This window comes from Marmota monax, unplaced genomic scaffold (genome assembly GCF_021218885.2).
Source record: "Marmota monax isolate L192 unplaced genomic scaffold, Marmota_monax_Labrador192_F-V1.1 WCK01_AAM20220418_F8-fsc00122, whole genome shotgun sequence".
Lineage (NCBI taxonomy): Eukaryota > Metazoa > Chordata > Mammalia > Rodentia > Sciuridae > Marmota > Marmota monax.
Genome location: NW_026695223.1, coordinates 4,225,783 through 4,369,961, shown reverse-complemented (window position 1 = coordinate 4,369,961; position 144,179 = coordinate 4,225,783). Strand labels below are relative to the sequence as shown.

At 40.0% G+C, this 144,179-nt stretch overlaps 1 protein-coding gene and 2 pseudogenes across 1 annotated transcript; 1 reads left to right on the top strand and 2 right to left on the bottom strand.

Annotated features, from left to right (window-relative positions):
* Window positions 1-50,151: 50,151 nt before the first annotated feature.
* On the bottom strand, window positions 50,152-50,756 carry LOC124086038 (large ribosomal subunit protein eL22-like; annotated as a pseudogene).
* A 4,006-nt stretch (window positions 50,757-54,762) lies between these two features.
* Kdm7a (lysine demethylase 7A) lies at window positions 54,763-130,456 on the top strand. Its single transcript, XM_046434210.2, has 20 exons — window positions 54,763-54,971; window positions 84,201-84,286; window positions 88,267-88,384; window positions 91,889-92,049; window positions 94,146-94,287; window positions 94,605-94,791; window positions 96,656-96,818; window positions 99,831-99,918; window positions 101,151-101,257; window positions 108,370-108,461; window positions 110,867-110,956; window positions 114,734-114,946; window positions 115,676-115,800; window positions 115,992-116,146; window positions 117,353-117,450; window positions 117,939-118,087; window positions 118,227-118,435; window positions 120,000-120,085; window positions 122,522-122,795; window positions 123,915-130,456. Exons 1-20 carry the CDS (start codon window positions 54,778-54,780, stop codon window positions 124,007-124,009), a joined length of 2,832 nt encoding a protein of 943 aa, XP_046290166.1. The 5' UTR covers window positions 54,763-54,777; the 3' UTR covers window positions 124,010-130,456.
* LOC124086215 (small nucleolar RNA SNORA51) lies at window positions 97,351-97,473 on the bottom strand (annotated as a pseudogene).
* Window positions 130,457-144,179: the final 13,723 nt, after the last annotated feature.

The window sequence follows — 144,179 nt, the reverse complement described above, 5'->3', positions numbered from 1 at the left end:
CTTGAGCCCAGAGAGGCTCTACTACTGAGCTACACCCCAAACCCTTTTTACATGCTTTATTTTGCTCTGGGGTCTACAAAGTTGTCCAGTCTGGTCTTGAACTTGCAATCCTCCCACCTCAGCCTCCCTAGTCCCTAGGATTATAGGCCTGCACTACCATGCCAGGCTCTCCTTGGTAATCTGTAAATTGTCTGCCAGTTGTACTTTAGCCCAGTGTGACTATCTTGCTTTCAGTAACCCTTCATCCTGAGTTCTTATCAACAGATAATCTCCACCTAAATCACGTGTGTCACTAAATCACTGCAAGCAGAGATTTCCAATCTATCATTTTTTCCTATTTTTTTTCATGCTCTTTCCCCTAGCTGGTATTTCCCTTTCTTTCCCCCCTTGTTTTAAATATCCCTATGGATGTGAGGATGTTTTCCATTTGTTGTGTTATTGACCATAGTGACTATTCATTCTGATGCTCAAATTTCCCCCAGATTTGGCCATTTAAAAAAATTCCTTCTAGCTGGCTCCTGCCCCTGAAGGCTTCCTTGTCTCCTGGCACAACCTGGTGTCCCTGACTCACTTTCTTTGTTTGGGGACCAGCCACTTCTCCAAGGAATTAGAAAACATGCTCATCCTTCTTAATGACCAATAGCTAAGGTTTAGAAGCTGGGCACAGTAAGGTACCCTGTAATCCCAGTGGCTCAGGAGGCTGAGGCAAGAGGATCACAAGTTCAAAGCCAGCCTCAGCAAAAGCGAGGTGCTAAGCAGCTCAGTGAGACTCTGTCTCTAAATAAAATACAAAATAGGGCTGGGGATGTGGTTCAGTGATCGAATGCCCCTGAGTTCAGTCCGCATTAGCTCATGCACATTAGAGCTGTGTCAGGCAATGTGCCAAGTGTTTTACCTCTTGGTATCACCTCTCTTTATCTTACAGATCAAGAAACCAGGATGTGAAGTTAGATGGATGGCACAGGGTTACTCAGCTAGAAAGTGGAGGGGTTAAAATCGGAACTCAGATCAGTCTGACTCCTAACACCCAGCTTGGAACCACTCTGCTATACCGCCATTTTGGCTGTAAACAAGCAAAGCTGCTTAAAAGAGAATAAACTCCATAATATCTACTACAGATTTTAAAAACAAAATCCATGCCTTCAGATGATAGGTATTAAGCAAAATTTAAAGGAAGAAATCCTTGGATACAACCTGGTAATTTTCTTGTCTATTCTACATGGCCAGTAACCACAGTGTGGGACAACCTCGGTCAGGTCTGGGTTGTGATGACAAAGCTCTCTTCCAGTTCACCCAGAAGGCTTATCAAGGACCCAGTGGGAACAGGGACTTTGGCTCAGGCAAGTGTTAAGAGCTGTCAAGCTTCTCAGGGCCACCAGCACTGTTCTCTGTGTCTGGGGTGGTCACCTCTGGGGTGGTTGTTCAGAGCTTAAGCTGTCCGGGTTAGTGACGGCATTAGAGGGGAGAGAGAACTGCTCTCCTCATGTACCTGGGCCCAGGTTGTCTTCGTCCCGGGATGCTGGAGAAGCAGAAGGGACACTCGCTGAGTCAGGGACTGTGTCTGCCTGGGGAAAGGGCCCCCTTTTTCTCATCTGCACAAAGATGCCCCACATCCTCACAGAGGCTCTATCTGAGCAAAGTTCCTCCAGTATGCAACTGTTGCAGGTTCAAGGGTGACTGACCAACCCTCCCTGAGAGAGAACTTCCTCGTCCCAACAGGAATTTCCAGTTGTTTTTATTAGCCCAGGTGTAACCTGAAATTTAAAAGCAATTATGTTTCTCCTACCAGCAAAGGTTGCCCCAGGAACCCACCAGTTTCCTGCTTTCATTCTGAAGAGAGTCTTCTGCCCTTGACTCCTTTTCCCCTTCACCACTTTGAATTCAGAGTCCCTGGAGCCTGGGACTGTTGGGGACTAGCCTCACTCCCAGGGTCCCACGTCTCTGTCCTGTCCTGTCCCTCCTCCTGGGTCTTCACCTGCCAAGGAGCAGCAGTACCAGCCTTCCAGGGGGTGGGGTAGCAGACAGGGAAGAATAAACAGAAGCAGATGTCCCATCGGCCCAGGTCCACAGGCCACTGGAAAACAGGAAACTGGGATGGCAGCTGATAAAGGGCTGTCTCCAGGGCTGGGCCTGGACTCCTTGGAGCCAGGAGGTGGGCTGGGCTTCTCAGCCCCCATCTCTCCACAGCGACCTTTGCCTCCTTCTTTCCCTTCACATGAATACAAAGAAAATATGGTCCCAGTCTTTCTACCATCCATGCTGGGAGCCCTCTAAATTTTAAAAGATGTGCACAGGTCCAGGGGGATAGAGGGCTTATCTAGCACCCACAAGGCCATGGGTGTGCCCCCAGCACCATAAACACAAATAAGTGAAAGAATATAAGATGGGCACAGGCTACTATTCTCCTGTAAACCACCACGGATAAGGTCGCGCCCGCGCGCACACACACACACGCACACACACAAAGTACACACAGATGCACACACACCCATGCCCACTCCCACCCCCAGCTAGCTCTCTTTTAGGATGAGGTTTGAAAGCCTCGAGGTGATGCCTTAGAATGGGTCTACAGTCTAGACTTGAGGACAATTTTACGTACCCACCTCCAGCCCATAAGAGATCAGAGCCATAGAAACTGATCTGGAGGATGTGGGTGGCCATGCTGGGCGGAGGAGGCGGTGGGACTCTCTCCTGGCATGTCATCTACAGCAGGGTTCCCCTTTAGAAACCCAGAGTTATCATGGATCCTGATTTGACTTGGCATTTGACATTTCTAATACTTCCTTAATGTATTCACAGTAGACCTAGGCGCTATTCCTCATGGTTATAAGGAGTCTACAGTCATAGAAGCCAAGCAGGGAAGACGGGAAGCAGGTGCTAGGGCCCTGGCTTCAGAGCAATAGAGAGGAGGCCGCTCTTCCCTCTGCGGTTTGAGTTTCCCCCAGACAGACCCACAGTGGGGCTGGCTGTCCAGGCTGATCCTGGAGCAGGTGAGTCAGGTGATATGGCTTCCCCTTTCTGTCTCTCTGGCCTGGGGGTGCTCCTGAGCTCAGTCCTGGGCTGCTGGAGAGGTGGGGCCTGCAGATGTTTTGGGAAGATTGCCCAAGAGCCAACTTGAAGAGGGAGATCTATGAGGTCCAGCAGTTGTAAGAGAGGGAGGGCAGCAGGACTGGGCGGCGAGAGGCTGAATGGATGCATTTGTGACAAAAGCCCAGTCCTCTGTCCCACCAGAGTTCTGAAGCCAGGTTGGCCTGAATTGAGGCGAGGGGCGGATTTTATCCACTCCCCAACAGCCCCTGCCACCCCCTCTCTGTACCCGGACAGCTGAGTTGAGTGGGTTGTCCAGCAGGAAGGGGTCAGCCTCGTCCTGGGCAGCTCCTTGCAGGTAGGGCTGATCCTGAGGACAGACTGTCTCTGAGCTGCCATCAGTCCCCAAGGGGAACCTGGGCACAGACCACAAGCTCCAAAGCCCAGCTCACTACTTAGGAGCTGTGTGACCTTGACAAATTCTAATCCTTGTTTGAAATGTATTTCAGTTTTCTCATCTGTAAACAGGGAAACTCTGAGGATTAAATGAGACTGTGTTTCTGGAGGGGACGAAAAGCACACCCCTGCCTCTGCTGGCTTCCCTCCAGGGAACTGCTGCTAATCAGCTTGGGCAGCATCCAGGGTCTGGGTCAGCATGATAAAGATTCCTGTGCCCAACTGTGGCCTCCTCTCGCACGGCCTGCTCTCGGGCTGGTGCATCTGGCTTACCTGGCTGGTGTTCTCCAGCTCTGGGGACAGCACCAGGAAGCTGAAGCGGGTCCTGCTGAAGCCTGGCCTTTCTCCCTGCCTCCCTGCCTCCCTGCCTCCCTTTCTCTTAAGAACCCTGGCAGGGAGGATGAGGGGTGGGGGAACCTCTGGACTCTGGAATTCTAAGCCTCAGTTGTGCCAGGCAGCATGGACTTCCCAAAATGGCATGTCAGGGTCTGTGACACCTGTCTTGGTCCTCTGTGTGTGCTCAAAGAACCCCATAGGAGTGTGGGGTGGAGGAGCCATGGAAGAGTTCAGGAATTCTCGAGTCCCCCAAATTCCACATGCCCTTGATCAGTAGTAAAAGATGGACAGAGCAATTGGATGGGGTGGGAGTGTGGCCTGAGCCCCTGCCTCTTCCCCCTGGGACACTGAGGGACTTAAGAATAGGAAAAGTCCTCTCCTCTGGACAGAAATAACCCCATTGGTGCTCACCTTAGCAAACAGCACCTTTGTGCAAACTAGCAGAAGCCTTAGTTCTCCCCAAGGGCTTGAGGTCAATGCACACCCTGCCCACCCTGCCCACCCTGCAAAGTGACCCGGATGGAGGCTGCACTCCATGCCACAGGCTCTACGCACCGTCCGGTTTCCTGCACACAACTTAAAGGGGTTGCCTTACGTTCTGGTTTTGTGCCAGCTCCCGGTACACTCTGAGCCCATCTCCCCACCTATCCAACATCTCTCTCCACCTTAGAGTTTTTGAAGCTTTGTGAGATGCCGATCATAGAATCCTGGAATGGCCTGGAGAGATCACTTGGATGGGGATGAAGCCTGTTTCCCTCAAGGACAAAACCCAGACACAGAGGCACCCCACCCTTGGCCCCAGGAGGGCCTTTGCCCTGTGTGTAGGTCCAGCCAATCTCTGGCCTTGCCCAGAGCCCATGCCCAGTAACTCACGTCTTCCACAGGTGTGGACAACAGCTTTGTGTCTACAAGATGTGTCACAGGTGGGTGCTATGGGTAGAGCAGATGTCAGGACTATGGTGACCTCAGGCTGGATTTAGCTAGATTTATTCTCTCTACCCTGTCTTGATTCTCCTGGCTTCTCTGGAAAAAAAAATGGCTGAGGCCATGATGGGCCTGCATTCCTTTATAGCCACACCGGGCTGGAAGGGAGTGGTGTGTCCTCAGCAGAAGGCAGGGATGGTTTTAACCCCACCCTATGGGAAATTATGTACCCCAGAGTCTGTGGGTCGACACTGAATCTTGGATCATTTATTAGCTGTGGGACCTTGAGAAAGTGATTTCTATATGCCTCAGTTTCCCTGTCTGTCAAATGGGGTGGTGGGATAATAGTACCTACCTGACAGGGTTGTTCTGACAAATAAGTAAGGGCATAGTACACAATCACAATTAATAAATGTTAGCTATCATCATGTCAACCGTGAGGTCCCAGTGAGTAGAGAAGGCATTTGTGTCAAATTCCCATAAACATCAGTTTACTGTTTTAGTGACCCTCAAATTCCCAGCAATAGATTATAGCTGACTTGGGAAAGCCAGTCTTCATCCACGAGGACCCCCACCCCAAATAAAGGCCATCTCTCAGACTGTCCAGAGGGCAAGGGAACGGCCCCAGCTCCTTGTCCTCCCCTGCTCAGAACCCCGTCCCTGGCGTGGGCAGGAAGGAAAGCATTGAGGACCCCAGGCAGCCCCTCATCAGTGGCCTCAGAGGGCTCATCCCCAATCTCCAGGCACCCTTAGTTGCTTGTTGAGTCATTCGGATTCTGTCTACAGCCACACCTGCATGACTTGGTGTTTTCAGTCTGGCCCCTGCTTGGGGTCATGAGTTCCAGGGGTTGGCCACCCACCACGTAAAGAGGACTTTCTTTATAATCCTCACCATGACCCCCTCTAGCTTTAAGCACTGCTAGTTCTGGTTCAGGATTGGGTGGTGGAGCTCATGACCCCCTGAGCCACGGCGTTCGTGACTGAACAGATGTTGCCTCTCTGTAGTCTTTATCAGTCCAGGTGGAGGAAGCAGCTATACCTGGCTCTGAATCTTTATGGCAGCCTCCCTGCTTCCTTGACAACCTAGACTTGCCCCTTTCCTAGTTTCTCACTGTCTTTCTTGAGGTATAGTAAGCACCCAGGGCAGAAGCCCCTCGGCAACTATAAATCATGCACATTCTCCTGTGCTTAGCTGTACCTTTAAGCACAAAGTGAGAATTTTGGTTCAATGTATGCAAATTGTAGTCTTTGCATTGAAGAGAACTAGAAAGAGAAGGCATTAGGAATTGGTGGAAGAAGCGAGTGAGAGCTATCTAGGTAAGGGCCTGCAGAGGATTTTCCCATCGAGGTGTGGCCAAAGTAAACATAGGGGAGGCCTTAGAACTCTCACCTGGAACTCTGCCCTGGAGCTATACACTCACCTGACCAGGATGGGTCCCACCCTAGGAAGCCCTCCAGAGGGGCAGGTGCAGGCTGAAACCAGCCCTACCCATTCACAGCAGTCCTGGGTGCTGGGCTCTGGCAGCCAGAGGGAGTTTCCTTTTCCTGATTTGTGGGACCAACTGCAGTCCTGTCCATTCCTGCACTGGTTAGTATGGGGACAGCTGTGTCCCCTAGGTAGGACAGAAAATCCAGGTCAGAGCTAGGCACTGAGTCCTGACATGCTCTGAAATAGTATTTTTATACTCATTCATCCAGGGAATATATTTTTGAAAAAAATATTATTGTATTTTTATACCTTTATTGGTTTATATTTATATGGTGCTGAGGATTGAACCCAGGGCCTCACGCATGCTAGGCAAGCACTCTACCACTGAACTATAGCCCCAGCCCTCCCCTAGGGAATATTTATTGAGCTTCTACTATGTGCCCAGCACTATTTTAAATGTTGAGAAGTCAGTTGTTAAAAAAAAAAAAAGTGGACATGGAGCCTGCTTTCATAGAACTTCACAGTCAGGAAAACAATAACAGGGAAAATTGAGATGCCATTAGCAGCATAATGTATAAATCAGATGTTGGCAAACCATGACCTTCGGCCTATTTTTGTTAAGAGATCCATGAGTTAAGAATGATTTTTATTTTTTAAAGAGTAGTAAAATAGAATGAATCAAATCAACCTGTGCAAAGACTAAGAGTCTGCTGAGCTGTCTGTCCCACAGCCCCGATGTGCCAGGGAGTGGGGTAGGCTGCTCAAAGACCAAAGAGCTGCCCAGAGATGGCCGAGGGGGCGGAGGGCTTTACTGGGAGGGTCCAGAGCTGACAGCTGAACAGACAGCACCTCTGTCCCTTGCTGCACTTTGTCTAGTGGCGGCCAGCTGGAGGAGCGACGTGTGTCCTTTCCACAGCGCCCTCAGCTCGCCCCAGTCACCCCAGAGAGGCGTTTGTAGGTCGGGCTGCAGACACGGTGACATCACCAGCATCTCCTCGCTGTTTGCCTGTGTGAGCGGCGTTCCCAGGAGACGCAGTCTTGGCATACGGGCAGGAGGGTGGCCTTCTACAGATAACACCAACGGGCCCTGACCAGAGAAAGTCGTGTCCTCGTTTGTCCAGGCCGTCTGTCCCAAGCCTGCCCTCTTTCCCTTGGCTTGGCTAGGAAGGGGCACTCAGGTGACATGATGACTCACTGTCTTCCATTTCTTTAAGGATAACGGTCCAGGTAGTGATTTGCCAAGGTAGGGTTGCCTGGTGGACAGTGCTGTTTGCCTTTCTAGAACTCCTCGTCTACATCTACCCAATACATGGTGGCCTGGAAATTTGGAGGACTGGGGCCTTAACTACCTAAAGCCTGATCAGGGTTCTTTTGGCAGTGACTGGTTCAGGCCCATGACATTCACCATATTAGACTCTCCAGGGTTAAATGACTGGTTGGGCGAAATCTAGTAGTTTTCTTTGAGTGTCAGAAGACAAGAAACTTTTGCAAAAGGTGGGATATGTTATGAGGGCAAGGGTTGCTGCAGCCATTTTGCCAGTGTGCGGGAGGTCAACATGAGGATGGAGCTGATCCATGGAGAAGGAAGGACCCAAAGAGTCAGGGGCCCTCACCAGCAGGCTTCCAGGTGAAGCCTGGTGTGATTTGGACTTTTTATTTCTCAAAGTAACAAATTCCCTTCAGTGTTTAAGTCAGCTGGTTGGGTAGGGGGTCTCTTGTTTCTTTTGACCAAGGATGGAAGTGATATTTGAGACCTGAAAGATGACAAATAACTAGGCACAGAAAGAAGACCTGGAAGAAAAACCTGTCAGCCAGGGGAAAAGGCAAGTGCAAATGCCCTGAGGTAGACCCAAACATGGAACATTTGAAAAGCAGAAAGACCAATGATCCTGGGGAAGGTGATATGGGAAGATGGTACAGGATGACATAGAGGGTGGCCAGGGTCTTGGTGGCTAAGGAAAGGAGCTTATGAGTTTCTTTAAATGCATCAGGAAACTTTCCTTACTTCATTTTTTTAATTTAAAATGGATTTATTTAGATATAGGAGTAAAGTGCACAAAGCAAGCTCAAGGGCACAACTTCAGCACCCATGCAGACATACATAACTAATCACTGTTGGATTCCTTTGAGGCCTGTTCCCTCAAAGACGACCCCCACAGAGGCACCCCAGCCTGACAGGGGTGTTTGTATTTGCACTGGCCTTTTCCTCCCAGCCTGGATACTCTTGGTTTCATTGCCACTTATCACCCCTTTGTAGAACTGCCTGTCCAGTGCGGCAGCCCCTGGCCACACGTGGCTATACAGCACCTGAAATGTGGGAGGTTTTTCTTCCATATCTTCTTTATGTGGTTAGCTTTTGTCATCATTCAGGTCGTCAAACATCACCTCCTTCTTCCTGGACCACCTATTATGAGTGAGGATGCTTTTGGTTAAAAGAAACTAGACAGCCCAAGCAGCTGGCATCCACATCAAGAATGTTCTCAGTCACAAGCCATAGGGGTAAGTTAAAAATGTTCTGCTGGCCACCTTAAAACAAGTAAAAGAGAAACAGGTGAAATTAATTTTAATAATATTTGATTTAATGCAACAGATACAAAATATTATTTCAATACAAACGGAGCTGTCATCTGCACATTCTTAGGCAGAACAGACATCTGAATGACAGGTTCCATATTTGCCTAACAAGCCTCCAATTTCAACCTTGAGTCACCTCAGACTTTTCAGATGGAAGTCATACTACATCTGTGGGTTCCAAACCTGGCTGGTCACCCCAATCACTTCAGAACAGTCATGTACTACACAATGATGTTTTGGTCAATGATGGAACACACATATGACCGTGGACCCTTAAGATTATATTGCCTAGTGATGTGGCCATCTTAGTTTGTGTGACTACACTCTATGATCTTCGTACAACAAAAACCTAATGATGCATTTCTCAGTATGTATACTCATTATTATTTTTTAAAATATATTTTTAGATGTTGATGGACCTTTATTTTATTCATTTATTTATATGCAGTGCTGAGGATCTAACCCAGTGCCTCACACATGCTAGGCAAGTGCTCTACCACTGAGCCACAATCCCAGCCCAGAATGTATACTCATTATTAAGTGATGTGGATTGTGTTTGAAAGAAAACAAAATACATCACACGTAAGACATCCCTAATGCCAACCCAGAGATGCATGGTCATGTGTATATTTTTAAAGTCTGATGGGTGACTGTACTGGGTGTTCAGCCTTGGGAACCACTGAGCACCATCTGCTTTCCTGAAAATGCTCAAGAGACCTCACTTGGCAGCAGGGTAGAGGCACAGAAAGTTCCTGACAAATCTTCTAGGAGAAACCCCTCTATTAACCATGCCATTGTAGTTATGGGAAGTGTGAGTTTTTGTTTCCTCAGGGCTAGGACGAAGGCAGTAGATAAAAGGGAGGCTTCAAAAGTCCCCTTGGGTATAGTCTATTTTAGGCAGCAGAGCCTACCCAACCTGTGGATAGGAAATAGCATCTCTGCTTGTTGAGATGAGAGGAGACCCTGGCTCTCAAGTTGGCCTGAAGGTGTGGGTAAGAAGGAAATGCACAGCGGGTAATCCATCTCTTCCTCATCCTGTTTTCCTTTCTGGTCCTGGCTTTCCTGGCAGTGAGTTGATGGAATCTCTTCTTCCCACACTAGGTGAATAACCGCAAAGCTAACCTGTGTTTCAAGGAGATAATTCCAAAGAGCAGTGGGGGTGGGTATTAACCCAGTCCTTCTGGATTTCATTTTAATGGATGGGTGTGCCCTTGGCACCAGGATCATAAACCAGGCCCTGTCTCTTCCTTTGATGTATTTAAAGAGTCCTATATTTGTAGTCAGGACACCTGAGCTCCAATTCCAAACCTGCACCAACCAGCTGTGTCACTTTAGGTATATGAGCCTCACTTCCCCTAAGGGTAAAATATGCCTAATCATACCTATCTTGTAGGTTACAGTGATTGCTGGATAAAATAACAACACAAGTGGAAGCAATTTAGAAACTAAAGCATCACCCAATTGCAAGACTTCAACGTTTACAATAGGGAAAGTGAGGCAGGGTATATATACCCCAGCAGAGAGCCTTGTGAGCTCCTGAGATTCCCTGGGGGGGCCCAGCCCCCTTTCCTTTTTCCTCTTCTCCACTACACGGCTGGGCCATGGAACTGTCAGGCGCTCGGATCCAAGTGACAGAGTCCAAAAAAAGCCACTATGTCAGTTCGGTTCTTGATACACACCTGCCCTCGGCTTCTGGGACGACAGCCCCCAAGAGAAGGCCCTTAGCTGAGTCTCCATAAGTGGCAGTTCCTCACAGCCGGGCAGGTTTCCATTGGACTTATTTTTCATTGGCTGACTGCTGTTGGGGTGACGACAGGCAGCACCATTCGAGGTGCCTATCTGAGAACCCCCCACGCCCCTTGCTGCCCCACCGCTGCGAGCTGGCTGTCCCTGCCCAGCTGCGCTTAGCCTTGGCCCCGTCTCCGCTCAAATCGCCTCCTTTGGGAAGACTTCCAGCTAAGCCATCGCCATTCCTTTCATGGACATCTTTCTGGTCCCTACTCCAAGGCGGAGCATCGCTCCCGGAGCCACGTACCGGAGCTTTGCCTTTGTCACTTTCTCAGGTCCCCTCCTAATCCCTTCTGTCCTTTCCCCTAACACAGGTCGAAGGATGCGGGGACTTCCCGGCTGTCCCCAAGAACGGTGGGGAGGTGGGGGGGTGGGGGTGGAGGTGCACTGGGCCCGAGCCAACAACCGAACACAGTGGAGAACCTGTTCCCAGCATTAGAAAAGTATTTCCACTCGGAGGGGACAGCACCCTAGCCCCCCCGCGGGCAGGCTTCCGTCACCCCGAGCCGGAGGGCACCGGCGCTTTCCAGCAGCCGCCCCCCCCCCCCCGTCTCTTCCTCCCCACCGAGCTGTCCTTGTTCCCGGGCGGTTCTGAGCGGCGACCCGGGTCGGCTAGCCCGGGTAGCCCCAGCCTCCGCGCCAGCCGCTCGCCTGCTCCCGACGGCCCTTCCCCAGCCCGCGGGAGGGCGGGGCAGGGGCGCGGGGCGGGCGGGGCCGGCGCTGCCAATCACGGCGCGGCGCACGTGCGGCACGTCCCGGCCCGGGAGGCGGTGCGGAGGCACGCCGCGGCGGGAGGTGTGAACGCGCCGGGTCGCCCGGAGGTGGGGGGGTGTGCGCGTGTGAGCGTGCGGTGGGGAGCGCAGGGATCCGGGAAGGTGTGCAGGCTCGGGGCCGGGGGATGCGTGAGGGGAGCGTGCAGAGGGCTGCGTATCCGAGGCCGCCACTAGGCTGCCCCCTTAGCCATCAGGGGAGCGGGGAAACGCTGGACGGAGGGCAGAAAGGGAAAGAGGGACGCCATCTGCTCGGGACCACCGTTGACAGCCCGCTCGGTGCTGGGCGCTTCCGGCTGCTCATTAATGTTAGGGCGAGGCTAGGAAGGCCACCGGGCGACGTGGTCAGCGCGGGGGTGGGTGGGGGACGTCCCAGTGCCTCTCACTGAAAACTGGGCCGAGGACGGGTGGAGACGGTCTGGTGATCCGCGTGTCAGCCCCCAGCCCAGCCAAGAGCCGGGAAGGAGAAGGGAATTCAACGCCGGGCGCAGAGCACCTGCTCAGGAGAGAGCAGGTCGCCCTCGCCATCGCCCTACCTCCCAGGAGGAGCCGTTTATTTTTGGTTGTGGTTTTCAAACAGAACCATCAAAGGTGTAGACTGAAGGGTGGGAGCCCAGGAATCAAAAGAGCTGTCCATGATATCCTGAGGGTGTGCAGAAAGGAAAAGAGGGATGCCACCTGCTCTGGGCCATTCATGCTCGCCCACTCTGGCCAGGCTCTTCCCGCTGCTCATTAGTGTAAGGGTGAGAATGGAAAGGCAGTGGGGCTGACATTTTCAGCACAGAGTGCTGTTTTCACTTGGGCCCCAGAAAGTTCCACGTCCCAGCATGGAAGCCAGTTTGTTGTGGCTGTAGCTCCCTGTGGCTTCTGTGAGCTGTATTGTTTACTCTCCTTGAAAGGGATGCTGTAACAACTTCCGGGAGACTAGCCCTTTGAAGTGTGGGCAGGATTTTGGTTCTTCTGACTTCACGTTGTCTCCGTGGCTCCTTTGATGTGGCGGTGAGGGAGGCTTAGCAGACTAGGTATGGGGACCAATAGTCGAAACACTGCTCCAAGTTCACCTTCACCAGGAAGGACGTATTGAAGGACAGATTGACATACAGCAGAATCTCAAAATTTTCCATTTCCTTGTTTTGTTTCTTTCATTAATACAGTACATATTTTTGAAGTGGATTACGCAATTCTCTGTGCCTATGAAATTACAATGGAAAACTTTGGGCTGAAGCGCTCTACCTAAATTATTTAATCCTCACAATAACTACCAGGTAGGTATTATCCCCACTTTATAGATGAGAAATCAGAGGCAAGCTCACATAGCTGTCAGACTCCAAGCCTTCCTCCTTATGCCTCCTTCACTGAAATTTAATTGGGTTAATTAAATGAATCAAACCAAACGAAACACATCAGTACTTGGCACAAGGTAAGTGCACAACAAACAGCTGTTCTTATCACTCTTATTACAAATAAGAAACTGAAAACTTCTGTTTCCTTAATAAATTCTACAAGAACCTTAGGCAGCAGACCTTGATGAATTCTTTTAGAAATGAGTTAGGGTTTGCTTTTCTCTGGTTATAGAACCATCTCCAAATGGTGTTGGGAATGGAGGTCCCCAACAAGATGCGCCAAGACACACTTTACAATGTCCTCTCATGTAGAGATTTGCTCCCACACTTTTTTGGTTCCTTCCTTTTCCCTGTTAGAATGTTATCAAAAGCAAGCTGTTCAGCTCTCAGCTGGGTGCTTTGAAGTCCAGGAGTCTAGAATGGAATGGAATGTGGGTTGTTGTTTTTACTTTTGTTTTCATGACATGGATAATGTAACCTGACTTTGTCTTAAATTTTCACAAAGTAAACAAATGTTATTTGCTAAATCTGTGTGTGTGTGTGTGTGTGTGTGTGAGAGAGAGAGAGAGAGAGAGAGAGAGAGAGAGAGAGAAAAGTGCTGCCTTTGGAGTGATGGTCTCCTGAAAACTGATTTGAGACTAATAAGAATGATTTGAACAAGAGACAGTGTGATCTGGCTAACCTGGGGCAGATGTGCCCTTGGAGACCCAGGAGGAAGGTGGGTGGGCTGAGCTGCCCCACTGGGTGTAGGCAGGACAAAGAGGGGAGGATGCAGGAGCCACTGAAGCAGAGGTCACTGAGATGCATGGCAGGGTACCCACAGAGGGCCTCTTTAGTCAATGGCTAAATGGAGATCAGGCCAGCCAGGCTCTGCTCTAAACATTATAGGATAAAAATAAATAAAAGTAAAAATTTAAAAAGTAAATGGAGGAGGAACACCTGATAATAATAACAAATGGCATGTATTGGTTATCTATTATGTGTGAGGCACTGTGTAGGGGGCTTAGTGTGCTTCATTTCATTTAACCCTACCCTATGATGTAGCCTTCGGTTATTATTCCCACATTGCAGTTAGGCAAACGGCTACCCAGAGGTTAAATTGCTCAATATAACCCAACTAGTAAGTAAGTGGTGCAGTTGCAACACCTATGAATAGTTATGTCACCCAGTCACTGGGGGGATGGAAGTGTTTGGCCCGTTTGTGCTGAAGTTCTTTATGAATTCTTACCATGGGGGCATGACACTTTTCCTCTTTGGATGCAATCACAGCTTCGTTTTTTGCTTTGCTTGATTTCCTCTGAAGCTACGTGCCCTCCAAGTGCTCCAGCATCTCTGCCACACCATTGTCCCCAGGATTTCCCAGTCCTGGGCCCTTCATGCTTTCCCTAGATGGTGTTCTCTGTCCTCTGCTCTGACAAGGACAGGCAACTTGGGCCCTGGTGTGGCCCCTCTCCTGGGAACCAGGAGGAGGAAGGGCCTTGTAAAGGGGGACTGTCATTTTTCTGGGTCTCAAGGGGGATGTTTCAGTTCACTTTTGAGCTAAAGTCCTTCTGTTTTTTGAAGGCCACCAGGACAGGCAGGTCTATTCCTGTTGTTCCGTGGAAGCTGACAGGGTGGAGTGTTTCAGTCAGCTTTTTTACTGCTGTGACTAAAACACACAAGAGAACAATTTTACAGGAAGACAAGTTTATTTGGGGGCTCATGGTTTCTGAGGTCTCAGTCCATAGATGGTTGGCTCCATGGCAGAACAGTGTGATGGAGGAAAGCAGCTCAGGACATGGCACCAGGAAGCAGAGAAATGAGAATGCAGACTAGGGACAAAATATATACCCCAAAGGTACACCCTGAATGACCCACCTGGTACAGTCACACCTACCCGCCTACAGTTACCCCGTAGTTAATCCCTATCATGGCATCGATGCACTGATCAGGCCAAGGCTCCTATTACCCAGTCATTGCACCTCTGAACTTCCTTGCATTGTCTTACCCATGAGCTTTTGGGGGACACCCCATATATACACCATAACAAAGAGGGACTGGAATTGGTCCCGAAGGTCAAAGCTTTGGTTCCTGATTGAGTTTGTTAATCACCCATTCAGGGTAAGCCAGGTCTGAGGCCAGGAGATGTGTCTAGAGGTGTGAATGACCAAAGATCCAGCCAATCTGAATTTGCTCCTGTGGTATGGGTTAGTTTGCATGTGTGTGGGGGTGGGTTGGTGGGGGGTAATGACTGGGACCTACATTCATCTGGGGCCTCAGAATCAATGATGTGGCGTGTCCATGTGAAAATACTGTTGGAAACCAGAGCCCAGAGTGTTGTCCTCAGAATGCTTCAGGGAGCTGGGCAAGGTATTTCTACCCTTACTTATAGATGAGGAATGTGAATCTCAAGGAGACTTGTACTGTTAAGTGACGGGTAGGATTAGAGCCAGGCCCAGGGCTTTTCTACTTCCACTCAAAACAAAACTCAAGTTGCTGGAAGGTGACAGCGAAGTAACAGCCCCACCCTGGGCAGTTGTGTCCTCAGGTATGATGTCTTTCTTACCTTCAGTTTTGAATATCACCTTTCAGGAGGGACAAGAATAAACTAGAGCCCTTCCTAGCATAAATAAGCTTTGTGAAAACAGACCAGGTCAGTCCTTTTGTCATGTCGGTGGGTCCTCTCTGGCTGTTGTCAGCGGGACTCAGAAGCAAAGTTCTCTAGACTTCCATAGGAAAGTCCCTGTTTGCCTCTGGGCACCAGAGGATGCTCACGGATGTTTTAGGAGACGCCTCGCATCTGCCTCAGGACCATCTCATCTCCTCCATAGGCAAGTGCCCGTCTGCAGCAGCTTTTATAATTGAGGTGGTTGCAATGTCATGGTTTGTTCACCCTTCTCAGGAAGTGAACTTCCTTTTGCCACATTTTGATAAATAGGGGGCCATGTCCAGCCTGCCCTCCCATTCCAGTCAGCTTCTCTGGACACTGGCTAAGTGCTGACCAGCTGCTGTGTTCTTTCTTGCTAGCAGGCAGTCCCCAGGCTTGTTCACTCCCAGCTCTGGGGCTGAGGTGTCAATCAGTGGTGGTCCAGCCCTTTGGTAACTACTCCTCTCCAACAGGGCTGTTTCCTAAGATGCTGCTTCTCCTCAGGGGGAAGTGAATGGAAATTTCTTAATACTGGTCTCTCCGGCAATATTGGGCTGGTTGCCTTAACTGCATACTCCTTGCTGAAATCTCCAGGTTTTCATTCTATTTTTTTTTTTTTTTTGTTGTTGTTGTTATATTTTTGGGGGGAGGGGCGGTGCGGTACTGGGGATTGAACTCGGGGGCACTGAGCCACATCCCCAGCCCTATTTTGTATTTTATTTATTTATTTAAATTTTTTTTTTTTAAAGAGAGAGTGAGAGAGAGGTAGAGAGAGAGAGAATTTCAACATTTATTTTTCAGTATTTGGCGGACACAACATCTTTGTTTGTATGTGGTGCTGAGAATCGAACCCGGGCCGCACGCATGCCAGGCGAGCGCACTACCGCTTGAGCCACATCCCCAGCCCTTGTATTTTATTTAGAGACAGGGACTCACTGAGTTGCTTAGGGCCTCGCTAAGTTGCTGAGGCTGGCTTTGAACTCATGATCCTCCTGCCTCCCCGTCTCCAAAGCTGCTGGGATTACAGGCAGGCGGTGTGGTGGCCCAGCCTAACTATTTCTAGTCACAATTGGATGCTAATCTTTTAATTTACAGATCTGTTTTGCCTCATTTACGGCTACTCCCTGTATTTTCACTGGACAAACTCCAGGAGGTTCTTTTCCTGACTTCTTTTGATTTTTGGCGACTCCTCTTTGCAGTTTGTATCTCAAAACCACAGAAGTTTTCTGAGGTTGAGGGAAAACATCAGGTCAAAGGCTCGGGAAGCAGTTAAGCTTTCAGAGTCCTGGAAAAGGAGTCCAGAATGTAGACTTAGGAAACCTTGAGGAGCCATCATGACCCCATCCTCCCCAGGATGGAGCTGACTGCCAGGCTGCCCTGCCTCAGGAGCACGGGGCTTCTAGAGTGAGTGGGAGGCCGCTGCTCATGCCTTCTAGGCCCCAGAGACAGACACACAGTTGGGAACTGGGATTAGGGTTTGGAAAAAATGGTTGAGGTTGTTCCTGATTTGCATTTTATTGACCAGACTTAACATTTAGACCAAGTTGAAGAGAGGCTGGGAAATATAAGAAATTTAGCAGAGTGCACTCTTTTTTTTTAGTTGTAGTTGGACAAAATACCTTTATTTTATTTATTTATTTGTATGTGGTGCAGAGGATCAAACCCAGTGCCTCACACATGCTAAGCAAGCTCTCTACCAGCGAGCCACAACCCCAGCTTGCAGAGTATGCACTCTTTGAAAAAAATACAAGGTTTTGTTAAAAGGGGGCAGAAAGAGCTGGGCGTGGTGGCGCATGCCTGTAATCCTAGAGGCTCAGAAGGCTGAGGCCGGAGGATTGCAAGTTCAAAGCCAGCCTCAGAAAAAGCAAGTTGCTAAGCAACTCAGTGAGCCCCTGTTTCTAAATAAAATACATAATAGGGCTGGGGATGTGGCTCAGTGGTCATGTGCCCCTGAGTTCAATCCCTGGTACCCAAAAGAAAAAGCTGGGTGGTGCAGAAAGAGTCTTGGGACTGGATTGAACAGGCAGGTATTAGAGAAAGCTGGATAAGTGGCTGTGCAGTAAACAGGTTATTGGGATTTACAATTCACTTAACTCTCATTGTGATCCTAGACAGCATACTTGACTTTTGTGAACTTCATTAAACTGAGTTCCAAGTCCTGGGGTTTCCAGGGGGTGCCTCGGAAATTAAGGAGGACAACTAGGGCTGAGACAGAGGAGCTGAGCAGGTGCTTCCTAGGCTCTTTTACCTGCATTTTCCTCCCCCACGCATCTCAGCAGCTCTACAGCAACCTGGGCAGGGCAGAAACTTCAGGAGCAATTGTGGAAACTTTCTGAAGAAGCAAATTGGACAAGTTTTTTTTTGTTTGTTTGTTTTTTGTTTTTTGGTGCTGGGGATCAAACCCAGGGCCTTGGGCATGCAAGGCAGGCACTCTACCAACTGAGCTACATATCCAGCCCAAATTGGACAAGTTCTATAGGTTCAGGTTTCTGTGGTTCCAGAGATAGAAGGACATGTATCGGTAATTGTGAAAATCCAGGGGCTAGTAGAAAAAATGGTCATACTTCGGTGCATCTATAGTTAATTGGACATCAGTGTCTTGCCTCAGGGACATTAGAATATATTCCCTAAAGTCCAGAGTGAAAAGAAAATGAACTTTGGCATAAGATCTGGGCTTGTTTCCCTGATCTGCCATTTTCTACTTAATTACTCTGAACCTCAATTTGCTGATTTATATAATGGGATTGGGACCAGCTACCAAGGGGGCTGCTGTAAGAACTACTGGGATCTAGCTATGTAAAGCTTAGCAGGTTTTATGTAAATGTTAGCTTATTTTTTTAATCTATTTTTTTGATACCAGGGATTGACCCAGGGGCACTTAACCACAGAGCCACATTCCTAGCCCTTTCTAAAAAAATTTTTTTTTATTATGAGGCAGGATCTCCCTAAGTTGCTTAGGGTCTTATTAAGTTTCTGAGGCTGGCCTTGAACTTGTGATCCTCTTGCCTCAGTCTCCTGAGTCACTAGGATTATAGTGTGTGCCATTGCGCCTGGCAAATGTTAGTTTATTTCAATGTCATCTGTTCATCATAGGGTTCCACACCACCTCAGGGGTTAAGGTAGATTAAAAAGGTCTGGTTTTAGGGATTCCACCAATTAGTTCTCAAGGCTTAAAATACAATTGCTGGCATTGTGACCCTGGAGCATCACCCTGAGCAGGTGTCTAGGTAGAGCTCCTGTCTCTGGTCTCATGGGGGTCGGTGTTCTTCCTGCTGGGCAGTGGAGAGAACCAACCAAGTCCCTCTGTTGTGGATTTTCTTCCCTAATTTTTGTATCTTTTTCTCTTTGCTGTTTTTATTTTTATCACATCAGTTAAATATTCTGAAGGATTTCCCATCTCAAGACAAAAGAAACCCCTTTTGCCTCTAAGCGGAAGATCCTGTTACCTGTATCTTTTCTCTTTCCACAGCCAAGAAACTCGATCAGGTTGTCTACACCAGCAGCCTCTCCATTCTGCCCACCTGTGGTCATTGTCAGCTGTTTTGTGCCAAATCCCTCTACCAAAAGTGCTCCTGCCGGGGTCAGGAACAACCCCAATAAGCAATATTAGTTCTTATGTGACCTGAATGTCCCTCGTTCCTTGGGCTTTTTGAGATCACCCTTTACTTTAACAAAGTCAAGTTCAGTGTGGAAATATGAGAAACACATTTAAGACCAGCCTGGTCCCCTGTAGTGGAGGATCCCCCGTGTCAGAAGGGATATGGGTGGAGGTGTATTTTGAACTCTAAGCTTTCCCTCTGGACTCCTGGTCCTGACCCTATTTCTGAGTCACCTGTGGGCTGCTGAGTGCCTGTTCACTCAAGCTCTCCCTCCCTCCCTCTCCATTTTTTTTGGGGGGTGCTGCCCCCATCACTGAGCTCCACCCCAGCCCTGCCCAGCGCTCTCTGATTTGCATCATGCTAGATGTAAACCCACCTCCTGTCTTCATGCCCAAGGACACTGCTCACTGGGTGCCACTGCGCGGCAGAGACTGATAGAAAGAGTCTGGATAATTTGGGGGAATTACAGGTTAGAAGAAAAAGCAAAGAAAGCTGGACATCTGCCCCTGTGGGCCCTGGGGACTCTACCCAGCAGCCTCTCTCTGGCCACTACACTGCTATGTTGCTAGAGTTTCCTCCTCTCCTCCTGGAATGGCCTCCATATTTTAGCATCTTTTAGTCCCAAGGCCTACCCCAGAGTCCTGCATCACCTGGGGTTCACAAAAATAACCCCTACTCCCTGTGCTTGGTGATTTCATTTCCCCTTTGACTCAACTTTTCCTTCCAGGCTAGGGCGAGGGTGGGTGCTGGGGAGCCTCCCTGGTACTGATGCGGCCAGCCGTCCACAACCTTCCAAACAGAAGCACAGTCCACCCCTCTCCAGCCTCCCCAGCTGCACAGGTGCTGGCAGGAATGTTGATGCCAGTTTTTATTCCAGAGAATTAGTAGGCTCAAAGAACATTCTAGGCTTCCCTCCCCATCAGGAGTACCTGCGGAAGGAAGATGGAGAAGATGTTTCTAGATTGAATTCATGGAGTTGTGCTTGGTTGGTCTTCTGTCTCCCTCCCATGTTTGGATGGTGTCTCTGCCCCTGGGACCCTAACCTACCCCCTCACCCCACTTAGCATCACCACATCTTGCCTTCTTTTTCCCCTCCTGTCTCTGTACCTGTTCTTTCTGTCTCCTAATAGGTGTCTCTTCTGCTACCTTTTTAGGAAAACAAAACAAAGCAAAGCTTTTACTTGAAAATAATTGCAGACTTACTAGAGATCTACTGCACAATAATATGAATGTACTCGACCCTGTTGTTTCACTTAATGTGTAAGATAGGGGATGGGATGTGGCTCAGTGGTAGAGCACTTGCCTAGCATGTGTGATATACCCTGGGTTCCATCCACAGCACTGCAAAAAGTAAAATTTTAAAAAAGGTTAAGATGGTAAATTTAATGTTATATCATTTTTTTTTTCAGTAATAATTTTAAAAGAGAGGCTGGGGTTGTGGCTCAGTGGTGTAGTGCTTGCCTAGCATGCTTGAGGCACTGAGTTCAATCCTCAGCACCACATAGATGTAAAATAAAGACATCATGTCCACTTAAAACTAAAAAATAACTATTAAAAATAATAATAATTTTAAAAGAGAAAATTCTATTTGAATCATAGTAGCATTGAAAGGGAGGGGTAGGGTGAGTAAAGGTGGGAATGGAAATTCTCAGAAGAACAAATTGGTTTTCAACTCAATTTAGGAGGATCCTGAGTTCAAAGCCAGCCTCAGCAAAAAAGTGAGGAGCTAAGCAACTCAGGTGTGTATTTAATATATACCTGAAAATAATTTCAGATTTACAGAAAACTGGGAAAGAATGTTACCAACAATTCCAGCATTTTTGTACTCAGGTTCCCATATGTTAACATTTTATCACATTTGCTTCAGCACTATCTACTTCTCATTCATTTTTTTTTCTTTTTGGGGTACTGGGGATTGAACTCAGGGGCACTCAACCACTGAGCCACATCCCCAGTGCTTTTTTTATATTTTATTTAGAGACTGGATCTTGCTGAGTTGCTTAGCACCTCACTGTTGTTGAGGCTGGCTTTGAACTCACAATACTCCTACCTCAGCCTCCTGAGCCACTGGGATTATAGGCATGTGCCACAGCACCCAGCTCATTCATCTATATGTAAACTTTTACCTGAACTATAGAGAGTGAGTTGCAGATGCAATTCTCTTTTACCCCTAAATAGTTCCATTCTTTTTTTTTTAACTTGTCAATGGGCCTTTATTTTTATTTATTTGTCTATATGTAGTGCTGAGAATTGAACCCAGTGCCTCACAAATGCTAGGCAAGTGCTCTACTGGGCTACAACCCCAGCCCTAAATAGTTAAATTTATATCTCCTAAAAAGGCATTCTCTAACATAGAACAGTGATTAAAATTAGAAACATAACACATACTGATATAATATCATCTAATCAGTAAACTACGTTTCAACTTTTACTAATTATCACAAAACAGTTGTAACAAAAGAAAAAAATAAAAGGTGAGCTTTTTTCCCCCCAGTCTAGAATCTAATCTAGGACCATACACTGAATTATATAGTTATATTTGTTCTTTTACTTTTGGGGAACTGGTGACTGAATCCAGGGACACTTAACTACTGAGCCACATCCCCAGCCCATTTGTATTTTTGAGATGGGGTCTTGCTTAGGGCCTTGCTAAGATGCTGAGGCTGGTTTAGAACTCTCAATCCTCCTGCCTCAAACTCCTGGGCTACTGGGATTATAGGTAAAGTTACATTTGTTCTTTAGTCTCTGTTTTTTGTTTTTCTGGGTTTTTTTGGTACTGGGGATTGAATTTAGGGGCACTTGCTTTTTTGCTGAGGCTGGCTTTGAACTCAGGATCCTCCTTTCTCAGCTTTCTGAGTCACTGGGATCACAGGTGTGAGCCACCACGCCCAGGTCTTTAGTTTTCTTTAATCCAGAACAGTTCTTTAGTCCTTGCTGTTCATGACCTTGACATTTTTGAAGAGCACAGACCAGTTATTTGTGGATCAACCCTCCATGTGGGTTTGTCAGATGTGCTCTGGGATGAGGTTCAGATGGCACCCTTTGGGCAGCAGTGCTGCAGACGCGCTGTGGTGTCCTTCCCAGTGCGTCCCATCAGGAGGCACAGGATGTCTCCCTGTCCTGCTCCTGCTGCTGCTGACTTTGGCCACTTGGTTAAGGTGTCTCCACTGTGTGATGAGTATCATGTATGGGAGTCTCATTGAGATTATGTAAAGTTTTCTCTTAGTGCTAATATTTCTTAGGGCTCCATCCTCAGCCATCTGTTCTCCTCATGCCCCGGTGTTCTTGGCTTCTCTGATCCCTCTCAGATCTGTCTTTGGCCAGGATCGCTCTAGAGACAGCACCCCCACAGGACGACCTGTAACCACTGAAACTCAACACTGCCCTCCTGTCCAGGGCCCTGCCTCCTGTTCTCCACTCCCCACGGCCTGCCCTTCCTCCTCTAGTCCCTGGGGATGGTTCATGGCAACAGTGTGCTCCCTATTGTCCATCATCCTTGATTCCTCCCTTCCCCGGGCCTTTACGCACCATGGGCCACTAATTCCCATGGGTCTCCTGTTCCCAATTCTTCTCACCGCTCCATTCAGTGTTCAGGCCACTGTCATCTACTGCATGGAATCCTGCCACAGTCTCCCTCTGCCCCTTTTGCCAGGCCCTGCCTTCCCTTTAATTCATTCTCCATTATGATGGCAGAGTGAGGTTCCTAAATTGTAGACCTCATCCTGAAGAGTACAGCAGGTCCTACGGAGAACCCTCAGTGGCTTCCTCTTGTCCCTCAGGTCCTGCCCACTTCTCCAACTGCCCCATATCACGTTGGTGTTTATAGTTTCCCATTTTTAGTTGTTCCTCTTCTTGGGTTTTCACACATGAAATCTGGACTCCCCCCACATCCATTTGCCAGCTCTTGCTGCTATTTTGGATTCAGCTTAGACTTCATATCACCCACTGTGGAAGATATTCCCTGTACCCTGGGGCCTATTTAGAAACTCTTCCCAGGTGCCCCAAGTTCAAGGTGTAACACTTCATGCTTTGAAATGAATTATGTTTACTTTGACATCTTCCACTTGGGCTGGGAACTCCTTTAGCCCAGGAACCATGTCTTGTCCATTCCTTGGAGGAAACCTCAGCTAGCACATTATCTGGTTTCAAAATACATGCTCCATAAGTATTTGTCGAGATGTAGGCGGGTGAGCAGAGCGGGTGAGTGAAAGGAGGACTCTGATATAGCTGTAGATTTTCGTTGATCTAGAAAAAGTTCCCAAGATTCTGGTGATTCAGAGACAGGTTCAGGGGATAAGATGGCCTGTTTTGGGAAGCTACCTCCATAGGTCTAGGGCATCTGGGAGCAAAACCAGGAATGAGAAGAACAGTTTAGAGTCCAAAAGACATAAATGAAGCAGTGCACATCAGATATCCGAGACGCCTGTAATTCAGAAGGGCTGGGACTTCAGAGGAACAGGTTTCCAAGGCCTAGGTGACTCAGATAGGGTTGGGCTCCAAGACCCAGGAAGGGGAACTGCCAGATAAGAAAGCAATCAGCCAGGTTCCTGCCCAGGTGGCCAACCACATGGCCAAACCTCTCTGACGGCTTGGCAGCCAGTTCCGTGTACAGTTTCCTAGGGAACTGGGGGCCACACAATCTGGAGCACAATTTGGCATGGAGCCTGAGACATTTTATGAGGGCCAGATGGCTGGACTCTCTGCATTGTCAGTGTTGTGGGGTGGGCTACCAAGGGTCTTGGGGCAGGCCTCAGCACTAGGGCTGAGAGAGTCAGAGAAAACTGCAAACTGTGTGGGCCAGGTAGGTGAGTATAGGAACAGGTTGGAACCTAGGAGAATGAGGAGCCAGAGCCCAGTGAGAGGTCTACAGCCACCAGTCCTAAACATCAAGCTAAGAAGTCAGGCACTGGGGCACAAGCCTATAGTCCCAGCACTCAGAAACTGAGGCAGGAGGATCGCTTGAGCCCAGAAGTCTGAGGCTAGCCAGGGGAATGACAGCAAGACCCCGTCTCAAAAAAAAAAAAAAAAAAAAAGGGGGTGGGTGGGGGGGATGGGAGACAGCAGGAAAAAAGACAATAAAGAGACCAGGGGTGACTACACAATTGAAATCTGGGTCAGCTGGGTGTGGTGGCACATGCCCATAATACCAGTGACTCAGGAGACTGAAGCAGGAGAATTGCAAGTTTGAGGCCAGCTCAGCAACTTAGGGAGACCCTGTCTCAAAATAAAAAAATGAAAAGGGCTGGGGGTGTAGCTCAGTGATAGAATACCCTGGGCTCAATCTCCAGTACTGTTAAAAAAAAAAAAAAAAAATATATATATATATATATATATATACACACACACACACACATACACACACATATACATATATGTACATATATATAGTCTATTATTGGTTTCTTGAGAGCCAGAATCTGGACTCTTTCTCTGCTCTGTCTATGCTGCCATACACAATTCCTAAAATGAGGGTCACGCAGATCAGGCTGAGCATTAGGCCTCAGAAGGCTGCTTGGAGGACTAGCCTTGATAGTGGGAGAATGGACTCTTTGAGCACTGGGCAGTAGAGAGAGTTCAGCGGGAGAATTGACTAGACATTTTTCTGCTTACTAGGATTTATATGTAAGTGCAGCATGGTTAAAAAAACAAAATAAAATAAGAAACATCTAAACTAGCACGGTGCTAAGCGGAAGGTGATCTTTGCCAGTAGCTGGATCACCATCCTAACCCAGCTCAACCTAATCCAGGTGTGAGGAGGGAGACACCTGGTCAGGGTCACCCCATTGCTATGCAGACCTGGAACCAGAAGGGGGCTTCCGGGGGAAGCTGGGGACCAGGAAGGAATCTCTCGATCTGACTTTTCTGCGAAGGCAGGAAATGACTAAAATGGAACCTAATCAACAGATATTTTCTGTCTTGATCTTACTCAGTGGATGCATAGTTAAAGTAGTTCAGAGCACGCTTGCTGGCAGTCTGAATTAGGCTGTTATATAATACGGAAGGGAAACTGTCATATGGAAAATGTTCAGTGTTTGGATTTTTTTTTCCCTGATGGCAGCAAGAACTAGGAGGGAGGCCCATCTGGGCAGTGGTCAGACTCGAGGAAAACCCTGGGCTGTTTATAGTCAGGAACCTGGGCTAGATGTCCAGGCGGTTTGCTGCAGCCACCAGCACTGAGGACCTGGGAACTCAGAGGTTCCTGGTAGCTCCAGGAGGAAGCTTGGTGCCTACAGATGGGGAGCAGTGAACAAGTTAGAGAATGGAGCACAGAGCACAGGTTGGAGGCAGGGATGTGAAGGCAGGAGAACAGCCCAGAGCCTGCCCAGGGCTCCTCATTGTCTTAGTGTCATAAATGATTGTGCTTCAGGGGGTTCCAGGCTCCCCATCACCATGGTTATCATCATCACATTACTATTTAGTGATCGCTTTCCATATGTTCAATTATTTCACCTAATTCTCACAAAATGCTGAAAGTCAGGAACCAGTTATTATCCCCAGAAGGAGAAACTGAGGCTCAGAAGGTTAAATGACTTGCCAGGGTCACATACTTAGAAAGTGGCAGACCCAGACTTTGACTAGATTAAGGCTTGATGGACCCCAAACTGTCAGGTACCTGAGGTTAGGAGCAGACTGTGGAAACAGACTGGGTAGTCATGGGCATCTCTGTGACTCAGATTCCTTCTAGCAGAAGGAAGTCCTGAGGAGAGTGAAGTATAAAATTAAGGACTCCAGGTCTGGGGTTGCCTGATTTAGCAAAGAAGGTTCAGGATGCTAGGTTAAATTTGAGTTTTAGATAAACAGTGGATCATATTTTAGAATGAAAGTCTTGCATTATACTAAGGCTGACCATTACTCATTATTTAGGTGAAATCCAAACTTAACTATGTGTCCTGTATATTGTCCATGACCCTGTTGAGGCAGCTCCTCTGGGTCTTGACCCCACACCTGGCTCTCTTGCAGAGCTCTCTGCTCTCCCGAGGCCTGCACTTCACAGTCTGCCCTGCCGCCAGCCTTCTGTTCCTGCAGCTTTGTGCCCAGGTCCTGTCCTCTCTCTTTCTCCTGGTCTCTGGGGCCATTTTCCTCCTTCAAGCCTCCTCCTCTTGATTGACTGCAGTCTTCATGGTGTGCTCCTTCCCAACAGGCAGCTCTTAGTGCCCAGAGCATGCAGTGTAGCCCCTGATCATACAGGTTGGGGCCATTTGATGTTCTTTCAGGTGAATTTGTCTGTTCCCCTTAAGTAGCCACTGGACCTTTACAGCAGGGACTGTGTCCTCTGTGGTGTCCTAAGCATGTGTAGGCTGTAATAAATGCCAGGTACAGAAACAGAACCCCTGACCTGAAGGCACCTGCTTATATAGGAGCCAATTCCATCTTCTTTGTCCACTGGGGTTGTGCTGGCAGAGGACAGCAGCCAGGCCGGTGGGTGCCCGCAGCTCACACAGTTGGTGCTCCTTCCTCCCAGCCCACAACCTGTTTCACTTTCCTGTGAAGGGGAGTGGCTTTAGGCCCAAACTTTTTATTTCTTGCCCAAGGAAATAAGGCCCAGAGTGGAACTACACTAAGGAGATGACAGCCAGCACAGAGCTCCTGAGGGACATCTTTGTCAAACCTCATCTCACATGGCAACAGGTGCTGAATGTCAAGGCCAGCCTGGCTCCTTCCTCTTGTCCCCCCACCAGGGTAAGTCCTTGGAGGGACACACTGGCTTCTCCTGCTTTTTCCTTCCTGCCCTTGTCCTGTTCTTCTCTTTGGCCAGGTGTTGGCCTTAGCAGAGGTGTGACTTTCAGGTCCCCCTGCCTGCCAAGCTGCATCAGAGTCTGCCTCTCTGGAGAGCTTGTTAGAACAGGAGCAGTCCTCCCCAGCCCAGCCCAGGAGGTTGTGATTCAGTGGGTCTGGGGTGGGGCCTGGGGTTTTGCATTTCTACCAAGTTCCCAGGTGATACTGATGCAGCTGGCCCAAAGACCATACCCTGAGACCCCCTGAAGTTTCTGGGTCAGCAGGGGGTTGGAGTTCTGAGAGGCCCCCTTGCTCTCAGCTCTAGACTGCTAGCACTCTGAAATAGGAGGAAACCCAGGCCAAGATGACACCCTTCTGCACGCACTCCCATTTGTTATGCCAGCATCTATGCATCAGAGAGGACTTTAGATATGCTAATTAGTTACAGGCCCGGTTGGTGGTACTGTGTGGGGAGACCCAGATTTCACCCTGAGCTTTCAGGGGTTTTGGCACTGGGTGCCACGAGTTGCAAGGGCAAGTCTTTCCTTGAACATGTTTGTCATCTAACGTGAAACCAAATGACAGCGGGTAATGATTGATCCTTTATTATGTAACCATACACCTTTGACCTGGGTCCTGTCAGCTCCCCTGGCTGCTGGAAGCTGTGGTAGCTGATGGCTCTTAGTTGGGTCCTCCAGGAATTGCTTTCTTTGCTCAAGGTCCACCCCTTACCCCAGGGCATCCCATATCCATTGGCTGGTTAATGCTGGGGGACGTCCATGGCCAGCCCCCACATCCCAATTCAGGACAGCTCTAAAGGGCCACGCCAGCTCCAGAGCTCTCAGTGGGATTGGCTGAGGCTCCTCCCTCTGCCCACGTCGGCTTCCTTCACTCAGGTCCGTGGCTGATCCTGAAGTCTTTCCCCAGCAGATGTCCTCCCAACTAGTCTTGGTGTCATTCTGTTTCCTCTGGGAACCACATAGGCACCTATTTGTCCCTAAACCTGGGGATGCTAGGGCAGATGGTCAGTGCTTCTGGGAGTCGGAGGAAGGTGTTAAGATCTGGCAGGGAGCGGGTCTGACTTCTTTCCCCCACCCTCTCTGCACTGGCTCCTTTCCTGATCCTGGGTCCCCCACTGGGGGCCTGGGGCTTTGATCCAGCCTCTGCAAGGCGCCCCTCCTCCTATCCCCAGCCTGCCACCCACTCACACTCCTCACAGCCTGCCTTACACTAACTCATCTCAGCTGTGACCTCTGGTCAGCCCAGTGAAAATCACCTGAGTGGATGCCAGCCTCAAAAAAAGATTTATATATATATATATATATATATATATATATATATATATATATATATATATATATATATTTTTTTTTTTTTTTTTTTTTTTCAAAAGACTGCTGGGAAGGAAAATGGAATTGTTGAATCTTGGTACTGACACCCCAGTGAGGTTCTCTGAGTTTGATCCTCCTTTCAAGAGCCAGGCACTGCTCCTGTGCCTCTCTAGACCTCTTTCTTGTTTACAAGTCTCCCTCCTGCCCAGTGAGGTCCTCCTGGGCACAGTGCTGGGCATACTGAAGGTATAAATATTTTTTGAGCAAACAAATAAATGACATGTTTGTTCCTGAAATAATCTAGCATGGGAAAGAAAAAAATTTCATTCTCCCAAAATCCTTGAAGATGATAAAATGAAACAAAAAAGCAGAAATTCATGTTAGTGACAGCACACAGACTGATTAGACAAGTGGAAAAAGATGTTCTCTGCGAATCTGGGTTTGTTTTATTCTCAGCTTCTTTTCTGGAAACCAGGGCTCTCTGTATCTTCTTGGCACAGCAGAGGACACTGGGTACAAGGAACATAAGGACTTCCTTTGTTTTATTATGAGGTCGACTTTCCTCCCAGTTCTTAGATTTTTTTTCTGATTCTCATTAAATAGGCAAAAACTGACAACTTAGAAACTTAGAGTCCTTCAGCGTCTATCAGCTCTATTCACAGCAAGAGTTCAACACAGAAAGTCAGCTGACAGACAGGCATGCCTGTAATCCCAGTGGCTCCGGAGGCTGAGACAGGAGGATCGCAAGTTCAAAGCCAGCTCCAGCAAAAAGCAAGGCACTAAACAATGTCTCTAAATACAATAAATAAAATACAAAAAAAATAGGACTGGGGATGTGGCTCAGTGGTCCAGTGCCCCTGAGTTCAACCCCTGGTATCAAAAAAAAAAAAAAAAGAAAAGAAAAGAAAGTCATCTGACAGGATATCCACTGTGGGCAGAGCTACCCAAATCCTCTGCCTAGGCAAGGTGTATCTTTATATTTAATATACGAAACATTCTAGGAGCAAGTGCATTTTTTGCGGGGGCGGGGGGGGGGCACTGGGGATTGAACCCAGGGGTGCTTAGCCACATCCCTAACCCTTTTTATTTTGAGACAGGGTCTTTTTAAGTTGCTTAGGGCCTTGCTAAATTGCTGAGGCTGTCTTTGAACTTGTGATCCTTTTGCCTCAGTCTCAGGAGTTGCTGGGATTACAGGCTATCAACTGTGCCCAGCAAGAATCTTTTAATGTTTGTAAACATCAAAGCAATTTCAATAGCTTAAGGGGCATTTATGTGGCCAGGTGTGGTGGCTCATGCCTGCAATCCTAGCTAGTCAGGAGGCTGTGGTAGGAGGATTACAATTTTGAAGACGGTTGGGTAACTTAGCAAGAACCTGTCTAAAATAAAATAAAAAGGGCTGGGCATGTAACTCAGTGGTAGAGCACTTTCCTAGCATGGGTGAGGCCTTAGATTCAATTCTTAGTCCTGCAAAGAATAACATAAAAAGAGTATTTATGTATTTTTCCCATTTGATATTTCTCTTTTCCCCTAAGTTCTTTTTATCTCCCTTTTCCCCTCAGAAACATTTGTTTCATGATGTCTTCAATCTTTTCTTTTTTATCTCCAGTGCTGGGGATGATACCAAGGGCTTTGCAGTGCTAGGCGAGCTCTCTGCACTGATCTACCCCCCAGCCACAATGTCATTATTATTATTATTATTTTTTTTTATATTTATTTATTTAAGTTCTCGGCAGACACAACATCTTTGTATGTGGTGCTGAGGATCGAACCCGGGCCGCACGCATGCCAGGCGAGCGTGCTACCGCTTGAGCCACATCCCCAGCCCGTCATTATTTTTTTGTAACCATTTCCAACTCTAGACCTCATGATTCTTTAAGTCATACCAAACAATGTGAGGACATGTAAGGAGAAAATAAAATAATAATAATAGCTAACATTTTTTCTTTATTTTTTTATTTACATAGAACAGAACCTAGTGCTTCACACATGCCAGGCAAGTGCTGTACCACTGAGCTACAACCCCAGCCCAATAAAGCTAACATTTATTAACATTATTGAGATTTATTGAATACCAGAGACTTTTAAAATACTTCTTACCTCATTGACTTTTTTTTTTTTTTTCCTTGTGGTGGGTTTCAAATTCAGGGCCTCACATGTTCTAGACAAGTGCTCTACCATGGCGCTACATCTTCAGCCCGTCCTCACTGAACCTTCACAACAACCTCGTGCATAAAGGACAGTGAAGTTTGTTGGCACCTTATAAGTGAGGTCAAGCTCAAGGTCATGTTGGCATGAGGCATTGGGGCAGGGATGCAAACCCTGGTCTGTAACACTCCAGGCGTGTGCACTTAGAGCATCCCGTCTGCTCTCCATGACCGAGACAAGAAAGACGGGAAAAGAGGCCTTGCCTTAGCTCTGACTATGAGAATTGACAACTTGTTGTTTGCTTATGAGAGTTTCTCCCATGCTTGGCTGAGATGGCTTGACCGTGTCCAACCCCAGGGTCATTGGTGCTTAGTGTAAAAGAAGAAGGATAGGGTGTTTTCTCTCTCCCTTCCCCTTCCCTGTATTTTGTTGCTATAGATTTTCAGACTTTTCACTGGATTCTCATCAAAAGAAATATTTCTGCCTGGTGGACACTTGAACTTCCTTCCATTCTCTATCTTTCCCTACTACTCAGAGACAGTTACCAAAAGGAATTGAGAGGTCAGAAGTCAATGGCAGGAATCAAAGGGCACCAGCTTGGTCACATAAACAATGGCTGAAGGTCGGACAATTGAAAATTGAAAGGATGATGAAAACCTCTGCTCATGTGACTCAGTTCACTGGATCCCTGTCCCTGTGGGACAAGTGCCAAACATTTCAGATCCAGCATGGGCAGAGCTACCAACATGCTTGGCTTAGGTGAAACCATCATGGGGAGAATGGCTTTACAGAAGGTTTTGCGTCTCAGAGACCTTCTATTGTTATATTTATATATTCCATTCATTTTCCAACCAATATTCATGGCCTGACTTCTGTGAGCTGGGAACGAATGGGAGGGAGTGAAAGAGGTTTTACCCATGAGATTGAGGAACTTTAAAAGATGCCCTTTCTCCACCAGGGTATATTGGAGATCACCTCAGGATGTCTGGGCCCCTTCAAACCCTTGGGTCTTCTTCCCTCTTTCTGTAGTCATTTCAAACTAGCCTCACTTGAGGTGCAACAAGATAGTCTACCTTTCTCTCTGGAAAGAGAGGCTTTGTGACCTGCCAGCTTAAGGGAACCCCTGCCCCCAGAGCAGTCAGGTGTGGGCTCACATGTAGACCTCGGTTGTCAAACTCCTGAAAGGACCTCTCAAAGAAGGGTTTCTCATGAAGCAGCTCCCTCCACCTAGTAAGCAGCTATTTGTTTTCCACTCGAGAATAAAGAGGATTCTCTGAGAATCCTTGTATGTGATCCCAGACCCTTTAGCATCAGTTCACTGGTATTCATTTGAAAGTCTTTAGTGAGTAAGTAATAGAGATAATAAATATATATTCACCAATGTATTCATAAAGAGATGAATGTCATGCAGAGAAAAGGGGGAGGCTATATGTGAACAGATTTTTTGTGTTTCTCTGGAGTTAAAAGTTTTCTGGCTGGGTGTAATGGCATATGCTTGTAATCCCGGTGGGTTGAGAGGCTGAGGCAGGAGGATTGCAAGTTCAAGGCCAGCCTTAGCAATTTATCAAGTTCTTGTCTCAAAATTCAAAAAGACTGGGGATGTAGCACAGTGGTAAAGTGGCCCTGGGTTCAATCTCCAGTACAAAAAAAAAAAATTAAAAAAAAAAAAGATTTTCTGTGATAAGTAACATAAGAAAATTAAAATTTGGAAATAAAAATGCTATTTTAAAATATTGACCACTTAGATCAACAAACAATACTCTCCATGGCTTTGTGTAAAAATATGCTACTGTTTCTAGCCATATTAGAGACACTGGGACCAGATATTTCCTCCCACCTAAAACACTTTAAAAACCAAATACATGAAAAATACATGTTTTCAGACATTGTAGAGCAGGCAATGCTGAAAGAATTGAAACAAATGAGGTGCATCATAAAACCCCTCTAGTTACTATCTGGAGAGAGTTTCCAGTCTGTAGTGCAGGGAGGGGGAACCAAATAGAGCCCAGCAAGCAGACTTGAGGGCGCGAAAGCAGAATTCAGCGTTTGGAGACTCAAGGTGGCTAGAATCTGTAGGGCAGAGTCATGGAGAAGAGAAAGCTTCTCACACACACTTATTCTTGGGGCTGGAGCGGGGTCAGAGATGGAGACCCAGAAGAGACAGACAAAGACAGACAGAATTCAGAAGATCTGTATAGAGTTTTCCCCATGAGTTTTCATGTGAATTCTAATCAGCACTTACATATGAGGAAATAATCAGAGGCTGGGAAAGTATCACTTGAAAAGATGGGGCAGGGGGATCACCTAAGCTCGCACAGAGCTGGGAATAATTTCTGATTTTACCAGCCAGAGTGGAAATATAGACCACTGAATGATGATATCTCAGAAAGGCATTATTTCAGTGCTGGGGTCAAATTAACTCTAGACTAACAGCTGTTCTGACCAGTAAACAAAGCTTAAAAGCAACCTTGAGCAGATTAGACTATTTCTAATAATTTACTGCATCTCAGGGCAAAGTATAAAAATAGTTCAAGAAACACAAAAATCCCAACACTCAATGTAAAAGTCACAATGTCTAGCACCCAAACAAAAATTACCAGGCAGGCAGAAAACAGGAAAATATGACTCATAATGAGAAGAAAAATGATGCATTATAAACAGACCCAGATGATAAAATAATAGATAAGGATATTAAAATATGTATTCAAAAAGGTTAAAAAAAAAAAAAAACATGAGCATGATTAAAAGTAGACATGAAAGGGGCTGGGGTTGTGGCTCAGCGGTAGAGCACTTGCCTCACACGTGCAAGGCCCTGAGTTCGATCCTCAGCACCACATAAAAATAAATAGATAATGGGGCTGGGGATGTGGCTCAAGCGGTAGAGCGCTTGCCTGGCGTGCGTGCGGCCCGGGTTCGATCCTCAGCCCCACATACAAAGAAAGATGTTGTGTCTGCTGAAAACTAAAAAATAAATATTAAAAATTCTCTCTCTCTCTTTAAAAAAAAAAAAAAAAAAATAAATAAATAAATAGATAAAATAAAGTTATTGTGTCTAATTACAACTAAAAAAATAAATATTAAAAAAATAGACATGAAAAGAAAAGCTATTAAAATAAGGCAAGTTAAACTTTCAGAGATTAAAATACACATGAAAAATTATGAAGTAAATATAATCTACCCAACTGGGCACAAGATGAAAAGCACCAGGGAAGAAGCCCTACTATTTCTTCCTGCTAATGAAATTAAATAGGGCTTTATGGAGAAGGTAGCATTTGAGTTTGTCTTTAATGGTTTCAGCCAGTGGAGAAGGGTGGGCATCTTATATGGTTACTCTCACCTGGGCATAGCAGAGAAGCCGGGGAAAGCCTGTGCAGGCCAACTGGACTGGTGGATCAAGAGGTTCCTAGATGGGAGCTGCGGGAGAACAGGTTCAGAAATCAGGCTAGCCACCTTTTACTGAGCAACTGCAATATGTCAGGCATTGCTCTATTTTCTGTACACCAACTTATCAGTTATTATGCTATATCTACCCTTATATATAAATTTAATTTATAATGTAAGTTGCTATTTGGCCCCATTTGGCAGATAAGGAAACTGAGACTCAGGTTAGATGATTTGCTAAAAAATTGCATTAGTGGAAAGGAGGAATCTGGCTCTAGAGAACTGCTTCCAGTGCTGCTGGCCAAGAAGGTAAGGGCCAGGTACTTGTTTGTTTGTTTGTTGTTGCTGCTGGGGGATTCTGTTGCTGGGGAGCTAAGGAAGTTAATTGATTTAGGGAGGATGGGAACACATTGAGTGTCATGAGCAGAGTAGAGCAGACCAGTGGGGTGCTTGGGGAAGAGGCCTCAAGCTGAGCAGGAGGAATGAGAGACTAAACCTTGGGAGATAAATCTGTGGGTGGAAAGTGCAAGAATCCAGGAGTGTGGTGGGTAGAGGGGTAGCAGTGCACTGGTGGGGGCAGGTGATGGGATAAACAGCTTAAAGAAAGCCTTCATGGAGCCCAGTCAAGACTATTACATGTTTGATCAGCCTGAGGATGTTGTAGGTGGGCAGTGGTGACCAGGCCTACCTAAGAGTCAGAGAAGATGGAAGGCTGAGGTCTGCATAAATAGAAGTGAGATGCTTGCAGCAGGAATCAGGAAGCGGCCATAGTGGGGCAAAGATGAAGACCCTGAGGATGGTGGGAGGAGTGAGGGGGGCTGAGGAAGAAGTTCTGGCCATTGATAATGGAACTGGGAAGCTGGGCAGCTTGGGCATCTGTAGCACTAGAGTGGAGGGTTGAAGGGCTCAGAGGGGAATCCGTGGAGCAGGAAGTGGGGTGTGTGCAGGGAAAGGGCTTTGCAGATGTTGGTTGGTATGATTACAAGAAAAAGCAGGGGTGCCACAAAGAACTCCCCAAGAGAGTGGGTCACCATCACTGTCCAGGGCTGCTGACCGTGAGGAGAATGAACTGGGGCAACAGCCCCTTATTTAGCAGCCAAGAGGCCATTGGTGCCCTTCTGGGGATCATGTCAGTGTGTTCTCTTGGTGCAACCCAGGGACTGGAGAGAAAAATGGAGCCATTGAAGTTCCTTGTGGGGGGAATCAGGGGAAGGCTGGGTTGGTTCCTTTAGGACTGACAGGTTCAGGGACAGCTTCTTAGGATGACTTTTGCTTTAGTTGTCATTTTCTCCAGGACAGTCATCAGACACTGCTGGGCAAGCACAGGGAAAGCTGAGCTTGTAGGAAGAAAGAGAAAGGAGATGGGGGATGCACAAGCACCACGGGAGGGCAGGGAGGTGTGAGCTCCCAGGTGGAGGGCAAAGAGAAGGCAAATCTGGAGGAGGAGGGGGACCCGGAGAGTGAGGAGGCGTGGCCTCCATCTGTCCTTCGGGTTGCCAGGGTCTCTAGGAAGCCATTCCCACTCTTTGTCCCAGGCTGTTGGGCCTGTTCCCTAAGGACTGTTGATGGAGTCCTAATCACTGCTCCCTGGACTCTTGGCTGTGCTCTGCCTGAATGAATGACATGGCCCATTCAGCACAGCCTGTCCAACACGTGATGTTTGTTGTTCTCCTGAAAGAGAGTAATATCCAGCCCCAAGGTATCCCAGGCTACAAGAAAAGCTTACCTTTGGGCCTGGAAAGAACTCCTCATTGCAAAATGTTCCTTGGGACATGGAATTTAAACTTTTGTCACTGACAAGAGTTTGCTCCTAATTTTCCAGAATGACTCAAGTGTTTGCTTCAGACAATGACAGAGTGTATCTTGCTTGAATCATTGGATTTCTGTTATTTTTGTAAGATGTGGGTGGGCAATATGACTCAGTATTTTCCCAAGGGATGTGAAAATTATATTGCCTATTTTGGATCATTTCATGTTGAGATCTGGAATGTTGTTTCTTGAATTTCAAATCCTGGAGCTTGGGGAATTTTTGTTTTTGTTTTGTCTTTCAATCATGTCAGATCTTTTCCTGATAAAATTTTAAAGGAAAATGACTTACCTACAGTTCTAAGTTATGAAGTAGATTTTGAATAATACTTTATTCCTACACTGTTAAAATAAAAGATTTCCTGAAGCTAGTGGTGTATTTGCTATCCTCGTTGTGACAAGAATCAGAGAATGATGACTTGAAAGTCATCTAATTCGGGCTGGGGTTGTGGCTCAGTCGTAGAGTACTCGTCTAGCACATATGAGGCCCTGGGTTCCATCCTCAGCACCACATAAAAATAAATAAAATAAAAATATTGTGTCCAACTAAAACTAAAAAAATAAATATGAAAAAAAAAAAAAGAAAGTCATCTAATTCAAAACTTGGTCTGGTGTGTGAATATCCTCAGACTAGCTTCCATCTTGGGCTTGGGCGTGTCCCTCTGATGCCTGAGTTCTCTTTGAGCTCCTCAGGTTTTCAGGTTTTGGAGAACTCTTTGCCAAAAGGCAATGCCTCTCTGGACCATACTTTCACACTGAACTAAAACTGGCTCCACTTCAGCTTCCACACCTGGACTTCAGATCTGATCCTTATTCTGTATGAATTTATATAGAACCATTGCATAACAGAGTGATAGTTTTTTTTTGTTTTTTTTTTTTGTACTGGGGATTGAACTCAAGGGCACCTAACCACTGAGTCACATACCCAGCCCTTTTTTTGTATTTTATTTAGAGACAGGGTCTCATTGAATTGTTTAGGATCTCTTTACTTTGCTGAGACCGGCTTTGAACTCATGATCCTCCTGCCTCAACCTCCCAGGCAGCTGGGATTACAGGTATGTGCCACCACACCCAGCCAAAATGATAATTTTTGAAATACTTTTCTGTTTTCCTTCATGATAAATCAGGAAGACTTTTTCCCAGCTGTGTTTTGTTTTGTTTTACCATTAATGCTAGGACAAGGGACAGAGGCAAATGTCTCTGGGAAGGATGAGGACCCCTAAAAATAAGAGAGTTAAGCCACAGGAAAGAATGGAATGATATGCAAAGTCCTACCCACATCTGTGTACAAAGAGCCTACCATGTGAACAAGAAGAAGCGCGGGTCAAATGCCAGTGTTCTCCCACCCCACCGTCTCCCCACCCCTGGAGTCAGCCCCAGGTAGGAGCCACTGAGCAGCAGTGCTAATATATAGAGAGTTCTGCAGCACAGGCAGATGTATCATGAAGCTAATGAAGCTCAGGTTTCAGAGCCTCTTTCTTGCTGGGGCATCTTCCGGTGCCCTAAGAGGGGCCTCAGCAATGTATTAACATTATCTCATTTAAATTTTTTAAAAAGATATTTTAACTGCCATGGGGTAAAACTGCTCTCTGTTGCCACTCTGGCTTCCTCTCCACCACATGTAGCCTCTTGTCCAGTGATCAGGAGGGGCCAAAGACATTGTTGACATTGGGCTAAGGAAATTTGCGTTGGGATCTCATTTTGTTTGGATTTTGTGGGATACAGTTCATCAGATCTGTATGTAGTTATGTTACAGCTAGCTGTCCCAGAGTAGTGATGGCTACTGGGGGAGAGAGTATTCTAGTAAGTGTTCAACAACTGGATTGCTAGTGTTTGTTCGCCAATTTCCAGATAACTCATGGCCGACAGCAAACTGTCAAATGTGACAGCACTAATGCCAAGTTGGGAAGGTAGGACACCGTGCCATAGCATTTCCCCGGTATCTAAATAGATGTAAATAACTTCAAGAGCAAAGGGATAGTAAAATACAGTGAAATAATTGGGAAGTGATGAGTTTTGTGGTTTGTCCTCTTTGTCTTATTATTTATTTATATTTTAATTAAAAATCAAAAATTTAAAAATTAAATCATATAAATTTATAATTAAATAAATAATACTAAAAACAAAATGTTTAACAGATGGCTCCCCAAACTCCTGACCAGCTGACCATTGGCTCTCAAGAGCTAGAGAGAGCCACCAGCACACCACGTAGGCCAGGAGTGCTGCTACTGCCCAATTTATTGGTGCACTCTGTTTTAGGGCAGGAGTTAGGAATTTAAGGACTGGGGCCGTAGATCAGTAGTAGAGCACATGCCTAGTATGTGCAAGGCCCCAGATTCAGTCCCCATTACTAACGATAACAACAAAAAAGCTAGTCATTTGAAATGAATTATGTGAGCAGTGGAGGAGAAAAAAGATTTTTTTAAGAGAAGGAAGCCTAAAACTAGTCTGAGGCAAATTCTTTCAGTCTTAAGATGTGTAAATTTGAGCCCAGAGGTTTTGATTTCCATCAGTGCCTAGTCAAGTGAAAGTTTTTAACTGTCAATATTATGCTTAGTGACTTGGGATAATTTAGTATATAAAATTATCAATGCCTACATATTAAAAATATTTGGGGCAAGGGGCGGTGGTACACACCTTAATTTCAGTGGCTCAGGAGGCTGAGGCAGGAGGATTTTGAGTGCAAAGCCAGCCTCAGCAACTTAGTGAGGTCACAGGCAACTTAGTGAGACCCGGTCTCAAAATAAAAAATTAAAAAAGGACTGGGGATGTGGCTCAGTGGTTAAGCACCCCGGGTTCAATCATCAAATTTTTATTTTGGATGGTGTGTTAGGTTTGGGTCTTAATTGTCCTCTGAGGCCTCAAAGTTGGTTCCCAGGCAATGGTGCTATCAAGGTGGTGGAGACCTTAGGAGGAGGGGCCTCACGGGAGGAAGTAGGTTATTGGCATGTGCCCTTGCAGGGTCCTTGGAGATGTCTGCTCTTTGTTTCCCAGCCACCCAGAGGGTTGGCTTTTGCTCTACCCCCCCCCACCCCACCCCCAATGTGATGTTCTTCCTTGCCTGAATAAGAGTACCAACACCAGAGGTGGATACCATTGGCTCACTGCAGTGGGCCCAGCAACCAAGACCCAAACCTGTGACACTGAGCCAAAACGAAGCTTTCTTCCTCTCAAGTTGGTTTTCTCAGGTATTTGGTCAGTGAGAGAAAGTTGACAAGTTTCCTGCTGCTACATTACAAGTAACTCCCTGACTCAGCAGTTCAACAGAAAACACTTAGTACCTTGCAGTTTCCTCGGGTCAGGAGTCTGGGCTGGAGGGGCCTGACCCCGGTGGGGATGCTTTTCCAAGTTCTGTCAACTCAAGAGCATTCAGTTCCTCATGGCTGTGGCTCTGAGGGTCTCAGTTCCTCACCGACTGTTGGCTGGAGGCCTTCAGTTCCTCACTGTGTAGGGCTCTCCCTGAGGCAGCTCCCAACAAGGCAGCCAGTCTCCATCAGCGTGAGGAAGTGAAAGAGGAAGAGAAGAAAGCAAGATGGAGGCCATAGTCTTTCTCTAACCTAATCCCCCAAGTGGCATCCCCTCATGTCTGCTGTAGCCTCTTAGTTTAAAGTGACCTAGTTAGAAGGCTTTGTGTCCAGCTCACCTGAGGCGGATACCACTGGAGGCCATTCTGGAGATGGTCTACACTGACGGGAGTGGTGGTGTTTATAAAGCTTGAATCTACCACTTAAACTGCAATTTGGAAAATGCTTTGAACATCTCCATATAAGAAAATAAGAAATAATGGAATCCTCATTTGTGTGTATACAAATGGGACCTTCTTTTGTCAACTTTAAATATATTTGTGGAATATCTAAGAGAAAATTCAAATTGGCGTTAATAGAAGATGAAAGTTAAAAATACAAATAAGTGAGAAAATGTAAATTATTTTGACAGAAATGGTGATATGAAAAACATTCTGATCACATAAGAAGTATTATTTCATGAAGAGGAAGAGATTTACTTTGGTTTTTTTTTTTTTTTTTTTTCAAGGTCAGAGTAGAAATTAGAAGTTTATTAAAGGACAGCAGAAAAGACTTCTGCCGGAGGAAGAAGGGGACCCAAGAGGTGGAATCCGTGGAAGGGATGTTGTCTCCCCTTTTTATAGTTCTTTCAGTGATGGAATGTAGGTGGGAAGGACCGAGGGGTGGGACACAGGTGGGCCAAAGAAGTAATCTGGTCAGGAAGGACTTCTGAGTCAGCACCTTTTTGCTGGGGGCTGTTCATTAACATTTCTTTGAGGTGGACTTTGGCCTAGGGCCTTTTGGGACTTCATTAACATTCCATGAGTTGTCCTGTGTTTTCCCTGATTCATGCTCCGCATGGTCTCCAGCATGGTCTCCATTTTAGATTTCACTCGATATTAGACCCGATTTATCTAACTACACTGACTACCTAACTTTAAATCTGGCTTCATCAGGATGATCCAGAAGCCCCCTACTCTTCATGAACTTTACAGACTTTTGGGGAGAAAGCTCAAGAAGGCATCTGGGTAGGGTTGTGGGTAGCTGTGTAGCCCAGGGTACAGCATTTGCCTAGCACGCCCAGTCCTGGACTCAATATCCAGCACTGCCCCCTCCCCCATTAAAACAAACAAACAACAAGGCAGATGGGGACCATCCAGAGCTGACCAAACTTACATCATGAGCTACTGCTTTAATATTCAGGAGACTCTTCTAAATCAGAAAAGGTAGAATCATCTTCAATATGCAACCCCCCCTCCCATGCTGACCTAACCCCAAAACGAGAATGGCAGTTCCAGAACATGATCAGGGAAGTTATGGAATCAAGTTCAGTTTTCTTTCACATCTAACTTGGGGTGTGTAACTTCTGGTCCCCTATCTTATCCTAATCCCTTTTCTATAGGATAATCCTTAAAGTACCAGAAACAGTAATGTCATCCCCCAAGCCCTCTTGACTGCCTGGCTGAGCATCTCTAGGTCCTTTGCTCATTTCTCATGTCACTTGGATGCCAGGCTGGGGCCAGCCCTGTTGTCCTCTTAAGGATGAGTTCTATTTTGTCAATGTCCATCTTCTGGTTGGAGAACAGAACAGGGTTCAGTCGTTGTTTATTTGTTTGTTTGTTTTAATTAGGGAGGTAATACATGCTTCCGTTCCAATAATCTCCTCCAAGTTCATTTCCACGTATTCTGCTGAAGGATGGATCTCCACAGTGCTGTAGCCCCTATTCTTCATTCTATCTTAAAATCATGGAAGTTGCTTTGGAGGAATTATGTGTATTTTGTAATAAGATTTATCCTAATTAAATCTTATTTTATTAGACTGTCCAGATACCGACCTTTCAAAATCTTTTGGAGTCTTAATTCTTTTTTTTTTTTTTTTAAATATTTTTTTTTTAGATGTTGATGGACCTTTATTTTATTCATTTATTTATATGTGGTGCTGAGAATCGAACCCAGGGCCTCACACATGCTAGGCAAGTGCTCTACCGCCAAGCCACAACTCCAGCCCCTTGGAGTCTTAATTCTATCATCTAACTTTACATTTCCTTCCCAACCTCAGATAATATAATTTTTTAAATATTTATTTTTTAGATGTAGATGGACACAATACCTTTATTTTTTATTTTTATGTGGTGCTGAGGATTGAACCCAGTGCCTAACACATGCTAGGTGAGCTCTCTACCACTGAGCTACAACCCCAGTCCTCAGATCATATAATTTTGATCAGCTTGCTATCAAGATGCACATGGAAGCTATAAAAACCAAACCAGCAAGGGTAGGGTGAGAGCATTCAAGGCCACTGGAGACCTTCGTCCAAGCTAGTACACATCCATCAATTAACACTGCTTGGGAAACATTAGACAACCAGCCATGGATCCACCTTCTGTATGGTCCTGATTATTCTACCTTGTTCATAAGAAATCAATGAGACATTTTTATCTAATATCTTGCTAAAATTAAGCTGTCAGATTCCAACAGACCTTTCTGTTGTCTTCATAAGTCACAAATTAAGAAATCTCCTTCTTAGGTATCATCTATTTAATGTCAAATAATATCAAGCATGAAGTTTGTAAATGGAAATGTTCTAATACATTACTCTTGAGTAAATGATAATAACGAAGTTTGGGGCTTTGTACAAATGGAGGCCATGGATTCTTTGTGTGTGTGTGTGTATGTGTGTGTGTTTTGTGGTAAAAAATGCATAACATAAGATTTACCATTTTAACCACATCAGAGTGTTCTGTAGCAGTAAGTACACTCACTTTGTTGTGTAACCATCACTACTCTCTAGTTCCAGAATGTTTTGATCACCCCAAGCAGAGACACTATGACCAATAGGCAGTTGTTCCCATTCACTCCTTGCCTTGACCCTTAGCAGCTACTAATATTTTTCTCTGTGGATTTGCCAACTCTCCACGTTTCTTTCTTCTTTATTTCTTAATTTTTTTACTCCTTCTCTTTTTCTTTTCTTTCTCTCTTGCTTTTGTTTTTCCTTCCTTTTTTTCCTTTTCTTTTTATATTACTGGGGATTGACCCCAGGAACTGCATCCCAGCCCTTTTTAGTCTTTTATTTTGAAACAGAGTCTCACTAAGTGACTGAGGGTCTTGCTAAATTGCCAAGGCGAGCCTCAAATTTATGCTCCTCCTGCCTCAGCCTCCTGAGCCACTGGGATTATAAGGGTATAGCTAAAAATATGCTATTTTTTGAAAAGCGGGTAGGGTTTGATTGATTGAGATAAAGAATCCACACCAAATTCATTGTGAGTCTTCTCCAGAAAACCTCAGAGAAGCTCCAGTTCCTACATTGGAAGAAAAGGAGTGAGCCACGGGACAATGGTCAGTCCCACTTATTAGCCCCAGAGGTAGTAGCCCCTCCCCAGGAGCAGAGCTGCTGGCTGCCTTGGCTTTGTTTGGGGCCAGCAGTCCTGGAACGACAGAGCTACAGAGGTTTTTTTGGACTTGTTGAAATGCAGATTGCTGAGCCCCACGCCCAGTTTCCATAGGTCCTGGGTGGGGCTGAGAATTTGCATATGTAAGTTCCCAGTCTTGCTGAGGCTGTGGTCTGCCACCACACTGTGAGCCACAGGTCTAGGCTGGGGCTAGAACTGCTCTCTAAAGAACATGGGCCACAGGCCTAGGGAGGCCCAGGAGTAAGGGTACTGAGGGTGGGGAGAGAAGTGCTCTGATGGAAGGTAACTCAGGCCTTAGAGCAGAGAGCAAGTCCACCAGGAAGGAGAGGAGAAGCAGGAGAGGCAGGCCAGAAACACACCAGGTTCTACTCTCCCAGGACAAAACCCTCTCACAAGGCAACTGAGGAGTTCCCAACCTGCCGGCCTCAGGTCCACATCAGGTCAGAGCTGGGAAGGCCTGTCAGGACTCCCTAGGGGAAACGACCACCAGGGTTTCCTGGAGGGAAGAATCCTACTAGTAAACCTCAGAAAAACCCAACCCAGCTACAGATGAAGAACCAGAGACGGAAATGTGGAGGAAAAGAAAGGCAGCTGAGAAAAAATCAACAGCAACAAAAAATGGACTCACACGGAAAACAAACCCCCAAAGAACAGCTCACCTGGAGGAAGAAGCAAAGTTCAGGAACACAGAAGAAATGCATCTGTGCCTTGTTTCTGATAAAAGACGTCAGAGAAACTTGAGAGCAAACTTCCAGTGGCAAGAGCAAGCTACTGTGGAAAAAGAGCCTGCCCCCTTCCCTCGCAGGTGATGGGGAACCTGAAGGTACCATTGCCAACATCTGTGTTTTTAAAGAAGCAAATAAGTTGAATAATGAATGAACAAAGCGAATGAGCAAATTGGTGATTTGTTACGTAGAACCAAGGACAGTCTTCTAGAACATGATGCAAAAAAGGCAATGGAAGATAGGAGAGGAAGGTGGAGGTGCAGGAGGTAAAGGAAGCCCAATGTCCACCTAATAAAACTTCCACAGAGAAAAAAAGAAAGAAAAAGAAGAAGAGAAGGTGGTGAGTGGGATCCAAGAAACTATAGAAAAAACTTGCCCAAAGTGAAAAATAAAATGAATGATTTTAGACTGGAAAGGCCTGGTGAATGCCGAGACAGGGTAGTCAGACCATATCTAGTCATACCTTGGTAAAAATTCAGAATTTCAGTAATAATGATGATAATGAGGATGAGGATGTGTGTACATGTATCAAGAGTTTCCAGAAAGAGAAAGCTTGTTACCTACAAAGAAATAAGAGTCAATCTATATTAGACTCATTGACATGGGTGGAGCTCAAATAATTTACAGGGATCACTGAAGAAATTCAAGATGGCGACAGAAAAGCATTAACCAAGGGTGCGGCCCTTTTTAGCACAGGGTCTCTTACTGTCTTTTTTACTTCCTGCACTGCAGGATCATTCTCAGTGACCAATGCCAGTTGTCTGTCAGTCACTTTCTGTCTGAAGGTACCACTGCCTACATCTGTGTTTTAAAAGAAGCAAATAAGTCGAATAAAGAATGAATAAGTGGTACCTTCAGTGATACCTTCATGCACAGGTGTCATGTCTGTGAAGAACCCCTGCTTCCAAGTTCTGAGAAGCAAAGACTTTGAACCTGAATTCTACATCCAGCTGAACTCCTCGCCCAACAGGGGGGCAAATGGAAGACATTTTGGACTTTTAAGAATTTAGAAATTTTCCTTAACACCAAACCTAGATCAAAAAAATTATTAGAGGACTGGGATGTAGCCAGAACACTTGCCTAGCATGTGCAAGGTCCTGGGTTTGATTCACAGCAACACACACACACACACACACACACACACAAAGTCTAATAAAGAAATCGGAGGTAGATGAGAAAAAAAAAAAAGAAAATGCAAAGTATGCCAATATCCTCATCTATCATAGCAGAGGGTCATTAGGATCTGCCTGAATTTGAAAAATGCAGAATAAAGGTTTTAATATTTATTTGAACTTGTAAAATGTATCATAGAAGAGCTTAAAAAAAAAGAAAGAAAGAACTAAAATATACCTGATAAAAACCGAGTAGGGAATGTAGGTGGCATTAGAGAGGTATTAAATTCCTCATTTTCTTAGCAGGGAATTAACAGGCACATTCGGTATTGACAAAGAAATAAAGATATAAACAAATTATTTCAGGTTCTGTAAAAACCACCATACACATTTAAAACAAAATCCTGGCAATGAGAGGTTCTGGGGAGTGGGACAGAGGGAGCAGTTTGGAGAGGGGAACATGAAGCTGCCTCTGCATTTTGTACTTTCCTGGATCGTTTTCGCTTCTCTGTGTGCGCGCATTATTTCTATAATTAAAACTGAGTTGAATGAGAAAGGCAATGAAGGAGAGAGGCATCAGTTGGAGCCAGTATGGCTCAGTGAACTTGGCTTTTGTGTTAGTCAGCTTTTCATCTCTGTGACCAAAATATCTGACATGAAAAACTTAAAGGAGGAAAGATTTATTTTGGCACACACTTTCAGAGGATTCAGTTCATGGTTGGCCAGCTTTCTGCTTTGGACCTTAGGTGACGCAGACTCTGTGACAGAATGGCATGGCAGGGATGTGCCCAGAGAGGGGGGGCTCATGGCAGCCAGGGAGAGGAGAGAGGGAGAGGAAGGGGCCAGGGACAAGATACAGTCCCCAAGGGCATGCCCCTGAGGACCTATTCCTTCAACTAGGTCCCAACTTCTAGAGTTTCCCTCACTTCCCAATAATGCCATCCAGTGATGGACCCACCGATCAGAGCCCTTGCGATCCAATCACTTCCCCAAAGCCCCTCCACCTCTGAACATTGCAGCTTTGAGGACCAAGCCTTCGCCACATGAGCCTTTGGGGGAACATTCTAGATCAAACCCATAACAACTTTCTGTCTTTATTTCCTGGTTACTAGCCTCACAGATCAAGAGAACTCGTTGCTACCACATCCCAGGTGAGCAGCGCTGGGATGCAGCAGGGAACTTGAACAAGTAAAATCAAACGAAAAATGGTCCTCATGGAACCTGCATCCTAGTGCACAAGCCTACATCCTAGGCGGTATGAAACTTCCATTAGGACAAAGGTCAAAGGAAGTGACCCTTTGGTCACCTGTGGTCAGGGGATGATGTATTACAGTTAAAGGTTGGGTGACCTGGAAAGTACTCACTGAGAGAGTGACTAAATGAGTAAAGATAGGAAAGTGATTAGGAAGTGGATATCTGGGAGTATCTAAGCCAGAATGGCTAGTGTCCTGGGGCAGGAGTGTACCAGTAAGTTCCGGGAATAGCAAGAAAGCCAGAGTACCTGGAGTGGAGAAAGCAAAGCAGATATTTTTTCCCCCTGTGGTACCTGGTATTTGTACCCAAATAAATACCAGGAGCATTCCACCTCTAAGCTTTATACCCCTAACCTTTTTAAAATTTTATTTTGAGACAAGATCTCATCAGGTTTCTGCAGCTGAACATGAACTTACAGACCTCCTACCTTGGCCTTCTGGGTCACTGGAATTGCAGGTGTGTGCCACCACATCTGGCGAAGCAGAATATTATCTGCAATGATGTTAGAGAGGTAAGGGGATGGGGGCAGATGAGACAGGCTATATTGTCTCTGTCTCTCTTTTTTCTTTCTGTATTTTTTTTTCTTGATACTGGGGATTAAAACTGTGGCACTGAGCTATATTCCCAGAAAACTTTTTTTTATTTTTTATTTTGAGACCATGTCTTGTTAAATTAGCCAGACTGGCCTTGAACTTTCGATCCTCCCATCTCAGCCTCCAAGGTTGCTGGGATTACAAGTGTGCCTGGCTAGGGACAGTATTTTAAAGTTTCTTTGCTAGCAAGAATTTCTTTTTCTTTCTTTCTTTTTTTTTTTTTTTTTGAGAGAGAGAGAGAGAATTTTTTAATATTTATTTTTTAGTTTTCGGCGGACACAACATCTTTGTTTGTATGTGGTGCTGAGGATGGAACCCGGGCTGCACGTATGCCAGGCAAGTGCGCTACCACTTGAGCCACATCCCTAGCCCAAGCAAGAATTTCTTAATGCAAAATTTAAAATGGCCTCCCTCATAGCAGTGGTCACAGGAGCCAAAAAGTGGAAGTACTCCAAATGTCCATCAATAATGATCAGATGGGCCAGGTGCAGTGGCACAAGTCTATAATTCCAGTGGCTTGGGAGGCTGAGACAGGAGAATAATGAGTTCAAAGCCAGCTTCAGCAATGGTCAAGGTGCTAAGCAACTCAGTGAGACCCTATCTCTAAATAAAATACAAAATAGGGCTAGGGATGTGGCTCAGTGGTCAAGTGCCTCTGAGTTCAATTCCCAGTACCCCCCCCCAAAAAAAAAAAGACCAAATAAACAGAATGTGGGTAAATTCATATCATGGAATATTATTTAGTCATGAGAAGGAATGGAGTACTGCCATGTTAATGCTATAACATGCATGGACCTTAAAAATATTATGCTAAGTGAAAGAAACCAGACACAAAAAATCATCTTCCCCCTAAGCTCCAGCCCCAGGAGGGAGGCTGTCCCCTCTGCTCACAGACCTCCTTAATGCTATGGACACCTCACATTCTCTAGTTTATCGTGTCTTGGATTCCACATTATTGTGTCCTCTTCAGCATACAGAAGAAAGACCCACCATAAAGTCATGTAGACCTGGGGTCAGATCTCCTGGCGCTTCCTAGCCATGCCCTTAAATAGTTATGTTTTGATTTCTACAATAGAAGAGCCCAGGGATCAGCATGGCACTTGCATTCAGGTTGCTGCAGGGATTAAATGAGAGGCGAAGTACTGAGCAGCTGGGAGAGTTCCTGGCACATAAATGCCAGCTCTGTTCTCCCATCTTTGCTCTCTTATCTCTGGTCCCAGAGCCAGGGCTTCTTTGCATCATTGTCATCCAGTTTTTCTATTCCTTTGGACAATGAGCTTATTTATTTACTTTTTTTCACTTTTGTGACAAACTCATTCTTCCCCGTGTCAGCACCTTGGTCCATTTCTCTGGCACCAGCTACCTCCGATTTGCCCAGATTTTGATACTTCCCTTTGGCCTTCAGGAAACGTGCGTAGTCTAGCTTCAAATAGAGAAAATTTCCAGTCTGCCCAATCTTGCTACAAGTAAATGGGTCAAGTCAATACTGAGTTCCATGTCCATCTTTTTGGATGGCGAGTGCTCCTTAGCTCAAAGACATCTACTGATAACTGAAATGAAAACAAAATAGAAGTTGAGCAGCTTTGTCTTATCACCCACCAGTATTACATTATCTGCACCAGGCATCATGACTATACCTTTCTTGTTCTTTTCCTAAATATAGATTAAAGGATCCTTTTAGTTGTCCTTAACTTATTTTGGCAGGGCCCAGCTTATCCTAGGTTTGAATCTTCCTGATACCTTCCATACGAATCTACACTGACATTCCGTATTTGCTCTTGATTGAATGTCCCTTTCTCTAAGTTCTCTGAAAATCCTGCCCTGTGGCTCTCTGTGTGCTTCATAGTAGGAACTATTTTTATATTTCTTTCATTTCCTCTGTGGCATCTAGCACAGTGCCTTATATGAAAGACCACCATAAAATCTTATCAACCCAACTTATTTTTGTTACCAAATACTAAAGTGAGTCTTTTTAGTGTATTTGTTAAAAGTGTCTTTAAAGGTAGTCTTTCTCAGACATGTGAAAATATAAGGCATTCCCCCATAAACCAGCCCTGAATAGTAAGGATGATTACACATTATTACTACATTTTAATATTTAAGCAAAAGATAACTAGCAATTCCGAACTCCTATACTATGAGGAAACATAGTCAGTGGTATTTCACAGCTTTTGTGCAATTAAAAAACAAAACTAAAATTTCAAACCCCTTTTGGTTTAATGCTAATTTCTTAATTAGGACCTAGATTTAGCAAATGTTAGTGGTATTGTACTTGCTTCACCTCTCTCTCTTTCTCTTGCTCCTACTTTTTTGGGCTGAATCTTTCAAAGCAAGTGCTGACATCATGCTTCCCCTTTAAAAATCTCAGCACATGTGTCCTAAAAATAAAACCACATTACTGTGAATATTTCCTTAATACTACCTAATTCCAAGTTATATTAAAAATTTTCATGTATCCCCCAAATTGTTTTTAATGTAGACTTTTTTTATAATCAGAATCATGGATTGTATTTGATTTTGTTTGTTAAGACTTATTTTGTTCCTCCCTTCTCCTGTCTTTTTGGTTGTTATTGTTAACAACTTTAATGTGCTTATCATATATGAGTTCCTGTGCGCGTGCATGTGCACACACACATATAACTTTTGAAAATAAACTAAGTCTTGTGGAATATTTCACATTTTGGATTTGTCTTGTTTGTGGTTTCATACAACTTGTTGCCCTCTTTCCTGAATTTCTGTAAACTGGAAGTTAAGTCTATAGGATCAATTGCATTCAGGTTAAACATTTCTGGTAAGAATTCTTTGTGATGCTGTGAACCTCATACTGAGATGTATAATGCCAGGCTACATATTTTATACATTTCCTTACTAATGTCACTTATTTACTTTGTCTTCACCTATATTTCTTTCTCATAACTGTTTTATTCTTATATTCTCACTTAGATTGAACATATTGAACATGTTGATAGTCTTCTTTTAATAATATCTTAATCTTGAGCTGTTAGAGCTATTAGTGTAAATTTTCTTTTTCTTTCTTTTTTGGTACTAGGGATTGAAGTCAGGGGTACTCAACCACTGAGCCACATCCCCAGATCTATTTTGCATTTTATTAGAGACAGGGTCTCACTGAGTTGCTTAGTTCCTCACTTTTTCTGAGGCTGGCTTTGAACTCGTGATCCTCCTGCCTCTGTCTCCCAGCCACTGGGATTACAGGTGTGCACCACCATGGCCGGCATTAGTGTAAAATTTTTATCTTCTCGGTAGAAGCAAAGACAACTAGGTTGACCATCAATGAAGCTGCTGAATTTTGAGTTTGGGGTCCTGCTTTCTCCACTGTGATTCTGCTTTCCTTTTTCCCAGGACCAATGAAATACTTCCTCCTCAAGATCTACTCCCCCTGGGCAATATTTTCAATCCAGACATTATCCTCTTCCCTCCAGCTCAGTAAAATAAAATTTCCTAGTTTTTTTTTTTTTCTGTACAAGTGTAGGCAGCCTCTTTCCTCTAGTTAACAAGATGAATAGGCTATATATTATGAGGATCAAGTAGTATGAAGTGCTACACAAAAACAAATAACTGTCATTTAATGCATGTTGTATTAGTTTTCTATTACTGTGTCAAAATACCTGAGACAATCAACTTACAAGGTTTATTTTGGCTCACACTTTCAGTGTTCCATAGTCAATAAGCCCTGTTGCATTTGGGCCTGTGGCAAGGTAGTAAATCATGGCTGAGGAAGCCTGTTCACCTCATGGAGGTCAGGAAGCAGAGAGAGGGGAAGGGACCATGGTTCCAGTATCCCCTTCAAGGGCACACCCTCAATGATTTAACTCTCCCAACTAGGTCCCACCTCTTCAAGGTTCCATTACCTCCCAGTAGCACCACAAGCTGATGACCACGTCTTTCGAATATAGGCCTTTGAGGGACACTTAGATCCACCACAATGCATGCCAATGATTCAATGTAGTATCCCCAAAGTTTGTTTTCCATGGAAGAGAAGGAACAGGCACTATGGAGGTAGACAAGTATTGGTAGTAACAGGAAGAAGGATTTCTGGGTTGAAACAAAAATTCCTTGTTGAAGAAATGAGGTTTTAGGGACAAGTAGAGTATTAAAATCAAACAGATAAAATAGCTTAGATCTGACGTGAATAGAGATCTATTGCAGGTACACAAAGGAGAAAGGTGGAGGAAATCCCATAGTCATTTTTCAGTCAACACTGGCATGGGTCTGGGTGCCTTTCTGCAAAATATTTTCTTTCTTATGCTCTCCTAGTGTGTTCTCATATTCTCTCTCTCTCTCTCTCGCTCTCTCTCTCTCCTTTTGGTGGTGCTAGGAATTGAGCCCAGGGCTTTGTGCATGCAAGGCAAACACTGTACCAATGAGCTATGTCCCCATCCTCTCTTTTTCTTTATCCTAATTTTCTAAGCTGTCTACAGTCTTTTTTATTTTATTTTTGGTTCCCAAGTTTTATTCAAGAACTCTTACAAAATATTTCAAATAAAAAAGTTTTAATCCTCATCTCCCTCCTTTTCTTCATCCTGGTTAATCTGGAAGTAATGTAATTCATAACTCTCTGCATTTAGTGACTGTGTGCAACCAGTCATGTAGACTAGTCTTCATGTTTTTTTTTTTTTTTTTTGGGTGAGATATTTCAAATAACTTTTGGAAAAAGCCACCTTAGGTGTTACAATGATCTTGCTCTTGCTCTTTTCGATGGTCACAACCACCCCACAGAGATTCACAGCTTTTCTATTCAATTCTGTCTTGGAGAAGCTGCTCAAAACTGGCAGTGTCCATGATTCCATCTTCTGCGCAGGATGGGTGCATTCAAAGGTGAACTTTATAACATGCTTCTTCTTCTTCTTTTTTCCCCCCCTTTGCCACAAGGTTTTTCATAGGCGCCATGGAAAGCATCAGAGGCAGAAAGGGTCTTTGGTCTTTAATAAACAAGTAAAAATGATTATTCATAACTATAGTTAGCAGCTATATGGCTTATGATGTGCTAAGAACTGTGCTCAGCAATTTGTTCTCTCATTTAATGCGGGCAACCTGTGAGGAAAATGTTATCATCCCCATTAAAATGAGAAAACTAAAACCCAAGCATAAGCTGTCATAAGAGATAGTAGGTTGTGGAATCCAAACCCATGAGTTTGGTTATTATGGATATTTTGCATTATCCAGAATTGTAGCCTTTATCCCTTTGTTCTCAAAGTCAAATATTTGTATTTACACTTTCTTTAACCATCTTGGCAGATCTGTGTGCCTTACAGTGTTTATATTCTTTACTGCTCTCTTCATATACCTTTAAAACTAGCTGCATTTCCAAACTGGAGACTCAATTAAGTAGACTGGGCAGAAATGCAGAGGAGGGTTGCTAGTACCTTTTCCATCAGATGGAATGTGATTTCAGTTTTTCCCTTTTTGAAAGCACTTGATTACTTGATTAAGATGATGTCTGGTTTTCCACACTGTAGATTTTCTGTAGTTTCCCCTATAATTATTAAGAATTCTGTGGGGAGATATTTTAAAACTATGTATATATCCAAATCCTTATCAAACTTCCAGTTTATATATTTATTTACATCTGTATGCTTTTACTATTCAATGTATAGTATTTTATATATATTGTTTTTAAGCTCATTTGTTCTCAAGTTGGCCACTTAAAAGCTGGCCTGTTCCCTTCTGATGTGCCCCATTATTCTTTGAGCATGTTCATAGCACGACTAGAGGCTTCGGGCTCATATCTTCACTTCTTCAGTTCTGGAATCAACTATTTTACCAAGAGGAAAAGTGGAGAATGGTACTTAGAAGCCGAGGTCTGGGCTAGTTGTACTAATTGTTTTGTGGATTCACTCCTGGATCCTGAAAAAGGAAAGAGAATGTGTGTACTTATGTACCCAGTACCTATTTCTACAAATAGATTGGTACCACCATTCCTAGTCCATGGAAAGGTTTTCTTGTTTTACCTTTCCATATTTGCAATTCGTTTCCTCAACAATGAGAAATCTGGCTATTTTCCTTAACATATTCAGTTATTTGATCAAGCCTCGCTACATGACCATGTCTTGCTGCAGCAGCCTCCTGCTCTGCTCAGTTGTTCTCTACAAACCACTGCCCCTCTATGCTGCCCTCTCAAAGGCAGTTAGCTTCCAGAGAACACCTCACACCAGGCATTTTGGTTCATGTATGCACTCCTCAGACTCTATCATAGCTCTGGCTGTCTCCCCTTCACTGATTATGCTGTGTGGTCCCCTGACTGCACACACCCTCTACAAAATATAAAATTAAAAATATATTCTCTTGGGGCTGGGATGTGGCTCAAGCGGTAGCGGGCTCGCCTGGCATGCGTGCGGCCCGGGTTCGATCCTCAGCACCACATACAAAGATGTTGTGTCCGCCGAAAACTAATAAATAAGTATTAAAAAATTAAAAAAATATATATTCTCTTGCTGGGCGGACGGCACACCTGTAATCCCACAGGCTCGGAAGAAGGCGGCAGGAGGATCGTGAATTCAAAGCCATCCTCAGCAATTTAGCAAGGTGCTAAACAACTCTGTGAGACCCTGTCTTTAAATAAAATAAAAAATAAAAATAAAAAAATTCTCTTTTGCTTTTTGTAAAACTTCAGTGAAATAATTAGGGAAGGTGGGCTAGGGTTGTGGCTTAGTGATAGAGCACTTGCCTAGCATTGGGTTTGATTCTCAGCACCACATGTAAAATAAATAAAATAAAGGTCCATCAACAACTATAAAAATATAATTATTATCTGTAATTTTTCTTTAACATATCTTCAGGGATCTAGTTCAAGAGGGATGGAGTGACTTCCCAAAGTCGCACATCCTTTATAAAGCAGGCTCTAAATGTAGGGAGGGCTCTTTCCACTCCACCTATCTATGGTATCTCTGACCAAATGCAAAAGTATAGTACTTTTTTTTTTTCCTCCAGTAGAAATGTTTCACACTAATTCAGTTTGTGGTCAACTATAATTTCTGTGTTTTTCTTTTCCTACAATGATATATGTGACAAACATTGGTGCAGTAGAAAAAGAATTGTAGTTTCAACTGTATCTGTGAGACTTCAGGCAAGTTACTTGCTTACCCCAACTATGAAAAGGAGGTGAGAATAGATTAGTGAGTCTCTGCCTGCGGGAGTGAGATGGACCACCCTCCATAGTTCCCTATTAAAAGTTACTTAGTTTTTTTCCTAGTGATAGGCCTACAGAAATTCTGCAGAAATATTCCGTTCAAAAGTTCTTAACATGGGCTGGGGATGTGGCGCTCGCCTGGCATGCGCGGGGCGCTGGGTTCGATCCTCAGCACCACATAAAAATAAAGATGTTGTGTCTACCGAAAACTAAAAAATAAATATTAAAAAATTCTCTCTCTAAAAAAAAATCCCTTTCAATTCTCATATTTATACTTCCAAGGCAATCTTTGTAAAATCAACATTTGTTAACTGCTATACACACACACACACACACACACACACACAGCTGTAGTTGGACACAACACCTTTATTTATTTTTATGTGGTGCTGAAGATCGAACCCAGCGCCTCACACGCACATGCTAGGCAAGCGCTCTACCGCTGAGCCACAACCCCAGCCCTGTAAACTGCTTATTTTTTCTTTTTTGGTTCTAATTATTTATAATGACAGTAGAATACATTTTGACATCACACATAAATGGAGTTTAACTCCTCATTCTTCTGGTTGTACATGATGTGGAATTTCAGCTATCGTGTAATCATATGATGTCCGATACATTCCACTCTCCTTCCTTCCCCGTGCCCCTCCCTTCCCTTCACTCCCCTGGGTCTAAACCAGAGCACCTCTGTTCTTCCCTAGCCCCACCCTTGAACTGCTTTAGTCCTTCATTTTATCATCTTACATTTGGCTCTCAATTGCATCCTTCAAAAATATTAATACATGGCCCATGATGCACTGAGCACTGTCAGAGCCACTTTTTGTACTATTTCTCTTCGCAGGGAAGTCATTTCGAATTTTATATCGAGCTTCCCAACTGGGGAATTGGGAGCATTTAAAGTTCAGACAGGTTACTTATAAACACGCAGGTTCTCCTCCATTCCTTTCGCCAACAGCCCCATGCCAGGGCTGGTTCCTTCGGTGACAGACATTAATGAATTCCTCTTGGGGACAACCCTCTACCCAACAGCAGCCCCATCAACACTCCTATTTCCTAGCTGCTCGCCAGGAATTCGGGGACGACACTTCCCGAAGTTTGGACTGCACCGCGCGTCGCTCCACTTCGGAAGGACACAGCCGCCCGGCGAGTCACCTCGGCTGGGCCCCCCCACAGGACGCGGGGCGGCATCTCCCGTCACCCGTGGGCGGCCGCTAATTGATCTCAGATTGCCCTGGTGGCGAGGCGACACTAGCGGGCCGAAACTTCCTAGCTTCCGCGTCTCAGAACACAGACGCAACATCTGCCCTTCTTCACTCGGCAGGAACTTCCCCCGACCTCGGCTTCCACTCAGATATAACGAAGCCGGCGCCTCGCACGCGCCCGCCGTCCTCCTTCGTCCGCATCCGCGCGCCCGATGCCGCTGCGCGTGTCCTGACGCCGCCTCCGCCTCTCCGGCCCCGGGCGCCCTTCAGCGGAGAGTTCCTTCAGGCCGCTGCGGAGCGAGCGGGGGGCGCGCGCCGCGAGGCGACGACGTGCGCGAAACGCACGGCCCCGCGCAGAGCGCCGGAAGCAGCCGGGCCCGGCCTCGCGCGTCGCGCGCGCCGCCCACACCCCCGCCGCCGCGGCCTCGCGCGCGCGCGCGCACTGAGGCGCCGAGGCCGCCGCCGCCGCCGCCGCCGCGGCTGCTGCTCCTGCTGCTGCAGGAGGCGGCGCTGGCTGGCGGCTGCGCTCGCTCCAGTCGGCGAGCGGAGCAGCGAGCGAGCGTGTGTGTGTTTTTTAAAGATGGCCGGAGCGGCGGCGGCGGTGGCCGCGGGAGCAGCAGCTGGAGCCGCCGCGGCAGCCGTGTCGGTGGGGGCCCCGGGTCGGGCCTCGGCGCCCCCGCCGCCCCCGCCCGTGTACTGTGTGTGCCGGCAGCCGTACGACGTGAACCGCTTCATGATCGAGTGCGATATCTGCAAGGACTGGTTCCACGGCAGGTAAATAAACCCCCTCAGCCCCGTCGTCGCCGCCGGCCACCGACCAGCTGCCGCTGCCGCCGCCGGCTGGCCGGCCGCGCCTCCCTCCGGCCGGGCCGCCGCGCCTTGCCCCGCACCCTACGGCCCCGGCGCGGAGCCCTCAGGCCGGGTGGAGGGGCGCGCGGGGCCCCGGGCTCGCCGGGCGCCGGGCAGGCTGCCGAGGGGAGCCGGTGGGCTCGCCCGGCCCGGGCGAAGAGTCGCCACAACAAACAGGAACAAAGGGGGCCGGCGGAGAAGTTGGCAGGGGGAACCCAGGCCGAGGGGACGCTCCGGGCGGCGCGGCGGGGACGGCGGCGGGCGCCGGTAGGGCCCGCAGCCCCTCGCCCGCCGCCGCCCGGGCCGCCGCCGCCCCGCCCCGCTGCGCCCGGGGCTCCGGCCCGACTCGCCGGCCGCCCCGCCGCCTGCCCGGCCGGCCGCCGCGCCTGCCTTGCTTCCGGGCGGCAGCGCTCGCTCTGGCCGCGCGTGTCCCCGCCGCGGGTCGCATCGCGTCGCGCCCCCTTTCCATCTTTATCAAACTTCCTCGGCCGTCGGGCGGCGGGACGGGGGCGGCGGAGCGGCGCGGCGGGGCTGGGCGAGTAAACAGAGCAACAGTTGAGGCACTCTCGGGGACCTGCGAGGTGCGGGCGGCGGGGGCCCGGCGCGGCGGCAGGTCGGCTCCGGGACGGCCCACCCGGCAACACACCCCCTGCCTCCGGGGGTGGGCGGAGGGAGTGGGCGGCGGGGCTCGGGGACAGCTCCTCCCGACCCCCCGCGTAGTCCTCGCGCGGCGGCTCAAACTTTACAAAGAGTGCGGTTGCAGTCGCCCGCGGGCCGGCGACATCAGGACGGCCCGCGGCGGCGGCCGGGGCGCCGGGGCGTCCAACTTTGGGGCGGCTGCGGCGGCGGTGGCGGACGTTGCCCTCTGATTGCGCCGAGCCTCGGGTTTGACGTTTGTGAGAGCTCGGGCCGCCTCCGCAGCCAGGCCGCCGACTCGTGTGTTTTGTAATCAAAGTGTGAGGCTAATAAAGGGCGGCGCCACAGCCTCTTGACTCCGGCGTGGGAGGATTCGTAGGCATTTAAACAAAGAAACTAGTTGAGGTTGGGCTCCCAAAGTCCTTATTTGGGTGTTGTGGCAAAGCCTGCGGTCACCTTTAGGTGAAGCCGGTTTCCTAGGCACCGTTGGGTGGTGTATCTTGGCGAGAGCACGCTCGCGAGTAGTAGCTGTTATGGTGACTGTGATTGTAGGAAGTGTCCTTTGATTGACAGCAGGACATTTAAATACAGCCTCCGCTCCCCCCTCCCCAATTTTACAGAAACAGTGCACGACCAGGCCAGAAGTCTTAGTCTCCCTCTACTGGTCCGGCGAGAGAAAACCATTTAAATTACAAGGTTCTTTTCGGCGTTGAGTTCTAGGTATAGTTTACTTAATTTTGAAGTACACTTAGTTTTACTTAACCAGGTTAGAGGATTCTGGCGACAGAAAACAAGACAACACATTGTCACTTTAGAAGAAGGGCAGCATCCTCATTTTGTATAAGGCAATCTCTTAAAGAGTCTGATAAATGGTGGAGGAATATTATTGCAGTTTTGGCACTTGTGATTAAGAGTAAACTATCCATACATTTTTTTTTAAGTTTAAACTGATGTTTTCCTATATTTTGATTATATATAAAAGTGAAATTTGAAGATATAAAATCTTTCCAGTTCTAACTCTACATCCTTTGTTTGTAAAATGTTCTAAGCAACCAGAATAGAGAATAATCCAAGCATGTAAGTTCTGTATAGAATAAGAATTAGAATCCATAGTGATTATGTAAATGTTTGTTTTCAATGAACTGTTTTTTGAAATTGAGGCTCTTTAAGCTGCATAAGAAACTTGCTCCACTATGCAATATAGAGATTTGATGGGTAGTAAATTTTAGACTAGAGTTTTTTAAATCTTAATTTAGATAACCTAATACTATACCCAACAAGCTTCAGGTATTTTCTGGAGAACTTTTTGTTACATGTGTAAGTTCACATTTGTAAACAGGAGAAATTGAACAGGAAATAAAGAGGACATATGTGAATGAGACACAGAGGCCAAAACAGGTGTCCTCTGCTTTGTCACATGTGTGTGACTTCATGTTTGTGAAAGTGACCCTAAAATAGTACTTTTTGAGCCCAAGGTCTTTGTGACCACCAATAATTGAAACTTTAATGTTATTCAGATTCAAAAGTTAGAAAATTTACTGATATTTCCTGCCTTTCAAACTTTTTTAGTAAGTTTAATTCTTAAGAATTAAAAAAATAATGAATTAAATTATTGGTAATTTAGGATCTATGTAATTTTCTTGGGCTCAGTAGTTTTTTTTTTTTTTTTGGTATTGGGGATTGAACTCAGGGCACTCTACCACTGAGCCCGAGCCCCAGCCCCAGCCCTATTTTGTATTTTATTTAGAGTCAGGGTCTCACTGAGTTGCTTAGTGCTTCACCTTTGCTGAGGCTGTCTTTGAACTTGTGATCCTCCTTTCTCAGCTGGGGTTACAGGTGTGTGCCACTGTGCCTGGTCCTGGGCTCAGTATTTACTCCACTGTTTAGTGTACCATGAAATTTTATTTATATATATATATATATATATATATATATATATGTGTGTGTGTGTATATATATATATATATATATACACACACACATACATATACATACACACACACATATACATATATATGTATATATACACATATATGTATATATATACATACATATACATACACACATATATTTTAACACATCAGACTTTCTTGTTTTTTAAAAGATATTTATTTTTTAGTTATAATTGGACACAATACCTTTGTTTTATTTGTTTATTTTTATATGGTGCTAAGGATTGAACCAAGGGCCTCACATGCAGTATAGGAGCACTCTACCGCTGAGCCACAACCCAGCCCCAGACTCTTTCTTATCTACTAATTATTAAGCAAATATAAGAGAATTGGCACCCAAAAGACTAAGGTATATCTTCAATACCCATGCTCAGATGTCTTATACTTTACAGAAGTGGCATCAGCAGAGGAGAAAGCAGGGGAGTAAGAAGTTGGATACAGAGAATTGCCTTTATCTGGACAATTTTTTGATAGTTTTATTTCTTTAAATAAAAGAACTTTTTAAATTTAAGGAGTCAGTGAATCAGTATAAATTTTGATTCATCCTGCTTGGAGTTTCTGATACTCAGAAATCTGAAAAGTTGTCTTAATTTCTTCTGATGGAAGAAAGGTCCTTCCTTGATGTTTTTCAGCAAGGCTGCAGGGGGAATGGAACAACTTCTTCCAGGTCTGGGTGTGCATCCTTGGTGTTCAGGAGTTCCCATCCCTTCATCCACCCAGGCCTTTTTGCAAGAGAATGGAAGAAAGAACACTCACCAGGTATGGTGTGGTGTATAATTGCTACCCTAGCTGAGGAATTAGCATAATTTTCCTGGGAAAGTTCCTTCCAACCTAGAGATGAAATTCTTCCTTTCCAAGTCCTGGGTGGAAGTAGAACAATGGAGGTTCTTCCTGATAATGCCTCACTCTCTAATCTTCAGGCTCCATGACTTTCTATAGCACTTTGACATCATCCCATGAAAAACTGTATCACTGCCCTAAGTAAATTGTCTTAGAGTGTCTGCTGTGTTCCCATTAAAATCAAACATTTTTTTTAAAAAAATATGTTTTTAGTTGTAGATGGACATGACTTTATTATTTTTATGTGGTGCTGAGGATTGAACCCAGTGCTTCACATGTGCGAGACAAGCACTCTACCACTGAACCCCAAACTCAGCCCCAAACTAAAAAAGTTTGTTTATTGATTTTTAAAATCTCATATTCTTTTTATTTCTAAAAGTAATTTGGGAAAATTGAAAAGTAATACAAAGGGCCATGTCTTCCAGAGATAACCTCTATTTTTAATATTTGAGGTATGTTTCTAGGTATATTCTTCCTCACCACACCCCAGATTGAATTCAGGGACACTTTACATCCCCAACCCTTTTTTATTTTTTATTTTAAGAATTGAACTTGCAATTCTACTTGAGTAGCTAGAATTATAGGCATATTGCACTGTGCCTGGCATGTATATCCTTTTTTTAAAAAAATTGGTATTTGTTTTATGCATTCTGTTGTTAACTAAATTTTCCATTAACGTGTACTTTCCCTATATCTTTAATCTTCTTTGAAAACCTTTTTAGTGATAGCATAGTATTTAATTCCATGAAAGTACTATATGCTTGAAAATCATTCCCTTTTTAACAATTGCTTTACTACTTTCTTGTATTTATTAATGGTATGATTGACATATTTTTAAGAAATTATTGTGGGTATCTCTATTCTGTAGAGTAAACCAGATAGTCAATACACATGAAACACTTAGAAGAAGACCTGGCATGTGTAAGTTCTCAATAAGAGTTTTCCTTGAACCCACTTGAATCAAAGTGTGGAATATGATATGTCAAGAAATTTGTAATGTTTTGAACAACCAACAATAAAAAATAAAAAAAAATTAAAAAAAAAAAAAAGAGTTTTCCTTGAGCTAGAATTTTTGGTCAGAAGGTACAGATGTTTTTAGATTTTCTGTGTCTACTACCAGATTGTCTTCTAAAAAGGTTATTCCAATTTATGTTCTCATCAGCAGCGCCCACCTTCTGGTTCCTTGCATCCGTACCAGTCTAAGGTGTTATTCATTTTTACCCTGAAAACAAATAGAAACTTTGCTGCTCTGTGGATAAGTGAATATTCTCACCAAAAGAAATATCCAAAATTATTCATACGGCTGGGGTATGCTCAGTGGTACAGCACTTGCCTAGCATGTGTGAGGCACTGTGTTTGATCCTCAGCACCACTTAAAAAAAAAAAGTCCATCAATAACTTAAAAAAAAAAAAAAAGCCTACCAACTACTTATAGCAGTCCCTGAACTGGAACAACATAAATATCACCAACAGTAGTTTGGATAAATTGTAATATATTCATAGAGTGGAATGCTACTCAGCAATAAAAAAGAATACTCTATTGATGTATGCACCATTGTGGATGAATGTCAGAGATGTAAAACGGAACAGAAGAAGCCAGGCACATTTTTGTGAAATTCAAGTACAGGTATAATTGAAGGATAGAAGCCAGAGAGTGTTTATGTTTTCTGGGGGTTATTGGCTGAGAGGGAACTTCTTGGGTACAGGGAATGTTTTGTGTCTTCCTCTTGAGTACTGGTTACCTGTGTATGGATCTGAAAATATGAGTTTTCTGTGCACCAAGGATTTAAAAAGAAACCTTTTATTTTAATGTTTGAAGTATATTTTAATCACTAAAAAGTTGTTGATGGACCTTTATTTTATTTATTTATATTTATATTTATTTTATTATATATTTATATTTTATTTATTTATATGGACCTTTATTTATTATATTTATTTTTATTTTATTTATTTATATATTTATATGGGGTGCTGAAAATTGAACCCAGTGCCTCATACTTGCTAGGCAAGTACTCTACCACTGAGCCCAGCCCACTAAACAGTTGTAAAAATTAAAAATTTGCCAATTTGGTAGCTGATGTCTAGTATTTTGTAATTTTGGTTTTTGTTCTTGTGTTTTATCATTTAAGTATGATGTTGACTTTGGTCTAGTTTGTTGTATACCAGGCTCTTCTCTTGGTGCTAGGAATATAGCAATGAGCAGAACAAAGTCCTTGCTCTCTGGTTATATATTCTATTGGGGTGCAGGAGAGGTAAACAAATGCATATGGCAAATGAGCAGCGCAGAGTGCTGTGAAGAAAAATTGAGCTGGGAACAGAGAGAGATAGAGTAGTACTGATGCTACTTTCATCTGGTGTGATTATGGAAAGCCCTGAGGAGACATTTGAGCTCAAGAATGCCAGGCCAAAGGAAAAAGAAGTTCAGGGTCCTGAGGGTGAGCCATGCTTGTCATTTTATAGGAAGAACAAGAACACTCATGTGGAGGGATATGGGGGTCATTGTTGGGTCTCATAGGCCAGGACTAGTATTTTGGATTTTACTCTAAGTAAAGATTTGATCTGAGTGGAGGAGTAACTGAGCTGACATAATCTTTAAAAGAATCAGTCTTGCCTGGCGTGGTGATGCATGACTCTAATCCCAGCGTCTTGGGAGATGGAGGCAGGAGGATTGCAAGTTCAAAGCCAACTCAGCAACAGTGAGGTACTAAGCAACTCAGTGAGACCCTGTCTCTAAATAAAATACAAAACAGGGCTGGGATGTAGCTCCATGGTTGAGTGCCTCTGAGTTCAGTCCCCAATAAATGCCGCCCCCCCCCCCCCAAAAAAAAAAAGAAGCATTCTTAGTTTGGGCGCATAGCTCAGTGGTAGAGTGCATGCCTAGCATGTATAGCATCTCAAGCTGATTATGCCTGCTTGGAGAATAGACTGGAAGAAGGCAAAGGTAAAGGCCAAGATACCAGTAAGAAGGCTATTGTAATAATCCAAGTGACAGATGCTCTGCAATGTTTTAGTAGGTTTTGGTAATTTACAAATGTCTTATGTTGATGTTTATTTCTGCAGCTTGAATGAATGAAGGACTTAATTCATGGGTAGAAGAATTGGGTGGGGATTTCTTAGGTACTTGCCCTACAGAACCACAGAAACTCACTTGAACGCTTACCAAATGTTTTATCAAGTGCTAAATACTGTTCTAATTACATTACATGTTTAATTAACTCATCTAATTCTCACATTTGCCTTGTTGGATAAATGTCAGAATTATCCCATTTTACAGATGAGGAAACTGAGGGTTAGAGAGTTCAGTAACTTCCCTGGGGTGCAAAGCTAGAAGGTGAGAGCATTGCAGTGGCTAAGTGCAGAGCTCATGGCTCAACTAGTAGCTGTCCTGGGTATCCTCTGCTCCTGGGTAGTACCCAGACTCAGGAAAACAACTAGATGGAAGTGGTTTTGTTTCTGTCTTGAGGGTGTGCAGATAGAACAGATTTGACAGGGTTCCAGAGAGAGATGCCTAGAAACCTCTTACTTTTTTTTTTTTTTTTTTGGTACCAGGGATTGACCCAGGGTCACTTAACATCCCCAGCCCTTTTTATGTTTTGTTTTGAGACAGGGTCTTGATAAGTTGCTTAGGGCCTTGCCAAGTTGCTGAGGTTGTCTTTGAACTTGTGATCTTGAGATTACTGGCCTGTGCTACCATGCCTGGCAACCTCTTACTTTTTTGGTTCTTTTTAAGAATTATGTTCTTCAGTATAAATATCTAAAAATGTATTACTGCTTTAGGGACAAAATATTTATATAATATTTGAAACATTTTCAGATTTAACTTTGCTTTCATTTTTGTTATAAATGGATTTCTTATTAGAGTGTATTTGATATTTTAAAATTAGTTGGGAGTTGGAATTATTTTAAAAATTTGTTTTATAGACATTTGTTCTTAAATAATGACATCTTTTAGTGTTAGTATTATAAACTCACTAAATGAACATATCTCCCCATAATAAAACAAAGTGTCCATTTATTGAACTTTCCAACTTCTTCTTTTTGTTAAGACAGTTTATAATAGGGGTAATAGGGAACATAAGAGTTTTCTCATCAAGCACTTTTTTTTTTTTTAAACCATTAGTTTGGGGCAGATTTCTGCTTGTTATCCTCTTATATCCTGTGTTTTTAGATTTGAAATTGAGCTTTCTGATCATCCAAGGGGAGGAATGGTTTTATTTTTGAAGATTTGAAGTGGGGGCTTGAGAATAAGAACAGGTGTAGAGCAGTTTGATTATAAAGCATGCTTTGGTTGATTCTAGCAATTTAAACTCCAAGATAATTTGCACAGCTTTTGAACAGCTGGCGGGTGCTGATCTCACAGCTGCTAGCTACCAAGTTTTTGGTTCTTTTTGGAAGTTACATTTTATTATTATAGTGATCCTTTATTTTTTTTTTCCCTCTTGAGGTAGTGAGGATTGAACTGGGGCTTCACACATAGTAGGCAAGTACTCTATGACTGAGCAACATCCCCAACCCTTTTTATTTTATTTTGAGATAAGGTCTTGTTAAGTTGCCTATGCTGGCTTCGAACTTGTGATCCTCCTGCTTTAGCTTTATGATTAGCTGGGATTACAAGTGTATGCCACTGTGCCAGTCTTTACTTACTTTTCTGTTAATAAAAATGTTACTTTCCTCATTAATTATAGTGTGAGTTAATAATAACTTGTATTTGTGTGTGTGTGTGTGTGTGTGTGTGTGTATTTGTGTGAACTCTGGTTCCTTTTATTGGAAAATCATGTTTAGAAACTGATGGCTGTTTGGAACTAGGCAGGCTCATTGCTTCTAGGTATACTCAGTAGACAGAGCTAGGAAATACACTAATCATCCACATACATGGACATCTGTGTTTGTTTCTGTATCTGTGTATGGTGAAAACCACAAATTTTCATAATGATACCTTTGATTTTAGTCCAACAGCACAGGGTTTATTTTAGTCTTTTCCTTTTCCCTACTTGTAACTTTTTTGTCCAACAGTGAGAAACTCAACTCTCATTATCCATGATAAATATATTTGTTGAATCCCAGTGAATACATAAAGTAACCCTAGAATTGTTAACCCATCCCACTGTGAGAAACAAATTTTCTAGGTATTACAGTGTTTTTATATAGTTCTTTTTATCTTTAACCTTATGCTATCCAGTCAAAATACTGTTTTCCACAGTTCTTAGATTAATTCTTTTCTCCCCTACTGTGGTGTGCTGTCATTTTTATTGTAACATATCTAGGTTTGTTTATTACTGTTTATATTGCAGTTTGATTCTTCCCACATTGTAATTGGTTGTAATTGTTGATTCATAAAATTATGGTTTTATGAAAGGTATACAGAGAAATGTCACTCCCACTTTGTCCCTCCTATGACTTTCTCATTCTTTTTTTCTACACTTTCTCATTCACATCTTTAAGTGATCAGTCCCTTTAGCTTCTGGTTTATCGTGTGTGTGTGTGTGTGTGTGTGTGTGTGTGTTTTGATTGTTGTCTTTAACTTATTTTTTGGTGCAGGGGATTGAATACAGGGCCTTATGAATGCTAAGTCCACCATCTGCTACTAAACCCTGTTTATGTTTGGTTATTTATTTAATTTTATATTTTATGATGCTATGGACCAAACCCAGGACCTTGCACATGTTAGGCAAGTGCTTTACCATTGGGCTGCACCCCCACCACCCCTTGTGCTTTTAGTTTGTTTTTCCCACAAACAAGCAGAGGCTTATGTATTTTATCTTCTTTCTTTACCTGAAGGATAGAATATTATAAATGCTTTTTTGTACTCTCCCCGCCTTTTTAAATTATATATACTGGAAATCACTTCATGTCAGTTCATAGAGATCTTTATCTCTGTATAGTACTCCTTTGTGTGGATGTACCATGTCTTATTTATGATCACTCTCTTGTATATGGGCATTGAAATTTATGGTATTTTGCAGTCACAAACAATTCTGCAATGAATAATTTGTGCGTATGCATTTTCATATTGTTGGAAGTATATCTTTAGTTAGATTGCTTAAAGTCGGATTATTTGGTTAAAAGATATTTGCAACATTGTTTTATTAGGATTACTAGGTTTCTTTCAAGAATGGTTGGACTAGTTTGAATTTTCTTCTTGTATATGGTACAAAATAGAAATATGATTTTATTTTTTTCTAAACAAATATCCAGTTGTTCCAGCACTGTTTATTGAAAAGTTCATATTTGCTCCAGTGATTTGATATGCCAAAAGTGTGTGTGTGTGTGTGTGTTTGTGACCCAAAATTCCATGCTTTCTAGTCTGTTCTACCAGTCTGTCCATTCATGTACCAGCGTCACAATTTTTTTTTTTTTTTTTTTTCTGGGTACTGGGGATTGAACTCAGGGGCACTTGACCATTGAGCCACATCTCCAACCTTATTTTATATTTTATTTAGAGACAGGGTCTCACTGAGTTGCATAGCGCCTCTCTTTTGGTGAGGCTGGCTTTGAACTCAAGATCCTCCTATCTCAGCCTCCAAGCTGCTGGGATTAAAGGCATACGCCACCACACCTGGCCAGTATCATATTATTTTAATTACAGAGGCTTTTATAGAATGTTTTAACTCTGGTAAGATCAGTCTTGTTCTTATAGTTAATGTTTTTTTCAGTGTTTTTCTGGCTATTCTTGCAGATTTCTTTTTCTGTAGGAACTTTAGTATCAATCTATCCAATTTTATTAAAAAGCTTATAGATATTTTTATTGGGATTATATTAAAATTTTAAATTAACAGTGAGAACTGACGTTTTTATGATATTGAATCATTCTCTCCCAGAATAGGGATATCTCTCTTTATATCTACTTTTGTATCTTTCAGGTATTTTAAAAAATCCTTCTTTTTATATATTTTGCTCATTTCTTGTTAAGTTTACTCCTAAATATTTAATTTTCCTTGTTTACTGTTGTAAATGGCATTTTCTCTACAGTTTGTTTATTATTGGTTATTGTTTGTATATATGCAGAATATTGCTTTTAATGTTACTTTTGTATCTTGTTGTCTTACTAAAAGAATTAAGTTAGTTAAATCATTATAACTAACTAGTTTGCCAGAAGTTCATATCATATGCAAATAGAGGTGATTTTACCAGTTTATACTGCCTCTGATTTCTCTTTAATAATTTCACAGGCTTACATCACTAGTTCAGAGTTGGGTATTGACAGAGATAGTTCTGTTCCTGGTCTTAGTGGACATGCTTCTATGTCCTGATGAAAGAAGATACTAACTTTAGGACTGATTTTTTTTTTTTCATATAAGGAAAGTTCTTCTGCTTTCTTCCCTCCTTCCTCCCTCCTTCCTTCTCTCCTTCCCTCCCTCCCTCCCTCCCTTCCTTCCTTGCTTCCTTCCTGTGTTTTTGTCATAAATGGATGCTGAATTTTGTCAAAGACTGCTTAAGCATCCGTGGAGACAACCCATATACCTTTTTCCTTAGGTCTGATAATATAATGATTTTAAGTGTAACTTGTCAGTAGCTGCTATGAAGAATAGGCTCTTGGGTAAATAGTCTTAACTACTTGATTCACTATTGGATATTTAAATTGTACCTTATGGATGCTCTGTACCTAAATTTAAAGATATTATCCTGTATCTAAATTTAAAAAGATCACTGCCTTTGATAGTTTTTAGAATAAAACAAAACTGACATAAGTGACTTAGAGGAATAAAGAAACACTGAGCAAGCAAATGAATATAATAGGAGTCCCCAAAGCATAAATGACCAGGAATTTCCTTAAAGCAGCAATTTCTTTTAATCCTTCCCACCCGCCCTTCCCCCACACTACGGAGTGTTTTGTAAGCCTGTATTTTGTGACAGGGATTTAAGATGAAAGTTCTGAAGATTCATTCTGGGGCTGGTTTATCATTTACTGAATGCTATTGGAGAAAATTAAAAACAACAACAACAACCCAGAAGTAGAATAGTATAATATGCTTTTAGGTAACCAGTTTTGTCCCCCAGGGAGCATTGGCAATGTCTAGAAACATTTTTAACTTGAGGCAGAGGGTGATTACTGCTGGCTCTAATAGGTGAGGGTGCTGCTGAACATGCACTTGTGGGCCTGGTGCAAAATGGCCAAATGTGTTCTTGTTGAGAAACCCTGATTTATGGATTTTTCTTTTTGTGTCTTTCTTTTCCCTTTTGTAATCTGCTTCAGAAAGTACTTATCCTATAAAATTTTCAGTTTTTGGATATTGCTGATTTACATCCCTATAGTGTCTTTTAATATATTCTTCTTTTCCTGTAACCTGTTTCTTTCTTTCCTGATTGGTAGTTGACTCTAGAGGAGCTTGATCAGATTCAGGTTTTTCCCTTCAAGAATATTTTATAGATGGCTGATGTAGTCTTCTGTCTTCTATCAGGAAGCTAATCAGAAGGCTTAAAATGTCTAGTGGTTTCTTTTTTTGTCATGTTTGCAGACATCATTGAAAGCTAAATAATGATGGAAAGTAATATTTTCATTTCAAAGTTTCTTCTTTGTTAGCTGCAGTACTTCTGTAAAGAGAAAATTTTCCTTCAACTATTCATTTACCTAGTTGTACAGTGTGTATAGGACAGGCAGAATGAAACACTTGCTTTCCCTCTTCTTTAGTTTTAAAAAATTAATCAGATCATTATGTGTTAATTCTCCATTGTTATTACTTAAAAAAGAAACTAAATGTATAATATTTATTAGTTTTAGGCTATACAAAGAGGTAAAAAGATGGATACAAAATGGTTTTTGTCTCCTTTGACCACATAACCTATCATTAAAATGATAACAACAACAAAAATGGGAACATGGCAGTGTGTACCTTCAGCTACTGGGGATGCTGAGGTGAGAGAATTGTTGGAACCCAACAAGATCCTGTATTAAAACATTAGCAACACAAAACAAAACAAAACGAAAGATCTGGGAAGAAATTCAAGCAGTGTAGACAGATTGAAAAGTGAAAATCGTTTTTCTCTTTCCTACAGTCCCAACCCCAGCGATTAACACTATTATGTGAAAAGTTTTGAGTTTTCATTCAGAGGATGGGATCATACTATGAACCTGTTTCTGTATCTTTCATTCATTAAAATTCTCTGACAATCTAGTAAAGTTGTTTTTATGCCAGCATATATAAATATCTCCTTTTTAGTAGTTGCATAGAATTCCATTTTGTGGATTTGCCTTCTGTTGAGTGTGTGTGTGTTGTGTGTGTGCTTGGATTGGGTTCTTTCTTCCTATTTAACAGTGCTATATGAAATATATATATGTATATAGATATTATTTGTGCATATATTTAGCTTTTAGAATAAAACAAACCTGACATGCATTTGGATATCCTTAAAGAAGGTTTCTAGCATTATACGTTTTGAAATTGTTTTTATCTGTAATCATATTTTAAAATTTGTGTTCTAGAGGGACCATTGATCAAAGAAAGGAAACATAAGAAAACTGATACATAAGTTTGATGAGTTTAAATATGCAATCCAAATGTAAGATGGTTCTTTACCAGGGTTCTAAGTCATATTTATCTGATAATTCTGATACATCAAAAATCAGTGTTAGGGGCTGGGGTTGTGGCCCAGCAGTAGAGTGCTCGCCTAGCACAGGCAAGGCCCTGAGTTTGATCCCCAACACCACATTAAAAAAAAAAGAAAAAAAAAATATATATGTATATGTAAAAGGAATCATCTTAAAAAAATCAGTGTTAGAATTGAGAACTTACTGGAAATAACTGCTATATTATCTTCTTTGGGGGTAACTCAATTGTCTTCTTTAAAATTGTCACTTCTAAAAGTGAATCCCAAAGTGGAGAAATTTTGAGTTATTTCTTGGGCTGTCCCTAAGATGTATTTCATGCTTCACAGTCTTATTCTGATTAATAAAGTACACAATTTGGCAGGGGAAGTATCTTCTGGAAACTCCAGATTATATTAATATCTGTAGGTTTTATACAGAAGAAAGGGAAAAAGGAAAGAGCAATTGGAGGGACAAAAGGATAAAATATTCTTTTCTTTGTATTCACTTTCAATTTGGAGAGTAATATGAAGCTTTTTCAATCGACAGCCCTTGTTTGAGCGTCCATTTGATTACTTTTCTAAACTCATGCTAACAAAATTCAATGTTAGAGAAAATACAGTGACATTATATCCAATTTATATTTTATAGTGGGGAAGGGGGATGAAACACTTTCATTTTTTTTATGAAGTGCTTCTCTCTTCCTTTATAATTTAGAAATGTCATTTTCCTTGAGCATAAAACAGGAATTCCAAACATCTAAAATATTGACTCCCCTCTACCAGTTAGTAATCATAATCATTTGATATCATATGCTGTAAAATCATGGAATTTCAAAAGCTGGGAAAATCTATACCATTGTAGATCATTTTGTGTGTGTGTGTGTGTGTGTACATGCGCGCGCACGTCGCGAGTACATTGGGGATTGAAGCTAGATCTTTGTGCATATTAGGCAAGTGCTGTACTACTGAGCTATATACCCCCAGCCTTCGTTTGTTGTTTTTAATGTGCAACAACTGTTGTCTGATGAGTGGTTGTTGTTTTACAGAGCAACAGGAATGTAATCCAGTGTGGTCAGTTTGATTTATATACTTCCCATGGATTCCTTAATACTATATTAAAAGGAAAATAAAATGGTCCTGGAGATCTCCCTGGAGGTCCTGGATATATTCCCATTACACAGGAACCCTGCAGGCTATTGAAAAAATCATGAACAAAGTTCAGAAAAGCAAAACAGTTTGGATAGCATCCTGAGTCCCAAGGTGACAAAGTATAGGACACAAGGTACTCTTGAAGCAAAGGTTTCTGGCCAGTGGCTTCAAAAACTTCTTGGGGGTGATCACATGGGAGTTTTCTCCCCAAAAGATTTGAGTTTGTGAGTTCCTGGGCTTTTCTTCTCTGAGCTGCCAGAGTGTTTTACCTATCATATATGTAGATATAAAGCAAGGGAGCAGTGGTAAGTGATGATATCAGACAGAGGAATAATCTTTAAGCTCCCACGGGCCACAGAAAGGCTATTACTTTGAGTGAGATGGAGTTCTTTCAAGGTGTCAATATGAAGAATAACAGGACAAATTTACATGTACCACTGTGGTTTCTAGAGGGCAGGAGGAAGGAGACCAGTTAGGAGTCTACTGCAGTCATTTCATCTCATACAAAGTTGGTAATGGTGAAGGTGATATGAAGTGCTGAGATTCCGAAGGTTTGCCATTAGGATTTAGCTGAAGATTTTTAAAGCAGGTCTTAAGAATCAAAGAAGACTTCAAAGATTCTGTCCTAAACTACTTGAAGGATTGCCAGTAAGTAAGATGGAGAGGACTGCAGGAGGAACAGGTCTCATCAGGAAGGAAGGGAATTCTACAGGATATACTTCAGGTTGAGATGCTTATTATCCAAATAGAGATATGAAAATGGTAATTACATGTTCAAACTACGGCTCGGGAGATAAAAATTTAGACTTATTCATTCATGTACAAACTCCTAGTTGTTTCTCAGACAGATCAGACTTGTTCTTGCCTTGGGGCCCTTGCACTTACTTCACTTCTGCTTAGAGCATCCCTCAGATATCGCAAGGCTTGCTCCTGCACTTCTGCTGTTTTTTTTTTTTTTAATTGTCATCTTCTCATTGAGGCCTTGCCTAACCACTCTTAATACAAAACAGAAATTCCCCTGCCCTCTAGCACTCTTTTTTCTCCATTGTACTTATTACCATCAGACACACTACATATGTACTTGTTTAGTTTTTAAATTTCAACAGAGTAGACATTTGATTTGTTGATTTTATTATTGCTGCATTTGCATTGTCCTGATAGTGTTTTGAATGAGTAAATGTGAGCCAGTAATCAGCATTTTGAATTCTTCCATGGCACAAAGTTTGTTTTGTTCCCTTTTTTTGTGGTATTGATGACTGAACTCAGGGGCACTTACCACTGAGTTACATCCCCAACTCTTTATTTTTTTCATTTCATTTTTTTTTTTTAAACATTTTTTAGTTGTCAATCCATCTTATGTTTGTTTATTTGTTTATTTATTTATTCATATGTGGTGCTGGGAATCAAACCCAGGGCCTCACACTTTTTTTTTTAAGAATATTTATTTTTTAGTTGTAGTTGGAAACAATATCTTTATTTATTTATTTATCTATCTATCTATCTATCTATCTATTTATTTGTGATGCTGAGGATTGAACCCAGGGTTTGCATTTGCTAGGTGAGTGATCTACTGCTGTGCCACAACCCTGGCCTTCCCAGCCCTTTTTGAGATAGATCTCACTAAGTTGTACAGACTGGCCTTGAACTTGCTCTCTCTCCTGTTTAGCCTCCCAAATAGCTGGGATTACAGACTTAGAACACTGTACCTGGCACAATAAGTATCTCTTGATAAGGGGAAGAAGGTGATATCAAGTGTGTATTTTACCCATCTATAATACAGCATGCACCTTTGTCTCTTAGTATGTCTCTTCCTTGCTTTTGCCTTCTTCCATGGGTTTGGTTATCTTCTAGCTATATCTTCTTGACCCAGTCTTTTGCCTGGTCCTAGCTTCTTGACTTCCTCCTCATTTTCAGAGCCATCCCTCTCCATATCTTCTGTCCCCTCACTCCACCCCACCCCACCCTATTCTTAAATGTAATTTAGCATAACATTTGTTCTTATATGAAAAGCTTCTCTGGACATTCCCTGGTCATCAGCACAATTTCCCCATTCTTAAATATTTCCTAAAGTGTTACTTGCTTTGCAGAACTTAAATAGCTTGTAGGAGCTTGTAGCTCAGTGGTAGAGTGCTTGCCTCGCATGTGGAGGGCACTGGGTTTGATCCTTAGCACCACATTAAAAAAAATAAAGGCATTGTGTCCATCTACAATTAAAAACATATTTAAAAAAGATAGCTTGTGTATTTTAGTTCCTTTTGTCTAAAAGACTATTTTCCTTTCTTTACCTACTCCACATCTCAATCTTCTACACATTAGAGGTAAATCTGCCTCACTGGTAGGACAAGATTTGTTTTTAAAACTCATCAGTTTCATTTTTGGCTCTGGAACTGACATAGAGTAAGTTGCTAGGAATGATTATTTTTCCAAAGATGGTTCTTTTTCTCTTATACAAATCAATTGTGATTTCCTCATCAAGTTGGACAAATTTAATATTAAATATTGCTTATTATTCACATTAAATTATTAGTATTAAATATTACTTATGTTGAATTAAGTATTAAATAGTGCTTAAGATTATTTATTTGATCTATACCTGCTTACCTATAATAAATTTACATATTATACTTATCTTGTATATATTCTTATGCAGTGTTTATCCCAGAGAGGATGATGGGACATCAGAGAAGTGGGAAGAGCACAGTGGGTATTGAGAGGAGCATGTGCATGCAAAGAATGGGCTGGTTAAATATGTGTGTGTGTGTGTGTGTGTGTGTGTGTGGAGTAGAATTTCACACAGGTAATGGATTCTTTAGAGCTCCACCCACATCCCTGACTTTCTCTGTTTCTTTCTGCCTCTGGAAAATTTATTGCTAAAAGCACCAGAGACTTAGCCTAAGAGCCTTCTCTGGCTGCAGTTGCTCAGCAGCTTGTACTTGAAGCAGGCTGGAAATACTGGGATGTTAATGCCTCTGGGCTAGCCCTCCAACATTGTCTAAGGGGAAACAATGGATAAGCAAACTTCCTCTTGTGCTGGGTGGGCCCCTCAGGCCCCACCCTGAAGCCCCTCTGCATAGTCCAAATGTCCCCAGAGGGTATTGCTTATTAAGGTACTTTGTGACTTGCTCCCTTTCCCTGTCTCACCCTTCCACTTTCCTACTAGTGCTTCCAGGTGATTACCTCCTGTATGAATGGCTACTTACACTCAAATCAGGTCTCAAGATCTGCTTCTGGGGACTCCAAACTAAACCAGTAGATAAATTATTGAGAATAAAGATGATAAATGAGAAATGTTGGATTAGAATGGCAAGCTTGGGTGGGGGATTTGGAGGTGTAGCTCTGTAGTAGCACTTACCAAGCCTTTTTGAGGGCCTGGGTTCCAAAAGGGGGTGGGAGAAGAATTTGGATTTCATTGATAATAGGTTTTTGACATCATAGTTATAATATCTGTATAGTGATATGATTTCATTTACTTACATCTATGTGCAGATGTGTTATGAATGTAGCTCTCAGATTATGAAAACTGCTTCCTTATCTCATGGAATAGTTTTTTGGTCTTGCTACTTTGAGAAGGTATCCTGCCTGGAAGTTATAGTGTGATGTGATTTTAATTCGAAGTTTGTTGCTATTTTATTTCTGTCTTCCTTTCAAATCCTATGTTTATCAAAACACCAGAAATGCCCCAGAGTGGGAAGTAACCTTTAGGATGGGAACACTGCAATAAATTGTTAACAATGCACAGGTAATTAGCACGTAGGAAAACTAGCAGCTATTTTACCTTTTTTGGGAAGTGGTATGGTCTACTTAAATAAGATTTTCATCTAACTGAAGGATTTACTTGTGAAGTAACTGAGTGTCCTCAGAAAAGTTATTCAGGAGATAAACTTCTTCATATGTCAACTATTTTTAGAAGGATTTTGTCGGATATATTATGCTCTTCTTAATAGAATAGTACACTAATTTTAATGACTAAGTATCATGGACCTTAGTTATTTTCCGTGTCATGTGGGCTTTTGGACTCTTTGTGTACTAAATAGCCCCAGAACAGTTGTCATTTATTCATAGGGTTTCATCTCCATTTTTGCAGTTTATTTTTCCTGCTGCTGCTTAGTCTGCTTTTGGTCAGCCCCTGCTCCTAATTTTCTGTTCTTATAACTAGAGCAAAACTAAAGATTTCTGTGGGGAATCAGACACAGGACAGCTTAATATGCCCACTCCATCTTTCTGATACATTGGTGACAATAGTATGGGGCCTTACCAGGAATGGAGTCAAGCCAAGCTAAAGGATTTGTCAGATATCATTTGAATAGGCCTAGCAGTCAGAGTTGGAATTTTTGAAGCAAGTGTGCATGGTACTAGATCACTTTATATTCTTCCTAAGATAGAAGCTGTGCCTGGTGGTGAGGATAGTCTACCTTTCCATGTTATTTTACAGAACACAATCAGATGGTTTAGAGATAGTGTATCTTACTTCTTATTTTGGTTTTGTATTTTAATAAAATTGGTAGCTCCTTAATGTAAGAGTACTCAGTTTTTAGGCTTTAGCTTTGCAAGTATCCTGCACATACTTGGTAATTATTTGTAATATGAGTAATTTAAAGTTGGATGTAGTGCACACCTGTAATCCCAGCTACTCAGGAAGCTCAGGCAGAAAGATCATAAATTGGAGGTCAGCCTGGGCAATTTATCAAAACTCTCAAAATAAACTATAAAAGGGCTGTGGATATAGCTCAAAAGGGCTGAGGATGTGGTAGAGTGCCCTTGGGTTCAATCCTAGTACTGGAAAAAGAAAAAATAATAATAATTTGAGACAAATGTCTTTGCTAAGTTTTGAGGTTAAAATTTTTTTTTTAAATTTGGCTCACAAAAACATGCACTGGAGAAAAGATAGCCTCTTCAACAAATGGTGCTGGGAAAACTGGAAATTCATATGCAACAAAATGAAGTTAAACCTCTATCTCTCACCATGCACAAAATTCAACTCAAAGTGGATCAAGGACCTAGGAATTAAACCAGAGACTCTGTGTTTAATAGAAGAAAAAGTAGGCCCTATTCTTCATCATGTGGGATTAGGCCCCAACTTCCTTAATAAGACTCCTATAGCACAAGAATTAAGACCAAGAATCAATAAATGGATGGACTCAAACTAAAAAGTTTCTTCTCAGCAAAAGAAACAAACTGCGAGGTGAATAGAGAGCCTACATCTTGGGAGCAAATTTTTACCCCTCACACATCAGATAGAGCATTAATCTCTAGGGAATGTAAAGAGCTCAAAAAGCTAAGCACCAAAAAAACAAATAACTCAACCAATAAATGGGCCAAGGACATGAACAGACACTTCTCAGAAGAAGATATACAGTTAATTAACAAATATATGAAAAAATGTTCATCATCTCTCATAATTAGAGAAATGCAAATCAAAACTACTCTAAGATATCATCTTACTTCAGTCAGAATGGCAGCTATTTTGAAGACAGACAACAGTAAGTGTTGGTGAGGATATGGGGAAAAAGGCACACTCATACATTGCTTGTGGGATTGCAAATTGGTGTAGCCAATATGGAAAGCAGTATGGAAATTCCTTGGAAAACTGGGAATGGAACCAGCATTTGACCCAGCTATCCCTTTCCTTGGTCTATACCCAAAAGTTATAGGACAGCATATTACAGGGACAATGCCACATCAATGTTTATAGCAGCACAATTCACAATAGCTAAACTGTGGAACCAACCTAGATGCCCCTCAGTAGATGAATAGATTTTTAAAAATGTGGCATATATACACAATGGAATATTACTCAGCAATAAAAAAAGAATAAAATCATGGCATTTGCAGGTAAATGGATGGCATTGGAGAAAATAATGCTAAGTGAAGTTAGCCAATCCCCAAAAAACAAATGCCAAATGTTTTCTGTGCTATAAGATGACTGACCCATAATGGGGTAGGGAGAGGGAGCATGGGAGGAATAGAGGGGTGGGAAGGGAGGGGCAGGGGGTTAGCAATGATGGTGGAATGTAATAGACATCGTTATCCAAAGTATATGTATGAAGACATGAATTGGTGTGAACATACTTTATATACAAACAGAGATATGAAAAATTGTGCTCTATATGTGTAATAAGAATTGTAATGCAAAAAAACCCCCCAGAACAAAGTACATGTATAAAGACATGAATTGGCGTGAACATACTTTATATACAAAGATATGAAAAATTGTGCTCTATATGTGTAATAAGAATTGTAATGCATTCTGCTGTCCTGTATTTAAAAAAATAAGATTAAAAAAAGAATTGTAATGCATTCCACTGTCATGTATTTAAAAAATAAAGTCAATTAAATATTTTAAAAAGATTTTAAAAATTTGGCTTATATGTATTCTACTAATGTGCTTTGCTGGTAGTCAGTGAATGCTTGATAATGCTATCACTGATTTTCTCTGTTGTTAATACAATGCATTTGATTTATTGGTACTTTATACCAATTATAAAATGGTCAAACAAAAATTAAGTCTTAAAAATGTTAAATTTATAACAGTAAACTCTTCACACCTTATGAGCCTGAAAAGTAACCTAAAACACTTTCCTACGGTGGAAGGTAATAGCCTGACAAAGTGTTTCATGAAAAAGAAAGAAAGAGAGAAAGACTGACCTGAGGTTAGAGTGTAGTATTTATCACTTATGTTAGATTCCCATCATGGAACTCTGGAGTGCTGGTTAACTTGTTAAGCTGGTAAATAAAGGTGATTTGATTTTAACCCAGTGTTTCTCAGTGTTATCAATTATGAAATTTTTTTTTGTTAGTATCCTTGTCTTGTGGGACAGTTTTAAAAATATTTTTTCCGGTGAATTCTGTATAGGCAGTCTTTGTCCTTATTTTAGCTCTTGCACTGATTTCCTTTAGATGGCTTGAATAACATCAGTTCCCCAGTATTCAAATTATAGTCAAATGACAAATTACCTGTGAATGCATGTAGACTTACTGCTACCTCTTTAGTGTGCAGATCCAAAATCACTTTATAAGTAAGAGATGTACATCTGTTCTCCAGTTCACCAGACAAGAAAGTGTGTTGTGCTGCCACCTTGCCTCCCAGGAACAAACCCACAGGATATATTATCAAAATGGATAATTGAAAGAGCAAAGTGACCAGTAAAGATGAAAGTGCAGCAAAGAAACAGAAAGTGATCTTGCTGGAAGTGAAATTGAATTGGTCCTAACTGGAGTAATAGCGTAAATAACTGACATGGAAACATTGACGCTACCAACCCTGGAGTGACTCTAGCCATCCAGCCAGAGGCACTTAGTGAAGACACACTTAATCAGCACAATGTATTAAAGTATATTAAAGAAATATATAGAAAGAAATATTACTATTCTTGGTTTCACTCTATATTGTAACAACAGTATGAAAGGTTTTAAGGCTTTGACAAACATTTTTCAAGGTCACAGAACAATTGTAATTTCCACCATTGATTATTAAGATGGCTTTGTATAGTTACTTTTATGGTCCTGTGCTATCATGCAAAACATGGGCTGCCTGTGTTTCTCTTGCATTTGTCAGTCATCCATCATCTGACCTTAGTGGAAATTAAAAGTTACAAAAGGGACAGGAACCTGTAATGACAAACTGTTTTTTGAAAGGAACCAATATATGAATAAGTAAAAAGTCCTTCTTTTGTATATTGCACACTTTAAATGTCTCTCTGACTTATATGTGTTGAAATAAGATGGTCCAGTGCTTGTTGTTGGACTTTTCCACATAAATCTGTACTACCCATTTCACTGTTGATGAGCATTTCTGATTTGTAATTGTATTGAAATTCTTTGAGATCTCCTGAGTCACATATGAAATTCCACTTTGGGATATTTGTTATGGATTATGACAGGATTTCTGTGGTTGAAATCTCTCATGAAGAATGAAGGAACATGCTAACAGTATTAAGTCCCGTGAAGTATGTTACCTTAGTTTCTGTCCAACAGGAAGTTTTCTAATGTAAATGCTTTTGCTTGGCTTGGCATGTGTTCTTTCCTTTAAATGCAAGCCCTGGAACTATTATTACATATGAGATGAGAAAGGTTAGCAGAAAGATTTGATCTGCTTTAGTTGATTTCAGTCCTTGGCAGCTGACACATCACTAAGTGTCCTGGATATAAACACTTTTGACTATCTGTTAACTTTTATTCCATGGGATAGTCTCTTAGCCCTGCATATATTAAATTTTCCAAAGGTGTCATCTTGTCCTAGAAAACATAACTTTTCTTTCTGTACTCTCAATGGGAAATAAAACTGCAACTGGATTGCAGTGTTTCTGATGGCTGTTGGTTCATTTAAAATTGATTTCTGCATCTATTATCTATAGATAGTCTGTTTGTAAAATCAAGTTAATATAGGGGTTTGGGGGCTACATGAAAGAAAAGCATGAAAGGATAACAAAGTAAATGAGCATTTTATATAAATTTGTAATGAATAGGGACTGTTTCTATACAAAAGGATTATACGTGCAACTAAACCTGCAGTAAAAATACTGCATTCTTTTTCATTGACAAAAATTATAAGGATTTCAGAATAAGATCTCGAAAGGAGAGTTTATTTCCCCCCTCACATTCACTTTCTAGTCCTTCATATTTGCAAAATACATGTTTAAGCAGTCTACAGGTTATTAGCCCAAAGTAATGCATCCCCCAAATAATGCCTCCCCATTGTGCTTTACATTCTTGCTTTGTATCAATCAGTAAATATTTTGTGTGGAATCAGCTTTAGATAGGTCTGTTGAGAGTAGGAAATTCTGAATTATGTATTAAGTATTACCCAGTAGGAGCTCAAAGTCTAATTGGAGTAATGGAGTTTTCACAGGAAATAGTTGTGAATAAGGTACTCTGCTAGCCTCTGTGCTAGGGTTTTAGGTCACTCGTTCCCCAGTGCCACTTTTTGATGAGTTGGCTGCAAAAGAATCACCTAGGGAACTTGTTAAGAATAAAGATTATTGGGCCAACCCTTACCTTTTCCCTGTAGATTAAAGGTGGGGCTCAGGAATGTGTTTTTCTTTTTAAAAATAACCAGTGCACAGTACAAATTTCAAAAATAGAAGGCTATATGGTAAAAATCCTCTCTTTCATTCTTGTATCCATTCATTCTTCTTTCCCAGAGGCAGTCTCTGCTACCAGTTTCTTGCATATATTTCTAGAATACACCTTGCATCTACAAATGTGTGTTTCTAGGGGGAATATTATAAAACTGTTACGTACCTGGCTTTTTTTTTTTTTTTTTTGTTGTTGTTTTGTTTTGTTTTACAATGTATTTTGGAGCTCTTCCCATAACCCTTCTTATAGAGCTGCTTCAATCTTTTGAAAGGCTGCCTAGTACCAGTCTGGAAAAGCTCTGCATGGGATTCTAATGCTAGTTTGGGGAGCCATATTTAGACCAAATTTATTAAAGGGTTTAGAAAAAGTTTTCTTGGAATGTTAATTCTTTAAGTTTTGCCTTTCATAAGGAGTTGGACTAGCAAATATTTAATGAACATCTAGATTCAAACAAACTTTTGTATAAGTTTCTTCTTTGCAAAAGTTGTTAGGTAGAATTCATCAGTCAAATATATTAAGACAGTAGTATGTATTTGTTTTTTTCATAAAGGAGATAACTTGTGATGGTGGAATCAGTTAGAAGCAAGGATTTTCTACCTTTGAGCTCTAGGTGTTCGTTACTGTTCATCTTTCTTTAATGTTAAGGGAGGTGGGGGTGAACAGAGAAGGCAGAAGGCAATTAGTACATTATACCAAAAATTTTGCTCTATAAAATGATAATTTTGGCAACTGAGGGTGTAGCTCAGTGGTAGAGCACTTGCCTAGCATGTGTGAACTCCCGGATTCATTTTTTCTCCTCCAAGACGATTTATAAAATTCTTAATTAAATTTTCACATAATATTCATTTTGGGCAGTTTTTTTTTTTTTTTTTTTTTGCTGTATCACTGATTATTTTTCTTTTGTATCGCTGGTTATACATAAAAGTATAGTTTTTATTTCCACAAAATAGCAGGTGCACTGGGCACTGTTTGTATTATAGCTTCCCTTAGTCTCTGTGGACACACCTCATGCAGCTGGAGAGGTGGAAAGTTGACTAGTGAAGAGGAACTAGAAAATGTTAGTTTGAGAGATAGAATGACTAGTGGAAGGACCACAGGTCTTTTTTTTTTTGATATTTCAGAAATGTTATACACCATTTTCTTGTTTAGAAGGAATTCAATAGAAATTATTACCTTCATGAGAGAATGGTTTATTTGTGCTTATTCATAATTTGCATTACCTACTCTGTGTTCATTGTCAAGAGACAACAACAAGTAACAGTAAGCATGTCTTCTGCACTCAGGAAGCCAAGAGTTTAAGATGCCAGCATAGAAGTAATGTTTGACACATGTGTTTCATGTACTCATCATGAAATGATTTCATTAGAAGCTTGACAACAGGATTTTTAGTTTTTTGTTGTCCTTTTTTAGTTATACATGATAGTAGAATGTATTTGGGCATATTACACATACATGGAGTATAACTGGGATCATGTGCTTGGAACTGAGAGAGTCTTAGGGAGTTTAGTTCAGGAAACAGGGTATTCAAAATAGCTCAGTATTAGGCCAAAATGAGTGGAAATGTACATCAATAAAATGTTGAGGGACTTCCTTGGGGTGCTCAAGTGTGGTTGCACTGACAAAGAATTTGTGCTAGACTTTGAAGATGAGGCAGGGTAAGACTGCTTGGTAAAGAATGGAGAGGGAAAAAAAAAGAACGGAGAGAGTGTTTTTAAGTAAGAGGAATATCTAATGAAGCCCATTGATACTAAGGTCTTAAAGAATTTGATGACCACTCTCCTAGCACCAAGAGTAGAAAATATAAATGAGAGCATTATCCAAGAGAAAAAGTGTTTGGCAGATCCCAGGGAATTCTGGTTGGCCATTAATTCAATTCTCTTCTTATCAAGTGTCCAAAAAAGCCAGCTAAGCAACATTTGAGAAGATTAAGACAATAGAATGTGCTAAAGTTGTCACTGCCCCACTCACCAAATGGCAGTGAGGCTGTTCTGTAGATGGGAGCTATTCATCAAAGGTCAGATAGTCACCACACAGGAAAGCCCACTCCTGTCCCCTACACAATAGTCTAATAAACATGGAATGTTTTGCTGGTAGGAAAAACTGAAAGTTTTAATCTGAAGGAAAATTTGACAGGGGAAATAAATGGAATGGAAGAGACCAGAGAAAATTTAGTGTCAGATTTGAAAGTGATTCTTACAAAACTTGCTTTCAAAGCTGTACATTTTATGCATCCTACTGCAATTGCTCTTAACATGTCTGTTAGAAGACATAGTGATTCTAGAATTCTTTTAATGGGGGGTGAGGGGCAGAGTGAGTAGGCTTAATGAAGAGTGGAGAGCAGTTGTCTGTCCCTCCCCGAGAGAGGAACTGAAGTGAATGTAGTAATTCCTTTTAGTGCTCTTCAAAGATCCAAAATAATCTTGGTTTAGGAAAATTAAAATTTTATGTTAAATTTGTTTTTTTTAAAATTATGTTTTATTTGATAAAGTGGACTTTTAAAGGTTTATTCATTTATCAAATTTAATGTTTTTGCTGATTTACCAAATTTGTTAAATGTTTAGATTTAGAAATAAATGTAGCTGTAAGTGTTCTGATGGTTGATTGAAAATTGGCCAAAATCTGCAGACATCACTGACATTTTAGTAAAACAGATTAAATGGTATGAGAAGGGACATGAAGAATAGAATCCAGAGAGGGCAATTTCTGGGTTTTTGAGGACTAATAGCTAAGTTTTGACTAATCAAAACGCCTGTTTCTTTCTCTTCCCTAAGCTTTATGGGAGTCTCACTTATGTATCTTAGATGTTCATAGATGAGCTTATTGATATGAGCCCACTTTAGGTTTTTATGGACACATAACATTTTTCTCTCATTTCTGACACCACTATTTAAAAGTGGGAATATAGCTGGGTGCAATAGTGCACACCTGCAATCCCAGCAGCTGGGGAGGCTACAGCAGGAAGATCATGGTTTCTAAGCCAGCCTCAGCAAATGCAAGGGGCTAAGCAACTCAGTGAGATCCTGTTTCTAAATAAAAATACAAAATAGGACTGGGGATGTGGCTCAGTGGTCAAGTGTCTCTTAGTTCAATCCCCAGCACACCCTCCCACCCCTATTGGCTGGTTCTTTTTTCCCCCTTCTTATTAATTTGTAGGAGTTCATTATATTCTAGATAAAATTTCTTTAGTGGTTATCTGTATTATAATGTCTTCTACTCTGGTTTATTTCATTCTTTATCATTAAATAAACAGGTTATTTTAAATATGGCTTCAATTAAAAGTTGTTCCACTTATAGAGAGTACTTTTTATGTTTTGATTAAGATGACCCTTCCTGCTGTGTTTGGAACATGCCTGTAACCTCAGCTACTCACTTGTAATCCCAGATACTCAAGAGGTGGAGGCAGGAGGATTTCAGGTTCAATTTAGTGAGACTTTCTCTCTCAAAATAAAAAATAAAAAAGGACAAGGATGTAGCTAAGTGGTAGAGTACCTTTGGATTCAATCCCCAATACTGACAGAAAACCAAAACCAAAAACATAAGAAAGACAACCCTTCCTGCCACAAAGTCCTAAAGATATTTTCTACATTGTGTTGCATAATCTTTGTACTTTCTCCTTTTGTGTTTAGGTTTATAATCCCATGCAGATATATACAGTGTGTCTCTGGAACTCTATTGAAAACTTGCCTGTGCTTGTTCATGTGACCTGCAGTGCCTCCTAGGTTAAACATAAATGTCCACATATGCATAGATTTTTTGTGGGGGTAGGGTTGGGTACAGGCATCTGTTCTGAGTTACCTTGATTCCTATAGCTTTAAAATAAATCTTGATACCTGGTAGATGTTTTTCCCCCTAAGAATGCCAAGCATATTCTTGGCCCTTTATATTTTCCACAGATTTTGATTGGGATTAAATTGAATGTATAAATCACTTTGAGAAAAATTAATCTTTACCTTATTGAAACTATGTGATCATGATGTAAATCTCTCTTTATTTAAGGTCTTGTTTAAAGTCTTTCAATGATGTTTTATAATTAAATTTATTTCAGTGTTTCTTAGCATTTTTAATGTAATTTGTACATGAAGTTTTGTTTTGTTTATTTGGTATTGGGGATTGAACTCAGGGGGGCAGTTTACTATCAAACTTGAGATCCTTCTGCCTTAGCCTCCTGAGTAACAAGTGTTACAGGTGTATGCCACAATGCCTGACTGCTCATCATGTTTTATTTCATTTTTTATCTTTCTATTGTTGATATAAGGAGATATGATTATTTTTATATATTGATTATATCTAGCAATTGATTCTGATAATTTATCATTTTTGTGTTCTCTGCATGTGCTACCATTGCATTTGCAAATAACAGCTTTTAATTGTCCAATTCTTTTACCCTTTTATTGTTTTTCTTATTTTACTATACCATCTTGCTTCTGCAGCAAAATGCTTAGCAGAAGTGGTACCATCAAGTGTTTCTCCTGTGTTCTTAATCTGAAAGTGACTGCTTTCATGTTATTTGCATAGAATTTTTTAAGAGTTACCTTTTATTGGAGTTATCCTCTACTTTTAGTTTGCTGAGAGGTTCTGTTTGTTTGCTTTTTTAATCACAAGTTAATGTTGAACTTTATCAAATATTTGCCCTGTATGTTTTAAAAGTGTAATATGCTTTTTAAAATTTTAATCTATTAATGTGGTTAATTTCACTGGTTATTTTTTTTTTAATATTAAAAAGTACCTTGCATTCCTGTGATAGACCAAACTTTCTATTTGTATCTTTGCTTATAAGCAAGAGTGACCTACAATCATCCTTTCCAAGTTTTGGTACTAAGGTTATGCTATCATTAAAATGATCTAGGGAATTAAACCTTTTCCTACTGTCTAGAGCAAGGTTTACATAATAATTAAAATTATTTATTTACTGAATGTTTGATAGAACTTGCTTGTGATGTCACCTAGACTTGAAGTTTTCTTTATAGGTTGATTATATATATATATATATATATATATATATATATGTAATTCACACATATATGCCTTTTTAAATTTCATAACATTGTTCATAATACCATCTCTTATCTTGATCTTGCTACGGTTTGCCAATTTTGTGAGTCTTTTCAAGGAATTCATTTTTTAAAAAAAATATTTTTTTAGTTGTAGTTGGACACAATACCTTTATTTTATTCATTTATTTTTATGTGGTGCCGAGACTAGAACCCAACACCTTGCACGTGTTAGGCAAGAGCTCTACTGCTGAGCCACAACCCCAGCCCCTCAAAGAATCCATTTTTGACTTAGATCCTCTGTTACCTGTTTGTTTTTTATGTCATCAATTTCTACTCTTTATGCTTTTATTTCTGTTTTTAAGATTTATTTTATTACTTTTTTTTTTTAACTTCTTGAGCATATGGCTTAACTCAGTAGTTTCAGCTTCTCTTTCTTTTTTTTTTTTTTTCTTATTGTATTTTAGACATGATCTTGTTACATTACTCAGGCTGGCCTTGAAATCTGTATTCTCCTGCCTCAGTTTTCTGAGTAGCTGGGATTACAGGTACACATCACCAGCCCAGCTCAGCCTTTTTCTAACACATTCATTTAGGGATATACGTTTCTGTTTGTAAGTTCTGCATCCAGTAAATTTTTTTATATAGTGTTTTCATTGTGTTCTCAATTTTTCAGGTTTTCATTATGGTTTTTCTTTTGAGTCATACTTTATTGACACTAATTCCAGAGTAGATTTTGCATAATGGTTTAGGATTTTATAGCTTATTTTATTGCATTATTTTCAATGTTTATACTGCTGATGAGTATTTGGGTGATTCTCCCCCACAATATTTAGCAAATATATAGAGAAACAAATAAAATTTATCCTTGCATATGTTTTTGTATTATACAGAATTTGCTGGTTGTAGTACATTTCTCTGCTCAATTTCCAAATATTTTTTTATAATTAAGTTAATATTTATTTTATTTTTCTTTATATTAGCTGTGTTGGAGTAGAAGAACATCATGCTGTTGACATTGACCTGTATCACTGTCCCAACTGTGCAGTACTACATGGTTCCTCCTTGAGTAAGTACTGGATGCTTGAAAAATTGATATTTTGAAAACATGTGTGTGATAATGCTTTAATGATATTCTGATTAATTACATTATACCCACTAAGAATTATAGGGAAGATTTCACTGAAGATATTTAGAATGTAGTTTTTGTCTGAATTTAAAATAACTTATTAAGTAAGTCAAAAGAATAAGGGAAAAATACTAGTATTTTAAATTGTCAGTTCAGATGCTTCCAAAGAACAAATTGTAATATTAATTGTCACTGTAAAAATATGAGAGAAAATATAAACATTTCTTTAAAATTTTGGCTTGCAAACTAGTGTTTCTGTTCACAAAATTTAAAGGGAAACTGTAGGTTTTGTCATTTTAAAACTAAAAGTCATCTTTGCCTGAAGATACCTTGTTATAGAAGTGGGTGGGATGTAGGTAATGTACCACTTTTTTACTTTATCCTAGTACTTAAAAAAAAAAAAAATAGAGGGCTGGGGTTGTGGCTCAGCAGTAGAGCACTCACCTAGTACATGCGAGGCCCTGGGTTCGATCCTCAGCACCACATAAAAATAAATAAATAAAATAAAGGTATTGTGTACAACTAAAAAAAAAAAATAGAAATGTTGCTCTGAAGTTATCATTGAAAATAGATTACTAGCAAGTGACTGCTCATCTATCTGTTTTGTTAGAAATATTAGTAGTTTTTGTAACAGTTTCTTTGTAAGAGAATTAGAAATTTAGACTATGAGTGCGTTGAAGTATTTTTGTAGGAAACACAGGTTATTTAATTTGTTAGTTACACAGTATAAACCTTAAGGTTAATAAACTGGTAGGATTGTTACATGTCTAATTGAGTAGTTTGTTGTCCTAGATGTTTTTAAAGGATTTTACTCTGTAGCACTGAAGTATATGGTATACAATTTGAAATAATTGTTGCCTAAGAATAATTCTTGGAGGAAGTAAACAATACAATGTTGTTATCTCAGGACAAAAAGAACTAACAATTTTAGTTTAGAATTTAAGTATATAATCCTAAAATGAAATAATTTTAATTTAATTTATGTGAAATATTGAGTTACTACTTAGAGGCAGAAAAATGTACTACTACATGTGATGCACTCTATTTTCTACTTTCGCTGTGTGATTTCATCTTTTAAAAAACTTGTCAAACTCACTAAATTGATTATATAGTCCATAATGGATTATGACCTGCACTTTGAATAATGATGCTTTAGAGAGTAGCTTGCTTATTATGTGGCCCTTGGGGTGCTTCTCATTCTTGAAGAACATAAGATTAGGCATTGGCTATCTTCTGGGCAGAGGTCCAGCTCTGAATACTCAGAGGGAAAATGCCCAAGATTCAATAATCTATTTTGTCTTGATTTAAAGCTCACCTTCTCCCAGCCCTCATTACTTTTGATTTCTTTCCCTCTGCTATTAAACCTCTTTTGCTTGCTACCCAGGGTTTCCTGATTCTTTCAGAGTTCCCCAGAAATCTTTATTATAGATACCATTTAGACAACATAATACTCATTTAATATGATAATTTTAGACTTTACCCTCTGGGAATTGAGGATGTTATTTGAGGGTAAGTCTCAGAAAACAGCTTGGCACTTTAACCTATATTCTTTGTGTTCCTCAGGCACAGGTAATCCAAACATAGAAGTTTTTCATCTTTCCCTGTGATACTACTAAAATGTTCCTTTTATTGTCCTCTCAGCCAGCCTTTATAGTGGCTGATTTTATGTTTTAAGCATGTTGGTTCAATAGGACAATTGTATCCTTCTGTTAAATCTCCTAAAGTCAGCACATTTAAAGAAATGATAGTAACTGCTTATTATATACCAGGGTATGACAGTGGGTAAGTACTTGATCTATGTTCCCCTTCGATATTTATAACAATTTGATAAGAGATATAGGAAAAATTAGTAAGTAGCTCTCATATATACCTGTTTGATAGAGCTAGAGTTTGAACCCTTAGCTGTCAAATACCAAAGCCAGTGTACTTCATTGATTACTCTGCAAAAATGAAATTAAAACAGTGCATTATCATTGTTCACTTATCAAATGGGCAGCTTTTTTTTTTCTTTCTTTTTGTTTTTAAATGATGATCCTCATTGTTAACGGTAAGCTTTGAGCCATACTGTACTGGTAGGAATGCAAGTTTCTAATACTTTTCTGGAGGCAGTTTTGTAGTATGTAGCAAGCATCTCAAAAATTATGATCTTCCTTCCAGCAATTCTAGAAATAAACCCTAAGAAATTAATTAGGGGAACAGATTAATATGTCTGAATACTAACCATAATTTTGTTTGAAGAAAGATTCAGGGTGAACTAAGTGCTTAAGAATAACAAATAATTATAACACGATACATTCACGTCTTAAAATTCTAGACTGCCTTTAGATTGCTTTTGAATATTTAATAAGGAGAAAATGCTCATGACTTAAGAGAGGTAAGCAGGATAAACATTGTCATCCCACTTGAAAATAAATGGAACTACATATCAGTGTTTAGTAGGGGGGAAAAAACCTGGAATGAAATGCCTTTGAATTTTAGGAGTGGTTTTAAGTGAGGTAGAAAATAACATACAAAGGATCCCTCCGTGGAATATTCCAGGAAGATTCCTCTGTGATTCTAAATTTTTCTTGTGAGATTTTTTTAAAAATGGAATTTACTCTCTTCCATATTGGAGATCTGGTTGCAATAAGTTATTTTGGAATTTTGTTTCAGACTCTATTTCCACTCCTATTATTTGATGTGATCCTCTTTATCCAAATGAAGATCAAGTATTATTGTCTTATTATGATCTTGGTAAGGTGAAAGGTAAAATACCTTGGTATCATAGAGTTGTTTTTTTCCCCTTACATTTTGTTATGAAAATGTTCAAACACAGAAAAAGCTGAAGTAATTTTACAACATCTCCCTATAAATCTTCACCAGCTGGGTTCTACTATTAACATTTACATCACTTGCTTTACCACTTATCTCTTTATGCAACCATCCCACTTTGTATTCATCTTTTTTCTTTTTGATGAATTTCTGAATAAGTTGCAAACATCAGTACATTTGCCAGAATCATGGGGGTTTTATACATAAGAGTGACTTTCAAGCTTAAAAAAAAAAAGATTTAAAACTGAAATTTTACATTGATAACACACAAAAGAGTTGTAAGTGGCACCATTGTGGTGGAAAGAGGAATGAGGTCCAGAGCTTCTCCCTTGGCTTTTTTCTACTTCCCTCTTTGTGAAGAGATCCTCACAGTTTGAAAATCAGCACTCTAACCTATCCCTTTTCACTATCATGAGAAATCTGGATCCATAGATGTTAAGTAACTTGCCCAAGGTTGCAAGAGGAATAGAAAAGAATCAAATACTAGTCTCCTGATTTTAATTGTTATGACTACTCAAGATTGAGTCAGAGCTGTAGAATCATAGGCTCTTAGCATTGGAACTAATCATAAAGTTGTTTATTTTGTCATACCAACTGTCTCGCTTTAATTACCACTCAGTTTTTCATGTCAGGGTAAATGTGCTTATTTGGGAGTAAATCTTAAAAGAAAAAGAAATCATACTGTTAAAAGATATTTCTGATGTGGGATAAAAGACCCTATTCTGAGAAGATAATTTAGATGATCTGGATAATTATGTTATGAACTAATATTCCAGTGAAAATCATAATTTAAAATTATTTGGAAATATTCTGGTATGGGTAAATGTAGATATTGTAAAAGGTTTCATTTGCTGATTTGAATTCTTTGGTTTAATTTTTAAATTATTTTGAAATAAAAAAGTAAGTTTTAAAATCTACACTTAATTGTCTATAAGGGCAACATTAGATTAAGTAAAATTTACTTCTGTGTCCTGGAAATGCATTTAAAATTTGAGAGTTTATAGTACTTAGTTATTATTTCTGATAAATGTAGACTACAATAATGAGAAAGTATATAGTATTACCAGTTACCAAAAGTATGTTCTTTTTTTAACTTTCTAAAACTTTAGTGAAAAAGAGGAGAAACTGGCACAGGCATGACTATACAGAAGTTGATGATGGTTCCAAACCAGTGCAAGCTGGAACTAGGACTTTTGTTAAGGAATTACGATCTCGAGTCTTCCCAAGGTATGGAAAACTTGCTCTGATTAAACAAAATGTAAGAATGTTGGCTGATAAAGTGACATTATGTAAAGTGTTTTCTTTCTTTCTTTCTTTTTTTTTTTAATATTTTTTAGTTGTCAATGGATCTTTTATTTTATTTGTTTATTTCTATGTGGTGGTGTGGATCAAACCATGGTCTCACGCATACCAGGCAAGTGCTGTACCACTGAGCTACAACTGCAGCCCTAATGTAGTGTTTTCTTTCTTTCTTTCTTTCTTTTTTGGTATTGGGGATTGAACTCAGGGGCATTCAACCACGGAGCCACTGAGTCACATCTCCAGCCCTGTTTTGTATTTTTTAAATTTAGAGACAGGCTCACTGAGTTGTTTAGCACCTCACTTTTGCTGAGGCTGGCTTTGAACTCAGGATCCTCCTGCCTCAGCCTCCTGAGCTGCTGGAATAGTATTTACAAAAGTGTGTTCTTTTTTTAATTTTCTAAAACTTTAGTGAAAAAGAAGGTGTGCGCCACTGCGGCTGGCTAAAGTAGTATTTTTAAACTTTGGACTACTTAATATGTTATTGTTCTCAACGGGCTTTTCATTTTATTTCTTAATGAAATAGGATAGAAAATATTTGTACATTTAATGTAATGGGAGTAAGTAAGCATAGTTTCATGAAACTTTTGTTATATGTATCTACATAGTGCAGCACCATGTAAAAATACAGTTCTTAATTGTGGGTCACAGTTCAAAAACTTTGAAATATAGTGATTGAAGCACTTGTTTCCAGTATTTGTTTCTACCAGGTATGCAGCTGCTGCTTCTCTTTTTCTTTGACCTAACCTTCACTCCTTTCCAACTCTTTTTTCCCCTTGTCTTGTTTTCAATATCTGTCTCTGCCCTAGGATCTCCAAAAGAATGCACAATTATTGCTTAGCTTCTGATGGCAGCAGGACTGAGCTTTTTGATTTTTAAAAATAATGGAATGTATTTGAGTTGTCTGTGAAAGAGAGTCAAAAGCATTATAAAGCATTTAATCATGCTAATTTAGATCATTTCCTCCTCACTGCCTGACATCTATTTAAAGTGATAATGCTTAATGGGCTTTTATACAAGATCATATCCAGGCTTGTTAAAGAGGGGAAGCACAATTTAAATTTAAATCACAGTATCACATGCAGTCTATAATGGAATTGATTCAGATTATGAAATGAAAAAAGAAAACTGCTATTTTTCTTCAATCTTTAGGATTCCTATCTGTCCCTCTGCCTCATAATCCTTAAACAGAAACATATACTAGTAAGTATTCATGTTGGCTTTATCAGATTTGTTGAGAGACAGAAACAGAAAGAAAACATATGAAACATAATGTTTCCACATGATTTTTGTTATATATACAGTTTAGTGCCAGTGTGTGAGTGTGCATTTTTCAGGCATAAGAGCCATCCACGCCTCTACTTTTTTCACATAGATTTGTGACCCCCTAAAAAGTAGTATTTAAAACATTGGCCTAATAATTTGCATGGTTTTTCTGCAAAAAATGAACACAAATTAGAACAGGTTAGAGATTGCACAAATGTCCAAATTGTAATTATCAATAATTAAAGGTTTTGGTTTCATTTTATTTAATTCCATGAATTTTTGCATTATTTAAAACCATGTTAATAGAGTAACAATAATTACTAAATCAAATATTTGATATAGTTAACACAGAAGTATATAAAACTAAGTGAATAGGCTTTCTATCCCCTCCCTATTTTACTATGTAGTATCTTTAAAGATATTTTTCTATATAAACAATAACATTTAAAACATTATGTGTAAACATATATTGATGCATATAATTTTTTTAAAATTTATTTTTTAGTTGTAGTTGGACTCAATTCCTTTATTTTATTTATGTGGTGCTGAGGATTGAACCCAGGGCCTTGAACGTGCTAGGCGAGTGCTCTACTGCTGAGCCACAACACCAGCCCCCAGATAATTTTTTAAAAATTAAGTTATGCATAGTGTTGTATAACTTGACTTTTTTGCTCTATTTCATAGATATTCTTCCATATGTATACACAGATTTATTACACTCCTTAACTGCAGTAGTGTATACATACCATAATTCGTTTAACATCCCCATGTGATATATATTTAAATTTGTCTCCAGTTGTTTTCCTCTTGCAAATAATGTATCTGTATTTTAGTACTGGTATATATATATTTTCTTGATCAATAGGGGAAGTAAACCACTAAACATTTGAGATCAAGGAACATAGATGATTTAAAATTCTCTCTTAGTTTGGCATTTAAGGAATTATTTAATCCTCAGAGGGTGGGGGAAGGAGGGATAATTATGGATGCTTTTTGGGGAAACTAAAAGATGGGGACAGAACTCAAGATCAGTAGGTGAGTCAGATGAAGAAAACCTAAATTCCTAAATGTGAGACTAGGAAATGGCTGCCTCGGTTTTCAAACTGCTCTTTCCTTATTAAGATGGTGGGAAGATCAGAGCCCAGTAATTCAGAGAACCAGCTCCTATCCACCTAAGTTACAGATAAATACTTAAGCTCTGATTGGATAAATGGAAATTGTTGTGTTTTAACCTGTAAGGCAAGTTTTACAATTATTTTTGTATGGCAGCTGCATACTGGATTTCTTTGGAATTATGATTGGGTAGATCATCAGAGAGGGCCGCCTGAGTTCAACAAGTTTTAGTGAATTAAGTGACTTCTAGTATTAAAATTTGTTTAATACTGGTTGTAACATATCATTTAAATTGGTAACTCTTATTGAGGGCATTTGGGGAACTTGTCTCAATGTCATATATACATATAATTAATTGTTCTATGTCCCTTTGAAGTGTCTGACAAATATTTGTGTAGATAAAATCTAATCTGTTTTTACTAACACTATTTTTTTAATTAAAAATTATACCCTTTATTGCTCTTTTTATTTTCTGCACAGCTTGTATTGTGTGACTTTTTTTTTTTTTTTTTTAAAGAGAGAATTCTAATATTTATTTTTTAGTTATCGGCGGACACAACATCTTTGTTTGTATGTGGTGCTGAGGATCGAACCCGGGCCGCACGCATGCCAGGCGAACGCGCTACCGCTTGAGCCACATCCCAGCCCTATTGTGTGACTTTTGATCTTTAATTTCTCCTAAACTCAGTCCTTCATTACACCTAATTTTAAATATCCTACTATTTTATTATGTATTCTAGTACAATTTACCTGAACATTTACATATTGAAATACATATTTTACTATAAGCTAGTTTTTTTCTTTTTATAGTTAGAGCACCTTATGTTTTTCTAATTCTTTTGTATTGAATTAAATAGATTATATTATCTATGAATTTTCCTTTAGACAAAAGGGGTTTTATAAAACATTTGTTATTAAGAGAATTAGGTATGATAGGTTGAGAACCACTAATGCAGATAATTATGCAATTTATGAAATAATCCATTACCATAGTATTGTTTTAAAACTGAAATTAACGATAAAAACTACATTTTATTCTTATGTTTTTCTTAGTGCCGATGATATCATTGTAAAGATGCATGGCAACCAGCTGACACAAAGATACCTGGAAAAACATGGATTTGATGTCCCTATTATGGTCTCTAAATTAGATGATCTAGGTCTCAGGCTCCCTCCACCTGCTTTTTCTGTGATGGATGTGGAACGTTATGTAGGTACGAACTTAGTTCCTTTAAGTACTTGGCAAAACATGGTGAAAGTAAAAATGGAAGTGTCTTAACAGTATTAAAATTGAATGAAGAAATGTCAGTTTACTTCATTTTCCTGGGTCAGGAAAAGTAAAACTAAGTGTTAACCTTTGTTGAAAACTGCTTTTCTCAGCTGGTCTGAAATAATGGTCAGAAAAAGTGGGAAAGGTTTTACCTATTCTTATTTACTCAGCTTCATCCTGCTGTTCTGTGATACTTGCTTAGGGAAAACTGTGACTGAGGGGCTGCTGAAGATGCCAAGAATACATGGAGAAACTGGATTGGGACTGAGCCTCTGTAGAATGCAGATGCAGAATTCCTAGAGCTCGTGTGACAACTAGTTTTTTGGAACTTGCTTAGTGACTTGTTGCCTGGAGGAAAGGCTGTAAAAAGAGATTATATTTAGACCTGTTTGTATATTTAATAACTTGGTGAATACTGCCATTTAATAACATCTGAATTTAATTTGTGATTTTTGATGCTCAGAAAGTAAAAAGAAACAAGGGCCAAAGCCCTTTACTGATTGCTGTATTATTGACATTTTCAGTCATTTCATTTATTCTCCTCATGTTATCTGTAGATACGGCTGACTGTATGTATGTGCCATTCCTTGTCAGGAGTAGAAAGATATTATTTGAGGATTACATCTCAGATCTACTTTGACTTAAAATTATATGTCCACTAAAATACATTATCTCTTCAGCTTGGAATGTAGAAGAACTTGTCCCTTTATTGAACTATTGGTTAACAATTCTCATGGATGATTGTTTTATTAAGGAAATCCATTTAATGTCATAACTTCACATTCAGCTAAATTTGAATTTGATAAATTAGCGGATGAGGCTGACATTTAACTTAAACCTGTTTGCGTAGATAGCACTGTGATATAATGACTAATGTAATGTAAGTATAGGATAAAACTGCTTGGACTGCTAACTTTTCAGTACTGCAAAGCACCTTGGTTGAAATACTAGTAATGTAACTATATTACATCCTGAAGACTAATCTATGAGGCAGTGTTATTAACCTGTGTGAAATTAGCCTGAGAAAATGGCATTTATTAGTTTTCTGTTCAGATTGGTTAAATATTGCCATATTTTGAATTCCACCTATTCATTAGTCCATTATATAACTGATTACACTTTCTAGGGTGGTAATGCAAGCTATCATGTCATGGTTTTATAGGAAAATTGTGAATTAATCGTAACTCAGAACTTGGGCATTCAGACAGGCACTGAATGAACTGATTTTTCCTTCCTAACCACCAATTTTTTTCTTGAGAGTTAAGAGAAAACACTACCAGGAGAGCAGATATTTCCTGTTCAAACCTCCAGGTGTGGTTTTATACATACCTATAAATAAAACTCCCCAGGTTTATACATACCTATAAATCCCTGCAGCTCAGGAGGCTGAGACAGGAGATTCACAGGTTTTAAGCCAGCCTCAGCAATTTAGGCTGTAAGCAACCTAGTGAAACTGTCTCAAAATAAAAAATAGAAGGGCTGGGGATGTGGCTTAGTGGTAAAGCGCCCTTGGGTTCAGTCCCTGCTACCAACAAACAAATAAACAAAACCCAGAAATTGTTCTAGTCAACTTGCTCACTAATTTCCCAACGATTGATTGGGTTTTCAAATTGATAGAATTTTAGGTGTTACAGAAGTTAAAAATAAAAGCCAATTCTTTGATTTTATGCATGAGGAAATTGAAACTCAGAAAGTATTAGACAATTTTCACATCCCAATACAATGTATTTTTTTTGCCTTTATGAGTTACAAGCAATCATTGATACATAGAAAGTTTTGTAAGCCCTGTAAGTTTTTACACTCAGTATTAATTTTGTAGCACTTTGTTATTGTTTTATAATACATTATCTCTTCTTTTCAAAATGTCCAGTTGGACTTAAAAAGTAAGAATATAAGAAGTATCCTTTGCCTAAGATATATAGTTTTATGGTTGGCTTAATTATCATACCAAACAAATGCAGTCTTTAAACTATTTTTGTTTAGGGCATCTATTGATGTAACTCTTAAGCCCAATAATAAGATTCTAATTTTTCTCTGCAGGTGGTGACAAAGTGATAGATGTCATTGATGTGGCAAGGCAAGCAGACAGCAAAATGACACTTCACAATTATGTTAAATACTTCATGAATCCTAACAGACCAAAAGTGTTAAATGTGATCAGCCTTGAATTTTCAGATACAAAGTGAGTAATTTTGGGCATTTTGATATGGCATTCTGAGTGTTAGCTAAATGTAGTTTAATGATATATTTATTTTAGTAAGAAACATGATTGTGACTTGTAAATTTGTCCACTAGTAGTAATATTACATCTTTTGCTTTGGCACCCTCAGAGAATATTTGGACATAATGTGTTTTAAACTTTTAATTAAGTGTTTTTAACCTTGAATTCCAGTTAATTACTTGGTTTGGGTTAACATGGGAGCAGTGGTTTTTAAGAAGTTTTAATTTGTTTTATGTGGGGGTATGTGTATGTACTTTTAAAAATTATTATTTTTAAAGGATGTCTGAATTGGTGGAGGTCCCTGATATAGCCAGAAAACTTTCCTGGGTGGAAAATTATTGGCCAGATGATTCAGTCTTTCCCAAGCCATTTGTTCAGAAATACTGTTTAATGGGAGTTCAAGACAGCTATACAGATTTCCACATTGACTTCGGTGGAACTTCAGTCTGGTACCATGTCCTCTGGGTAAGACTAGGATTTTTTTTTTGTCCTTTTATTGACAAAAACACTTAGTAATATTTTTCTGGTGGCACATTCAGTTACTATAAATAACATTTGTACAGTGGAATATTTTTCTACTTTTTAAGTGGAATCTATTTGTTGTTAAAAGATGTGATTTTTTTTTTTTAATCCCAAGTAGTCAAGGTTTTTATATATATTTAGGTTCCTTTTTTTTATTTAAGATGTCGATGAACCTTTATTTTGTTCATTTATTTATATGCGGTGCTGAGAATTGAACCCAATGCCTCACACATGCTAGGCAAGCGCTCTGCCACTGAGCCACAACCCCAGCCCACTAGATTCCTTTTGTACCTCCACTTTTAAGTTGGTTTCTGTTAACCTTCTGCCCTCTCTCCCACTTATCAATTATTCATTAATCCCTGAACAGATATCTAAGGAGCAAAATTATAGTTATGATTGCTTCTGACTTTAAGGTGGGGGTAGGAAAGCTGGTTGGATAAGTCACATATGCCTATAAAAATGCTAATTCTACATAGTTTATATTCACTTTGCTCTATTTAGAACTGCACTGCTTAATATAGTATTTACTAGCCACATGTGACTAAATTTAATTAAATTTAGTTAAATATTAGTTAAAAAATTAATTAAATAATTAAAAATTCAGCTCATTTTTATACTTGCCACATTTTAGGTGCTCAGTAGCCACATGTGGCTAGGGACTACTGTACTGGATAGCATAGATATAAAAATGTTCCATTGGTACAGGAAGGTCTATTGGAGAGCACTGATCTAGAACCAGATTTTTCATCTCCATCAAATGCCTCTGTATTGGCAGTGCTTTGGTCTGTATTTGATGCTGTGTTCTTAAGCTCCTATTCCTTTTCTCCTTGAGGACACAGAATTCAGTAAGGGAAATTTATTTCCAGATCTTTAAAAATATTCATTATGTTATAGATCTTAGGAGAAAGGACAGAATTTGAAAGGTGATTGTGCTGTGACCTAGACCCTATTAACATTTCTACACCTTAAAAATGGGAGGTCATGGACCAGGGATGTAGCTCAGTGGTAGAGTTTTTGCCTAGCATACCTGAGGCCCTGAGTTTGATCCCTGGCATGACAATAAAAGTGCAGGGGTGCGGTGGGCATCAGTGGGTGTTGAGAACAGATGAGTCCCCGGCAAGGCAAGGATGTTATCAGCCTAGCTCTGATGCTAACATTTATCAGACATCCCAGGACAATAGGTATCCTGGGTACAGCAGGATAATGGCAGAATGTTCTTAGCACTGCAGCAATAGTATAGCTGTTGCAAAATTTTTCTAGCTCTGGAACTTTTTAAGGCACAAAGAAGCCTCTGACAGCTTACCACCCTTGAACAATTTACAGTGCCCCTATAGTTTAACTTTCTGATTATGAGATCTATATAATAAACTTTTAGAACTAGTTCTGGGTCACTGCTACTCCATCAGAATGCAGTTTTCCCACCTGGCCCCCAGCTTTTTTAGTGAAATTATCTTTGTGTCTTCTTTGTCTCTGTGTTTTTTTCTTCATCTCCCATTGTCCCTACTTGAGAATCCTTCATTGACGCTGTGGGTTGCAGCAAGTGGGATTTTTTTTTGGTTTATTACCTTCTTTTCTTCAATTTGATTATTGACTCCTGATTAGTTTGGGGGTAGGGGGAGCTTTAGCTCCAGTGAAAATGCTTATTAAGGGAATTAACTATTGATCAGGTGTGTAACATAGATATTTTGGACCTAAACAATCTGATAATTATCTAATTTAACTCAGATCATTATATTGGGAAATTGTATCAGTTAGGCCATCCTAAAATGATTTGTTTTTTCCAAAATTATATGTTACTTCCTTTTAGGGTGAGAAGATTTTTTATTTGATAAAGCCAACAAATGAAAATTTGGCACTCTATGAATCTTGGAGTTCATCTGTGACCCAGAGTGAAGTATTCTTTGGAGATAAAGTGGATAAATGCTATAAATGTGTGGTAAAGCAGGGGCATACCTTATTTGTTCCTACAGGTAAGGTTTTAATCCCACCCCCTACTATTAATAGTTGATACAAGCTACATCTTGTAATTAGGACCTATGACTTTTCCATATTTGCCTAAGAAATAATTCTGATCTTGGGCTTTTTACTTCTTTGTGTTTTAGCGGGCTTGTTAGGGTTCCTTTTGGCATCATTTCATTTGCCTTCACTTTTAGTATCATTGAAATAAAAATCACATGGTATATCACTTTCATCCTTTTAAAGTATATAATTCAGTGGATTTTAGTTGATTAATAAGGCTGCATAACTATCAACACTATCTAATTCTAGAACATTTTCATTATGTCAGAAAGAAACCACATACCCTTTAGCAGTCTTCCCATTTCCCCCTTCCCTGAGAGGAAAGACAACTATTAATGTACTTTCTGTCTCTCTTGATTTGCTATTTTGGACACTTTATGAATGTGGCATTTTGTGTCCATCTTCTTTGCTTTACCATAATATTTTCTAGGCTTATCCATGCTATACCACATATAAGTACTTTATCTTTTTTTCCCCCCCTTTCCATGTCTCCCCATTCACAACACCAACCAGACACAGGTCCTGGGCTGAGTTGTACATGGGGTAGGCTTACTCTGCCTTCTCTTTGTATATACAAACCCAGCCTGTGGTAAGCATCAGGAGGCCATAAGTACTTTATCTTTTTGTGGCCCAACAATATTCCACTTTAGGGTATACCATATTTTATTTATCCATTCATCAGTTGATGGACATTTGGGTTGCTTCCACTTTGGGCTATTCTGAATAGTGTTGCCTTAAACATTTGCAAGTTTTTATGTGGCGGTATGTTCATTTCTCTTAGGTGTATACCTAGTAGTGGAATTGTTGCACTGGTGGTTTCCCTGTTTAACTTTTTGAGGAACAGCCAAGCTATCCTCCAAATAACTGTGCTTTATAAAACAAACAAACAAAAAACTGAGAAAGTATAGGTATCAGCGTGTCAATCTGAGATGTGAATGAATGGCAGTGTATAAACTCGCCAGACTAATGGTTTTGAGGACAGTGTTCCTTTGGTTGGGTGACCTCAATGGCTATAAACTTCACAGGGTTCTGTTACCATAGGGCTGCTTTTTACCTTATCTCTGGTATGTATACTCATAAATGTGTGCTTAAATAAGTGAATGAATCAATGACCAAAACCACCATGATTTGCCTGGTTAAGTATCAGTATTTCATTATGAATTACTAAGCTCTTCCTTGCTTCTTTTTATAGTAAATATTTTGTTGTACCCCCTTCAAAATCTTAAATTGAAATTTATAGATAATATAACTTACATGAATCATTGTTTTAAAAGTTGACTTAATAACCTAACTAGAATATAAGGAAGAAATGAAAAGGTAATTTATAATGAAATGTTATTTTGATATTTGTGTGCACAGCAGCAATAGAGGACAGAATGAATTGGTTAACTGTGTAAGTCAGCAAACCAGTATAGATACGTGCTAATGGCAACTCAAATTCTGTTAGTGGCATGAGTAGAAGTTAGTGGTTTTAAAATTTTATGGAATAACAGGGTCACCTGGAGAGCTTGTCCACCGGATTGCTGGCCTCCTTCCCCAAAATTCTGATTTAGTCGATTTGGGGTGGGCCTGAGAATTTGTTTCTAACAAGTACTCAACTGATGCTGGTGTCTGGTCTGGGGACCACATTTGGAGAAACACTGCTATAGGCAATGTGATGTTTCTTTCCAGAGTAGTTGGCAACTGATACATTTCTATACAAACTAAACTATAGTTTCCTTCAATTTACAGAGTAGTTATATTCCTGGAAATTGTGCCCAAACCACTCAGAAATACATTGTTTAGATGTATAATGAAGTTCTATTTTCTATGCTCAGGTTGTGAATGAACAGGCTTTGTACCTATATGAAGGCCCAGTGGAGTTTATATTTCTTTTTTTATTCTCCTGTTTTTTTTTGTTGGTGCATTATAATTATACATAATAGTGGGCTTTGTCGTTACATATTTATACTGAAATTTATACTTCTGTACTGAAAGACTGTTAAGTATTTTAGCATTTCTTTCAGCAGTTAGGCTATCATCTCTTGAAATGATTCTCACTTTGAAAACATTTTAATGAGAAAATGAAACATTTTGATTGCCAACATTTATATTTATAGGACCATGTCTCTCCATAATTAAATGTGTGTGGGGGTAGGGCTGCAGTTATAGCTCAGTGGTAGAGCACTTGCCTAGAAAGTGTGAGGCCCTGGGTTTGATCCTTGGCACCACCTAAAAATAAATAAATAAAATAAAGGTATTGTGTCTGTCTCCAACTAAAAAAATATTTAAAAAAATAATAATTAAATGTGGGTGATCTGCCTTTTCTTTCTTACAGAGTCTGGTCTTATTGGGTTCCTCGATCCTCCTCTGTTTGTTTCCTTCAGGACATTCAGTTCAGTGTGACACCAGAGAAGCAGAATGTTCAGCCAGCCCCCATGTTTTTTAATGACAAATGTGCTTTCCTAATTTTAAAGCACATTTGACTTGTTTCTGTAAAATCTTTGATCTTAGACAAATGCTAAGGATTATATTTTTAAACTAAAACAGTTATCACCAAAACCCTTCACTTTATTCCTCAAACTCAGCATAGAATTCTGGCATATTATAGGCATTTAATATTTAATTGAATGCCTCAATCATTAATTTCTTTAGCACTGGAGTATGAAGGAAAGAGATGTTGATATTTGAGTTACTTATTTCTCAGGTAGATAGCATACCTATTTTGTTTTGTATGTTTTGAGGTAGTTGGGATCAAACCTAGAGCCTCACACATGCTAGGCAAACACACTACCGCTGAACTACATCCTAGGACCCTTTTGAAATTTTGAGACTATGTTTTGTTAAGTTGCCCAGATTGAACTCAAACTTGTGATCCACTTGCTTCCTGATTAACTAGAGTTACAAGTCTGTGCCGTGGCAACCAGCTTGTTTGATTTTAAAATATTGAAAAGCATTAATTTATACGTTTGTAAACATTTCAGGGTGGATTCATGCTGTGCTCACTTCTCAGGACTGTATGGCTTTTGGGGGGAACTTTCTGCACAACCTTAACATTGGCATGCAGCTCAGGTTTGTGTCATTAATTTTGAAAGGATCTTTCATTGTTCCTTAAACAGGACATTTTTGTTTGCTTGTTTAAGAAAAATTGTGATATATTTTATTTGAGAGTCCATGGTGATAGGCCTTGAGAAATCATTAGGAATAGAAATTTTTAACAAAACTATTATTTTAAAATTTTGTCAGGAGGATTCCTTGATACATTTCAAATCTAAAACAAAAATAATAACTTAATATCCCTCCAAATTAAAAAAAATTATAAATATTTGTATGTTCTTATTTGGCTATTTTTGCCCTAAGGTAAATGAATTAAGTTAGCCAGACTTACATGTAACTATTGATGCTGGAACAAACCAATTCTTAAGTTGATATTGCTGTCAGAACACCTGTTTTAGTTTTGCTTTGGATAAAGGATTAACAGCTGTATGAGAAGGACTAGACTATCTGCTATTCCCCATTTAGTCTAATGAGGGTAGAATGTTATGGTGTAACATTGCTTATGGTACAAATAATTCGTGATTGATAAAATGCATAAGGACTGGGAGAACTAGAAATTCTTGGTGTGAGGTTGTAGTTGTGGGCTTCACTGAATGTGGGAACTTGTAACTTTGCATGTGCACAGGGAACCCTGAATGCTCTGCACCTGTGGAGTTATTACAGAAGATAGTAGCTCTAAGAGGTCATGAGGCTTTAACCCAGAGTATGTCCCACACCTGTCAAATTTGGATTTGATCTCTTTATACCTGAGCTGTCATTGGAGGAAATATGGCTTATATAGGGACAGCTGCATGGACTCCTACAGAAGACTCACAGTTACCATGGAAAACTGTGGTTCTTGTCTTTATACCTTAATCTAGTGCCAAATGTGGTCCCAATCTTGAATGCTCGGGTGGGTGCTGCAGTGTTGTCCAACACATGAAGCTAATTTTAAACGTACTATTTAATTCATAATGGTGGAACCCTCGTAAAGTATCTTTTATTAAAACTAGGATACAGATCTCAATGACCTTTCATGAAAGCCCAGTATAATTCTTAAGTACACCATCAAGTTTATGAAGGTCAGAACCTGGATAAGATCACAATTCAGTGTTGTTCAAATGTTACATTAAGTAATATACTATACTTGATTGGTATGTCTTATGTAACATGCCCTGCTTATTTTATTTTTAACTGGCTACCTTTAATTAACTATTTTGAAATACTAATATTAATACTAAATATTTCTTCAAATCTTATTTATTTAGGTGTTATGAGATGGAGAAAAGACTAAAAACACCAGATCTTTTCAAATTCCCTTTCTTTGAAGCCATATGTTGGTTTGTAGCCAAAAATTTGCTGGAAACCCTGAAAGGTAATTAATGATTTGTACACTTTGTTGTATAATATGATGTATAATGTTTGTAAATTCCCTCAAAGTTACCTGACAGATGCTTTTCTAGTGTCTGGATGTCACATCTGTTTGTTTGTTAAAACATAATGTCCCCCCTGCCAGGAACCTTAATAGCAAGTAGTTTCTAGTCCATAGCCTACTAACCCATGTTCTTAGAAATCAGGTATGTGAAGACCTGTTTAGAGTCACATGAGTAATATTGGAAAACATTCATTTCATCCAGTGATCTAGAGGCCTACACACATTCTCAAGCATGTTTAAGTGCCTTGCTTTAAAAATTTAGATGGTTACCTAATATGTGTTCCCAGACATTTGCTTTAAAAATATAAAGTGGATAATTTCATGTCCTGAGGAAATCAGGTAATGCCTGAACCATCACCATTGCAATCATAATTCTGGCTAGTATAATTCACCTGTTAGCATACAAATGAGCTGATTGTTGGTTTGTAATCTGTAGTTGAAGAAAAATATTTTTTGAAATTTCCTTATGTAGCTTTGAATTTTTTTTGAAGGTAGATTTTAGATTTTCATGCTTTTATATTTGACTTAATCTTTGAGCAGCCAAGTTAAGATTGTATATTACTTCTATCCATTTTTTACTTTTCATATACTTGTGCCAGTGAGAATAGTGTTTGTCTAGTTTTGAGTTGCCTAACTTTTCTAATTTTGCAAATGGTGCAAATATTATAATTAACTTTCAGGAGAATAGATATAGAGAAAACAGTAAGATTTATCCAGAAATTTGTTTCTTTTCCATTTAGAAGACACTTAAGAAGAAAAGATAAGACGAAAAGAGATACCCAGGAAAAGCATGTACAGAAGTAAAATGATAAAATTCATATATGATTTTTCCTCTTCAAAATAAGCCCCCTTTTTTTTTGATTGAAAGGATAAAACAATGTCACCATACAGGACAGTCTTGAGGGAGATGTGATAGTGCTGTAGGGGTGTTTGATGGAGGTAGGGTCACTTGAATGAGAAGGACTAGGTCCTTCTTTATAAATCTAGCCCCTGCTTTAGAAATGAATCTTTATCCTAAATCCCAGACTCAGTGTTGTTTTCATGTATTGTTCTTGGCTGCAGGAATGTATCAGTGGGCCGTAGAGTTGTCATCTCCAGAATGTCCAGTTTCCAGTAAAAAATTGGACAGTGAACTTCAGTCTCTTATACAAGTGCATGCCTAGAAAACCAGAAGCATGTTTATAAAAACATTTATAAATGGTCTTATTTTCTAGAAATAAAATTCAACTACTGAACTCTCTAGTTAAATTCACTTGGTCCAGAGTATTTTTTCCCATCTTTTCTTATTTTGACCCAGGACCCCAATTCCTGTCTTATGGTTATTTACGAGAAACGCCCCCACACATATACTTCCCTCCCACTGCCCCACCACCACTGGGGTCTTCCCTAGCCCCCAATGTGTAGGAGAGGCTCATCAGTTTCCCTTTTAGAATAAATTTAGAGTTTATCTGAGAGACAAAAGGTTGACTCCTTAAGGTGCAACAGCAATTTGCTCTGTCTTAGAAATAATAATTTAGTATCGTCTTAGGCCATCAAAAATTCAGAAATGAGGTCCAGTCAGAAGGATGGCCCTGTACATTAAGGACTTTAAAAAAGGATTCTGTAAATAAGAGTATTTGTAAGTTGCTTTAAAATTTTTTATCAGCCAGATCAGTAAGCCAGGATACTTAGCAATATAATTGTTTTAATCTAGTCCTACTAAGGCTAGAGCCAAATGACCATTCTAGCTGTTGCCATCATCCTAGGCATTTTTCCTGGAAACAGAAACAGAAATGGTAGTCTTTTTATCTCATGTTATGTTCTGCTCACTGAGTTTTCTACTTTTCCATTGTGGCCTGTTTGCCAATTATCAGACTGTTACAAAGCTTCTGCAGTGTGATGGGTTAAATGAATGAGGAGTATATGAAACTCATACATTGTGTGTTTCATGTTAATGATAATAAAAGAATGAACCAGTTTGAATTTATTTAAGTTAGCCAGCCACTGGGCAGAATTAAAATATTTTGCTTTTGATTCAACTCACCTGAATTTTGGAGCGTATCTGAAATATTTTGCATGAGTTTTAGATAATCACACTCTGGTTTACAATTCCCCAAAAGACATTTGTGTGAGCTTATATTTTTACTTTGTCTGACAAATAGTAAAATAAACCATACACAGCTCACTGTATATAGATCACACAGAGACTACATATTCTCATCCAATTTAAAGAAGGCTGTTATTCAGGTAATTTCTCTGCAAGTGAAGCAAAAGCAGCAGTACCTTAAAAATACCCCATTAACCTCCCCATACATTGTCTTTCACTTTCTGGAGATAATCACTGTCTCACCTTTTGTGATAATCTTTTTCTTCAATTTTTTCACCTGTGTTGTAAATGAAAATAGTTTGATTTTTATGTATTTGTAAATTTCATATGAATAGATTAAAATTTTTTCTATTATATGTAACCTGTCTTTTGCTAAGCTTTATTTGTGAGGTTCATTCATGTTATTGTGTGTAGCTGTAGTCTTCTTTTTTCATTACTATAGTATTATGTTGTGTGAATATACCTTAATTTGTGTGCTTCTTCTACACTTGTTGGACACTGGCAATACAGTTGTTTTAATCTAGTACTACTAAGGCTAGAGCCCAATGACCATTCTAGCTGTTGCCATTTTGTTGCCAGGCATTTTTTTTTTTTTCAGTTTTTGATATTTATGGAAGATGGTTCTAAGAAGTTCTTTTTTTTTTTTTTTAAAGAGAGAGAGAGAGAGAGAGAATTTTTTAATATTTATTTTTTAGTTTTCGGCGGACACAACATCTTCGTTGGTATGTGGTGCTGAGGATCGAACCCGGGCCGCACGCATGCCAGGCGAGCGCGCTACCGCTTGAGCCACATCCCCAGCCCCTCTAAGAAGTTCTTGTCAGTGTCAACTGAGTGCAAAAGTTATTCCAGAGAACAGCCCCAATTGTTGAGTCATAGATAGAATTCACGTAGTTCCCAATTCCCATTTCCTTGGCAACACTTGGTATCATTAGTTTCTAATTTTTGCAAATCCATCAGGTGTGAAATAGTATTACTTGTCTTTTTAATTTGCATATTCCTGATTATTAATATAATTGAACATTTTTTATATATTTATTGGCGTTTTAGATTTCCTCTTCAGTGAAGTACCTGTTTAGGTCTTTTGCCAATATTTTAATTTAGTTTTTTTAATACTAGTTCTTCATATGTCCTGGATCTTAGTCCTTTCAGGAATATATGTTAAAAATACCTGCAATTTTGACTTACCTTTTTATTCTCTTTGGTGTCTGTTGAAGGACAAACTTTATTAATTTTAAAGCAGTATTTTTTCCCCAGTTTTTTTGTGATTAGTGCTTTTTGTGCCTTAAGAAGTTCTTTCCTATCCTGAGGTTTTGAAGATACTGTTTGCCTACTAAAAACTTATGTAGTTTCATGTTTTACATTTAGGCCTTTAACTCATTTTAATGATTTTCTTGAAAACGATGGCAGTCATTTTCTTACAAATACCCGTTTGTTCCAGGGTCATATTTTGAACAATCCATTTTTTATCCTATTCTTGTCTCATGTGTTGATATATGTGTGGAACCTTTGATACTCACTCATTACTCACGGTCTTAGCTTTTCTTTGCTGTAACCAAAATATGCAACAAGACAACTTAGAGGAGGAAGCATTTATTCTAGCTCATGGTTTCAGAGGTTTAGTACATGATTGGCCGACTCCATTGCTCTGGGCCCAAGATCATGCAGAACATCGTGGAAGGGCATGGTAGAACTTTTCTGCTCTTGGCAGCCAGAAGCAGGTGAGGGATGGTGAGAAGAAGAAAGGGAGGGGAAACGGGACTCAGGAGAAGATGACCCCTGGTAACCCACCTCCTCTACCCATGATCCACCTGCCTATAGTTTACCACCTAATCAGTCCATTCAAACTAGGATGGCTGAATAGGTTGCAGCTCTCATAGTTCAATCATTTCAACTCTGAATATTCCTGCAACACAGGAGCTTTTGTGAGATACCTGATGTCCAAACCATAATAGTCACTCTTCTAATCTTGTGGGGTTGGTAGTCTGTCTCTCCACCAAGCACATTATCATATTAGCATTATATTAAGAATTGATTGATAGGTCCTCATACTTTATTCTTCAAGCCTTGGCCTCATTCTTTATTTTGCCCTGGCTTTTATTTTTCTTTTCCACATAAGTTTTTGAGTTAGTTTATTACTTATTGACACCAGTCTCCCCCACCCAAAAATCAAGCAAATAAAAGTGTTAGTATCTTAATTTGAGCATATTGAATATAGATCAATTTTGGTAAAATTCCATGTAGTTAGGTAATTGAGTTTTCTCAAAAAATTGTCATGGAACATCTATTTAGTTCTTGTTTGTTATCTTTCAGGGTGTCATATATATATATTTTAAAACTTACAGATTCCTTAAATTTATTTAAGGGTTTTTCATACTTTGGTCCCATTATATATTGTTACTTAAATAATATATGATTATAATAATAGAATTAATTATTATGGTATAATTATATTATAATATAATTGTAATTACATTAATGATATACATATGTAATTATACATATGGTTGAGCATATGAAGTTGCTATTTTTGTATTTAAAAAATGGTCAAACATTGGCAATTTCATATAGTTCAGCTTATTAACCATATGATGCTGGAATATAGAAACAATTTTCATATTGATTTTGGATCAATTAGAAACTGTCACTTCATTTATCTGAGGTTATAGTGGGTTCTTTAATGTATAATCACATAGTCTTCTGTGAATAATGAGAATTGTGTTCCTTCTTTTATAATATTTATGTCATTTACTTATTTTCTTGCTTTACTGGGTTGTCTAGGATCTCCTGGGCAATTGTAACTAGGAGTAGGGAAGATGTGAGCCTTTATCTTGTTCCCAGCCTTTTATCACTGAGTCTTGGGTTTGCTGTAGCTTTTTGTTGATAGCCTTTATCAGGTTGAGGAAGTCCTTATCTACTCCAAGTTAGCTAAAAGACTAGTTTTTAAATAATTGGTAGTAGTTGCATTTTAACAAAAGCTTTTTCCTGCATGTCTTATGATTTGTCTTGTTTAATTTTTTAATTTAGTGGCTACATTTATTGATTTTTCTAATATTACTCCAAACTTGGACTTGATAATGTTTCAATTTCTATATAGTAAGTTAGAATATAGTTTATATTATAGTCTGTTTATATTCAAATAAATCTAAACTAGTAAAATATATTCTCTGAATATATAGAAAAATATATTTATTGTATATAAATGTGTGTGTGTGTGTATTTATTTTTTCTTTTGGCAGTGAGTGGAACAGGCTTGTATTTTATTTTCTCATCTGTCCTTAATAGATTTTGGTATGAAAATTATGCTAGGCTCAGGAAAAAAGTTGGAGTTGTTCCTTCTTTTTCTGATCTCTGGAGGAGTTTGTATATGATTGGAAAGATTCTTGAATGCCTGGTAGACCTCACTGATGAAGAAATCTGATTTATACTTATCTTTATGGGAGAATTTTTGACTGCTAATAAATATTATTTGTGAATAAAGGACTATTAAGTTTTTCTAGTTTGTTGAGTCCATTTTGATGAGCTAATTTTTAGAAGTTTGTTCATTTCTAGGTTTTCACATTTTTTATATAAAGTTATGTTATTCTCTTGACTATTTAATGCTTGTAACATTTATAATGATGTCTCTTGATACTTGTATTTGTACTGATTTTCTCTTTATGGATTTTATTATCTTTTCAAATACCAGTTTGAGAATAAATAATCTGTTTTCTGTTTAATTTTTGCTTATCATTTTTTCTTTATTTTTTAACATTTTAGTGTGACCTTAACTCATTTTCAGCATTTTTTCTTTCTTTTTTAAAATACCTTTATTTTATTTATTCATTTTTATATGGTACTGAGGATCGAACCCAGGACCTTGCATATGCTAGGCGAGTGCTGTACCGCTGATACACAACCCCAGCATTTCAGCATTTTTTCTAACATGTACATTTAAATGTATGTTTTCATTGTTGTTTATATGTTTTCTGGTTTTCAATACTTTTTAAAAATCTAAATGTTATTTAGCAGTTTATTTCTTAATTATCTGGGTTTCTTAGTTTCTAAACACGTGGGCTTTCTCTAGTTATCTTTTTGTGACTGATGTCTATTACTGATTTCAAACTTAGTTGCCTTGTGAACATATAGGTGATTTAGGTCTTTGGACATTTGATGGGGCTTTTTTATGACCCTGGCAAATGGATGATTTTTGTAAATGTTCTGTATATATTTGAAAAGAATGTTCTATTCTACAGTTGCTGAGTACAATGTGCTATTTATGGCCAGTGAATCACATTGCATGTTATTCAAAGAGAATCTACAGATTTTTGTTTTTAGTACTCTTATTATTCTATTGTTTATTACATGTGTTAAAATCTTCCACTATGATTGTGGAATTGCTTATTTGTTTTATAATTCTGTTTAGTTATTGCTTTTTGAGTTCAAGTTTTAAATAGTTGTCTTTCCAACGAATTGAATATTTTGCCATTATAAAATAAAATGACCTTTATTAATGAAAATCAATTCATATAGCTATTCCAGCTGTTTTTTTTTTAAAGCTTGTTTTTTTTTTTTTTTTGTCCTTTTTATCTTATACCTTTTTATATTTTTAAAAATATGTTTAGCTGGGCTGGGGATGTGGCTCAAGTGGTAGCGCGCTCGCCTGGCATGCATGCAACCCGGGTTCGATCCTCAGCACCACATACAAACAAAGATGTTGTGCCCGACGAAAACTAAAAAATAAATATTAAAATTCTCTCTCTCTCTCTCTCTCTCTCTCTCTTTCTCTCTCTCTCTCTCAAAAAAATAAGTTTAGCTGGAGCATTTAATATCATTAGATTTAATAGTTAGGTTCCTTGTCTTTTGAATTGATTATTTTGTATTCTACTTTTTTTTGTTAATATAGAAATTGTGCAATTTGTCATTTACTGGTTGCTCAAAACCTAAAATTAATTTCTTTTCCTTTCCCCACCCTACTTCATTCCTACAGAACTGAGAGAAGATGGTTTCCAGCCTCAGACTTATCTAGTACAGGGAGTGAAAGCACTGCATACTGCTTTAAAATTATGGATGAAAAAAGATGTAAGTCATTATAGTTGTTTTTATGTAGCAAGGTCAAGAAGAAAAGAGTACTTTTGCTGTTTTTGCAGCATTTGAATTTGCCACTGGTAGAGGGAATGGAAATCATGTTTTAAAATACAGCCTGCATTTTATTATACAGTATTTATAGATGTACTTGTGTCTGGTTATATTTTTGATAAGAAAGTACTTGAGTAAATCTTTAGTCTTTAATCTGGAAAATAAAATATTTCAAAAATATTTAAGATATTGACTAAGAGATGAACATGTAGCTATAGAATAAAATAAAATTGAGCTCTTATAATGTGCTTTGTCTTTATGTACAGGATTTCATTTAATCCACAGAGCAACTGTATGAGGTCTATTGGTACCCTGTTTAAGTAATTCCCAAAAGAACTGGTGAGCTAGGGACATAGAGTTAGTCTCTAAGATTATAAACCTCTGCTCTTTGCCACTCTGCTAAACTTATGTAAAAAATGAGGAAAAGGAGGTGGTAATATTCAAGCATGAGCTCTTTATTTTCACTAAATTGTGGCCCAGTTGTACTTGAAACCTTTGAGATATCATCCTACATCTCTGTTTAGAATTGGTATTTCCTTCCCTCTAGAGCATTTATTTCTTGTGCCAGTGGACTTAAAACTAATCTGTATATAGAGAGAGTAAAAACTTAAAACACATCTGTAGAGAGTAAATTATGCATTTTTCCTTTCTCTGGGTTTATGAACTCTTGAAAAATAGGTTTCATCTTTCTCATTTTTATTTCAACTCATAGATCTTGGCACATAATGCTTTAATAAGTGATAAATAATATGCTAATGAAAATACATTTCCATGTTAATTTCTTGAATGTCCATTTGAAATTAAAATTCTACACTTAAGAGATATTATTGGGAGACAATAATTAATAGGTTCTGATAGTCCCAGTAATTTTGACACTCCTTTCACTTTATTATCATTGCTATATATCCACAGAGAAAGGCAGTATGGAAAAATTCAGAAAATAAAAATCATGTCTTCCACCATCAAAGACTTCATTATCTAGATAATAAGGAAAAGCATAAGCAAATTAACAACTACCTGACATGATAAAAACAATCAAGCTTATGTTTTTAAAACTGTATAATCTGTTTCCTGCTGGAGGCTTTAGAGGAATGGTTCTCAAATGTGTGTATTTATCAGCAGTGTCTGTAGAGTTTTTTCAAAATAAAACCTCTGGATCCTTCTCTAGGGATTATAGTTTGGTAGATCTGGGATGGGTCTGAACCCAAAAACTTCATAGGTGATTTCAGTGCATATTAAAATTTGTTATCATGAGTAATGTTAAATTTGCTCTAAGATGAGAGGCAGCTTGCCTTAATGGTTAAGAGCTTGGATTTTAGAGTCAGATATTTGATTCAAATCTCAGCTTTGCTGCTAATAAACTATGTGACTCAGGGCACATTACCTAACCTCTGGGCCTTAGTTCCCTTGGTTGCAAAATGGGAATAATTTACAGGTTGAACATCCCTAATCTAAAAATCTGAAATCTGAAATGCTTCAAAATCCAAAATACTTTTGGTATTAAGCATTTCAGATAAGGAATACTAAAACCAATAGTATCTGTGTCATACAGTTATTGAAGGGGTTAAATGAGTTAATGCTTATAAATTATTTAACAGTATGAAAGCACAGAGTTAGTACTATGTTAATACTACTATTATTATCAGTTCGTTTCAATAAATTATGCTAAAACCAAGTAGAGGGTACAAAGCAAAAGTAGAAACTCTGCTATGTTGAATGTGTCTAAAAAATCAGAATGTTCTTAGATATAGAGATTAATATATGGAAATAGGCATAAAAATAATAACATTAGTTTGCAGTACAGTAAATGTGGTGACTCAACAATTAATTTTTTATTCTGTTCATTGGGTTGTTTCCCCATTTTGCTTTTAACTGTTAAATGGAAAAGAGTTTACCAAAATTTATTCAAATTAGATTTCCATGAGACACTAGGATTATTTAAGTGCCTGTGTTCCCCATAAAATTCCTTATGTATTGTCAATTAAATGTTAGGCTAAATTATTGTTTTAGTAATTAGTATCTGTAGTAGTAACTGTAGTTAGAATTACAGCAGGATTTGAAGTGTAGAGTATAATGTTACTATTCAATATAAAGCAAAATTCAACAAAATTCAAACAAGTCTGTTTTTAATTCAGTTTGAGGATTTTATATGATTATAAAACATAAAATGATGATGAGGATCTCCTTAGAAGGTATTATACCAACTATATGATCTCTGAGACTGGGCTTATTGTTACTGGCTATGTCTGCAAAGTCTAGAGAACCCAAAAATAGGGTCAGTAGGTTAGTTTTTTATTAATAAAGTGTAAGTAACTTTGGTTTTGTTATCTTTGTTAATCCAAATACAGCTTGTATCTGAACATGCCTTTGAAATTCCAGACAATGTGAGACCTGGACATCTTATTAAGGAACTTTCTAAAGTAATTCGAGCAATAGAGGTAAGGATGGAAACTGTCATCTAAATGCTTGCTTACTCTGTTTTGAGAAGCAAATGGATCTACCACTATTGTGGGGTGACCAGTACTCTGCCAGGGTAGGTTCCTGCTCAGGAGGTGTGAGCTGCCTAGGAAAGAAAAAGTCTGAAATAATTAATAAGAAATAGAGACAGAGCCAGAAATTAGATAAAAAGGGGAGTGCCTGATAGGTCTTTTAATCCTGATAGGAGCGGAACTGAACAACTGAAAAATGTCCTTGGTTTCTTATTTTTAAATTTTTTTGTTGTTGTAGATGGACACAATCTATTTATTTATTTATTAAAAATATTTATTTATTTATGTATCTTTAGTTTTAGGTGGATACATTAGTTTGTTTTTATGTGGTGGCGAGGATCAAACCCAGTGCCTCACACACGCCAGGCAAGCGCTCCACCACTGAGCCACAATCCTGGCACCCTTCTTCTTTTTTTTAAGGGGGAGGACATCAAAGTCAGGGATAAGGTTTTAAGATTTCAGTGGAAGGAGTCTTGCTTCTCCGTGTGGCAGTAAACATGTTGATTGGCATTTTGTCAGGCCACACCCATCCCTGAGAAGCTGTGTGGCTCCTGCTGGTCACTCCATCTCCCATGATGCTGTGCTGAACTTGTGACAGAGCTAGGTAGGAAGTTACATGAATTAGGCATTCCCAAACCAGCAAAGTTGTTCCTTTTTACCAAAGGAAAAAGTACCATTCAAAGCTGAGATTTGAATCCAAATATCTGACTCTAAAATCCAAGCCCCCAATACCAGACTTTCCTGCCTAATGCCTTCTACGTTCTTTTAGTTCATGCATAGTTCACGTATAGTTCATGGATGGCTTCTGGCATACCACCATGATGCAAACATTTGAAAGCACCTTACACAGGGGCTGGGGTGTAGCTCAGTAGTAGAGTGTTTGCCTATCACATGTGAGGTCCTGGATTCCATCCCTAGTATAAGAAAAAGAAAGGAAGGGAGAGAGGGAAAGAGGAAGGGAAGAGAAGAAAATGAAGCCAAAAGCACTTACACACTTAGAAGTACCACTTAGAAGAAATAGAATGAGCTGAGTCTTGGACAGAGTCTCAAGATTTCTAAAATCCTGGAGAAAAATTTGGAATATTGTATTGCAATGAAGTAATGAAATAATGAGGAGGCAGTTTCCAGGTTACCTCAGGTTCTTCAGGTTACTTCAAAAATTAAAAAAACAACAACATAGTTATCAGTACAACTTTCAGATCCAATTAATTTCAGCCATTCAGAAATGAATTCATGTTAAATAATTAGAGCAAGAGAAAAAACTAAGATTAAAAAAAAAACCTAAGGGAAGTGAGTAAAGTTAGGTGAAACTGTGTTGGAAAGAGGGATGATATTAGTGGGTTGGGCAAGGCAGTCCACTTGAGGGAAAATATGAGAGCAGCCAGTGAGGTAAATACTTTTGATAAAAACCTATAAATCTGATTAGGTATTTTAATAATTAATAGATATTCTAGGTATTTAAGAAAGGAGGTTTTTAATTAAAATAATTTTTCAGGAAAGTGATTGTTCTAGTGTATAGCTTAAATTAAGAGGAAATTAAGTGGAGGATGAAGGTCAACTGGTAAATTAACATCTGACATTAGGGCTGTTTTAAGGAATGAAAAGAGGTACGTATCTAAGAAATATTAAAATCCTAGATTTAGAATAAGAATAGTTCAAGTATTTCTCAATATGTTCAAATGTAGTAGAAAAGTCTCTTAAAGAGTGATAGTAATTGCATATAAATGGATTTAGGATCAAAAAACATATTTTACCGAGTCCTATTTAAATTCCAAATGTTGAAGAAAAGGGAAGAATGGATAGGTTTAGGAAGTGGTATATGAGGATTAAAACTTAATTTGCGGGCTGGGGCAGTAGCTCAGTGGCAGAGCACTTGCCTTCCATGTGTGAGGCACTGGGTTCAATCCTTAGTCCACACAAAAATGAAACAAAGGCAATCTGCCCATTACTACTACAAAAAAAAATTTTTTTTAAACTTTTTCTTACATAGTAGGAATTCAGTAATACCTAAAGCTGAAATCAGTATAAACATATTGTTTAGAAAGTTAGAGACAAATAACTGGGTGGTGGTGGGGAAACAGTTGTCAGAATTGCAAGCTTTAGCTATGTACTCAGAATAATTGAAAGCAGGGTCTTGGACAGATATGTTTGTACCATATTTGTAGCAGCATTATTCACAATAGCCCAAAGGAAGGCGCAACGCAAGAGTCCATCAGTGGATGAATGGATAAACAAACTGGTACATAGAGTATATAAAATGGATATTCTGACCCATGCTACAACATAGATGAACTTTGAAGGTATTTTGCTAAGTGAAATAAACCAGTCACAAAAGGACAAGTATGATCCCATTCATATGAGGTTCCTAGAATTGTCAAATTCATAGAGACAGAAAGCAGAATAATGGCTGTCAGGAGCTGGGGAAAAGGGAGGATGGGAAGTTAGTGGTTAATGGGGGCAGATGAAGAAGTTCTGGAGATGGATTGGGTGCTGATTGCACAGCAGTGTGACTGTACAGAATGCCCCTGAATTGTATACTTAAAAGTGGTTAAGATGGCAAATTTTATGTAACGTAAGTGTTTCCACAGGGTAAGTGGTTGCCTTTGAAAAGTGGGTATCAGGGATGGGAAAGAGTAGACTGCTGCTTTTCATGATATTCTTATTTAATTTTTAAAACTGCATAGATGTATGGTCCATAAGAAATTACCAGGAGGAAAAAGTACCAAACTCAAGTACCACTGCATAGATAATCCTTAGAGAAGATAGCTTTGGCTTAGGATAGAGCTGAGGTTCCCATGTGGCAGTCGAAGTTAAGGAGAAAGAAAAGAAAGGCAGAAGAATTATTATAGTTAGATAGGAGAAAAAAAATCTCCTTTGTTTTCACATTATCAGGGTGGGTTTTGAATCATTCAAAATCTTAATAAAATGTTTAAAATATTAACTAAATTCTGTGTATTCATTATTTCTAGAAAGCTGTAACATTTAATTATTGTATCTGGATATTTAGTCATTTTGCTGTAATACACTTTCTTTAATATATTTAACATGAAAAAATAAGGGAAAAAACTGCAAAAATGTGTGGCTTTGATTTTTTTAAAAAATTTTTTTTGTAGTTGTAGATGGATAGCATACCTTTATTTTATTTGTTTATTTTTATGTGGTGCTGAGGATCAAACCCAGTGCTTCACATATGCTAGGCAAGCACTCTGCCACTGAGCTACAGTCCCAGCCCTGTGACTTTGATTTAAAAAGTAAATATTGGGCTGGGGTTGTGGTTTGATGGTAGAGCACTTGTCTAGCATGTGTGAGTCACTGGGTTTAATTCTTAGCACCACATATAAACAAATAAATGTCCATCAACAACTAAATATATATGTATATACATATATAAAGTAAGTATTGATTTACAAAAATATGTATGTAAAATGAATTTTTTCATTGGAAAGAACTGGAAGCAGCCTGAATAGCTACCTACCAGTAAGTATTAGGCCAGTAATTCATGATATACCCCTCACAGCTATTAGTATAATACTGGAAATCAAGAGAATGTGTTCACAGTATATTATATAGAGAAGAGATGGGAAACCAAGGCTTTGATTTGGTCTTTTTCTTTTCTGTGATTAAATGGAATATTTTTGTTTTCTAAGAGTATTTTTATGGCTGAATAGTCAAGTCTATATATAGTAGCCTTTTTCTTAAAATACATTCTGAATCTAATTCTTAAAGGAAGAAAATGGCAAACCAGTTAAATCTCAGGGAATTCCTACTGTGTGTCCAGTTTCACGATCCTCAAATGAAGCAACTTCCCCATACCATTCCCGACGAAAGATGAGGAAACTTCGAGATCATAATAATATTCGAACTCCTTCTAACCTAGACATCTTAGAGCTCCACACAAGGGAAGTTCTTAAAAGATTAGAGATGTGTCCATGGGAAGAGGTAAGTATTACATTTCATGATGAGAAAAATAAACCCAGTTGTTTGTTAAAGTCCTTTAAAGGGGTAATAAAATTTATATTATCACCTATTCTTGTTGTTATTTGCTGTAGAATTGTAGGGGTCAACAAATATTTTTGTCTGGGGGCAAGGTGGGGTGCCTAATCTTTCTAGGCATCACTGTCAAGTTAGGATGAATAGACCTCATTCATTTGCTGACATGTTTATTGAGTGTTTACCAAATACCCTGTACTCTCTTAGGTTCTAGAGAAGTTGCCAGAGTAAGCAAAAATTAAGTCCCTGTCCTTATGAAACTTCATCAGAGTTCAAGTACAAAAATTGGGAGGCAAAAATATAAACTAAAATAATGTAATTTCAGATGCCAAGTGTTTTGAAGGACACTTTAGCAGGAAGAAGCAGAAGAGAATAAAAAAAATCTAAGACCGTATTGCCCCTTCTGCAGGAATGGAGCTTTCTTTGGATTTGCTTTATGCATATTTTATATTCTGCTTTACAAAATGTATTTTATTGTCAATGGCCCTCCCAAAAGATGAACCATCCTCATGCTTTAACTTGAAGAACTCTGGAATATGGGATTGCTGCATGTTTCCAAACCCAGGCAGCTGCCTGTCACTCTGCATGGCAGGGCTATGGGCAAATAGCAGTCTCCTGTCTTCCTTCAGTGGAGCAGGTGTGCCTGAGGTTAAGTCAGTTCTATTTTTATACTTTAAGGACATCTTGAGCTCTAAACTGAATGGAAAATTCAACAAACATCTCCAACCATCTTCCACGGTACCTGAATGGAGAGCAAAAGATAATGATCTACGACTGCTGCTGACAAATGGAAGAATAATTAAGTATGTACAATAGATCAGGTATCAAACAGATAATTTTCGTTGGATTCCCTTTGTTCTTGCACTGCCTTGTCCATACTGCTGGTGTTGACTATAGTATGGGGAAAGTGTCTCAGTTCTCTGCTCTGTAAATGAAGTGGGAGGGAATACATAGTCTTGCATTTTTTCTGATTTGTTTTTTCCCAATGATACAGAGATGAGAGACAGCCCTTCGCAGATCAGAGTCTCTACACAGCAGATAGTGAAAATGAAGAGGATAAGAGAAGGACAAAGAAGACCATTATGAAGACAGAAGAGAGTTCAAGAATAGACAGGATAGAAAGCGAAGAATCTCGAAAACCACTTAACAGTACGTTTGCCGTAATAGTCATTTTAAAGTTCTCTTTATTCGTATAACAATTGATAAAGAAACTTACTAGTGTTAAAATTCTTAAGTTTGTAATAGGATTGAAAGTGTGTTCCTCATACTGTTCTGAAAAATCAGAAGTATGTCTGAATAGGGAAATGCTGAATGTGGATACCAATGAGATATAGTGGCCAAGGATGTATCAGTGAGAGGGTTCGTGGGGGTAAGTGAGACCCATGTCTAGTCAGTTTTTAAAGTCACATGAAAGCTCATATGTTTTATGGATCTTTACATATATAGTTTTAGCATGCATATATGATTGGCTGACCTGAAGCTACTTGGAATCCTTGTTCTGTAGTTTTATTTTATTGCCTCTTGATAGGAAGGCCTCTACTAGGTTGTTAATCAATTATCATCAAATAAAATAGCATTATCAGATGCCAAAGTAATACATCCTTCTCCTTCAGATCTTTTTTTTCTTGAATAAAGTCAATTTCTCAACATCTGTCAAGATTTCCATATGCCCTTCTATTTTAAAAAGTAGTTAAAAAAATTTGCAGTATTTTAGTACTTGATAAGTAAATGTTCCGGATAATGAGTATTACTTAATGCATGTTGAATATTTCAGATCCTGCTAATTCCATGTAAATTTGGTATATATACAGTTGTTGACTTTGCCTTTGTTCACATGCCAGTGAAAAGGCAGCTGATCAACAGGAATGGAAGAAATGGTGCTGTGTGACAGTGCCTCATGGGAGAAACAGACAGTAGGAAAGCCCTGTTTATAATAAGCTCGTTAAATTCACGTCTGTGGGAATGCATTTTAGGGTTTGGAGATTTATCTTTTTGTTTTCTGTTGAGAGAATTAATGCAAAAGGAGAAGTAAAGGTTTCTTAACAGCTTACTTTAGTTTTGAAGGTTGTTTTCTAGAAAGAAATGTAGTTAATTCACTCAAGTAAGGAATATAAATATAATCATCTTCAACAAATACCAGACATTTTAAGAAATACCTCAGTCTGTATCTTGGTTAATTATGGAGAAAGATGGGAGAGATGAGGAGAAAATTAAAGTAGAGAAAAAGTAGGCTAGGGCAGGAAAGACCAAGTGGTATTGTGAAGCAAGGTAGACTTTAGAAACTACCTGCCACCTTGTTCATAAAGTTCTAATGCTTTTTTTTTTTTTTCTTCCATCCTTTGTTTTCTTCATCAGGGTTTTTTACAAGTGTGAAATCAGAACTCAGGAATAGATCATCAGAATATTCTGATATTTCTGATTCAGAAGACTCTGGAGCTGATTGCACTGCACTGGTATGCTCCAAACCCTGTGACTTCCATCATTTGATGAGAGATAAGCATCCATGGATCTTCACCTAGGAGGAAGTCAAATAATAGCCCATCCCAAAGCTTGTCTGTCTGACCTGTGCAACACAGGGTCTTCCTATAGTTATTTTATACACACATATTCTGTGACTATCCAGCTTTTGTCCAGTTTTGAAAAGGGTAGACGACTTCCCTGCCTATATTATTCTTGGATTGATTGTATTTTTCACAAATATATTTTATATTTTATTATTCCTTAAAATCGATATAGTGTGTTTTTAAATTTAGGTTGTATGTTACCATAGTTACTGGAGATTTCACTTTTTTTCATATAAAACATTGAAGTAATTAAGATTCTAAAAAAAAAAAAAGATTCTAACTTTCTCTGGATGGATGAAGTCTTTTTTTATTAGTTTGTACAACCTTGATCAATTTCTTAGATAACTTTGTTTCCATTTAATTATTTATGATCTCAGAAAATTAATTTTACCACTGAAGAGTCCGAAAGTTCAGGCGATGAAAAGAAACAAGAAATAACATCAAATTTTAAGGAGGAATCTAATGGGATGAGGAACTTCCTACAAAAGAGTCAGAAGCCATCTAGAAGTGAAATTCCAATTAAAAGGTGGGCTTGCTGATGCTAGTATTTGTTTTACATTGTGATATAAACGCAATGAAGACTTTTTTTTTATTTAAAGTTTTTTTTAACTTATATATTTCATCAGAAAACATATTCTTTTCTCTTTGGATGACCTTCTCCTTAGGGAATGTCCTACCTCGACAAGCACAGAGGAAGAAGCTATTCAGGGCATGCTGTCTATGGCCGGGTTGCGCTATTCCACGTGTTTACAAAGGCAGATGCAAAGCACAGACTGCGGTGGTGAGAAGAACTCTCTCCAGGATCCTAACAGCTGCCACAGCAGTAACCATGAAGTTAGGCAGTTGTATCGCTATGATAAACCAGTAGAATATGGTAAGAAACATAAATTATTAAGTCTCTGAAAATATATGATCCCCAGTTTAATAGCTCTATAATCCTAGTTTAGGTTAGAGATTATATGAATAAAGACTATTTGTTACACATCTTTAGTTTGACATGGTGTTAAGAAAATTCACTAAAAAAATATATAGCACTGACAGACAAATCACGTAATATGTGAGCATAAGAACACAAAATATGAATGACCCAGGTCTGAGAATTGCTTTCACTGGCACAGCTTTGCCGTTGCTCTTGCAAGACTGGAGTTTCCTTTTCACCACTGTTAGGTTGACCAGTTGGAAGGAATGTTTTGGTCTCTTAAATGGTCTGCTTAACTAAAACAGTCAACCTTTTTTTTTCCTTTTATGAGAGGGAAAACAAGTTTTGAACTGTTTCTAATTGAGGATATTCTTTCTCCTCCTCGAAAAGGAAGAATTAGGAAAGAGTAGACTCAATGGCATGTCAGTGATGCCACCTAGTGTTTTCTTCTCTGTGCCTCCAGAGAAAAATTTTGTTTGCCAAAAAGTCTGAGAAGGATTTGGGAGAACACAGTACTGCATTAAGATTGAATGCCAGTGGTGTTCAGTTCCACATAAGTAAGAGTCAGCCATGGACCAGGAGCTTGATATTCATTTCATTTATGGGATAGGTAATATTGATCCCATTTTACAGAGAAAGGAAATAAGATTTATTGAAGTTACTTGTTTGTGTGTGGTATTGGGAATTGAACTCAGGGGTGCTCTACCACTTATTTTAAGATAGGGTCTTACAAAGTTGCCCAGGCTGGCCTTGAACTATTGCCTCAACCTCCCAAGTAACTGGTATTGGGCTGTGGATATAGCTCAGTGGTGGAGCACTTGTCTAACACGTACGAGGCCCTGGGTTTTATCCCCAGTCCTGACAAAACAAAAAGTAAATGTAAAACAGACCAAATCTGGAATTACAGGCATGCACCACTGCACCTGCCTTGGTGAACTTATTTTAACTTGCTCATACTTTACATATACATAGATAGCTATTATTCAGAGCTATTATAATTTGAACTAAGTATTATCTGATCCCAAAGTCATTGAAGGTTAAATAGCTTGCCTAAAGTTTATTTGGTAATGGAAAAACTCATATTTAAATCTGGGTTTGTCTGTCCTTCCACTGCTCCATTTTTGTCTTCTTATAATCTGATTGGTCCTTTAAAAAGAAAGCTCTTTTTATGGAAATAACTACTAAGTTCAAGCAAACATGTGCCTTTAATTCTGTATGGGAAAACATGCCATTTTTAGAGAGTATATTACATTTGGTTTTACGTCAACAATATGTGGCCATAGGTGTTCTAGCATCTGACATAAAACCTGTCATATAAAGAGTCTTTGAGAGAACTGAAAAAAGTAGTAACAAGTTTGGTTGTAAGCTGATAACTTTTGTTTTTGTTTTGAGAGGGAAAAAGTGTAGCGAAAGTGAAGGTATATGAATAAATGTCTAAAGAATTAACAAAATGGTAAGCTAATTTTGTTCTTTAAAATCAAGTTTGTACAAAGATAAATCAATTAAAACTTCTCCCTAGGATACCATGTCAAGACTGAAGATCAAGACTTGAGGACTTCTTCCTGGGTTAAACAATTTGATAGAACTTCCAGATTTAATCCTCAGGTATATTTCAAAGTTGAAACATTAAAAGGAGATTTAAAATCATCATTATTTTGATTTCTTTTCTAAAACTGTAACTGGTTATTAACTACTACCTCTAGGAAGCCAAATGTTACATGCACATTTGAACAACTGTCCATTTTTAGAGATTCTGCTGTGATGCCTGATGCTTCAAGGCTTAAAGACAGAATGTGATATGTGATATGGAAAAGAGTAACTTTTTCAAGAAAGAGTTAAAACCGTTGGCAGCAAACACCTGTAAGGTTTTATCTAATTAGAGTGAAAAAAGAGGAAAAGAGCATCTCTTTTTCATCTCTGATATTGTCTCTTAAACATTTTGATACTAAATTTCTTTCAGGATTTGATGAAAGTTACAGATTATCTTTCCCCAAAAAATATTTAATTGACTTTTGCTTACATTTGCTAAATGATGCATGCTGCCATCACCAAATCTCCATTGACTACAAATTAAAAACCTCTGCTCTAAGACAGAAACTAGATGTTTTAGGATCTCAGCATATTTGTGCTTATACCATATAGAATGAACCCCAAACAGCATTAAAAGAAACAAACAAACAACAACAACAACAAAAAAAAAACCAAACTAAACCTACAGTAACACCAAACAAAGAACATGATAAGACCTTTTGCTGCAAGCCTTAGAAAATGGCAGCCAGAGAAAGAATCAGTGTTATCATGCAGTGGAGTGGGGCCCCTAAAACTCCCCAACCCCAAGCATACTTAAGAAGGAAAGTAAATCAAGCAAATGCAGAAATACTGTCATTTCTCTCTTGTTTTAAAAAAACACTTTGAGGGGGAGTGGTGAGAGGAGGGGAGCTGAGTAGGCAGTTTAAGAAAAAGCAAAAGAAGACTCTCATGAATAAAGATTAGTGTTATACTGATAGACCTCAGCAGGACTGGAAGTGTCTTCCAGAGCCTTGGGTTGAGTTGGAGGTGTGAACTTAAACTATCCGAGGAGGAGATGTATGTGTGTGCACAGAAAAGGCAGTAAGACTCTGCCTCCATGAATTCAATATTTTTGATATCTGAGTAGTGGAATTATGGGTGGTTTTCTTTTCTTGGCTTGGCTTATCTGGATTTTCTAAATTTTATTACTTTTGCAATAAGAAAAAGTTTTTTTGTGGCAATGTTTTTTTGTGGTGCTGGGCCTTGCACGTGCAAGGCAAGTGCTATACCCCAAGTTTTTTTTTGTTGTTGTTGTTTGAAAAAAAAAAACAAAAAAAAAAACAAGGCTTTGTGCAATCTAGTTCTTTGAGCAGACGGATATGCTCCAGAGTCAAAGGTCAAGTAAGAAATTTCTTACCGGTTACAATTCACTTTTTCAGTGTGTGATTTTGTAGTGGATTTTGTAGTGGCTGGGTATACAGTTTGTTACTTACTAACATCAGAGGGATTTAGAATTAAAAATAAGCTATTAAAAAATTAAAGTAAGCTATTATTTAAATCTGGCTTTTGTGTTTTGTATTGTCTTTGAAAATAAATGAAGAAGCAGAGGGCATATGATTAGCAAGATCACAGTAGAGCAAATCAAATTTCTTTTGTCTATAATCTAGAGAGATATTATAATGGCATCTCAAATTATAGGATTATGGTCTAGAATAGTTGTTAGACTAATTTACAGCAATTCTGTATTTAATACTACTTTTGAAACTTATTTGATCAATGCAGAGTCAGATCAAATGTTTTTCACATTTCTTTCATACACATGCATGCATAATTAAAGCTAGTTTCTGAAACATCACACTGCAGGGTACTCTTCATGGCCAGTCTGTTCCTTTCTCCAGCTGGTCATGACCTTCTTAGTTAATTTCAAGACTCATTAGTTAGTAGTGTCTACCTGCTTGAAGGTTAACTCAATAGTCTTGAGAGACTGAAAGAGGAATTATAGTCAAATAAATAACAGGCTTGGGGTTCTGGAATTAGGGATTTTTCTAGCAAACAAATACAGTGTAGATGAACCTTACAGAAGTTAAAGTCCTTTTTTTTTTTTTTTTTTTTGTGGTACTGGGTATTGAACTCAGGCACTCAAAGTTAAGTTCCAAAAATATAGCACATTACATCATGAGAGTTTTGTGGAAGCTGTGATGTGCTAAGGAAATGGTTGGGTCTCTGTGTCCCATCTTGTATCCCCCATGGCTCATGGAATGGCAGCAGACACCTCTGTTATCCCTCCCTCCCTCCTCCCCCTCTTCTTGACTTAGTTATGATGCAACTTCAAGACCTGGATTCTTCTGAACTATTAGATTTATTATGGATGAGATGACCGTCATGAAGGGTGGTCATCTTTAGTTAATACATTAAGAAAACTAAAATTTAGTAGTTTGTTTCTTCTCTCTCTTAACTTTGCTAATGTAGAGTTTGAATACCTCACTTATCATAAACCCTAAAAATTTAGCTTTGTTTCCTTTTTTTTTTCAGGACCTAAGCAGAAGCCAGAAATGCATCAAAAAGGAAGGTTCATCAGAAACCAGTCAGAAGGTGCAAAGTAGGAATTATATGGAGAGCAGTGGCTCAGGTCTTCAGAATGGAAAGTACATGCAGAATTCCATCTTGCTTTCAGGGGCATGCCAGATGAGTAATGGCAGCCTAAGCCCAGAAAGGCCAGTTGGTGAAACTTCCTTTTCAGTGCCCCTTCACCCCACCAAGAGACCTGCATCAAATCCACCACCTATCAGCAACCAGGCAACAAAAGGTAAATTTTAAATATTTGCAGATTAAGTATATTTCTGACTGTGTTTGGCAGTAATGGCATCATTACTTCATTCAAGATGCTCACTATCATGAATTTTGACAGCTCTGTAATAGTATGCTCAAGCTACTGTGGGAACAAAGAAGGAAGTTACCTGGCCAACCCTGAGGATCAGGAGGAGGCAGATCCTAAAAGTAGATGATAAGGAGTTAACCAAGCTGAATTGGGGAATAGATAGAATAGACAGAAAGGAAGGCTGAGGAGAGAGCATGACCTAAGCTACCCAAGGAAGAACAGTTTGTGAGGTTTCGGTGAAATTGCAGTACATTTTGTAGCTGAAAACTGCCGCAGTCTGGCTGGGCACACAATCACGAGCCACCACACAGCTTGTAGATTCAAACAGCAACTCTTTATTCCCGAACTCACACCAGCCGTCTACAATCACGTTCTGGGGAAATCCACGTTCTCTGCCCAAATCCACGTTCTCTGCCCAAATCCACCTCCACTGGGCTTCTATCTCCAAAATATACTGTCTGAATCCCGTGAGAACTCAAGGGGAACTCAGGCAGCAGGATACGCCCTATTCCCAGCAGGAATAATCTTAAACCTTAAACCTGGAACCTAAACCGGGAACACCCTAAACACGATTATCTTAAAACCGGGAACACCCTAATCTGCCTTGGTCCTTGAGCAAGGTCACCTACATTCAATGTCACTGCAACAGGTCAGCAACATGGGGTACGCTGGCAAGGAAATTGTCATACCTACTTGGCTAATGGCTCCCAGCAGAAAACCATAGTTTGTTTAGAAAGAGGTTAGTCTTTTTTTTTTTTTTTTTAAGAGGTTAGTCTTTACCCCAGCATGATGAGGGGGAAGAGTTTTAAACAGTGTAAGTCCATGGACTGGAGTCGTGGCTGAGTGGTAAAGCACTTGCATAGCACGCATGAGCCACTCACTGGGTTCCATCCCCGACATCACATTAAAAAAAAAAAAACAGTTGAAGTCCAAAAGTGTGGCTTGGTGTAGTCAAATGCCTAATGGGCTTGCTTACTCTAAAATTCTCTTTAAGTCTTTCTGTGCTGTCTGGTGAGTATGCTTTTCATTGTTGTTGCTGTTTTATAGGTAAACGTCCTAAAAAAGGAATGGCAACAGCCAAACAACGTCTTGGAAAGATCCTTAAGTTGAACAGAAATGGCCATGCACGTTTCTTTGTGTGACAGAGCCACTGTTGCAGCCACTCTTCACTTTGGAGACCAGTCTTGGGGTGCAGAAGCCTGGAGCTTCCACCACCCCCTGCCTGGAACATTTGCGTGTACAGTAAGAACACTGCCCGAAGAACAGAATGAACCTGATGCTGCATTTTCACTGTGCCACACCCACTCAGCAATAACCCTTTGGACCTGGTGGGGGAGAGGAAGAAGGAGGGTAGAACCTTAAAAAGAGACCTTGAACTGGAAAGGGTCTCTTGTCAGGGCTTGAATTTCATTTTGTTGTTGGTAGTGTCTTGATTTATTTTCAGTAGTAGGGTGAAGAATTATCAATAATTTATTTAACAGATTTTTTTAAAGTTAACAGCTTTTAAATTCTTTCTTTTTTAAAGCTATTTATTTGGAAGATTTCTGGAGAAATATCTCACTAATTTAGATTTAAGAATGTGAAGGTTTTTAAATTATTTTTGATAGTGTGTGTGTTACATGTGGGAAAGAGCCACGGTAACAGTAACTAGTCTGGACTCTTAAATTTGATATTCAGGTTAAAGTCTTAAACAGGGATTTGATGCATTAATTATTTTAAATTAAGATGTATATGAAAATCATTTTATTTTATATATTTCATGTGTTTTTTATAAGCTATTAGCTTCGCTTTTGCTAACATTCAAGGTGCATACTGTTATCCAGGTTGATTCCCTTATACCCCACCTTCCCTCTGCACCCCCCTGTCATTTTGTGATGACTCTTCAAGTCTCTTCTCTTTGCAGGGAAATACTTCCATAGCCAATGTGTAAGAACTTCATAAAAGATCCCTCATTTCTCATTTCCTTTGACATTGTGGTTTTCTTCTAAATATAAAGAACTAGGCTTCTTATGTTTTCATTTCTGCTGATGATATCTGGGTCCCAAAGAGAACAGCTTTAATATCTTTTTCCTACTTGTGCGGAAAGTATTATAAGTTTGGTTAAATAGTCATGTTTGTATTTTTTCCAAATACATTTGTAACTACAGAGGGCCTTCTTCCTACTGTCAGTGTTGAAGGACAGGGCCAATGCCTGCTGCAAGGTTATATCTCATGATGCTTTTATTCTTTACACCTAATTTGTTGAAAAGTATGAATTGATGTAGGATATACAAATCTGCATAATAAGCCGTAATATAATAGGATTATACTATATTAAGTTGTATAGATGCAAGCATGTTGGAGTAGATTGTGTGTGTGTGTGTGTGTGTGTGTATGTATGTATGTATGTGTGTTTGTGTTTACTTTTTCTTAACCTTGTGCATAATTATTTCATATATGGATTTGGAGTAAAATGGGTGCTTCTTTTTGCGGTTTCTTCCATATATCTTAACTTGACCACTGTATACTTAGGTTAACTATCTGGTTGAACTTTAAGGTAATCATTTATCTCCTTTATGTACAATTTTTACTAAATATTAGTTTTCAGTTGCTGATCAGAGTTTCTGGTTTCCCTTCCCCACCCTCACCCCCATCCATGGTATAAAAATAAATGATTGCTAGGGGTGAAGTGGAACTATTCCTAAGTCTGACAGTATAGCATTTTACAAATTTCTACAAAGACAATATAGGCAAATAGGCTGGAATTTACTTTTATGGAGAAAAAATATGGCCATACTATGGATTTGTCTTTTTTTTTTTTTATATAAGCAAGGTAGCAGGACTTTTCCTTCTGTATTAAGTATCACTAAGTTATTAAGAAAAAAAACTATACCATTATCTTTCATGGTTGCATTCAAATGTGTATTTCCAAAGAGAGATATTTCTTACTCTGTCTCCATTCCAGTATTTCATGAGATAACTATGAAATAACTTCTGAGTTAGCCTTTTTGGTCCAGAGTGTCTGGGCCAGAGTCTGAATCTTATCTGGATGTCCAGGAAAATAATTTTTATGGAAATCCTTAAAATTTGTAAACAACCTACTTAAAACCCTGTCTGTAGTATACCTAACTAGTGGAGAGATGGCTGTAGTCAACCATTGGCTGGTCATCATATATCAAGATGCAAAAATCTGGGTTTGATTGATTCTCTCACCTTCCTCCACAGTATATCTCTATATACTTGTGTGTCTTGGTTTTTTGTAGACCCTGTTTTGATGTTATAGTATACATATTTTTATTTTGGTTTAAGAAATAGGACTATAATTTCTTTTTCCAGTTACATCATAATCTGGATTTTTTTCTTTATAATTTTCACAACTTATTTTTAATTACTTTTTTCTTTAGCCGTAAAAATTGAGAAAAAACATAGTTTATTTTTAAGAAAAAAATCGTGGCCACTATCCACCCTGTGTCCTTAGATCAATAAACACTAATTCTGAGTAGCAAATATGTGGAATTTTTAAGTGAAAGTACTGTGGATTTGTTTTTGGCAGTTTTAGCTCACTAACTGGCTAAGTTCCAAAACTTTCATCAAGGTCATATAACCACTATAAGAGAGTACATGTATCTTTTTTTCTGAATTGGTAAAAATTCAGCTACCCATCCAGGGACTTTTCTAATCAAACCTCTTATAAAGTTACTGCTATGATGCATTCCTTTATCTCTTGGAACTGACTGAACTTTGAGGTAATGACTGCCGGTTTCTGGGCTCAACAGTAACATAAGTAACCTTTAGTGTTTAACTTAGTTTTGTTTATGATCAGTATACCACAGTTTAGACAGGAAGACAGCATTTAGTTAGTTGTAAGCAAATACAAATATGTAAAATCAAGAATTAATGATTTAATGTATGCAACTTAACAGTAGTAGTAATTTTTCTATATTGATAGTAATTTTCCTATATTGATTCTTAACTTGGGATCCACTGTACTGTAATTCACATCACCACACAATATTATGCTCCCCAGTACTGACGAGTGATGTAAACAATACAAAGCTGGCAGTTTATAGTAATCCAGTGTCTTAGGAATACATTTGAATTTCATAAGTATCAGTTCATTTCTGAAGCATACAAAATTGAACATTCAGACTGAAATCATAAACTCAGAGAGGAAACAAGCTCATCTTTATCACTAGTTAAATACTTAACTTGAACGTTCTATTTTTAACAACCCCAATTATTGCCTTTTCATTGTACTCTACTGTATGTATTCATATGGGATCAGCAGGTATTTATCAAACATTTACTGTGTGCCTCGCACTATTTAGTATGGTAGGGTAATATCAAGTTGCAGTTGTAGTCTTTGCCCAAGAAATTGTCTTCTCCAGGAACTTAGCAGTACTGTTTTCACTTTTAGGCAAACTTCAGCAAAAGAGGGCTCCTTCATTTAAAAAAAAAAAAAAAAGTAGCTTATCTCTATTAGTTTCAATTGAGATATCCCACTGTAGAAGTAAAATCGACCTGAGTTCTTTAAGAAACATTTCAAAAGTTAGTTAATAATGTTGGTAACATAAAGATGTGAAATGATGTGGAAGAAAGCAAAAGGTCCTGAGTTTTGGTCTAAGTTCTGCTTCTGATGTGTCAGCTCTTGACCTTAAATAAGTCACTTAGCCTTTCTAGTCTTAGTTGTCTTATTTGTAAATTTGGATGAAAATGCTTATTATAATAATTACTGAAGAAAAACATTCCTTAATCTATTAATACTTCATATTTACAGAGAATTGATCATTATTTAAGTTACAACTTGTAATGAATGCATCTTTATATACATTTTTAAATGAAAACTGTTGTTTCTTATCAAATATATGCTATCTAAAAAAATCCGAAGATTCTCTAACAAGGTGCTGAATTACAGTTAGATCCTGTGCTTGAAGTGAAATGAAAAGAGGTGAGCTAGTTTATGGATAGGAAAGTGAGAGAGTTTATTCTCAAGTTCATGAAGATGATGTAAAATGATTAAAAGATACCTTTAGATTTTAGTACTGCTTTCCAGATTTGGCATACTTTTGAGGTACTGGAGAAAAATGGAATAAGTTATGGAATTAAAATTATTTAGCAACTACCCTTGGGACTGGTAGAAAGACGGAACTCCTCAGACAGCTGCAGGTTGGGTGACAGTTGCCTGGGTAAACAAAGAAATCTTTGTAATAGTGCAGGAAAGGAGACTATGTCTTCTACAGAAAATAATCTGCTTGTTTCAAAAGATGCTCTCTAAAGTGGTAAGGCTACTTCGGAGAGTTGATGGGAATGATTGCATGGCCCAGTATGCTACTGCTAGAAGTAACTATTACAACAAATAAGCATTTTTAGTTTTTGCATGGAAGAGACAAGGGCTTTCATAATATAAACATCTTTCAGAAATTCATCTTTCTCATTAAATATTGACCTAATTTCTCCTTATATACAGAAAAGCTCTTGCCTAGTATGTGCAAGGCCCTTGGTTAGATCCCCTGCACTTCAAGAGAGAGAAGCGAAGTCTCCCTAGTCCTTTCCTGATGTCCTACACCTCCATCCAAAGTGATCTTGAGGGTGAGCGTCATGTATCTTTAGCCTAGGAAAGCCAGTGAAAAAAGAAGACAAACGTACACCTGATAGGGCAGTGATTTGCTTGGGGACACAGGGTGAATCTGCTTGGGATCTATAGAATAAAACCTTGCTTCCTAAAACAGCTCCTGTTCTGTGACACTGCAGCCTCTGCTTGCCTTGCCGTAGATGATGTTCGTATGCTTGAGGTCAGATGGAAAGGAAGGGGAGAAATTACTATACTTATTACTAAATTGCTGTTGAGTGTAATGTCAACTTAGTACTATAGCCTTACTAAAAACCCTCAGTGAGCATGCCATAAGTCAAAGAAATACTTGATATTACATAAACAGTTTTAAGATCATCCAGAACAAATGCATATTTCCAAAGCAGTTAACTTATTGTGATGGACTGGTTTTATTCCTCTGTAGAAATTTTTCCTTCTTTAGTTGGGAGGAGAAAATAATACTGAGTTGAGAGACCCTTAGATTCTCCCTCTTGCCTTTGGTGCCCCTTCTTGTGTCTTAAGACTTTGTCTTAACAAGTGCAACATTACATTTTTGTTACAATCTTTTTAAAACTGTATTCAATGATTCTTCCAACAAGTTTATCTGCTCTGCACTATTTCACTAATATACCCTGGCTACCACGTAGCCCTTGACCTCCAAGTAGTTTACCTATGCAAAACCCATGACCTTCTGAATTCACTTTTCTTTATTTCAGAAAGCACTCATAAACAGAACTTCCTTTAAAAAACAAACAAACAAACAAAAAACTTATTTTCAACCAGTTTTATTTTGGCCATTTCTTTTCCAAAATATAAGCTATTTCCCCCTAAGGTTTTTCACCAAAACAATGGTCATTAAGTGCTAGGATATATAATATTTTGCAGTAATAAAATAACCCAGGCATACTCTTATATTTATTTGGTGGATTTTGGTTGGTAAAAATTACCAGCACTAAATGTAATATATAATGAGGAGTTGATTCCTTGCCTAGAATCGTTTCTTCCCTCTAAGATTCAAAAGTAACGTTTTATTTTTTACAAAGCATACATATAACTTCCACACTATAGTCAGGGACCTGAGGTGTAACTTAACTAAGTGAACCCCAAGGTTATTTTATCTTGTAAAAGAAACCTAAACCAAACTAAGGGCCTTACAGTTTATGGTTAGACTGAATCAAAAGCTACAGCCTCAGTTTTTCCACAAACAGCTTCTGGCTGCAAAGCAAGTCGTGCAGTTATTAGGCATGGAGTAGCACCGATCAGGAAACGCACGAGCATCTTTGCAGACTGTATTTCCTTCGGAAAAGACTTTTCTACTTTTAATATAAATTAAGCCATAACAGTTTCATGCTGTGGAAAGAGGGTGAAAAGGTTCATTTTAAGAGATTATATAGTATGAATTTTCACATTTACTGTGAAATGTCTAACTTTTCCAGTGCTTCAGCAAGTTTTCTTTTGGGGGGATGTTGGAGGGTGGTGATGGGGAGGGGTAGTATTGGTTTTGGGGGTTTTAACTCTGTGAAATTTGAAAAGGGGACAGTTGTTGGCTATGGTACTTACTAGTTTTGTAGTAATGTTTTGCTAGCCTGACTGACTTTCCTTACTGGTTTTTATGTCTGCGGTCCCAGGTGACCGTTACCCTTCTTGTTTCGAGTGTCTGCGGAGTAGTGTCTTGTCTATGTGTGTAGGCAGCCAGTGTGTGTGCACATGTGTGTCCTTGGAATACAGAAGCACACTGTGTGACAGTGAAACGGGGTGTGGCTGGGGAGTGGGATGCGGAAGCTTTAAGAGCATTTTTTTTCGATTCATAACAGTATTTCCCATCTTTTGCCTGCAGGCAGGGAAAGTGTACAGTATTTATTTTGTTTCTGTTTTACTCTGAATTTGTAAGTCTTTAAGTAGCTTACATTGATTATTATAGGGGAAGCAGTGACTTGTTTAAAGTTGTATTTGGTATTCTTACTTTCCAATTTCTGTATTTTAAAATATTAAAATTAAAATTGTATTACTTCTGTTTTGATTTTTTAGCACTCAGTGTATTTTTTGCTCATTTTGTTTGAAAGTATAAATTTCAAAAGTTGTGTAAAATATGTCTCTGAAAGAAAAAAATCCAAATTCTATATCCAATTATGACTTTCTGTTCCCTTTTTCTTATTGAAATCTCAGGAAATTATTTAAGAATGTGAAAAACTGTTCCTTACTTTCTCTGAAAATTTAAATGCGAAAAATAATGTGTTTTATTATTTTAGTAGATGTTTTTCTGGAGAAGTGTGATGGCTGAAAGAGAAGGATGATCGGCAAGATGAGGCTGAGATGCAGACATGGATGTGGGTGTTTATGGATGAACACTTCTGAGCACTCATTGTCCCAAACCTGGGTACCTGTAGTGTACCATGCACTGCTCTAGCACTTGTGAGCATAACAAGCCCAAGCCTTGTGTGAAATGGAAATGGCAAAGGATAACCAGGAGCCATGGTGGCCTGGCTGTCTCACGAAGGGGAGAGGGTAAGTGTAGGTGCAATGAGGAGGATGAATTCAGTTTTGGATCTAAGGCCTGAGAGAGATCAGGGATGGTATGAGTGGGGATAAGCTCTAACCTTGCAGGGAGCGAGAGGAGCCATGGGCTTAGGGGGAAGGGATGCTGGGGCAGCACTTCACGGGCAGCAGGTAAGCCTTGGATGAAGACAGTTAGTGGGTAGCAGAAGCACCAGAGACTGTGGCTCCCCTTCTCCCTACTACCAAAAAATAGTGATGCCAGAGCATGGTAGCTGCTGTCTTTGTCGTCATACCAAAAGCAGTCTGTGCTGCCTCTTTCTTGACTGACCTGCTTTTATACAACTAGTGGGAGACTAAACTGAGCAAATCTGTTCTTTTGAGAAATTCCACATGTACTATTTTAGGTCTGTGGGATGTTTACCCTTCTTGTTTACCTTTGAGTCATTAGCACCCCCTCTCATTTAGACTCTTAGCCTGGTTTTGTGTTTCCATCAGTGGGGCTAAGAAATACCTTGTTGTGGGCTGTGCGTGTTAACACCCTCTTGTTTTAGAGTAGAAAGAATCCTGTGCTTTGCCTCAGACAGGGTGTGGACTAGAACCCTCATTCTCTTATTCCACTGGAGTTCTTGCTAGATACAAAAAATATTTGTGTTCTTCCTTTGTGGCCCAGTGAAGTCAGCACTACTGCTAGGTGAAACTAAGGTGCAGAGAGGGTAAGTAACATGTCCAGGTTCTTCTACTAAGTAAAACAAATTTTAGTTGGAAGTCTGTTCAGTTCTAATGGCCTTACTATTTTATCTGAATTGTTTTTCTCTAATTATTTTTAGCTATATACTTTTAAGCATTAAGGGGGAATAGCTGGTCCTTGACTGTATCCTAAACATTTCTTTGTAGACTCCACCCATTTTGGATTAAAGTATTTTTCTTGTGGAAGTTTTTTGTCACTTGACACTACAGAGTCTGTGCTTCCCCAGGAGCTGGTCATACTGGGGAACACCAGTTCTTTTCTAGAACTGAGCTCATTTTCTGATGGAGAATGTAGGCTATACATGGGTGACAGATGGGCTCCACCGTCACAGTACATGAACCAAATGTAGATTTCTGAAGTTCAGAACTAGAGGATGAGCAGAAGCCATGCCCAGTGCCCCCACCACCACTATACCTGGCCTGGCCCTGAGGACCATCATGGCAGCTCCTCCTCCCCTGCCTTCCCATACTGAAGCCAGTTTTTGCCCCTGAGCTCTTACGTGGGAGGAGAAGGAATACCTGCAGCCCCTCACACTGAAGCTCCCCCTCCTAGAGCCTTGCCATCCACACCAACTTCAAGTACTTCTGGGCTCCCATTGTCCCCGCCTCCTTCATTCAGGCTTGTTCCACTCTCTGTCCCCAGAATACTTTCACACTTTTTAAAGTGCTGAGTCTGGAAATTTGTAAATTCATGTTCCTTCCGTGCTAGAGTTCGAAAAAGAAAAAAAAAAAAAAAAAAGTCCGAATAGTAATGTGTAAATTCCAAAAAATATTTTTTAAGACAAATTTTACCAGGGACAGAAGATTCATGGTAACAATAAGAAACCCTGTTTGACCCTCTCCTTTGCTCTTGTTCTAGAAGCTGCCCTACTGCTGTGTTTTTCAAACTTAGTACCACACTACCATCCTTTCACCTATCATGCAGGACCCACCACTGGACTCCACTTCCCAGACACTTGGCAGGACCTCCAGCAATTTCAGTTTTCTTGTCCAACTCCTGATCTTTGCAGATTTTGCTCTTCCCTGTTTGGACCAGTTGTAGCCTCAACCTCTTCTCTGCACCCTTCCACACACCCCTGGGCATCAACTAGACAGCTTCTGTCAGGGCAGGGAAGGGGGCCTCTGACTGCCAAGTTCCTACATATCCCCGTGGCATCTACACTGAACTGTGTGTGCTCTTATGGTGTACTTTGGGTTACCCCCAAGACCTCCCAGGTCTTGTATGCCAGGCACTGCTCACTTCCCTGTCTTGAACACTGGCAGCAAGGTGGGGGCAAGCAGGACTTGTTTGGGACGAGCCCTGGGCTCTTATGGGACTCCTCATTCTCACCTGTTAGGCTCCATAGGCTAAGAGCATAGGACGAAGCCCAGTTAAATGGGCTAAATCCTGGCTCTGCCACTTACTAACTGGTCTCGGGGCACTTGCTATGCCTCAGTTTACTCTTTTGTGACATACTTCTCTTCATCACTAAATTGTGGAGGGATTAAATAAATGAAGACAAGCTGAGCACCAGGACCGTGCCTGGCATAAGCAGACACCAACTGTTAGCCATCAGAACAACCTCCTTGGCCTTCTGAGTCAGTAGTGCTATATACAGTGCCATGGAGTTCCACCAGGTGCCACCTGCTCTACTAACCAGAGTCACTGCCTTGAGTGAATGAGATTAGCCTACAAGCAGGGCATACACAAAAATGAGGAGAGGACAGAATCCTACTGGAGTAGGAAGGCTAAGCCCAAATACAAGTCATGGAAATGTGCAGAAATTTCAGGATATGGGCTAGGGTGCTGAAACATGTTTCAGTTTCTAGAATAACGCACCACAGGTTGTTAAGAATTAATGGTTCCCTCTGGCAGGGAAGGGAGCAGGATAGAGGAGACCATTAAGGTGCAGACTTTCACCCTAGAGTTGCTTTTTATAAATTCAAATATTATGGCAACTTGTAATTTAAAAAGCAAGTGTGCTCTATGGGTTGTAGGTCCCAGCCCCAAGACACACCAGAAACACTATGATACCTGTGCATGTGCAGTCCCTGAGGAATCCAGCTTTCCTACCCCCACCTGGGCAGCCTGGCAGGATGGGAACACTCAGACTGACCATGGGACAGAGGTGATCACAGAGAGCCTCACTGAGCACCCCTCCCCGCCCCCACTGCTGTGTGTGCTTCCGCTGCTGCACTTCTCACTGTTACTTTTCAACTGTTTGTCCTACCAGCCTGAGTTTAGGGCTAGGACTCCTGTGGATCATCAGCACCTCTCACAGATTTGGTACAGATCTTATTAAAAATATCAAACACATGAATAAACAGTACCGCGTTATCCTGACCTCCATCCCCTCCCCTACCCCCCAAAATGGTTTCTGCTGATTGTCACCACCAACCACAGCCTCACTCCAACTGTCATTGAAGCTCTTAGGCCATCACCAAACTCCTTAATATGGTACATCAACCAGAGAGGGATTTAGCTGTCAGGGATAGAAAACCCAAAGCACAGTTGCCTTAAAGATAGAAGGCTAAAATTGCCAAGGACTCGGATCCATTTATTTTGCTGGCCTGTCATCCTCAATATATGGCTTCCACCTCATGACCCAAGATGGCTTCTTGGATCTTCCAGCCAGCAATGGGAGGAAGGTGAACTATAATCACTTCATGATTTTTTTCTTGGTACTGAGGTTTGAACCCACAGTCTTGTGCATGCTGAACATGTGTTGTACCACTGAGTAAACTCCCAATAACTAGCCCCAAGTTATTTATTTGGGAGGAGTTACTGGCTATTGAGCCCAGGGGTGGTTTACCATTGAGCTACACCACAGCCTATTTATTTATTCAATTTATAGCAGGGATTGAACCCAGGGGTGCTTAACCACTGGGCCACATCCCCAGCCCTTTTAATGTTTTATTTTGAGACAGGATCTCACTAAATTGCTTAGAGCCTCGCTAAGTTGCTAAAGCTGACTTTGAACTTGTGATCCTCCTGCCTCAGCCTCAGCCTCCTGAGTTGCAGAGCTTACAGCGGTATGCCAGCATGCATGACCTTGTTATTCTTTTTCTGAGTCTCTAATCTTTTCTTTACATCTAAATAACCATGAGGGCAGGGACCAAAAACACCTTACTCTTAATATTTGTCACTACAGTATCAACTCCCTTCCCTGAAGCTTCACTGGGCAGTGGTTTATCTGGGTTTAAGATGGCTGTCTCACAACCATGACTCAGTCACCCTTTGGCAGGTGCTTCCTATTGCTTCTCTAGGGCACCACATATTTACATCAGATCTCTAGTTTTTCATGACACCACCATGCTCTGGAGATAGTTCCACCACCACCCATACTGACCTCAGCAGACTGGTGAGTGGGAAAGGCTGTGGGCCCTTAGTGCTCATCATTTAGCTTCCTATGTGCCTCACCCACCCAGAGCTAAGCACATCAATGGGCATTACCAAAGGCTTGGATATTGAAGAGATTTATGAAAAAAATGTTTAATTTGTCCATTCAATACTATTATTCCTCACAGTCCAAGGGAAAAGAAATATTTTTCAGGACTGTAACCTGGGTTTGCTTCTGTTTCAGGACCCACTTTCCCTAAGAAGGGATTTCTTGTTAGCCCGCTATCTGTGGGGGTCCCTTGGAAAACGAACCCTCAAGCTCTGTAATTTCCAAGAGTTTAATAAAAGGACTATTTACAAGAAAATACAGGGAAAGCAAAAAGGGATGGTGAAGCATCCTGAGGCTGGCAGCAAGAAGGAGCTATTGCCTCTCCTGAAGGGCCAAGGAAGGGAGAAGCTACTAGCATAGGAGCCATGGACTCTGACACAGTGAATAACCAGCCACCCAAGGAGAGCCAGAGGAATAAGTTCCTACTGCTTTTGCTGTCCGCACTCCTCCCAGGGCCTCGAGTTGGTGGGTCCCTCTTGGAGATGGACAACTCACAGAGGTCAGCCCTAGGGTACAGAGCAGGATGGAGAGCAGAGAGTGGACCTGTAGGAGCAAATGGAAACTGCCTAGCACAAATTCTTTTCAAAATCTTCACACTCATCTTGAGAAAATCAGCTCTTTTTGTAGAGAAGAACCAATGGCACCCTGAGGTACAGCTTTCAATAGCAGGCAATAACTGCCAGCAGCAGTTCTCCCAGAGTCCAAGCTATTCAGTCAAGAATAGCAATTTTTGTGCACCTACCTGTAATCCCAATGACTCAGGAGGCTGAGGCAGGAGGATTTCAAATTTGAGGCCAGCCTCAACAACTTAGCAGGGCTCTGTCTCAAAATAAAGAAGTCCTGGGGATGTAGTTCATAACGATTCTGTGGGGAGGGCACTAAGGTGGACTTTGTCCAATCTGTGGGGGGAAAAGAAGTATTTTATGCTCCAAAATCTTGCGTCTTCTCAGCTCTTCTTGCCACTGTGAGGCTAAGATGTAGCTAGCTCTTCTCTTTGATTTTTGAGGGTAACTACTTGTACGAGTTTGCTCAGGCTGCTATAACAGTGTTGTTAGGGCTTCAAGAATAGGAATTTATTCTGGGGGCCAAAAGTCTGAAATCAAGTTCTCAGAAGGGTTGGTTCCTTCTGCATGGCCTTGAGAGAAAGATCTATTTCATACCTTTCTCCTTGGTTGGTAGGTGGCTGTCTTCTGCTTGTTACTTCACATCATCTTTCCTCTGTACATGTCTGTGTCCAAATTTCTTTTTTAAAAAATTACTTTGATAATATTTATTTAAAATATGAAAGAAAAAGCAAACCCCTTAAAATTTATCTTGAAACTTCTGCAATAGTTAACAACCTATTGAAGTCTTTTAATTCATTTAGAATATAAATCTGTGTTAACTGTCTATAAAAAGGTTAGTGAATGCAGGCTCAATGCCAAATTTCCTCTTTGGGCCCACACTGATTACCTCATTTTATTGCCTATTTTAAAGACTCTGTCTCCAAATCCAGTTACATTTTGAGGCACCAGGGGCGAGGATTTTCTTACTGTCACATTATCAGTATAGATTCCCTTGACCACAATAGAGTTGACGAGGGCATGAAAGATGCCATCTGCCTTTCAGAGCCATCAGCCTGCCCACTACCCTTAGAAAGATCACTTTCCGGGCTGGGGATGTGGCTCAAGCAGTAACGCGCTCGCCTGGCATGCGCGGGGCACTGGGTTCGATCCTCAACACCACATAATATAAAATAAAGATGTTGTGTCCACCGAAACCTGAAAAAAAAAAAAAAAAGAAAAGAAAAAACAAAGATCACTTTCCCTTAGGCCAAGATGGAATTGGGGGCAAGGTTTCTAGCCTACTCTTGTCCAGAGCAAATCCCCAGGGACTGATATGGGTTCAGCATGGATGATGAGATTTTGGATGACCCTTGTTTTCTCTGTTTCTTCCTCAAATATTTACTGAGTACTGAACTAGGTGGTCCCTGGGGAGGTCAATGGGAACAAGGCAGGGTCTCTTCTGTAAGAATGGAGGAATTGAGAAATATGCTAGAGGCACTGCAACAGTACCAAAGCCTGGCCCCAAGATGCACAGCTCTCTGGGCCTTGCATGGAGCCCTTCTCAACATGGATGTCCACTCTCCCCTGTGTGGTTTTCTCCACTTGTCAGTGATGTTCCTGTGACTGGAACCAAAAGCTGGCCATGGACTTTCGGCTCTTCTTTGGGTCCCTTTTACCCTTCTATATGCCCATCTGTGAACCTTGCTTCTAAGGCCCGAATCAAAATTTTCATCAGAGAACTGCCCCTAGCCTCTGTAGTCACTTTTCCCAGAGAAGGAACAAAGAGCCAGAAGGGCTGGGACTTTATTCCCCCCCTCTGCCCACCTACCTTCAGGCATTAGCCAATACTGGATGTAGACTGGGGGCAGGGCCTGCTGGTAAAATGTGGCCTCACATTCAAAATCAAAAGCAATGACTAGGGGTGTAGTTCAGTGGTAGGAGGCATGAGTGAGGCTCTGGGTTTGATCCCCAGCTCCCAGCAAAACACACGCACAAACATCAAAAATACACCTACCAGACGCTTTATGGCTGAATTCTAGATTCTTAAGCACCTGACACACAGGCCAAAGTAGAGAAGGACCTGTCTCAAAGATATTTGTGGATGCGGCTTTTGCATAATAGAGTGCATCATAATTTGATACACAGAAAACCTACACAACTGTACCAGCTTGGAAAAGAAAGGATAGGGACAGTTCCAGAGTGAAAAGTCTTGTTGGCCCTCAATCTTTTGAGGACAGGAAGCAGATTGAGAAAATTACTCATGGCCAATATGAGCCATTTCTTGTAGGAAAGGATGACTTTAAGGGCAGAAGCAAGAGCTCCTCAGAAAAATGGAGAAACTTGATGTTTTAGTTGACCTTTTTGCTGCCATGATCAAAAGACCTGATAAGAACTATTTTAGAGGAGGAAAAGTGTATTTGGGAGCTCACGGTTTAGAGGTGTCAGTCCATAGAAGGCAGGTTCTATTCCTTGGGGCTCGAGGTGAGGCAGAACATCATGGCAGAAGGGTGTGGCAGAGGAAAGAGGCTCAGGACATCACATCATGAAATATAAAGCAAGCTCCACTCTTCAGGGACAAAATATAGACCTCAAAGGCACACCCTCGAATCCCACCTTCCCCAGACACACCCCACCTGCCTTTAGTTATCACCCAGTTAATTCCATCAGGGGATTGGGATAAGGCTCTCATAACCCTATTGTTTCACCTCTAAATCTTCTTGCATTGTCTCACACAGGAGCTTTTGGGGGACACTACATATCTGAACCACAACACCTCGATAAATGTTTGACATTGAGGTTATTCTCTTGGAAGTGACCAGGACACTCGAAGTAAGCTCAGCCTAGACTACCAAATGATGAGAGCCACACAGAGCATACTCTGAAGGAAAAGCACCCATCATGGATATTCTCATCCCTGCTTAGTTGCCTGCTGAATGCAGCCACAGGAGTGACTTGTGCTGCATGGGCCATGCAGAGCAGAAAAACTACCAAGCTGAGCCCCATCAACTCACAGAATCATGAAACATAAATCATTGTTTTTTTAGCTACTAAGTTTCCAGGTGGATGCCACAGTACACAAAACATTTCTATCTTCTTTTACTCAGTCTTTTGATAGCACTTAATGTAGTTGACCATCCCTTCTTAATTTAGATATTTGGCTGGGTGCAGAGTTGCACCCTTGTAATACCAGCTACTGGGGAGACTTGGGCAGGAGCATTGCAAGTTCTAGGCTAGCCTGGGTGATTTAGTGAGAACCTGTCTCAAAATAGAAAGGGCTGGGGGTGTAGCTCAGTGGTAGAGCATGCCTGGGGATTTAACCCACAGTATCACAAAAAATAATGATTTTAGAAAGATCTTTGGCTTTTCCAGGACCAGATGGATTCTCAACTGAGTTCTACCAGATCTTTATTTATTTATTTTTTTATTAGTTGTTCAAAACATTACAAAGTTCTTTAAAGAAAACTAATACCAATCATTCACAAAAACCATGAAACAGAAAAGGAGGGAGCACTGCTAAACTCATTCTACGAAGCCAGTTATCAAAATACCAGACAAAGAAACATCAAGGCAAGAAAACTTCAGACCAATATCCTTGATGAACATAGATGAAAGAAAAATCTTAATAAAATATTGGCAAACCTCATACAAAAACATTAAAAGGTAGTGGGTTTCATTCCAGGGATACAGGGTTGGTTCAGTATACAGAAATCAATAAATGTAACTAACTCACCACATAAATAGACTTAAGGACATGAATCACCTGATTATCTCAATAGATGCAGTAAAGGCATTTGACAAAGTACAGCATCCATTCATGTTTAAAACACTAGATAACTAGGGATAGAAGGAACTTACCTCAATGTTGTAAAGGCTATATATGACAAACCCAAGGCAACCTTATACTGAATATAGAAAAACTGAAAGCATTTCCTAAAAAAAACAGGAACAAGACAGGGATGCCCACTTTCACCACTCCTATTCAACATAGTCTTTGAAACTCTGGCCAGAGCCATCATACAAGAGAAGGAAATTAAAGGGATAAAAATAGGAAAAGAAGACCTCAATTTATTTCTATTTGCGGTGACATGATTCTACATTTAAAAGACTCAAAAAAAAAAAAAAAAAAAAAAAAAAAACTTCACCAGAAAACTTATAGAGCCCATAAATGAATTCTGCAAAGTAGCAAGTTACAAGATCAGTACCCACAAATCAATTGCATATCTATATTCCAATAATGAATCTGCTAAAAAAGAAATTAGGAAAAATAATCCATTTCTAATAGCCTCAAAAACAAACAAACAAAACCTTGGGAATCAATATAACAAAACAGGTGAAGGACCTCTACAATAAAAACTACAGAACTATAAGAAAAGAAATTGAAGAAGACCTTAGAAGATGGAAAGACCTCCCATGTTCTTAGGCCAAATTAATATTGTCAAAATGGCCATACTACCAAAAGCACTATACAGATTCAATGTAATTCTCATTAAAATTCTTCACAGAACTAGAAAAATCAGTTATGAAATTCATTTAGAAAAATAGTAGATCCAGAAGCCAAAGTAATCTTTAGCAAGAAAAGTGAAGCAGGAGGCATCACAATACCAAATCTCAGTTATACTACAGAACTATAATAAGAAAACAGCATGGTACTGGCACTAAAACAGGCATGAAGGGCAATAGGACAGAATATAAGACACAGAGACAAACCTACATAAATACAGTTATCTAATACTAGACAATGTTGTAAAAAATATATGTCGAATATATCTTTAACAAATGATGTTAAATATATCTTTAACAAATGGTGCTTAGAAAACAGGAAATCCATATATAGAAGAATGAAATATGGCCCCTATCTCTTACCCTGCACAAACATTAACACAAAGTGGATCAAAAACCTGGGAATTAGACCAGAAACCCTGAAACAGCCAGAAGAAAATGTAGGCCCAACACTCCAATATGTCAGCACAAGAATGGACTTCCTTGACAAGAAATAAAATAAAAATAAATGGGATTGGGGTTGAGGTTGTAACTCAGTGGAAGAGCCCTTGCCTAGTATGTATGAGGCACTAGGTTTGATTCTCAGCACCACAAATAAATAAATAAAATAAAGGTCTATCAACAACTAAAAATAAATGGAATAGCATCAAATTAAAAAGCTTCCTCACAGCAAAGGAAACAAGAACATGAAGAGAGCCTACAGAATGGGAGAAAATCTTTACCACCTGCTCCTCAGATGGGGAATTAATATCCAGGATATACAAAGAACTCAAAAAACTTAACACTGAAAAACCAAATACTCCAATCAATAAATGGGCGAAGGAACTAAACAGTCACTTCTCAAAAGAAGAAATACAGTCAACAAATATATGAAAAATATTCAACATCTCTAGGAATTTGAATAATGCAAATTAAAACTACATTGAGATTTCATCTCATTCTAGTCAGAATGGCAATTATCAACAATACTAATGACAATAAATATTGGTGAGGATGCGGGGGGCGGGGGGACGGTACAATCATACATTGTTGGTTGGGACTGCAAATTAGTGCAACCACTCTGGAAAGCAGTATGGAGATTCCTTTAAAAGCTAGGAATGGAACTACTGTATGACCCAGCTATTCCACTCTTTAGTATATACCCAAAGGACTTAAAATCAGCATACTACAGTGGTGCAAACACATATCAATGTTTATAGTAGCACAATCCACAATAGCCAAACTATGGAGCTAATCTAGGTACATTTCAACAGATGAATGAATATAAAGAAAATGGTATATATACACAATGGAGTATTACTCAGCCATAAAGAAGAATGATATTGTGGTGCTTTCTGGTAAATGGATGGAACTGGAGAATGTCATGCTAAGTGAAATAAGCCAAACCCCCAAAACCAAAGGTTGAATGTTTTCTCTGTTATGCAGAAGGTAATCCAAAATAAGGGGGAGGGGATAAAAAAATAGAAGATCAGTAGAGTAGAAAGGGAATGAAGGCAGGGGAGGAGGAATGGGTTAGAGAAAGACAGTGGAATGAATATGACCTAATTTTCCTGTGTGTGTGTGTGTGTGTGTGTGTGTGTGTGAGAGAGAGAGAGACAGAGAGAGAGAGAGAGAGAGATGAATATACTTTAGTGAATCCCACCATCATGTGTATATACAAGACACTAAAAAAAATAAAAACTAAATAGCAGAAAGATCAATAGAGTAGAGGAAGGGAATGGGGTGAGAGAGGAGGAAAGGGAAAGGGGATGGACTGGGGACTGAATTAGTATAAATTATATTCTGTGAGGGCCGAGGTTGTGGCTCAGTGTTAGAAAATTTGCCTGGTATGCACGAGGCACTGGGTTTGATCCCTGGCACCACATAAAAATAAATAAAATACAGGTATTGTGTCCATCTACAACTAAAAAAATTTTTTTAAATAAATTATATTCTATGATTTTATAGTTAAGTCAAAATGAATCCTAATGTTATAGAGAAGTAAAAAGAATCAATAAAAAAAAGATATTTGGCTTCTGTGACTCCATATTCTTCTGCTTGCTTCTTACCCTACTGGCTTCTCATCCCTTGGAATCCTTCCCTTCTAGAGTCACACTCTTTTTTAGGGTGCTGTCATCCAGTCCTGTGGGTTCAAATGCATTTGAGTCTTCTTTAAATGCCAGATTCAGATCCAAGCATCTGCTAGGCATTTCCACTTGGGCATCTTATAGCCATTCTCTCTTTTTTTAAATTTTATTTATTTATTTTTATGTGGTGCTGAGGATCGAACCCGGGGCCTTGCTTTTGTGCGAGGCAAGCGCTCTACCACTGAGCCATAACCACAATCCCCTCTATTTTATCTTAAAACCCTTCATAATCTGTGTCCTAGAGGGATACCCAGGACTCATTTTAATCAAGACTTACAGATGACAGTCACGAGGGAAGATTTTTATACTCTCAGATCTCTAGAAATAGGAGGGACAACAAGCCACAGGGAGGCAGCCAGAGCTAGGGGGAAATATGGGCAAGGGTCTTTATTGTGGCTTCTATAGTAAGGAAGGGTCAGCAAGCTTAGGGTAGGTTAGCCTGAGTAATTTCTGCAGCCTGTGAGGCATACAGAGACTGTTCTCAGTGGCCTGAGACCCTGGGTCTGTAGGGAACAGGGCAGCAGAACAAAGGCCCAAAGTATGGGAGCTCTAGGAAGGAGCTGGCTGCAGGCATGGCCCTGGCTCAGCTGGTTTGCACTGAAAGGCAGTTCACATGTGAGTTGTTTGCTAGCCCTAGAAATTAGCCAGCCCTGTGAAGGGCAGTACTTCCAGTGTCAGCAAAGACTAAGATGTCAAACACCAAATACAGTATCTAGAAACTGTGGCTCTTTCTTCTTATATTCCTGTTTTGTTTCTGTAAGGTCAGTATAAATGAATCCTTTTTTATACATTTTTAAAAGTTTGTATCTATTTTTTGTGGGATTAAACCCAAAGGTGCTTTACAGACTTGCTAAGTTGCCCAAACTGGCCTCAGAATTTGTGGTCCTCCTGTCTCAGCCTCTGGAGTTGCTGGGATTACACGCATAAGACTACTCAAGGCTGTTGAAGCCAGATTTAAAGTTAGGTAGTCAGTGTAGTTAGATAAATCGGGTCTACTATCCAGTGAAATCTAAAATGGAGACCATGCGGAGAATGACTCAGGGGAAACACAGGACATCTCATGGAATGTTAATGAAGTCCAAAAAGGCCCTAGGCCAAAGTCCACCTCAAAGAAATGCTAATGAACAGCCCCCAGCAAAAAGGTGCTGACTCAGAAGTCCTTCCTGACCAGATTACTTCTTTGGCCCACCTGGGTCCCACCCCTCGGGCCTTCCAACCTACATTCCATCACCAAAACTATAAAAAGGGGAAACAACCGCACTTCCACGGATTCCACCTCTTGGGTCCCCTTCTTCCTCCGGGAGAAGTCTTTTCTGCTGTCCTTTAATAAACTTCTAATTTCTACTCTGACCTTGCCTCGGCGTGCTTCTTTGGTGTTATTCTTCAACATTGGGGAAGCAAGAACTCGTCACCGGTCAACAGCGGTAACACTGTGACCCCTCTTTTATTTCTGCTATTAGTAATTTTAGTCTTCTATTTTCTCTAGATCAGTCTAGGTAAAGATTTGCACACACACACACACACACACACACACACACATCCCACATTTTTTTTTTTTAAATTAGTCAAAGAACCAGCTTTTGATTTGGTTGATTCTTTGTGTTCTTCTTGTGTTCTCTATTGTGTTTATTTTACTTCTTTTGGGACTTGGTTTGCTGGTTTCCCACCTCCCCCCCCCCCCTAGTTTCTAAGGTGGAATGTTAGGTTATTGACTTGAGATCTTCTTTTAAATGTAGGTATTGACAGTTACAAATTTCCCTCTAAACGTTACTTTCACTCTGTTTTCTTTTTTCATTTATCTCAAAATATTTTCAAATTTCCTTTGTGATTTCTTTTTGGACTTAATATTTAGAAGCATATTATTCTACATACTTGTGAATTTCCTTCTGTTGTTCATTTTT

What these genes read in the sequence shown, in the direction of transcription:
- Kdm7a (XM_046434210.2), top strand. Translation starts at nt 54,778, where the DNA reads ATGGCCGGAGCGGCGGCGGCGGTGGCCGCGGGAGCAGCAGCTGGAGCC. An exon ending in AGATGTGTCCATGGGAAGAG is followed by an intron (nt 114,947 to 115,675) that starts GTAAGTATTACA and finishes TTATACTTTAAG; the next exon opens with GACATCTTGAGCTCTAAACT. An exon ending in GAGCTGATTGCACTGCACTG is followed by an intron (nt 117,451 to 117,938) that starts GTATGCTCCAAA and finishes TTATGATCTCAG; the next exon opens with AAAATTAATTTTACCACTGA.